Below are 141,810 nucleotides of genomic sequence, written 5' to 3' on the forward strand. Positions count from 1 at the left end.
TACAACAGCTGGATGAACTCTGTGTGTATTCCAAACGAACCCATTTCAATTTTTGTATCAGATTATAAAATAGTTACATAACTGCAGGATAGTCATTATCTGTTCAGTCATTAATTAACTCATAAAATATACATCAGAGACGAATCACAGTATGATTTTTTTTTCTTCTTCTCTACTCTTCTAGATCTTGGGTTGAGAACAAGGACAATCTCCATGGCGACGGGAGAAGACGAATCTCACTTTCTCTCCATCTCATTAGAATAAAATGTGCCATAATATTGACCTTGTCTCATTTTTGTGTGTGTGTCTGTTGTATCTGTCTATGTTGCAGTTATGGTCATATAAAAACATATATATATATATAGATTTATATATATATATACATATTTATACATATATATGGCTGGAGGTAAAAAAAAAATAAACAACCCCAGTTCTATGTAGTAATTTGAATAGTGTTTTGGGCCAATTTGTTGAGAATAAATTATTGCGAATACGTTTAAAGGGAATAGTTTCTGTTTTGTTTTTTTAAACTATTGCTTTTACTTAAACAGCAGACAAAGTGGAGTGAGAAACAGAGAGCGTGAGAGAGAGAGATTATCGCAGGAAAAACAAACAACCAAAACAAGCATGAACAACCCCTCGCAGGCCTTGACAGTGGTAGATAATCATGAGAAGCAAACATCTGTGATATAAGGAATAGAACACATTAGGACTCTGTCAGCCCTAGATAACAGAGGTTAACGTCATTGCTCGTCAAAGTTTTAGTCATAGTCAGTTCTTCAGGTGTAGTCAGCAAATGCACTGAAATAGTTCAATGTGGACAAAACAAATAAGACACATGCCAACACTCTATGATAACACATAATCACATACATGGTAGCTCTTAATAACTTCTAAAGATCAGCTCTCAACATAAAATTATTATTAGATCTCAAATTTCCTGTTTATTAGAGTTCCTTGTGCCACACGGTTGGTGTAGCGGTTAGCACTCTTGCCTTTGCAGTAAGAAGACCTGGGTTTGGGCCCCGGTTGGAACAAGGGCCTTTCTGGATAGAGTTTGCATGTTCTCCCCATGTGTGCATGGGTTTTCTCCAGATTCTCTGGCTTCCTCACACAGTCCAAAAACATGCAATATGGGGATTAGGTAAACTGGTCACTCTAAATTGACCATAGCTGTGAATGTGAGAGTGATTGGTTGTTTTGGCCCTGCGATGGACTGGCGAACTGTCCAGGGTGTACACCGCCTAGCGCCCTATGTCAGCTGAGATTGGCACAGCACCCCCCGCGACCCTCCGGTGGAGGATAAAGTGGTAGATAATGGATGCATAGAGTTCCTTGCATGCAGGAATCCAAGTACTTTAACACCAGTGATGTGTTAAAGCCCACAGTCAAAAAGACTGTGGGTTTACCAGTCTATTTGATGAGGGTACAGTGCCATCTAGTGGTTGTAAAAAAAATAGTTGGCAGCATCCACTGTTTGCTCATTGTTTACCAATTAGAGAAAAAAAAAAAAGTATAATAAATTAAAAAAAAAATGTGCTAGCTATTATTCTGCATTTATCAGTTTTATTTACAGTGGCCAGAGCTGAATGCCTCCTATTACTTATTTTACGACGTGGACTCTTATAATAAAAGAATAACAGCATTTAAAACAGTTGAGTGTCCACCTCCTGCTGTTGTGTCTCCATCACGCATCCCTGCTTTCAGGTGATTTAATGGATGCCATTTAATATTTAATAACACATTACTGGCTGCATGACGCCCTGACTAACCTCATGAAATCAAAACAACGTGGAACTGTGGGAGGCAGATGAAATATAATTTAATGAAATATGTTTAATGGATGAGTTCAATGTCAAAAAAAGAAAATATATAAATGTATACATAATAAATTAGCTTGGGTAATTTAAAGTTTATGCAGCGTTTGAATGTCTATAAATAATACAGGATTCTCTTGAATCTGTATGAGGAAATCCAGTATAGTTATTTACAGCTGAGTGAACAAAACAGATATAATGAATCCCATGTTATAAAACGTGAAGCACTGTTTCAGTGCTAAGAGGCACAACAGGTAAAGAGATTGTCAAGATGAACCAATTCACTTGATTCTGTTTTTTTCACTCCATGCTTTTAAACACTTTTAGTCACACTATGCTCTCGATGGTGTCCAGCTTTGGGGACGGCTCAGCTTCAGTGCGCAGTGTCTCCTCCTGGCTGCACACCTGCTGGTAGTGATTCAGCACCTCCACTACCTCACTGTGTCCAAACTGCATGGCATCATAAACTGGAAGGTTCCCCCACCTGCACAGGAGAAAAGTGACAACTATGGGTTCACAATATATTGTAAAAAATAAATAAAAATAATGAAATTAAATAATGAAACATTATTTTCAACTTGTGCATTTTCTGGTTTTGTGTCTTTTACTTACATTTTTCAGAATAAATGAAATGTGAATCTGAATATGACTTACTGTCAGGACATGTATTATATTTAAAACAATGCTTACCAAACAAATGAATAAATAATATAAATAGTATAATACTATAATAAATGGAAATTATAATAATTATTCATAAAAAAATCAACCATGATCAAACGAGGAGCAGTGACGGGAATCAACATTTGAAAACTTTAAGACTGGGATCTCACCTGTCCTTTACAAATGGATCAACTTGGCAAGTTTCTGTAAGAAACTTTACAACGTCGATGTGACCTGGGAATAAACAGACCACAGGACAGTTAATAGTTTCTGCAAACCAGCAATCTTTGTGATTTACAAATACGAAACGAATAAAAAAGGTGAAAATACAAATAAAAAAAGAGAAAAGCTAATTATATACTTCAGTCACGATCCATGTCACGATCAGATTTAGGAGTGCTTCTTTATTTGGAAGAGAACAGAAGCGTGATTTGCTTACACAGCTGTTAGTTTAAAAAAAAAAAAAGTGAAAAAATGAAAACAGAAGACACTGCAGCAGGGCATTCCAACTACACGGAGACTAAATGGGAACCACAACAGAAGACACATGATCGACCATATGGTGCTCTGAGCTAATTAATTAATGGCCCTGTTTAATGTATGCCAGAGGTGCTGAACCTCTAGTTAATCATGGAAACAAATGAAGTAAAAAAACAATGTGCTTCGGAGTCGCTATGTCGACCAGTTATTAAAAGTGAAGTGATTGAAAGCTGAAATCTTAATGTTTACCATCAAAGAACCTCATCATGTGACTTCTTAAGTTTTACTCCGACACTGATTGTTATCGAACAAGTGAGTTCAATGTTACTAATATCTACTCAACTCAAATTTATGATGACCACATAACAAAATAAATAATAATAAATAATAAATAATACATATCGCACCTGTTACATCAAACAAGACAAAGTCAATCCATTTATAGTCTAATTAAAACACTATTAAATGACCTCCATTCTGGCCAATTTTGTGCAGCTCTGCTAAAACAATAATTCAACTGAATAACTGAACTGAATAACATATGAATATGAAACAATAAAGGTGTAACTCACACAGGAGAATGTTCACGGCAACTGAAATGTCATGATGTGCATTTTTAAAATCAAAGTGCCGTTTTCTGTTATGTTTTAATCTAAGCTCATCCATCTTCTACCGCACTATGGTGTGACTTTGACCTTTAACAGTGGAGGATCAGTCTACAGCAGGAGTCTCCAACCTTTTTGCTTCTGAGAGCTACTTTGACAGAATGAAAATGGCTGAGAGCCACTCAGGTTTTATTCCTTCGTTATTATTCTCATAGCTCATTTCAACCCAAACAAACTGAAAGAGCTTGAAGGGTGAAAATGTAAGCAGGTTTGTGTTTGTTTATTGAAACCTTTGGCGAGCTACTTGGAACGAGACTGGGAGCTACTGGTAGCTCGCGAGCAACTCGTTGGAGACCCCTGGTCTACAGTATGAAAATGCTTATTTTTTGCCCTTTGGTCACAGAGCTGCATTTTACGGCTTGCCCCTGTGGAACTGATTCACTGTTGTTGCTCTTTCATTAAATGAAACTTGAGAACCACAGACAATAACAACAACAAACAAAACACCTAGAGGCTGCCCTCACCCTCTGCTGCAGCGATGTGCAGTGCTGTCCGAGAGTCATAGTCTTTGAGACCCATGTCCATGGACGAGAGAGCAAACCTGAGGGAACAAGCACAACTTACATGAGAACGATATATAAAGAGAAAAAGAGTAATGAAGTAATATGAATATTTATCTACAACACATTTCTATATTTTAAGCTTCTCAATGTCAAAACACCATTTTATTTTCAGTTATTTGGACAAACTTTATACTTCACATTACACTAATTCTCATTTGCTGTAAATATTCTCTATGTGACCTTTTTAAATGCGGTTTAATACGTCTAATGAAGAAAACATCTCCCCTTTGTGTGACTAAACCTTTCAAGGCCATTTTTTATATATATATATATATATATATATATATATATATATATATATACATATACGGTAAACAATCATCAGGTCTCTCTGTACCTTCTTAGGGCTGACACATCTCCACTGTATGCAGCAAACATCAAGCTGAAAACAGACTTGTTCTGGAAAAAGCAGGAAGAAAGTAACATCAAGACAGCACTTAACATATTGGGCGTAACAGAGAACTCTTCAAAACTGAGAAAGTGTCGCACCCTGTCGTCGCCTTCTTGCCTGCGAGGATCCTGTTTCTTCACAAAGTGCCGTAAGTTGTCGTAATTGTGGAAATTGAAGAGCGACACGAGCTCCTGAGGATGAGATGCATTTTTTATACAGTTAAAGACAAAAAGTGCAGATACATTTACTCTGGTTTTCAATGTCATAGTTATCGGGTTTTTCTTTTTGTTTTTTAGAATCAAAACCAACTTATTTAGCCAAACCAATACACATTTAACAGAAAATGTAAATATTGAGCCTTACAATTCTGTGAACTGCTGGATATTTTGGTTTTATTATCAACTTAGCTAATGTCTATTCTCTTATAGCTTCATGTCTTTCTTCTCAGCCAAAAATGGGAAAATGAAAGATTACATTTTGGTGATTGTAATGATTTGAGTCTAAATTTAAAGACTTAAAGTTTTTAAAGTCCTTAAATTAGGACTAATTTGCTTCCATTATTGTGTTACTCTTGCATCATATGCACACTACATCCCATATTACATTACATTACATGTCATTTAACAGACACTTTTATCCAAAGCCATATTAAGTAGTTAGCATTGTTTGCATGTTTATGTACTTTTTTTTATTAATTCATGAAAAACATGGTGTGGTCAGGTTACGACAATGAAAATGAGGAAAGAAGCTGCACTAAGTAGCTTTAGTGAAGCATCTACTTAAAGAATTTAAAGGAATACTTCACCGCTTTATATTAGACTAGAATAAAAAAAAAAATTGTGCTTCCCAACCTCAGAGTTGAGAAATATCTTCATTCTTTTCTTTGTTACGTGCCCACCAGTGACACTTGGTCCTGTTAGCGTAAGTAGGCCTTTAAATTCCGAGTTTATGTCTTAATCTTGCCTGACAGAAGTTTATGCCTCGGACGCTGTTTCCAACTCTGTCCAGTGGAGGAGACCAACACATCACGCCCATGACATTGGGAATCACCAGCAGTATTGCACCAGACACACCAGATTTGGCAGGTAATCCAACCTTGGAGACGAGAACAAAATGTGTGATTTGTTTTGAGTTAGAGGGGTGATGTAGCACTTGAGTCGTCCCACCGGTGTTACTCACATGAAAAGCCATCTGCCCAGAGAAGTCATACATGCCACATGAGTGCATGAGACTCAGAGTGTTCCGTACAGCCTCAGCACTCAGGACACGCTGGCCCGTGATTGGACAAATTCCCCCGTTGGCAAGAGTGGCCGCCATGATGCTCCCCGACTCACAGGTCACCTCAATAGAGCAAAGCTGAGAGCGGCAATGAGGTCAGCTTATGCTTGAAATAATTGGGACTATTTCATGAAGTGTTTTATTTACAGAAACAGAACATGTTTACCTGGAAGTAGAAGTCCAGAGCATCTATCATATCCACTGATGGAGGAAAACACTGGAAATGAAAATATGGTCATCATGAATTTTTTTTTTTGACTGATTCAGATAATAGTCAGAAAACCAAGAACATCTTGGCTAATTCACGATGATTTCTGTTGGTGATGTGCGTCAAATTATGACAACACAGCTTGACTGGGGTAAATAAACGATAATGAATATAGAAGATTGATATTTTTTTTAACAATTTTACTAGAAATAAACATAAAAAAAACACATTATACTGTGGCTGTTTCAAAAATGCAAATGTAAAATGGGAACAGAATTTTATTGGTTTGTGAATAAAGAAAATAAAATCTTATTACCAGACAAAAGTGATTAAAAAACACTAGCTTAACTGTACAAATTATCTAAATATTCAATATAAGTAATTTCTTGAGAAAAAAAACCAACTGCTTTAGTATTATTCTTTGTAATCGGCATATTTATAAAATCATTCTGGGCTTTTTCAAGGTTTCTGATTTCTGGGAGTAATAAATCAGTAATGAAAACGGCACCTTTAATTTTAATTGCACCCGTAGAGAAAAAAAGAAAACACAATGTGTGAATGCTCAAAGCACTGTGGTTAATAAACGGCGTTCATTGAATAAACATGACGAATAATCCCACCTGCTATGGCACGGAAAGAAAAATGTGAACTGACCTTCTTCTCTTTCATGTAGTATCCAATGGCAAAATTTCTGTCGCCAGTTTCTTTTTCTGACTGGAACCTGAGACACAAGACACAAGCGCAAGCGGTCGATACTGAAACATCAATAATGCAACAGGGCAGTGGATGGGAAATCTGTTAAGCACTGTCTTGGAACTTTGACGTGTGTTAAATGAAGATATTGTTTAACATTTTACAGCATTTCTCAATGACTGACAGTGAACTCACGTGGCATTGCTGAATCCAACATATTCTTGGCCAGCCATATTTTTCACAAACTCCATGACCTGGACGAATAAAGAGGGAATTTTATGTTTCCTGCAGCATCTCGGTGGCCACTGAGAAATTTAAGCTGCAGCATTAAATTCATGCACAGAAGGAAGAAAAAACGGAGGCGCACTACTTACATAGTCAAACTTCTCTGCCTTATTAGAATGAGGCTGAAAAGAAAGTGAGCCCCATGCATGCGTTAATATTAAAAACACACTGGTTGTGATCACCACGTTCATTCAGTTTCCACATTCATGAATATTATTAATTATGACTTCATTAAAAGTCACTATGGTGTAAAACAGTCTATGAACATATCAGGGATTGCATAATTCATAACACCTTTTTTATCAGCAGGTACAGCAGATTATAATGATACAGAGCCCAGATAGAATTCACAAATGAATATGATTTGAATCTTATAAAGATGCAATAGAAAATAAGTATGTCAATGAAGGTAAGAATTCTATAAATATTCCATATAGTGGGGCACTTTGAAGTTGTGATAATGACTTGCTGCGGCTATTTTATGACACTGTCTTCAGTCTTTTGTGTTAATGATCATTGCAACTACTGAATTATTCAGCAACCTATAGGCTCTAAACATAAACAGATTACTGGGCTGAATGGCGTTCCTTATTCAAAAACAAGTCACAAGAAAAACACAAATGCTATTTCATTTCTAGCTACGCTCCAATTAAAACATTTCAGTGAAACATAAACCCTTTACGAATTAAAAACACACCAAAACAATGTTTTTTTTCCCTTTGATATGTTTTAGCAGGAAAAACTCATCATGTTTAAAACCCTGTAAAGCAAATACAGCAAAGTTTCTTCTCTTCAAACATTATAAATGTCAGAAAATAGTGGAATGAGAACTATGGAAAGTAAATAATTATGGAATAGAGAATTGTTTTTCTTCAGTGTTTTGCATGGAGCTCAGTTTATGTGCAATAATGTCCTTAAACCACCAGCAAAAAGGGTAAAAATGACACTTTATGATAAACATTAATATTCTGTACAAAAACTGATGAACCACGACATTTTGTGGACTCTGGTCCCCACTTGAGGGGGTAGACCAGGAAAGTGTGTGTGTGTGTGAGACAGCTGTAGTGACCACACCCCCCACAGTCTCAGAGCAGATAATGAAGCTGAATTTTATATGATTTAAAATCAGATTTTTAAACACTTGGCAACTTTTATAATGACTTGGTAAGGTGCACATTTTCCTTTCCTTCACAGGAGATATTTTTAATCACATTACGGGGACTTAAACAACGACTCTGTCCACTCCACGCAAGTCGGGACAAAGTGACAGTGATCCACCGTGCACTCTGAAACAAAGCAATCTAAATAAACACAGCCATCATTAATTCGATTGTTTACTCTTATGTTTTCATAGCTCACAGCAGTGAGAGACAGCACAGGCCCCACAGCTTGAAACATAGACACTCACTGTCATGAAATGGCTGCTTTAAGTCTGACACATCATCATTCATAAATTTGCTTTACCGCGCTGTTAGACGGCCTTTTTTCCAACTAGAAACTGAGCTGTCCCTTAATGTGTTTGCAACAATCCACTAATGATGATTGTAATAATAAATAACACATACACTGTCTGCCACTTATGGGGCTTCCACAGAACAAGAAACACTGTTACGCTGCATTTTCCGAGCGATTTACTGTATGTGCTGACCCCGCTATCGCAGACCAGATAGTGCGGGTCCATCTGTTTACCTTGATAAGAGAGCTGATCACTATGGCTCCAGCGTTCACCATCGGGTTGTGAGGCTTATCTTGAGGAGAGGACAACAAGATAGAGTCAATGCTGTCGACGACTTATGCGCCGAAATACAATGTCCTGACGACAATAAAGATGATGTCTGGTGTGGTTATGAGGCAACTGTCTGTCAATAATGAGGTGAAGACATACATATATATACGTACATACATACTTCACAGACAAGCCAAGCATGATACAAATTCACACTCACTTTCAAGTCTATGTGTTGTTTTATTTAATGATAAAACAATTGTTTTAACAATTGAAAAAAAGAAAGAAAGAAAAGTAATGAAAAATGTCCATCACACTTCTCCTGAACAACAGAAAAAATAATTCTCTTTATATCTAGAGCCTGCTTTACTCTTTTACTGTCCTCGGGATGAGTAATAAACAGTTTTTTGTTGCCTGAGCGATGTGTAACTGCAAGTGGCGACACAGCTACAGTGCAAACACACAAAAACAAACCACAGCCACACGTAATCCATCAATTGAGTGATGCACCCAGATACAAAAACAAAAAAAACAAAAAACAACTACATAATATGACACAGTTAAATGTACAGATTTAGAGATGTGTTCCTTCTTTCTTCCAGAAGAATAACTGCAGGGTTTATGTAAAGCCTTTACACACCTTCATCATCAAGTGACAGCACGTTGAACTTGAGCCCACTGGGCTCCATGCCAACATATTGGTGAACGCTCTCCGTTCCCGACTCGTGCACGGCGATGGCGTACTGTAGGGGCTTCACACAGGACTGCAAACAGAACGGCTGCTTGGTGTCACCGACCGAGTGCCTGGAGGGGGAAAAAGACCCAGATGCAGTGAATCTAAAAGATTTTTGTGTTCAACAATTTAAAATATTAGCAAGTGCCCAAAGATGCCCTCGTCTGTGACTCTAAAATGATTTTAGAGACAGCTTAAGACTCTGTGGAAGTGTGTCCCAGGTTGAGTAGAGTATGTTTCCAGTCTCATTGAATATCTCACGTACAGTCAACCCACTGACACCACAGTCATAACACTCCGAGGGTCACGTGTCTTCCTCGCGGGCATTTCCTCGGTGCTAATAAGGAAAGGAATTAGTCCCGTGTTTAACTCCCTCTCCGAGATTTATCATGCTGTTTAGATTGTTGCGGATGAAGAACTAACAGGCCGAATACTTCAATTGTAATGATAGATTAAGACAAAGATCGCGACAGTATCGTGACACAACAATGTCACATTTTTTTATTCCCAAAACCTGTGACCTGTTCTAAAGAGAAAAGTTAATTTTAAAACTCCAACTCTTAGCTGTGAGCTTTCAATCACACGGTTTCTAAATCACTCTCAACCACAGGATTTTATTTAAATTCAAAGCAAATCAAAAACAGAAGCATTCATAAGCGTACCAACCTTCACCCATGAGATGTTCTTAAAGTGCATATACTGTGTGTTAAGTTAAAAATGTCACTTACTTAGAAAATATTAATAAATGGTACAAAAAAAAATAACATATAAAGTCAAATTATTAATGTTATCTGATCAAAAGTCCCCAAACTGCTACTGAATGGACCATGTGGGGAGGAAATGTTGTTCGTGGACATCTGTACTTCTTACCTCTGGCCATCCACTGTACACAAAGACACGCCCCAGAGATCAGGGCTAAACTTGGCCAACTGGGGGATGTATTGTGCAACCTAGAGCCAGGGTAAACAAGGAGAACACAGCGATAGTCAGATCACACAATTTTAAGATGGAGGAAGCATCGCAGCTAAAACAACCTGCAGCAGAGATGATGTTAATGCAGGAGTGGGTATGTGGATTAAAGGATAGTCACAGTGAGGATTAGTGTGCGTTTTCAGTCTCTTATTAGAAGAGACAAAAACCTTCTATTTGGAAAATGTTGATTTCTAAAGAACAAACACACACACAACATACCTTGCCCTCATTTTGATTTTGCCCTCTTTTGTAAATTTCATTTATCTTTTTTGCAAACGCATCAAACTCGGGGATGACGAACCTCTTCCTGAAGGCCTGAATCAGCAGAACAATGTTTCCACAAACACATCTGGGAACAAACAAACAAACAGTTATTGAACATTTTGTCTGGCTTGTGTGTGAATGTGTGTGGATTCTCTATGTATTACTTATTATTTTTAGTCAGTCACATTATGTGGATTAGGGCTGCAACGATTATAATTAGTCGTCAACTATTTTTATCATCAATTAATCAGTTTGAGTGTTTCAAGTTTTTCAGATTTTTCAGATTTTTTTTTTTTCTTAAATAATTTAAAATATTTTCTGGTTTCTTTGCTCCATATAACAAAGAAGTCATTAAAATCGTTTCGGTTTGTGGACATAACAATTTGAGACATTTGAGAACATCATCATTTCCAGGTTTGAGGAACATTTGAACAACATTTTTCAACATTTTACAGACCAACCAATTGCTCGATTAATCGAGAAAATAGTCGACAGATTAATAGATTATTAAAATTACCATTAGTTGCAGCACTAATGTGTTTATTCCTTACAAGAAGGACTAATACTAATGTGTACTAAAGTCAATGAAAACCATTACTTTTTGCAGTGAGGAAGTGATGGTAACTAAAACTAGTGCATAGCTTTTGCATATTAACTCTTGTGTGTGTTTCTCAGAGTTCAGACGTTGTGTTGCAAAGTAAGATTCCTGTGCTGCACATAAAAGAAGTGATTCATTTTATGTCTAGACAGACGGAGGCAATAGCAACATTGCACAAGTTATGCACTGCAGCTTTAAAGGTGGGGTGGGAGATCATTTTCTGGAACATTTTTTTTTTTTACCGTATTGCTTAAAATCCTCTTCACAGCCCGATAGTAACCAATTCATTAATGTATCGTCACAAAAAAAGAAAAATGTCACCCATTCGTGAATCTGTGTATGTTGTGCGTTCCTGTGCTCTGGAGGCGTAGCTTTGCAGGGGCTTGGACTTTTTCCAGGATCTCTGACCCTACCTTTAAATTATACTTAAGGTAAGTTTTGCTTTGAGTAAGCAGTAATTAATAAGTCTCCAGGTAATGAATGTAATTCAGTCCACTAAAGTAATGAATACCAGACAATCTCCCTCCCTCTTTGTGTGTGTGTGTGTGTTTTCTCAATGTGAGCAGTTATCAGTTATCAGTCAGAGCAACAGGTCTGTGCTTTATCAGCATGACAGTAGATAAAGCTGACATGTCCTCACACACATTACAGCAGACGGATTTTACACCACAGGCTGCCCACAGAATAGGTTCATCAATTAAAGTGTTGTTGTTTTTTTCCAGAGCAATAGCTGAGCAAATGTATTTAATAATGTATGAAAACCTAATCATCTCGTGCAGTATCTGTATTATAATAAAGTGTGTGATAGGGCAGATTACTTCTGATGCTCATTGTGGGTAAAGTGGGGTTTGAAGTGGCATCAACATCCTGTAGCATCATGCAATTAGATAAATAATAAAGCTCACCACAAACTGCAGCCCGACCAAATCTGATCAATTCATTTCAGACACAGCCCAACACCACCGACTTCGACCCTGTGGTTAAGTGGTGTGTAGTGTTTCTGCAGTCTTGTAATCTCGTAATTGAATTGAACATAAATAACTTCCAATCAGTGAAGTAGTGAAGGAGAATGGAAATAAAAAAGAGGGGGAGGGTCATATAGGGAGAAGTCCCATACAACAAATCATTCATTAAACTGCCTTGTTGTTAGAGGGTAAGGCTAAAAATAGTTGAGGCTCATGCCTGCACTGGGTGGTGAATGGAAAATAAAACACCATAAGACAGTCAGTGGTGAGTGGTGCATGTCAGTTTAAAGAGGCAGTGGAGGGAAACGACGCTCTCATACAGAAGCCATTACATGAGAGAGTTGCTATAAAAAAATAAATCTATGGTTACCTGTCAGCTATGTGACTGAATCCACAGTGAACTGTGTTTGTTTGACTTGTTCTTCAGCTGAATTTTAATCCCTCGCGTCATGTGAAAATGTGAAATCGCTTCTTCATGTGTGGAGTTCATACAAAAGAGCACAAGAGACAAAACCAGCAGTATGTCAGCATGTGTTGTACAGCTTTGTCAATGTGTGACAGATGAGGTTCAGCAGCTGCGTGTCTACACTGACCAATTTGGTTTCAGGCTCAATTACCACATAGCATAACTCCAAAAACATGTGCTTGATAACTAAAAAAAAAAAGAAATGTCTGTGATGCCACTGTGACCTTGTGCCAACTTTGCATGAATGTATTTTCATGCAAAAAAGACCACAACATTAAACAGCTCATCCTTAAATTGAAAGTAATGTTCATGCCACATTATTTTTTTTTACATCATTCGATATTGTTATATATCACAATATAAATAATATCAATATTTCTATATAATAATAATAATAATAATAACATTAATAATGATAATATCTCAATATTTTTAGGCTGCATCCTGATAAACAAGATAAAGCTGCACATTGTGGGCTCAGCGACAATACATTGTAAATAATGTAAATACACTCTAAAATAAAGTATCTACTCTTTATGATCTGTATTACATTATTAAATTACCTTTCATTTCAGATATCTGCTATATTTCTTTGACTTTTTAATGTTGAATAAAGGATATTTATGCGTGTAACTGACTATAAGTGGTCAAATTCTGCTATAATACAAATAATTAGGCTCAACTGTGACCTTTGTAAGGGAATGACGTGTTTCGTACATTCGTAAAGAAATTCATTTTAAGTCATTCCTAAGATGCTGTGTTTTCATCGTTGTCTAGCAAACTCAGTTCATCCACGAGACCAAGTGGACGATTGTAAATTATACCAAATTAAAAAGCTTCTCCTGGCTGTTATGTGTGATATTGTGCCCACATGGTAAAATAAAAAGATGATGATTTCTTCCTCCAAAGGAAAACAGCAAGTCACACTACCTCTAAAAATGTTCAGGTGGATCCAATCACACAATGCATACACAACATGCATTTTCCAACACTACACAAATCATTTCAGTACCAGATACAAGCACATTCAAAGGAAGCTGTGCAACGTCCACAACAACGAATGAAACTTAGGTCTCACACTTTGTACTCATTCACACATCGTGGATTTCATATTTTCTACCACAGAGCCAAAAACATTAACAAAGGTTGTGTTCTATAAGACATGATATGTGTCTAAGATAGTGGAGATGCAAAATGGAGTCCAGCCAAGCTCAATAAGACACCCACTACCTTCTCACCTGTGGAAAAGGTCTCTGTCCATCATCACCTCACCAGCAGATTCCCTCACGGCTCGCCGAAGCTTCTCCATGCAGCCCTTTAGACGAGGGTCAGAAGGATGAAGGCCAGTTCTCCTCAAGGCCTGCAAACAGCAAGTACATCTATAGATGTTTGTATACAACAGTAGAGTGATTTAAGAAGAGGATCATTTGTTTTAATCTACCTACTGAGGTAAAGAATGAGATAGGAACTTGCTCTTTTCCCTCTGTGATGGTGTAGAAAAGCATGGTCTCCAATCCCAGACTGGGGGACTTTGAGTGCGCATTCCTGGATACGTGAGGAGTAAACAGATGCAAACCATAGATGTGTATAGATAGAAAGACAGACAGACAGACAGATAGATAGATAGATAGATAGATAGATAGATAAATAGATAGATAGACAGATAGATAGACAGATAGATAGATAGATAAATAGATAGACAGATATATAGATAGATAGATAGATAGATAGATAGATAGATAGATAGACAGACAGATAGATAAATAGATAGACAGACAGACAGACAGATAGATAGATAGATAGACAGACAGATAGATAAATAGATAGACAGATAGACAGACAGACAGACAGACAGACAGACAGATAGATAGATAGATAGATAGATAGATAGATAGATAGATAGATAGATAGACAGACAGACAGACAGACAGACAGATAGATAGATAGATAGATAGATAGATAGATAGATAGATAGATAGATAGACAGACATATAGATAGATAGATAGATAGATGGATAGACAGATTGGGTGTAGTCTTATGTATTGAGACACTTACACTGGGAGGTGAGAGAGTGTGGGCGCTTGTCGCTGGGACTCGGCTGAGGACTTGGAGCAGAGACAACATGTTGGCTGGATGATGCAAGTCTTCCTCACCACGTCTCCTGTGTTTCTGACGACGAGTTGTGTCAGACGCAGCGCTCTCACACAGTGCATGGCCGCGAATATCACCAGCCGCAGCTCAGCCCGGACAGTGTGAGTATGAGCGGAGGAAGTCGTGCTTCAGTTTAGTTTGTTTATCGGCGGCTCCTGCTCTGAGGTCACTGACTTTGCACAAGTGCGCTGAAGTTTAGCCGCCTTCACTTGCGGTGGGAAAATTGGCACTTCTGACACTTCTCATGATACTGTGTCACTTGCTGACTCGCAGCTTTTCCTCTAATATTGATCATGCAATGTGTTTATAAAGAAGCACACATTCTTTTTTTATCGCAATATAACAAAGTTCTATATGAAACTATTGTTTGCAGTGAATTATAGTTGTAAACACAACCTTTTCAATAACAATTTAACACTATTTAAGTATAAAAATATGTATGTATAAAATATAACTGCATTTAATGTTTTAGTTAGGATTTGTGAAGCGTCTTGCTATTTAAATGAAAACAAAAATCAATTTCCATCAATCATCTTCTTGCTCATTGCAATTATCCTTCATATGAAAATAACTCTATAAGCCATATTGCACAGATTTACCTCCTTGTCGTCATTCACTAAATGTCATGTAACTCCACGTGTGTGTGAGAACTCACAGTGTGCCATAAGCTTTCCACTGTGTAAAATGTCAAATAATCGCGAGGAGTACTTGAACGCAGCAGGGGGCCTGCGTATGAAGTCACATGCACACCTTCTCATGTGGCAGTTGACATTTGACTGACATGACAGCTACAAAAGAAAACCAGAGGCAAACACACGTCTCTCTCTCTGCCTGTCACTCAATAATAATAATAATAATAATAATAATAGTGTCACCACCAACTCCAGCATCTCCAGGTGGGGCTTTTTTAACGATTTAAGTCTCCCAGTAGGCCACCGTAGTTTCTCATATACACATGCGGCGATGGTAGGTTGAGGATTTTTCAGAGGGCTGTGGTGCTGGAAATGATGTATTGAGGGCATGCTGCCAATGAAAAGCCAGCACCGGCAACTATTCCCCAAGCTAGAAGTCCCGAAGTTTTCACTACAATAGAGGATTTTGAGAGAAATCTCAGAAAAGTGGAAGAGACAGCTTCTAAGTATATCACACACAAGAAACAACTCAATTTTGGGGAATAGAGCAGGGGTTTAGGGCTAGGCATGGAGAAGAAGTGAGGTTAGGGTTAGGGCCAAGATGACCTGGTAAGGCCATATAAAAAGTAAAACATGTCATGGTAAAGGCTATTTTTTGTAGGCGTTGTCGGTTATATTATTCAGCTAAGTCCTTGTTTACTACGGCCCTCAGTACGTCACTTCCATTACATTACATTACATGTCATTTAGCAGACGCTTTTATCCAAAGCGACTTACAATAAATGCATTTAAACATTTGGGTACAAATAAGAGCTAGAAGTAACAAAGAGCTTCACGTAAGCCAAACTATGAAGTGCTAGTCATAAGTGCGATGTATAAGTTTTTTTCCGGCACAGCCCTCCGCAAATTCCCCAAATTCCCAACCTTCACTAGTCTACATGTCGATGTGTCTTTGGTCAAGACACTTAACCCCACATTGCTCTCGACAGCTGTTCCGGCAAAACTGTAGAGTGAAGCAGCTTTGAGTGGTCATCCAGACTAGAAAATACAGACTGTTTACATCATGAGGAGGTTGCGGAAGGGTTTCAGTTGGCTGCAGTATGCAACTTCACCCCGTTTCGTTCTTACAAACTGGTCCTTTAAGACTATGAAAGAATTTTGTTTGTTGTGTTCTCAGATTGTTATTTTCATGGTCACCACAATCTGAACCTCTACTGTGTATTACACTAAAAGAGTAAAAGGTACAAACAACACCGATTTTAAAATATTGAAGTTCTTAAACCTACACAAAAAAGTGTTAGTCAGAATAATCTTGATATGTCACAAGTCATTCAAATCTTTAGTATAATCTCTGTGCTACATTTTAAACACAAGTCACAGTTTAAAATCGTGTGTGTGGATTCCCATCATTGACCAATGTTATATTTTAAAAAACAGATATAAACACTGGTGTTAAAAGACAAATATCTTTACAGTTAATTTTACAGTGCAATTAATTATTATTTTCTTTTACACTGCCAAAAAGGAATCACTAAGAAGGTTAAAAATAATAATAATAATAAATAAGCCTGAAAACGTATCAAGGTGACACTAAAAGGCTCATATCCTCGACACATCTCTTTCACAATTCATCACATTTAGACGCTCTTTGAGGGACGAGGCAGAACCAGCTTCAGCCCAATATCAACAACACACGAAGGCATATAAGAAAGGGGGATCCAGAGAAGCTTGGCATCCCAGCCAGCGCTGTATCTGGTGCGTGGGTAGGCAGCTGTCAGAGCATGCTCCATGCAGCTGGTCACCTTTGTGAGGTCAGAGTCACAAATGGCATTCATGATCAAACGCTGGACCTTGATGTCTGAAAAGAAGACAAATGAACAGATATTTCAAATTAAATATTTGAAATGAACTTGCATTTTTTTCAAGTGTATGCACTATACTGAGTAAAATGGATGCCAGTTCCACAAGCTGTGACCTATTGTTGTCGAGGGTAAATATGTTTAGCCAGAATGTCCATGAGGGTCCCATCAAGGTTACATTCGGACTGACAATATGGGTCCCACCTGTGTTTGGCCCCTTCAAGCCTGTGGCCACGTCGTCCCCTTTCCAGACGACCTGGGTACTAAGTCTTGAAGTGGATACATTTTGCAGGTCCCATACGGTTTCAGTAAATGAAATCAGTAACAACATAGCCCCACCTGTGTCTGCCCCACATGGGCTTCCCACGTTGGGGCTACCATGGAAACCATGGACAAACTTGCTTGGGACCCACATTCTCAGCCCAAATACTGGCTGGGGAGTGTGTGAATTGCATCAATTAAAAAAACAACAACAAAAAAAAAAACACTTGTAAAATCTATATTTGTCAAAAATAGCAAATCTTGAAATCCATAGCAAAAAAAGCACAGTAACACTAATAAATGTGCATTGTACCAAATGATCAAAAGCCAGTAAAAACCAACAAATCAAAATAGAAAACTGACATTTTAGTCTTCTGCATTCTTGAACCTATGTATTTTCCAAATGTTTTCAAGATGCTCTTTGTACTCTTTGTATTTCATTCAGAGAGCTTGCAAACAATCACTTTTAATTGTGGTTTAAAAGTTCAAACAACCAGGTGCTTCAGAGCAGCAGTGTGCTGTAGCGTACGTACACTTATCTAGGTACTTGTCTCCGTAACTGGCTTGGACTTCAGGGCTGAGCTGATTCCACAAGCGATGCAGCTCCCTCTCGAGGGGGTCGAGGCTCGTCACAGCAGTCTTGAAGAACCCCGGCTCAATGATGCAGACGTTGATTCCAAAGTAGTTTATATCTCTCCTGGATACAAAGAAATGTCATGGAGACTCCATACCTACATGTTCATATCTTTTATCACAAACAAATCCATTTGTTTATATCTTTCTAACAAGCTAATCTTTGTAAATGGTAAATCAGATGTAACAAATACTATTACGTGAATAATTTACCAGTACGCACCAACTATAAAGCTATACAAACTGTACAAGCTTTTGTCCATGTTGGACAGAGGCAGGTCAAAGATGGCTCTGAAGCCCAGAGAAAGTGTGTATAGCTTTATAGTTGGTGCTCGCGTCCTAAGCTTATCTGTGCAGCAGGGAAAGATGACCTCGGTTCACAGGAACAGGCAGGGGCAATAATCATGTGTGGGCATTGCCACACATGATTACAAGACTACAAGTGTTTGAAGATAATTGGGCACGTACTAGGTACGAGTAGTGTACAAGTGCATGTGTGTTAAAACAAGCAGTATATGAGAGCAAGTGTTTTTTCCATGACACCACCAAAATCCAAATTTGTCATAAATTTAAATATATGTTTTGGTTTCAACCATGAGACAATAAAGATTGTTACCCCCATCATGGCTTATCCTAATGACGTGAGATTCTCACAGTGAGAATATAGTTGGCTCTTTTAAAGAAAACGAAAAGGCAAACTATTGAGCTGTATTTTGGTTAACAGAATACTGTTCAGAGTCCTAACTCTTACCTGAGACAGTCAGAGAAAGACTCCACAGCAAACTTAGAGATACAGTATCCACCTCCGTTCGCAGCCACTCTCCCCAGCACTGATGCCACATTTACTATACGGCCGCGAGCCTTTTTAATGAGAGGCAGGAAAGTCATGGACATGGCAATCACTCCATTCATGTTGACTTTAAGTGTACTGTGGTAATCCTCCACTGTCATCCACTCTGAAGGACCCATTGGTAATGAGCGTCCAGCATTGTTCACAATACCCCAAAGTCCTACAAAGCCAGCGAGACAAACAGGAGGAAGACGATACTTTGAGTTAGAAAAATGCCTTTAATTAACAGATAAGGGAAGAAGCAAAGTAATCTCTCACCCTTATCGCCAACCTCCTTCTTGGTGAACTCCATTGCTTTCTGGACACTGTCCAGACTGGTCACATCCAGCAGGACCGTCTTCAAAAAAGGGCCCGCCACTCTCTTCAGATCATCAGCCCCCTTTTCTGTGAGACAACCAGCCAGCACACGGAAGCCTTTTCGATCGAGCCTCTTGCACAGCAAGTTTCCAAACCCAGTGTCGCAGCCCGTCACAAACACATACTTGTCAGTGATTTCCTCAATCTCCAGGCTGTCTCTGTACAGCCACACACAAATCCACAACACCACGAAGGTAGCACTGATGTACCACCAAGCATTTTCCCTGAGGGAGAAACAAACAGGAGAGGAAGACAGATAAAGAAAATATTGAAACCTATATTGAAACCTATAATGTTGTAATCTACACCTGACAAAGTATTGTTGATAATGTCACTGGTGCAGCAATTGTATTTCTTACCCTAAAAGGTTGTAAATGGTCTGCGTGTCCATGCTGATTCCAGGGTTAAAAGTAGTTTTGGTGAGCTGGAGGAGTTAGTGCTTGCTGAAACAAACAAAAGCAAAGGCAAATGTTTCAGGGTAAAGCAAACTTTTAAATCTTGATTTGAGGGAATTGAATAAAAAACAGTAAAAAAAAAACAAAAAAAAAACGTTCAGACATTCCAGTAACTGCACAACATACTCCGGTTGACAATAACATAGATATAGTTTGCTTAATTGTTATGATAATGATGGGATACAGTACATTTGTTCACCGAGGGTGCTCAGGGTGCTCATAATACAAAACTGCATTTGGCACATGAGAAATCTTTGGGTAATACTCTTGTGAAAGAAAGTAAGAAAGAAAGGCATTTGTGAGGGGGTAAAACCCAAGGAAGGGGGTTACATTGTTTTGAAGCATGGATTTAATGCCCGTGACAGAGCTGCTTAAGCTCATTGCTGAAAACCTATTAGTTTTCAGGCTCATTGGTGAGAAAAAACAAAAAAAAAATCTATGGGTTATACAGTACTGCTGTTCAATTAAAACACAAATGATGCTGTAAAATTAATGCTTTTGTTTTGCAGCATTTGGAAATGCATGATATGACTGTCTGCTTCTACACAATAGAACAAATACTTAGAGTAAATGCCAGTGCAACACATTTGAAACAGAAAATATAAAAAAAAAACTAATTTAAACGCAGACCAATCTGTGCATAATGCAGAAAATGCAATAACTCGTTATTCAATAGTGAGAGCTCTATGTTTAAATATGTATATCCTACCTTTTACAACTTCTGAGAAGTGATGGACCTCCACAAGTTACCCGTCCTCTTGCCTTTCCCTTTCTGCCCTTTTCTTGTGTCTTAACTCAGAGAAGCTGGTTACAGAGAGGCTTTATCGCTTTGGTTTATCCCTTAAGACAAAACCACAACTGGTAATCCCCAATCCATAATGTGTGTGTGTGTTTAAGAAATTGCAGAAAACAAATCTGTCTGCACAATATGTGTACTTGAAAATCAAAGAACTTATTTTAGCAATTCCAACTTTCAACTGTGGATTTCTTTTACATTGCATCAAGTTTCATTAAGGCAAGAAATATGTTCTGTAAAGCATCTTGTTTTAAGAAATTTGTGATAATACCCGGCACATGTTCCCTTTAAAACCCAAACAATAAATGCTGTATTTTCTGTAACGGCCTGTACCCAGCTCCTACAGCAGAAATGTGGGTTATGTTGCTAATGGCTTATCATTATACAGTACTATTTCTATTCAGTCTAGATGACTAAAACATTTTGCCTAGATACTGAGTGTGAAGCAAACCTTATTATGGAATAACACATTCCATCTGAAGTATGTCATCGGCTTTCTAATCTGACAGTGAGCAAACAATTGAAAGTATAATTATAGTTACCTGCGTAACACGCTTGCTATTACATGTGTAAGCTCAACGGCAATGTGAATCATATGTCCTTTCACGTCACAGATGCCTCAAACTGAATGGTTCCGGTAGAATATTTTATCCACTCATTGCTTTTATGGTTTTAGTAATGGCTTTATTGCATATCACTATATTATCACTTGGCTTCCAATTTTGTGACAGCTATAATCAAGTCAGCAAATCAACAAAATCGTAAAAATATACACTTTCACCTTCATTGAAGCCTCCTCTTTAATTCTCTTTTTGACTTGATTATTATACTGACACCCACTCTGGGTATGGCCATATTGATTATCCTTTTTTATAGACCTTTTTAAATATCCTGCTTTAACTTCCCTCTGTAAATGATGTGGTTCTAGACTTTATTTTTGTAAAACCAATGTTGTGAAGCCTTATGTATACACACAATTTAGTGCAAGATCATAATTATGTGGCCATTTTTATTAAAACAATTGAATATTAATTGACAAACGGTAACAAAAAATTTTGTTTTTAAAAATGTCGACTGTGATGACTATACACAACCCTACAATAAATAAACAGACAATTAGGCATCAGGTGCTGAAAATAAACTTTCGGACAAAATGCTTTTACAATTTACTACATGCAGAAAATGAGGAAGGTTGGGGCCTCGTTATGTTACATATGCAAAACCTTCAGAATTCAATACTGTCATAGACCTTTACATCCAATTAATCAGTTTATCTTCATTGTACTATCAAGACGTATCTTCATCACAGTGTGGTTACCCTGTTTATTCATGTTCTTCAAACAGGAACTTCAGCAGTGATGCTCTGGATGAAATAATCCTCAGCCTCAGCACAATCTGAGAGGTGCGCAAAAGAGCAAAGTCATTGGTGCTTGCAGGTGGCTCTCCGTTTCATTCAATATAGTGACAGCTGTGAACCTTGTATATGTTTTTGGTGAAGTTTAGATGAAGTTTATGAGGATGCAGACTGTAGGTGACCCTTGTGTACATACTCCAGAGCTGTGGCGATCGTTCTCATGTCCATCTCAATACTGCGGGCCCAGTTCTCCACATCACCTATTTCCTGTTCCAAATATAAGTGGAAAAACAAAATCAGTCTATAACTCATTGTCAGGGCCAGACAAACTTTAAACTTTCTGAAGTTTCCTTTCACCTTGTGACGATACAGAATTATAAGCTGGTCAACAGCAGAGCAAGTGGCAACTCATTAATGAATTGCTTTCAGCACCTGTCAAATCCACTCAGATCAAATAGCTGGGTTGAGACCCTTGCATGAATCTTTTTTTGTAATTTAACAGAGTGTATCATAAGATAAAATAGAGGATTTGGCCAGGGTTCACTGGCAGATGATACTATGTTGTATCTGAATGGGGCCATCCTGGTTAAATGAATAATAAATAATAAATAAAGAGCTTATAGAGACCTTCTTGATAAAGTGCATCATACCTTAAGGGCCTGATTGAAACCCTCCACCATACCAATCCATTGAGCAGTTTGTTTGGAGAACTGGCTCGCCTGCACTTGAAGAGTCTTCACCTCATGGTCAAGTTTACGTTGGTTTACGTATGCCTGAGCAACTCTAAAGGAAAACAGAGAAACAGTGTTGTTATACATTACATAATTGAGTATTAAAATGTATTGGACATCCACTAAAGCATACGTTCTTATTTATTTGGTAATCTAAGCCATTCATTTTTCCTGAGATCCTGACATATACTCAGACTACAGCATTCCCTGTCACTACGGGATTTTTGGTCATAATCTCTTTTATACACAAATAGCACAAAAGTCTGTTTAACAAAGTGCAGTCCCACTTTTTTTCTTTAAGCTGATTGTCTTGGTTGCATCACAACTTTCACAATCTTAGAGTACTTTCTGAGCTTTTCACATTTCACACATTGGAACAATTTCACACCACTAGTAATAAATTCCTTCATTTAAATGAAACTGAACTCTCTAATGGAGCCATGTACAGTGTATCAGGTTGGTACTACTGACATTATTGTAAATTAATGTCATGGGTGCAGATACTTGAGTGAGAAGAATCTATCTGATCGTGATAGATTTACTGACTCCTGTGCTCATTTTAAGATTCAGCACCATTAAACTTTGAGCTGTTGGTTGGACTTAATAACATCTGACAACATCACACTGGAGTCAATAGATCCCATCCCAACATATCCATGTCCTCAGTTAATGATTATCATAACAACAATGGCTGAAAACTTTAATTGAATATCAGCCTTATAGTCATTGCATCACAAGAGGTTTGCAACACCCAGAAACAATATATACACACATACACACACTGGGAGTCACTCATATCGAAAAACTAATACGACAGAGCAACTTCCATACCCAACGTTGAGGTGGTCTACCAGAGCCTCTGTCAGACTGGTGGCTGCTGCAATTGCTTCACGCCTGCGTCTTTCTGTATCGAAATCCAAACGACAACATAGATAATCAGATACTGTTGACATAGATGTGATACAGGGGTTTGCTTGTAGCACAGGTTAGCATCACAGCTAGTCTACAGCAGCCACTCACCCTGAAGCTCTTTCCGCTCATTTTGCTTCGCCTGGTGCTCCTTCAGTAGACGGGACAACATCCTCACTGGTCAATGAGACTTGTTATAAAGCTTTTTTTTCTCTGTGGGCTATCTAAATAACATGATATTTCTTTATATGCCGAGACAGTGGCGATGCTAACAGCAGACAGTCACGAGACCAAGCTCGAGAGTGTCACATGTGGGCGTGTTCAAAATGGCGCTGTCTGTTATCTTCGTCATTGATGTAATGTAATAATAAATGTGTTATAAAAACAAGAAGTGTAGAAAACAAACTACGCCATGCACTTTATTAAATTACTAGTTATGAATTGTTGTTTATGATAACATCAAGTAATTCATGATTATGTTTTAAAATACCGTTTCAGATTAAAACATTTAAAAATAAAAGCATGATAATTAATAGCATTATTTAATTATTTGCAATTTCTAAACGCTCAGTCACCATACACGTGTAGACTAATACAATCGGTGGTAGAAAATGAACAAATAATGCAATAATACAATAAAATGCGCACCACAAGTAAGTAATTTTTGCAATAATAATAACAACAATAATAATTGTTGTTATAATAACATACTTACTTTAATATTATTCATCACTGGGGAAGTGCTGCATTTCTTCAGGAATATATATGTATTTTGCAAAAAATATCAATGGTAAGTTTGATTATTGTGGTGTTTTTATTTTGAAAAACTTTGACGGGAAATTGGGCGCCGTCCTAGCTAGCAAGCTAATGGAACACGGGGCTGTGTTGATGGCATCAGGCGGCTACCTGTCAACGTTATAGGCGTCGCTGAATCTAAAGTCTGTGTGGCTCTTTATCACCTGCTTACATCAGGTACGCACATGTCGTCGTTCACTGTGCGATAATCTATAATTTCCTCTAACGATCGATCGAAGCAGCTGAAGGAGCCGGCTGCTGTTAGCATCACTAATGTTAGTTGACGCTAGAGCTTCGGTGTTCAGTACGACGCACGCAAAGTTGCACCTGGTGGTGGAATTTCTCAATCTCTGTGGAAATTCTCAAGAACTATTATAGTCAGGAATACACCTGAAAATACCACCTGGAAAACCGATGTTTTAAGTTGTCTTGACAAGTAATCTCCTGGCTAACCCTCCTGCTAACCTGGCAGCCAAAGCCTTACGTAGCACGAAGGACTGCCTTAGTGTTGAATGTTATCTTATGTTGCTTTTTGATCCATTACATATTCTTCTATAGCTACATGAATGTAACCAGCTCTCCCGGCATTAAATTGTTTACTTTTCCGTACTGTGTCAAGGGATATTATGAGATATATAAGAATAGAAAGGAAGGCTTAGTGGGATTTAATTTAGCCAGGTTACGGAAGGGATTGTCTGTTATGGAAGGCACTTGAAACTGGTGAGACCAGACCAACTGTGACAGCAATATCTGTATAATGTTGCCTTATAAATTATTCTGCAATATCCCCCACACCTGTATTTATATGAATGCATATTTGTGTTATGGGATTGCTGTGTTTTTATGGGATCACTGTGGGCTCCTTGTTTAATCACTTGGACCTGGAGTACTTAATTAGAGAGAAAGCGGTGGACTTTTTGATCAGATTGTCAAGAACGATCTCGGAAAGCGAGAAAATGTCTGAGGAATGGAAAAGGAGTATAGTGGTACTGATTTTCAAGAACAAGGGTGATGTGCAGAATTGTAGTAATTACAGAGGTATAAAGTTGATTAGCCACATCATGAAGATGTGGGAAAGAGTTGTTGAAGCTCTTCAGGAAAGTGGTGTTTAGTAGTGTTGTTTAACAGCAGTTGGCATCTGTAATGTTGCCTCACTGCTGCTGCCTTCTTCATCCATTGCTTCATCTCTTGCCACTGAATTACTTAGTTCACCTGCTTGTTTGTTTTTGGATTGTTATGGCAGCTTTAACCATCCACAACGTTGCACGACTATCTTCTTTTTATTCTTCCAACACTTTCCCCTTTTTAATCAGTCCATATCCTAACATCCACAATAAAGACCTTTTAATGCTTCAATCCATTAAAATATCTGTGTATTTTCCATGATAATGGAGAGGAGTAGGCAGAGAGTGGAGCATCCCAAAGTAGAGGAAGAGGCATCGCCGTGGTGCTGTTTCTTATTTCTTTGTGCGTGTGTTTTTCATGTCTCTGGTCTTGTTGTCATTTCATGTCTTGCACTATGCTGCAATGCAAATTGTGGTAGATCTTGTTTGGACATATAAAGTTGAACTTGAACAGCAAGAAAGACACAAAGGTCACAGTAATGCAACATTGTGGGTGCCAACTGTGCTAAAACACCAAAAACAAAAAGTTAATTTGAATCTTTCCTCTTCACTGTAATATCACAGCTATGTGTATTGGTTAAGACTTGTGATTCCATATTTGTTTCCACTACCTCAGCAGCCTAAATATCTATTGACTCTTTAATTACGTTACCTGCATGGGACATCCCATGTTTACATTTGATCTGTCTGTTTGCAGTTGTTGCAGTCAAATAAGACTGCTGGGTTATGGAAGAGCCATGAAGGCCCAATTGCAAGTCACAGGTAAGTTTATTATTACAAAATCAAGACGAGAATTACAGTAATTACAGTAATAAGTCATGTTTGATTTTGGCAGGCTATGGGTACTGGGTAGATATGTTCTAGAAGGAAAAAGTCTGAAAAATAACTCTTACAATGTGAGTGTTACTGTGTTCAGAAGTAGACTTACAGTATGGCCATATACATATGGTGGTCATTTTTTTCATTAAAGACCCTCTGTTTTTCATATTATGTATTATTTGTTTGCATTTCTAGTGCTTTCAGCCAGGCTGAAGGAAAACAAAAAGACCTGGTTTGGACCCAGTCCATATGTGGAGGTAGCTGTGGATGGCCAGTCGAAAAGGACAGAGAAGTGCAACAACACTCACAGTCCAAAATGGAAGCAGGCCCTTACAGTGTAAGTCGACTCTTGTGATTGTGGTAGCAGAAGAAGCAATTGGCAACAACTAGCCGATTACCGTGTGCTGTGCTCGTTCAAAATTCCGATATTATTTGAACACATTTATTTTAAGCATGACATCTGAATAAAAAGAGAAGGCCAACCACACAATCCATGCATCCAACACTACTTTGTGATGACTGTTTTGGCTGTACCATCAAACGGGCTTAGTGTGTATAATTATTTTAACAACTGTTAAATAAAATTAATGGCCCAACCACATTGTATCCTACCATAAACACAGTTTTAGTAGCAGAGTAATTTCTCTCAGACTCCATCAAATCTGAAATAGTTTACGTTGTTACCCAAAATGTATTAGACAGCCGTCTAAACCCTCACATTTTCTTACTTTTCTAAAGAATTGTGACCCCGGTCAGCAAGCTCATCTTTCGTGTATGGAGTCACCAGACACTGAAGGCAGACATTCTGTTGGGAATGGCCACACTGGAGATCCTTGAGACCCTCAGAACCAATGACCTGAAATGTGAGTTCACATTACTTTCTGTGAACTATTTTTTCCATTTGTAAGTAAGATCTTGGATTTGAATTTGGTTTGGATCAGAGGTGATCGTCATGTCTGTAAAGGTTCTTAGTCATCCGGGTCAAAGTCATCTTCAGTAGTTAGCTGAACTAACTACTGAAGATCATAGGGGATGATTCCCACAGAGCATTATTAGGCAGTCAGGAAGTACCTCCCACTGCATGACAGCTATTTCAGGACAATAACAAGTTATATCCCTTGTAATTTTGCTGTCAGGGTTTGTTCAGCGGTTATAACCAGCAGATGCTGTACACATTTAAGACCCTGTACACACTTATGCCTAAATGCCTATACTGGATTTGTTATGGGATTGCTTTATTGGGCTTTGATAAGCTTAGTACTGTTTTGATAAGCTCAACATGTTGACTATGTTTCCTTACTAGTGAGTGAGGTGGTGCAAACACTGCAGCTGTGTTCTGACAGAGACCCCCAGGATGTTGTAGGTGACCTGTCAGTCTGTCTGGATGGCATGCAGGTGGATCCTGAATCGTTCAACCCTGCACAGAGAGATTATGGTAAGGAATGAATAAGGAACCACACAAAGAGTTTAAATATGAGGTTGAACACAGTTAGGAATAGATAATTAATCATCAAAAACGTACTGAGATTCGTCCTGTCTCTTTATGCTTCTTAGTCATCAGTGATTTATAAAATAAAAATGTAAAAAAAATACCTATGCCAGCTCTGAAGTATGGTCTGAATGGTAATAATTATCAATCATTTATGAATGCTCCTAAGAATGAAGTAGGTGACATGTCAAATCACTAGATGACACAGCAGCAGTGAGTAATTAGGTGAGGTTGAGAGATGTATGTCTTAGTGGACTGTGTGGCAACTCAGACCTGTTAACTTTGACTGCTTCTTATATGATAAGAAGCAGATGCAGAATTCCTCCAGATAATAAGACATTGAAAAATAAAAAAAAAATGAGGCAAAACTGTTTTGCCGGTTCATTGCTGGAGGTAAATCTAAAGTTGATTGTGCACTGTATAATGTCGGTGGGGATGAGTGCATTTTCTCTGCAGTCATTGTAGTTCTAGCTATATTAGGAAGAGCCCTTGTTACGCCACTATTGCTTATTTACACTGAACCAAATGAGCTGGCATACTGCCGCTCTAGTATTTAGATAACATGCTTGCATTCTGGCGCAAATAAACCTGCCAGTTACAAACAAATTTGCTTTTATGACAGAAAACCCCAATGCATATGTCACAGGCCACAGACAAATCTGTTGGCAACTGTAAAATGTTGCTTTTATGACACATCTGGATCACAATTATTATCCAAATATATTATCGAAGGATCTTTATCTATACCAACTCTTTTCGGTGGGTTTAGAATATTCAGAAAGCTGATTTGCTGATCTGATTTTCTTTAGTATTTGTCTTTTGTACTGTAGTTATTGAACACTACAAATGATTGGTGTTTCAGTTAACCTTGCCAATAGGCTGTAGTTCCTGAATATATTTTCTTTAATTTTCTGTCATTCTAGCTGCTGTTTCAAATGGGAATGTGGAAGAAAATGGTGACGCTGGAAAGAGGTTTAAAAACGTTTCATTGTCGACCTGTACATGCATTTTGTATTTGTTTTGTAATACAAAAACACATTAGTTTTAAATTTAATTTGGTAACTTTTGAGTAGATAATAAATACACTATACCTGCATATTGTCAGACATGTTCATTTTCACATTCATCTTCACAGGTCAAGCATAGACACGTCTCTCTCCAGTGACTCAGAGGAGTGGGTCATTGTACCTAATGGCCTCACTGTCAACGATTCGGCCCCTTTTTCCCAGTCCCCAGGAGACTCCACTGCCTCACATCCTCCCAGACCAGCCGGACCTCCTCCTCCACCTCCAACACCTCAGAGACCTGCCGCCTCTCCAAGTATGGAAAACATGACATATCAAAGTGACATCAGAGACTTAACAATATATTAGGTCACAGGTAATTTGACGTACTGGTTACACCGGGCTTTTCACATTCTCACATACCACAGATCTTTCAGATACGGAAACACAATCTGCCCTTTTATAGTTTAATTCAGATTACTATATACAGGTGGGAAACTTAGCTTGAAGTCAGACAGACATGACGAAAGACCATCTGAGATAAAATAGGAGAGTAAGTAGAGCAAGTTTACTGTATAGGAAGGAGTATGTGTTTCTGTTACCCTGGTAAGAAGGCGTTCTTAATCTTAAAACCATACTTAATAAAGGACCTATTAGTCAAAGATGCATCAGAGGCATCTAGTCCATTTTTACTGATGTCCTCAAACTTTAGTCATTATCATTGCTCTCCTCCACAGCCTCCTCCAGCAGTTCTTCTCCTAGTGAGCTGAGTGACGGTCCGGCCTCTGATGGCTCCTGTCAGATGTCTGCCAGTGGAGTTTCAGATCAGCCGGGTGATTCCAGGGCAGCAGCCACAAATTCTTCGCAGACAGCGTGTGGTCCCAAACCAGGTCCCTCTGACCCAGCAGCTCTGGCCGCAGCAACCCCGAGAATCACACCCTTAAACAATACTCCACTGCCACCAGGGTAAAAAGAACAAGGCAGTGCACTTCATTGTTGACACTCTTAGTAGGTAGGACTGGGCATATGACAAAAATCTCACCCAGATATAGGTATGTCATATCCAAACAATTATACATTTCACTATATACCAAATTGGATGGATGGATCACTAAACATTGTGTGACTGTGAAAGAGCAAAATCAATGTTTTTTAAAACTCAATATATGCATAACCCTATTTATAGATATTGTACATACCAGATCTGAAATAATGTCTCTTTATTGGATTATTCACCTTAACTCTGTGTCTCTCAGTCACCTTTCAAAACCTTCTTCTTCTGTGCTTACTCAATTCTGCTGACTGCAGGTGGGAACAAAGGGTGGACCTAAATGGTCGGGTGTACTATGTGGATCACATTGAGAAAAGGACGACCTGGGAAAGGCCCGAGCCTCTGCCTTCAGGGTATCAAAACCCTTTTTTAATATTTTGTATATCCTCAATACAAACACGATTCTTGATTTTCTCTTTGGGACTATGCAATTTTAATTTACCATGGAATTAATCCCAGATTAGTGGAGACATATCTAACTTTTTGTATTTATCAGCTTCAATATCAACGATGCAGTTCCAGTAGAACTGTGTGTTCCTGTGTTAGGGAGATGCTGCATTGTGAAATCAACACTGACATCTCCTCTCTATTTTCTGCAGGTGGGAGCGCAGGGTGGACCCGATGGGTAGGGTGTACTTTGTCGATCACATAACCCGAACTACAACATGGCAGCGTCCCACACAGGAGTCAGTGCGTAACTATGAGGAGTGGCAAAACCAGCGCAGCCAGCTTCAGGGAGCCATGCATCAGTTTAACCAGAGGTTTATCTATGGGGTGAGAGCAGTCACATTCTTTGTTACGGGATTAGCTATTTTCATTGTTCATGAAATAGCTTGATGCTTTGTCACCAATAATTGTCCGCCTTGCGTTAATTATAGAATGAAGTGGATAAGAGGCCTACACACTGTATAAATATTATGGCTAATGTATAAGCAGTTTATCAACTTTCCTGATGTAAATTTTCTGGTTGAATTTATTTCACTAAAGGTGAGCATAAAGCATAAATTATAATTGATTATACCTTTTCCAAAAAAATGGGCATCCTCTAAATATCATCTCAGCACCCTGCAGGATAAAACTACTGCCCTCTTGAGAGTATCCAATAGTTCTGTTGTTTCTTCTTCTCCTGCATCATGGTTTTCAGTAAAGGGAATTTAGTAATAAACTGTTGTTGTGTCCTCTCTTCTGCTCAGCTTCAAGACCAGTTGACAGCTACAGCCAATAAAGAGTTTGACCCGATGGGGCCACTGCCACATGGTTGGGGTAAATATGACTGAGCATTTAGTTAAGTTGTAGTCACTGAAATGTAGATTGGTTGCTAAGGCTATGCTTTAGTAGACATGTATAAAGATGATTTAAAACTGAAGAAAATATGTAATGCATTTTTTTATTGCCAGAAAAGAGAACAGATACCAATGGCCGGGTGTATTTTGTTCATCATCCAACTCGGATGACACAGTGGGAGGATCCCAGGAGGCAAGGGTAAGTGTGTTTGTATTGTCATGCTAATAGAATAATGAAAAGCATTGTCATTGGGTCACTTAGTGGTTCTACAGATTAAGCACGATTACCTGAATTGTACTTTCACTTTACCGCCTGTGAGTGGCACTAATCTGTCATCCATCTGTGAAGAAGTGTGTAAACAGATTTACAGACTGTCTTATGTTTATACCATTTGCTCCCTGTATAACAGCAATGGGACATGATTGATAACAGCATTTGAGACTTTAACCTCAAGCGTGAAGCCAAATGCAGAAATGGCTGCCTCATCAAGTAAAAATAAAAATTAAACCCCTAGAAACCTTTTGAAACTTCATAGTAGTTTGACACAAACACACACAATTAGCCTTGCAGTTATGGTTATATATAAATATATAAATATAAATAATTTAAGAAGTATGGTTTCAAAGACATTGGGCTGTTTTAAATGTCTTGCAACTGATTTCTCTAAACTCTACCTACACTGAATCATACAGTAAATAAACTATTACTAATGAGGAAACTATGGGTGCAAAAGGGAAAGGGTATGTGAGTGAACACTGCTTTAATGAACCAGACTGTTGGGCAATATATTAGAATAGCTGCTTGTTATATCTCAAGGGCATATTCAATCAATTCTTTTTACTTTTGTGGTTAATATTCCTTTTTACATTTCCCTCCTGTATTTATATATACCTCTGTATTCTATGTTTTTTTAATTAAAAAAATAATATAAACATTTTGTAAACTTAAAAATAAAGATGTTTGAAGATTTTGAATTAGATTTGATCAAATATATCAGAAACCCCAACAGCAATATTTTTAGGAATGTATAATTTTGGCACAAATTGAAAACCACCAATTTTGCCCCTCAGTTTCACTTGTAATGCCTGCATTGTGTCATCAATCAGCTGTTGGTTTTATGCATTTATATTGTTCAGGCTGCTGAATGACAAGCCCCTGCCAGAGGGCTGGGAGATGAGATTCACTGTAGATGGCATTCCGTACTTTGTAGACCACAACAGGCGAACCACAACCTACATTGACCCACGCACTGGGAAATCTTCACTGTAAGTTATTGGAGTGCTGGTGTAACGAGTCTGAATGTACTCTCTGAGTAATTATTAAAGTAACCTGAACATAAGGAGACATTGGATGAGTTTATTAACAATATACTGTAACAGAAGGAGTCCTACCTGTAAAATTATTTGAATTAAATCAATTTAATACATTATTTTGTATATTTTGAGGGCCAAATTAAGTGGATTATTTACATAAATTGGTCATTTTGCGGCAGGTTAGATTGGCAGGTTGGGGAGAAATGTTTGGAAAGTGAAGCTGTGGTCCAAATAACCACTTTTCTATGCTTTTACATATGTTTGAAATTCTTTGGTTTGAAGTTAATTTAGAAAGTAGTTTGGACCAAGGCTGAGTTGATTAAATAAATAAAATAGATTTTTCAAGTGATTAGTGGTCGTGTATTCAGTGCTCATAGCGTTCAATGTTGATAAGCCGACACAAAATGGCAGCCTTTTTGCACTTTTTATGCATCTTTTCAAAGAGATACATGTACATGCAAATGTTGTTGCTTATCTGACATTGATACATTTTTCTGATCTTTTCCACAGTGAGAACGGGCCACAGATAACCTATGTCAGGGACTTTAAAGCCAAAGTGCAATACTTCAGGTTCTGGTGTCAGGTATGTGTCAAATGTACATCCCATCACACGTGCTCAAAGGCTTTATCTCTCATGATAAAGTTCTTGGTTCTTATGTAACTGGTTACAAGTGCTGATACAGAACTGTAAAAACATCTGCTTCAGAATCATTTGTCTGTTATTTGAATATAAAAATATGAATTACAAATTGCGTAGCCCAGTTGCTGGGTTTGTCTAAAATGTGGATATTTATATGTTTCTATTTTTTTTTCCTATTGCAGCAAATGTCAATGTCTCAGCACATAAAGATTTCTGTTACCCGAAAGACCTTGTTTGAGGACTCATTCCAGCAGGTGATCATTTGTCCTGTTTGTGTAGTCAATGCTCAAGTTTTGTCTCGAGGAGGTTTTTTTAACGGTTATTCTTAATTTGCGTTCAAAGATCATGAGCTTCCACCCTCAAGATCTGAGGCGGAGACTATGGATTATATTCCCGGGAGAGGAGGGGTTGGACTATGGGGGTGTGGCCAGGTGAGTTCAACTGAATTTCTTTTGTCATCAGTTCCAAATGTAAGCGTGAATCATGTGGGGTGTGTTTTGCCCACATCACCCTTTGTCACAAAATGTATTGAAATAATTACATAGCATCTTGTGATGTTTTAAAATCCCGATCTACAAGATTTTGCTCAACAGTGCACTCAAGTACTGTTTTGTCTTCTGTCGTTTTATCTACAGGGAGTGGTTTTTCTTGCTGTCTCATGAGGTACTGAACCCCATGTACTGTTTGTTTGAGTATGCTGGCAAGGACAACTACTGCCTGCAGATCAACCCTGCCTCTTACATCAACCCTGATCACCTCAAGTACTTCAGGTTCATTGGACGCTTCATTGCCATGGTAACTGAAACACATTGTCGTCATATTGCTAATTGTTGTGCCATCAACATTTAAACACACAGTGAAGATGCCATGATCCATTTGGCACAGAATAAAACAACCGTTCACCCTACAAACCTGCGTTTCTTTTTCAGGCGCTGTTCCACGGCAAATTCATCGACACAGGTTTCTCTCTGCCCTTTTACAAGCGCATCCTGAACAAACCTCTTGCTCTCAAAGATCTGGAGTCCATAGATCCAGAGTTTTACAACTCACTCATTTGGATCAAGTATGTTTGGGGAAAGAACACTGAATGTTTAATTTGATGTGTAGGGCTGTGTACTGAACTCTTCTTTTTAATGATATAATCAAATTCTTAGTACTCACTTATGCTCTCGCATTAAATATATCTGTGCCAAATTTAGGTATATGATGGCGCATCTAAGTGAAGAGACTAATATGTACTCTGAGCTGTTGGAGCTGCTTTGCTTCTTTCTGTGAGCATGAGGCTGTTTATTCTGGTATAATTGAGAATTGTGGGCTAAATGTACCGTTTACTTGTGAATGAAACACATTCCAAATTGTATTGGTGGGTTGATGGGAAGGGTTACAATGAAATGTTGGTCATCTGCTGTTGTACATCCTTGATTATCTTATATTGAAAGTACACAGTAATGGATATTCAATTGTGGAGCTGTAGTATTCAAACAGAGGTATATGGATATACTTATATATAGTATATCTATATATATATATATATATATATATATAGCGAACCAATGTTTTTTTTCCTAGTTTAACCTTGTTAATTCTGGTAATGACTCTGGCCCTGCAGGGATAACAATATAGAGGAGTGCGGTTTGGAGATGTTCTTCTCAGTTGACAAGGAAATCCTGGGGGAGGTCACCACCCACGAGCTGAAAGCAGATGGAGGTAACGTCCTAGTAACTGAGGAAAACAAAGAGGAATACATCAGGTACAACAAACACGTCCTTGTTTGCTTCTCAGCCAACACACTCTCAAGCTGGACTGGAACCTTTGCTCTGTTTATCTTCTCATCTTCATTTATTTTCAGATTGGTGGCAGAGTGGAGGCTTTCCAGAGGTGTGGAGGAGCAGACTCAGGCATTCTTTGAGGGATTTAATGAAGTTCTGCCCCAGCAATACCTTCAGTACTTTGATGCTAAGGAATTAGAGGTAAGGACATATTTATGGTATTTTTGTCCTCAGTAACACAGATTCCAACAGCCAGTTCTGTGTACAATGAAAACAATTCTTCCTTCTTGTCTGTAGGTGATGCTTTGTGGTATGCAGGAGATAGACCTGGTGGATTGGCAAAGAAACACGATCTACAGGCACTACGCCCGAAGCAGCAAGCAGATTCTTTGGTTCTGGCAGGTTGGTCTATACCAGTGATTCCAAAACTGGGGTTGAAATTGGCACCTAAACATTCCGTAGTGTGATTAATTGTTAAAATGTGCAACACTGAATTTAAGTGCAAGTACTTAAGTATGATCTATTGACAGTTTGTGAAGGAGATGGACAACGAGAAGAGGATGCGGCTGCTCCAGTTCGTAACAGGAACATGCCGCCTTCCTGTGGGTGGTTTCACTGACCTGATGGGTATGTAAACACACACACACACACGCATGCACAGCATGTTATTTAATGTTCTTAATGCTTGTTATTGATGATTATAGGGAGCAATGGCCCTCAAAAGTTCTGTATTGAGAAAGTGGGCAAAGACAACTGGCTTCCACGAAGCCACACATGGTAAGTTCAGCTGTTCTGCGTCTGCTTGTATACTCACCCAAACAACTAGTTTAGGCTATTTGCCAAATCCCACATCCACATACAGTAGATACAGAATGAAACTCTTGTGACCAAACCCACTTATGATTCAACTTCTTAAGTACTAAGTCAACTCTTCCTTTGTTGAAAAGGCTTAGATGTAGAGAATCGGAATATAGTGTAGTCTCAGTTTGTTGTGTTTATTTAGTAGATGCTCACGTGCAGTATCATTCAGGAAGCATTGGCAGGTTATGTCACGAAATAATTATAGAAGCACGCAACAAGAAGGAAAGGAAACTCAAATATAAGGCTAATAATAAAAAACAGCTAGGCCCTTTTTTCAGTAATGCATAATTTGCTGACATTAGATAATATACATATTATTTCTGATTATTCTTTCTTGATCATTAGCTACTTCATTTCCTTTTTGTGTGATTCGATTGCATTTGATTGCATTTATCCTCTGGTTTGTTGACTCCAGCATTGAGATTCTGTCTCTTTTATCCACCTTAGCTTTAATCGTTTGGACCTTCCTCCTTACAAGAGCTACGAGCAGCTGAAGGAGAAGCTCATGTTTGCCATAGAGGAGACAGAAGGCTTTGGGCAGGAGTGATGCCACAGTAAGAGCAGGAGCAGCACGATCGGGTGGAGGAGACACCCATTTCAGGATAAAGCACTTTCAGATTGTGATTGCAGCCAGGAGACACATATATACGTATTGGTAGATGGCTGTGATTTCTTTTTTAATATGTTTCTGTCACACTAACATATGCAGTCTTAAAGATTTGTAAGATATTTAGTTAGATTTATTTAATTTGTCAATTAGCTTGACAAGACTCCTGTGACACGGGCTTACGAGGGTTCACCCCCCTATGACTAGTTTGTCTCTAATCTAGCTGATCTCATTTACCTGCTCAACCCACTGAGCAGGTGTGGAGACGGAGGAGACGTCTTTCTCACTCTGTCACGTCTGCACTTGCTCGATATTACGCAAGTGCAGTTTCTACATGTAAATCTGTGAATCTTTGCAGTAGAATATTTGAAGCGCCGCCTGTTAGGTCTATGCATAATTAATGGTTATGGGGGGAAGAAAAAAAACAACACATTTGTGCATTTTGAATTGAGATAAAAGGGTACATATCTAGAAGCAACTTAAAAGACACATATGTACTTTGGGGTCTGTCTGACTTTTTTGTTCTTGAATGGACAAATTATTTTTTTTCCCCCAGTAGCGGAATGGACTGACTCTCATAGCAAATACTTTTTTAAATGACTTTTGATAAATAAATAAATAATCATGCTATTTTTATTATAATTTTCTTTTATTTTGACAGGTTGATTTTCTTTCCTAAGTAATGGCATCAAATCTAAAAACATAGTTGAGCAGTATGAGACCATTGTGATTGTTCTTAAGAGAGGTCGTATTTTTTTTTTAATGTGCAATAGTTTTGTAGAAAATGTTTTGTCAGTAATGGAATCAAACAACAGTTTGAATTTTTTTTTTTTAAAGCACCTTGCCAAGTTTGTGCATATACTTTAGATCTAAATTCCCATTATGAAATATGGCAGAACGGATTTGTTTGTGATTTGCGTGGGCAAACTTTGCCTTCCCTAAATGGTCTGCTATTTATTCAGTACATTATTAGCCTACGTGACTATGATAGACACTTTTCTTTCTGAGTTTCTAAGTGTGTGAGACTTGGGAGTGTGAAGTATTGTAAGTCTCTCAATAATCATGAGATTTTACTGATGATTTGCTGGATCACTGATACCCACTGAATGGTTGCAGTTTAAGTATTACCTTAGAGCCTGAATGAAGAGACACAATCATAAGCATCTATGTAAATATTCTTAAAGATAGAAAATATGTTAATGTGTGTATATATATACATTTAAATATATACATATATACCCACACAGTGGAACCCTCCCCCACCATGATTTGGAGACTTTTGGAGGTGCTGTATGTAAAATATGTCACTGCAATCCCCATTCAAAACATTGGAGAAGTTGGACTGCCACTCACGGGACATTTTCTAAACACTCGATCTGCACGTAAACTGATCGTTACACTGAGTTCATGCACAAACACATACACACACATAACTGCCCCACTGTTTATTTAGTTTTTATAAACACTGAACCACTTTCATCAATTTCCACGTGCGTCAGCAACAGGTGCAGATTGAAAGTGAGTTTGCTTTAGAATGGCAGCAGAGAAGTATCATCATGTGAAAAAAAACAGGACACGTGACAATAACGTACCGTAAAAACATTATATATGTTAGATATCCATTGACAGAGTGTTTGTTAATGTTGAAGTTCTGTGAGCAGCATTACCAGAAGGGTCAGACGTGGGTAGCGCAACAGACAAAAACACCAAACCAAAACATAGACGGAGCTTGTAGCGGGCTAATAAAAATCTCTTTTGTGAATATACACAATTCAATTCAACATTTCCTTCATCTCTGATGACATTATTTTATATCTTAATGTAATACATTTCTTACGTATAGCACCTGATTTAAATAATTTAATAGTAATTGGCCCTAGTTTTATAGGGTGTGAGGTATTTCAAGTTTTGCAGAAATAGTGTATTTCATGGCTTTGCCCAAACATAGTTTCACTAATTAAGCTTCTTTTTGAGTTTCAAGGCAAGTATCGTTTCAACAAAAACTCTACAGAGACGGTCTACCATAGCTTTTTTTTCCGCAAAGATCAAGGATGATCAGTAATTACACACATTAATTGTCACTGTTTGACTTTTAAAATGTAAACAAAGAAGTAGCTTTTAAGTAAAAATTTAGTGATATTTTATCATTGAAAATATATTCACAGATTTGTCCTCTTAAGCAGTTTTTTTTTTGTAAGGAAACCAGGTCTTAATATTTCTTAGAGATGTTTCACTCATCACTGCTGTTTCAAATGTTTTATTAACAGGGCAAAGATACTAGGTTGTTCTGTTTGTAGACAGTATTGTCTCGTGTTACTGTGTATTCCTTTGTCTTCTTTGCTTAATATGAGACGAGCCAAATCTATTAATTGTAATGTGATCTTTTTAATGACTCAAAGTCAGTAGTGTGATTATGTGGTGTGGTGTGGTGCATCATTGCAGGCTATAATATAAAAATGTATCCCAGATGATTGAAAATGTGTAATTACGACTAAGTTTCACTAACATTAGTTTACAGGAAAAAAAATGAAGGCAAGGAAGTTTTTTTTATACAGTTTTATTTAGCTGGTAATGAATAAAATGCTGGTTGTTCTTACTGACTGAAGCTCTTTTTGCCGCAGATTGGCAGTAATTGAATGCACGTGTGCATACATGTACAGCATTTGGTGTGTTCTTACTGGTATACTGACTTATTGCTTTCATTGCTTTTTTTTATGCAGACCATAAAACAAATAAAATCTTGATTAAAAAAAAAAATAAAAAAGTTGAATATGTTTAACAGATTACTATTAATGATGTAGCACACTGACCCACCAAACTGACTGAATTAACCACTTCACTGTTGAATCACTGCTGTGTTTCAAATAATTTGGCAGTTACATGTTTAGAAATTATGCAAAGTAGTGGTCTAGTTGTTCTGATTGCATTGTAAATCATGATGAGGATGCTTCATTTTATTTTTTATTTTTTTGAATCTCTAACTCTTTTCTAATTCGTGGAAATCAGTGGTAGAATACTATTTATTTTGAAAATTGGTTTCATGTAAGAATGAACTGGATTGATTGTAATAAAAATGATTTTAATACTGGGCTTCTGCAGGTGATTTACCATATTTGTTATTTGTGTTTGTATTTTGCTCTTGAATAAACATAAGGTTATAATTGTTATTCATATTGTCCTCTAACAATATATAGGCTAGGTTATGCTTTCTCAAACAAAAACTATATATTATTTCTACATGTATCTTTATAGATTACATTTCCATTTTAAAAACATTACATTTTTTAGATAATCTTTCAAATCTTTGGTTGACCCGTGAGCACATATGGTAGGAACCAATACTGCGTCGGGGAGAACGTTCGCTGTGACACAACGCCGTGTGCGTCGTGAGTTTGTGTTCGCAGACTGAGCGATTGAAGCCATGGCAGCTCCTGACCTGCTGAAAACGCTTCTGTTCACTATCAATAATCTTCTGCAGCAGGAAAAACATAAAGCGGCTCTGGCGGTTTTGAAGGGATTCCGAAACGGCGTCGTGTGAGTGAACAAATGCAATAAACAAACAAACAAGACGTAACGAGTCAAAGCACTGTAGCACGGTTCACCTGTCAAACGACACTCGCACTGCTACTGTTGCTGCAATAGTAACTATACAGTAGGAAGGACAATATTATTATAACGTACACATCTGTGGCTCAGCAGCGATTATTCTGTTCCGAAAGAGTTCAGACTTATTCAATTAATACATGTATTATGTAGTGTTAGGTGTATTTCCTACGTTTATAGCTTGAATATGGACCTGCAACTTTAACAAAGCCAGTTTACCGAAGTTTAAGGTTAACTTTATTGTCATTCAGCTTGTTTATAACATGAACAACAACAGAAATAGATGTGCAATAAATACCTAAATCAATAGTAATAACTTCAGAGCATAATAAATACTAAATTAAATACTAAATTAAACTAAACCTAGTTAAACATAGTTTCTTTCATAGTTCAAGTTAATCGAGTCCATTCTATCAGAGAAAGTGCAGCGGACACCTTTTAAGGCAAGGAGTTCACTGAGTTCATAAGCCTCATCAACAGTTATTGATGATGTATATGTATATTTCACAGATATGGGGCTAAAATCAGAGCCCCACACGCCTTGGTGATGACATTTCTCTTCAGAAGTGGCAGGTAAGTCTGCAGTAAGAATTGACTCGCTTTGTTATGACGGCATGCAGATCCCGCTGACTTCCGAATGTTTTCTTCCCCGTGATAGTTTGAAGGACAAGCTTAGGGCCATTTTGAAGGCAACTTACACCCATTCCCGCAACCTGGCATACTTTGTGTTCACATACAAAGGACTTCAGGCCTTGCAGCAGAAGATGCAGGGAAAGAGTTTGCAGTCTCACTCCTTTCTAGCTGCCTGTGTTGGTGGATGGTTAGTGTTCGGCGATAACAACAGCATCAATAGCCAGGTATGACAGGCCTGTAACCAAAAAGAAATCCTCCATTTTTTTTTTACATTAAGACACTTAAGTTTGTACATTATCTGGTGAATGTGTTATGTCCTTACTCATTTATCTTTTCTTTTGCCTTAGATCAACATGTACTTGCTGTCCAGGATCCTGTTTGCCCTGTCTAAACTGGCTGTAGAGAAAGGATTTATCCCCCGGCCTAAACACGACCCTTTCCCACTCTTTGCCACCCTTGTGTGGGGCATCGTTCTGTGGCTGTTTGAGTATTACCCACACACCCTCCAGCCCTCACTACAGTCCTCCATGAACTACCTCTACCATGACAGCAATGTGTGGCACGACATAACAGACTTCCTTGTTTATAACAAGCCAAGGACTCCTGCTCCTAACTGAAGCTTTGTATTTATTCTAGTATGGTGTTCACCCAAGTACAATAATACATTAATATATGTTATTGTTAGATTTTTAAGAAAGGACCTGATTCAGCACTATCAAACAGTCTCATATAAGTGCAATGAGGAAACTAATTAAAAAAATCAGAGTAGTGAAATAAAACAAATTGAATAACAAAAAACAAAACAAAAATATGAATGAATGAATGAATTAAATAAATAAACAGCAAGAAAGTCATGGACCATTTTAATAAAAAAGGATGCCTCACTGTTGGTCTGTGCTGGAAGCCTCTACTTGAAGATCTTATGGTTTTCAATGGTTTGCGGGACAGAAGCAAGTAAAAGCATCTAAAATGTATTAATGAAGCAGAGAGGAACACACGGGCAGAGAGTTTAAGGACTCGTTCAGACCTGGTTATCATCATCATTTCTGAGTGAGACAGCAGTAACTACAGCTGTTTACACCTGACATTAAAATGCATCATGGATGAATCTCCCATGACCACATGCAGTCAGATTTAGCTTCTCTCACTTGCTTCAAAATTCACACCAACACTATGTATATACAGCGAGTCAGACTGTACAGATGGGTCCATTGTTAGTGTGTTTATGTTTGCTGGTGTGTGTGTGTGTGTGCGCAGGCAAGTTACAGGTGCTGAGGAGGACTTAAATGAAATGACTACTCAATGAAAACAAGAAGCAGGATCTTAACTATTAGAAAAAAGAAACCATATAAAGATCAGAATGTGTTCAGAATGAATTTAACCTCATCATTCAAACCTGTGCTTTCTGAATGGGGCCTTAAACTTGTATAATTCTGGTCTTAGTTTTAGATTTAAAATGATTGTAGTTGAGAAATACATGATGCTCTTTTCATGGTGGAACATCACAATACAATATTCAGTCCTGCAGAGGTGAGAGGTGTCTGCGTCTTGTATTACCAGAAGAGGAATATTAACAATATTCTAGGGTTTTGAATGTTGGTTTTATTGTTTGATTATAGCCTGAAGTACTATGGCAAAATGTTTTGATTCAACTCTTTGTCTTGGGTTAGTCTTGTTTGTCTTGTGTCTTGTTTGACACTGAATATCCACTAAGGAAATACACCAGCATCATGTCACTATTGTTATTTGACAAAAAACAACTTCAAATTCTGATGTTGTTACTTGATAATTTCACTTCGTTTGATTGTGGGAACTTTGATTTTTACAAGTGTGTCAGTAAATAGAAAGCAAAAAAACGTTTGATGCAATCTGTTTTCAACGTGCAGGGACACAATTATGTTAATATCAGCAATACTACTATCAACCAATTTGGTTAAATAATAAAAACAACTGCATTCTTTTGTATAATATGTACTGAACACCGAACAACAGCCATTTGCATACAACACTGAGCATCAAACACAAGGCGACGAAGATTGTTCATTGTTGTGGTTTAGCCTGTGACTCACATGTACTGTGTTCACCTTCAATAACCAGAGACACCCTCATTCCTCAGGAATCTTCAGTAAGACGAGACATCAAACTACTCCCTGCTGCACCTCTGCAAAAGTTCATTTTGCTCATGTGCATGTGATTAAGTTGGTTTAAAAGGTGCGAGGTGTGCTTTTATTATCATTTTCAATAACACCTAAATAAGTGTTTTAGTCATGCATCTCACCCGTTGCTAATTCCTGTTTAATTAATCACGGTAGAGAATCTGTTGGAATTGATACACACATCACGTGTCTAAACACACGTGGTTATGTAAACTCATTTAAAATAAAACACGTACGCGATTCCTCAATGTAGTTTTACTATTTTTGATTAGGAGTAGTGAAAAGATACTACAAATCAGTTTTATTCCATACCAATTTCTGCCTCTATGTCAGTCAGAGGGAAATAGTCTTCATATAACACCTTATTTTACTGAAAAAAAAAAGCTTAGCATCAAGACATATGACCAGTTTACAATATATGATGGGGTGTCACTGAATAAACCAAGAGTATCGAAAGCACAAAAACCAAAACAAACCTCAACATCCTGCAACATCTGACTTCTGCTTACACTCATAAGTTCCTTTAATGCATATTCAATTCTAAAGGTTGAACTTTTTCTTTGTAGAACACAAAGGATGTTAAAACTATTTAAGCAGTTTGTCGTAAGTTACAAGTGAAGTACAAAGCTCTAAAACCTCACATCACATTGTTATTTAATCCCGACTATAAACTGAATGAAACTACGTGTGAGCCGACACTGAGAGGATAGTAAAACCCTCCAGTCCTCCACCACCATCATGTGACCCTGATGTGAATGGTGGCTGCACCTTTCAAAGTTAGTTGTTAAACAGAGGTAAAAGGCTGTATTTGACCCAAAGGTCGCAACATCACCCATAAGAATCTGAACTCCCATTTTGAATGACTGAATGAAGCTCAGAAGTGTCACCTGTAACCTAGATCTTATCAGGTGATACCAGCTGACAATCACACTATTGTCCACCCATATGTGCCAATACATCCTCATCTATTTTCCTCTAAGTGGGTATATGGGACCCAAAACTAGCTAATGAGACCATTAACTCCTCTGTAGAAGGTTAACTGATTGATGATATAAATCAAGTGAGAAGTAGGTTCATTTTTCATAGACTTCCATTCAAATGAACTCCTTTTTGCAACTGGCAGAGTCACCCCCCTGGTGGCTAGTCAATGTATTTTAACAACTACATCCACTTTTTCAGTCTGGTCTATGTATCGGACTCATATATGTATCTGTAGGAGTTCAAGGTTTTGATATTGGATGAAAAAATGTAGTGGCTCTGTGAGGCTCTCCTCATTGACCTTGACCTGATGCTGGCACCAGAGGTGGACGATAGACGATCACTAAAAACATTAATCCCTAAGGGAACATGGATATTTAATGGTCATTACCATCAATAACTACAGTCAATAAATGCCAACCTCTTTGAGATGCCACAATAACGAACGTATAAGTCACACGGCTTCCACTGGGAACCATGTATGTCTGTAAAACAGTGCATCCAATAGTTGTTGGGATACAGTATTTAGTCCAAATCAGAGTAATGGACTAAGCAGTGGATACTTTCACACAACATTGTGTCTCAAACAACCCCACAGCTAAAATGGTCCATTAATCAATAGATATTTGTCCTTAAAATGTCTTCTGATGAATTACATTTCATTCAGCGATATTCAGTGATGGCCCCTGATGCAACACAAAGACTCAACTGTTAAAGGGAATGATGGAATACACAAATATATTAAATCCGAGATTAGTAACGACAACAAATAACAACAAACATTAATAATAAAAGAGTTAAAATTGTGAAAATGTGGGTAAATCTAAGGTACATAAGACCGTCCTGACCGTGTGCCTGATGTATAGATGAATAGCTATGTGAGATTCAGAAGAAGACGTGGATTCTAGAGAAAGTGATAAGTATGAATCAGCTGACCACTGTGGTAAACCGTTGTGTAATTCTTATTCATTCTAATCTTTTTTATCCACTGTGAACTTTGAGTACTTGGATGTAGGCTGCTGACAATCTTTATTATTTTTTATTATTATTAATCTGGTGTTTTTAATTGTATTATATATTCTGTAATGTCATGTACATTTAAAAAAAAAAAAAATCTAATTTGACTAAGCCTTGCGTCACATTTTGCTCTCACATAATCTTTCGCAAGAGCTTTGTTCACCATCTCACCTCACCATCCTGTTGAACTGGGTGAAACTAATTACTCACGCACAAGACCCACCTCTTCCCACGAAAGTATGTACGAGTGTACAAGGTGGAGCGTTCCACGTTTTGTTACACATGGCCTGTTGTGCTTAGCAACATGCCACTCTCACCAGCCAGCATGTGGGAGTGGCAGAGGTACGGATATATAAACCTGTGGAGGGAAACAAAAAGGACACTTTTACCACTGCTCCGAAAAAGAATCAGTCAATAACAAATGGAAGGTGAGCGTTTTCTTCTGTTTCTCTCGTGGATACACTTGTGGAGTGACATTTGAAGTAGTGCCCGCTGACTGATAAATGCATGTCTTCCTTGCTTTCAGACTTGTCAATCAAAAATGTCAACCTGGAAAAATCCGAAAACCTGGAGAGACACAGGACAGAGGGATTCAGCAGCTCCAAGAACCTGGTGGTTCGAAGAGGAGCCCCGTTCAGGATCAGCCTGCAGCTGCAGGGCCGACCATTCAACCCCAAGATCGACTTTCTGAGTGTCAAAATTTTACTAGGTACTAGTCTACATTTTTTATTTTTATGAGTCAATGACCCAGTCAGAACCATTGTTTAAACTTCTCTTTTTTCCTCTCTCCCAAGGCCGCCTTTATGTTTCACTGCCAGTCTCTTTCTCCAAGAAAGTCTCTCCCACCAAATGGACAGCGTACATGGAGTCGAAGGACTTGGATTTCCAGAATCCCTCCATCTTCATCTCTACTCCCGCCTCTGCCTCAGTGGGATGCTACAGGTTTCAGCTGCGTGTGTTTACTCAGGGGGGCAAGAGGAAGGCCGCTCTGGGCAGATTCACCCTGCTCTGCAATCCTTGGTGTCGTGGTATGTGAAGCTAAAAAGAAATCTATCTATCCTTTGCACATCAATGGTATATAGACAGACGAGATAAAGCTGGGCTGCAGCCATGAATGCATGTGATTACATGAGCTCAATGTCAGCTTTTCGTTTGTTCCATTTTAATGTTGATGTATTTATTTGTCTGCAGAGGATGCAGTCTATATTCCCTTTGAGGACCAGAGAGAGGAATATGTCCAGAATGACTCTGGGTTATTGTTCATGGGGACAGCGATGAACCTCGTGTCAAGACCATGGTCCTTTGATCAGGTATGGAAATGATTATTAACTCATTATTATTATTATTATTATTATTATAATAATCTTTTGAACTCAACCCTGTATTTCCTATCACTGCTGTGTTACTTCATAAAAATATTGCTTTAAGTATCAAAGTTGAGTATAACTATTTTGTTAAAAGACAGCACTTCATATATTAGAGAGAATAATTTTCTTTTTTCCGCATTCATATTGTATCTTATACATTTCGGTGGAAGCAAATTTGCAAACACACTCTCCCACCTCTAAACCTGACCTCAAATAACTCACACCAGTCACTGCATGTGGGTCTTTGGATACCATTCAAATGTCGTTGGACGTTAATTTAAATTTGAATTGCATCTTGTCTTGTCTTTCTTCCTTCAAAGTATGAGCCTGGCGTCCTGGAGTCATGCCTGAGTCTGCTGCAGGTCAGCCCTCAGCACCAAAAGAGCCGACGAGAGGACTATTTGAAACGGTGCGACCCCGTCTACATCAGCCGGGTCGTGTCTGCCATGGTGAGTAAACCTGCAGCCCAGCATTAAAACCTCAAGATACGTATAAATCCCTCCCTCGCGTTCCGCCTTGACAGTGTTTTTATTTACTTTGCGTGACAGCATGAGTGGCAGTGTTGCTCATAAAGACTAGTTATAGCTTGACGTGCATGAACTGGGTGTGCTTCCCTTTGTAAAGATGAAAACACCTCAGGCAAAGTTCTGGAAAGGAACAGTTGCACGCAGGGACATGGGAACTGAAGTGCACAGATAGAAAGTGACATGTATTTTGTTTTTAGATCAACTCAGAAGATGACCGTGGAGTTCTGAAAGGGAACTGGTCGGGAGACTTCCAACAAGGAGTGAATCCCACCGTGTGGACGGGGAGTGGGGACGTCTTGAGTCAGTGGACACAGTCCAATTACAAACCAGTCAAGTATGGGCAGTGCTGGGTGTTTGCTGCCGTCATGTGCACAGGTGATTATACCACAAAACATTTCAAATGGGAATCAATAATTGATAACCAACAGCAGCCGTGGCCTGTATCATGTTTTCCATTGTGCCATGAGCAGACGTATTCATTAGTGTGTCTGTGTGTTCTGATTACGTCCTTCAGTCATGAGAGTTCTTGGCATTCCTTGCCGCGTTGTCACCAACTTCAACTCGGCTCACGACACCAATGGCAACCTGGTGCTGGAGGAGTACTACAGCGAAAAGGGAGAGAAGCTGAAGATCAGCAAAGACAGCTTATGGTGAGTGGTAAATATTTCTTACTTTCATGGTGCATTTAGTGACAGACTATTTTAATGGCTCATGCTGAGTAATACTTTTTTTTTTTTTTTCTTGACAGGAACTTCCATGTCTGGGTGGAATGCTGGATGACTCGTAGGGATTTAGTATCTGGGATGGATGGATGGCAGGTTCTGGACCCAACCCCTCAGAACAGGAGTGGAGGTGTGTGACAAACACTGTTTGTTACGAGTTTCTTATTTGTTGTTTAGTTGCTTTTGATCTTGTGTTGAAGACATGACACATTTTCAAAATTCTTATTTTTTTCTATTTCACCCCAGGCGTGTTCTGCTGCGGCCCGTCGCCGGTCAAGGCCATCAAGGAGCGCCGCATGGACCTGTTTTATGACATCCCCTTTGTTTATGCTGAGGTGAACGCCGACATACACACAATCATAATGAGCGAGGGTCGCGTGCTTAGCCTCAACAAAGACACGGAGAGAGTCGGATCCCTCATCTGCACCAAAGCCATTGGTTTCCCCAGACTTCAGAACATCACGGGAGACTACAAATACATCAAAAGTATGATCCAGTAGAACCATGTCCAGCTGTTTCTGACAATTCACCCGAATGTTTACCAAAGTTCCTTTGCTCACATCGTCTGTTTCTCTTCATGAAATAGGCCCAACTTCAACAATCTCATCGAGAAGCTCCGCATCAGACGACTCGACATTAAGAAGAGGTAAGTTTTTGATATTTTAATTCAGTAGTGAGAGTTATCAGTTATTCAAACGTGCATTATCTCACACACTGGATATCCTCATATTTTATTCAGCAAGCGCATCCAAAGGAGTATTAGTCTCTCTGACCCTGGATAAAGCTCCTGTCGCTGGAGAGCCCATCCGCTTCACAGTGAAGGTCATGAACAAACAGAACCATAGCAAGTTAATGAAGGTGAATATCAACGCTCAGGCCAAAGAATACAACCACTCCCCCTCAGACACCTTCTGGGAAACCAATGGCATCATACAGCTTGAACCAATGGAAGGTAAGTCTGCTCTAAAATCTTTCACTTCTGCTCTGCCACTTCTGCTTTATCGTAGAATGAGTTTGACGATGAATGTCCCAAACGTTCTTCTCGCTCTTCATTTCAGTCAAAGTTTTGACCAAGCAGATCGCGCCAGCTCAGTATGAGGATGTGATCGGAGACGACCTGATCAACCTTGCAGTAGTCCTGGAAGACATGGCCACGCACAAGTGGGTTCTGGCCTCAGAGGAGTTCAATATTGCCAGCCCACAGCTCACCATACAGGTAGATTTTCTACGACTGTTTGTCACCCAATAGATTTAGATTAGACTTTATATGTGTGGGGTTAACATGCAGTATCCTCGTGTGACAGCTAAGTTTTGTCCAACCATGCAAAATGTTTACAAAATCCTAAACTTTGCATACAAAATACGTCATGCCAGTCGGTTACAGTAGATGGGAAATGTAACATTAACCTTTCAAATGTGATAGTATGTTAATTTTATAGATAATATCCAATAGCCTAATGGAGAATGTATGTGATATTTGCTCACTTGTGTTTGTTGTTTGGGGAGCAAGGTCATTTCTTTCCTCACTAAAACCCATTTCTCCTTCAGATTGCAGATGAAGACTCCGTTGTGGCCAACAAGGAGCAAACTGCCACCGTGAGCTTCACCAACACGTTTTCTCACATGGTGGGTGGAGTACTGACGGTTGCCGGAGCTGGGCTGATCCCGGGCAAGATTCACTTCAGGTAACAATGATGTTTTAAATTGTGTACGTGTTGAATGTGCGATGTGGCACACACACACACACACACACACACACCTCAATTATTCTATAAGTAAACAACTGGCTGCAACATGAATAGGTGAAGGGATGGTCAAACAAAGGAATGCCACCGTGCAGTACAAAGTGTCTTGGTGGAATGTAGGCTTGTTAGGACCTGAGCACTGACTGGTGCTTTTGTATCCACTCTTTTTCTTTCACTTACTCTTTGAGTGCACCTTTTATTACTGTTTCATTTACATGAAGCTTTAGGGTGTGGTCTATATTTGCTATACTCTGACATAAGAAATTATTGGTGGCCTCTCTCTAGTTCGCCCCAAAATCAATAAGCTTATTGGTTATATCACTTTGGAACAATTACCACAGCAGTTGCACAGCTTTTATGTTCTGGAATCTAATAATTTATATTTTCTCTGTGTCTTCGTGCAGGATATTCCCACTGCGAGCAGGGGGAAAAGTGGAGCAACGCATCAATTTCATCCCCAGCGTAACGGGAACAAAGATGCTGCAGGCGAGCCTGTCACTGACGAACGTCAACTCCACAATCAGAGGCTTTAAGATGGTCCGGGTCAACAGAGCTTAGATCCCTTTATTCCTACTTTGGCTCACGCTTCAGCAAAAAACGTTACATTTCTCATATAATTGTGATACAGAGTGCTTGTGCCGCATCATTTGTTTTTATTTGTAACGACCAGGTCTCCCACCTACATCACTGACAGGGCACTTGTCTGTTACTGTACATAATTTGAATGTGAATTTAAATGTTATATATAGTGCATGTACATATACATATATATATATATATATATACATTTATTTATTTATTTGAGCCATTTAGGTCAACCCAATTACTTGAAAAAATCAGTGTGAGCTTTGATGCAATATTGTGCTTTTTAAAAAAAATAAAAACGTTGTTAAAATAAATGTACTGTCACATTTTCCAACAAGTCTATTCATGCAGGTTGATGTTATTGCAGTTCTGTCTTTGCCCAGAGGAGGGAAACCTTCCCTCAAAAAATGAAAGAAAGGGTCACTTTGGGTCAGAGTTCATTTCACACTCACTTTGCCTCGTTAAATGCCTCCAGGTTTAGAGAACCTTCAATTAAACACAACTCGGCTTTCCCCACAAGGCAATTAATTTATCTTTATTAATCTATTTTCACTCTTTCAAAACAAATCAAAAATAAAGCTTTATATACAAATCATTGCTAAGCTGACAGGCAGTGTAATTCGCACATGCACGACCATACCAGTTCATCTATATTACAAACAGGTTATTATGAGGAAACTAAACAGAGGACAGAAAAAAGAAGCATGATAACGTGGACACATATACAACCCAGAAACAATAGTAAGAACTTGAGCACTAGTCTACAATACAGTATCTTTAAGACGACATCTTGTCCATACACTTTACAAGAGCAGATGTTTGGTCTTTGAAGGGAATTTTTTTTATTTCTTTTTTTCATGTAAAGATCCCAAACTATATTCTATACCTCATTGTTTTGTAGAATAAATAGCTCACATTTCATTGACAAACATTTTCACTAGCCTCTTACTACGTTGAGTATGTTACTGTCTATTTGATATATATATATAAAAAAACAATTTGAAAATTATAGTGAAGGAAATGTATCCCATGCATCTTGTAACTTGTAATTAACATTGAAGTTTTGGCTAGTGAAAAAAACACAAAAAAAAACGAGATAAGCCTCATAACAAAATACGTAGACATACCCACTGTGCTCACTTAACAGGATGCAAGATTTGGTTTTCAGTGCAACATTTGTTGTGTCTATGAGTTGGTCACCAAAAAACATGAGATGATCTGAATCAGAATAATCCAAAAAAAAAAAAAAAAAGACTTCCTGGTGTTAATTCTAAAGCTTTGGTCCCTTATTATTTTATTTTTTTTACTTTGGTCTAGTATATTTGGCTGAATGTTTATGTGTCGGAGAAACACTGCAGCCTCGCCTCGAAATCCACACAGGTCCTTTGACAGTGGTGAGACACTGTACGCCTCGGCGCTCCCTCCAAACAGTAATACTGACTCTGCATCAGTCTCTGGGGGCGACTCCACCCCTCTGGCTGCAGTCAGGTATTCAGTATGGTTTCATGATTGAGTGTGGTGACTGGCGCCATCTAGAGGTAGTCCAGCTCCAGTGCATGGCTCAGAGCTTCCAGGTCTGCCCGACATGACACCCTCCAGAAAGGCATGTTCTTCTGAGAAAACAAAAAGGAAATCAAAATTAAAATGAAATACGGCCTTAATGTAAACCATAAGAAATAGGTATAACACTTTTCGGTGCTCCCCCTGATGCAATGCAGATGGGAAATTCAGACTGGCTCAGAGGGGGGTCTGTACTATGCGACAGTGTTCATATGAATAATATGTTGCACTATAATATGTTTGCGCCAAATCCAGGACAAATTAACACTTTGATGTTAAGATTATTTAAAAAAAAAAAAAAAAAAAAACATGGGCAAGGGAAGCTGCAGAAATTGAGTCTTTTAGGGTTAACTGATTAGATGTGGCCCATTTCTCTGCAGTCACAGTCATAAAAAACATCAGATTGAGTTATACCTTCTTGGCCACGGTCTCTTCTTCGGCGCCATCTCCTATTACCACGTACACTGCTCGCCGACCGAATCTCTGAGAAACGCGCTCAAAACAGCTCTCCTTGCCTTTGAAAGGGAGAGAAAAGCAGAGGGTGAATGTTTAAATCTCAGACGACTAAAAGGAGACTCTCTGGATGATTATGATTATCATCCTTCTTTCTAAGAAGTTTTCCTTACCTGTTTTGGTGGCACTGTATATGTTCTCTATAGGGAAGGCCGAGCCCAGGCCGTACAGTAGCACCTTGGAGAGGGCGGGGATGAGTTGGGTGGTGGTCACCAACACGTTCACACAGTTTGGCCTGGAACGGGACAGACGTGTTAATATTAGAGGCCAAGTTATGATGAGTACAGTGTCGACACTCAGTCAAGCATGTATGTGCGTTACGTCTTTCATTTCATGTCACCCTGTACTTCCAGTTCAGTACATTTCAAATGTTTATACTCCGTTACACTTACTTAACACCTCTTCCTGCCTGACCCTCTTTTTGGGGTCCCTGTTCGAAAATGAAATGCCCAAACTAAATAGAGTATATCTCTGCAATTACAAGCTCTATGTGAATTATCTTGGTCTCAAAATAAAGATAACACTTGTGAGATTCCAGAAGTGTAAGTTTCACTGTAGATACCACTGTGCCAGAGTAAATGCAGATGGGACCCACAATAAATGAAGAGAAAGAAATATGCATTTTAAAATAAATATCACCTTTAAAAATGTGCATTAGGAGCTTGAAATTACAGAGGTTTTAGTGAAGAGATGCCCAGGTGACTCTAGTTTGGCACTATCTATGGCATTTAAGATTACTATGGGTAAAAAATTATTAAACCATTTAATTTTACTCACCATTGGTCTAATAAAACTTGTTTTGAATTAAAAAAATGATTAAAAATCAATATATTTGGGGCATTTTTCTCTGGGCCTCAGCCTGTTGCCTACTCCTCAGTAAGGACAGTCGCTATTGGCTGTCCTAAAAGTCGCTAGAAGTCGCTAAATTACGTCATCGCCTAATTTATAATAATAATTGACAATTTGCCTGATATAACCGCATGTGCGCCGTGACACAGTACAGATATCACATATCAGACAGAACACATATGTTATGTCTGCAGTGATTTATTTTTGTGTGAGACACATTTACATTAAAACGGAGGTGGCCATGCGCATGCGCGATTCATTAGCAGCCTGGACGCGGAGTGGTGAGGGTCTCCTCTCTGCCCTGCTCTGACCGAAGGCTGGGACTGCTGCGGACGCTACTGTGAGACTGACCGCCTGCGAGTGCTTTGGGAGGGGATCCCAGCAGCACCCGCTGCTTGTTGAGCACAGTAACTGCAGAGTGATACGGGCTTTCACACGAGAGTCTGCGAACACCACAAAAGTCTCCAATAACACCAGAAAAGTCGCTAGATTTATCGCTAGTCGCTTTTGACAAAAAAAGTCGCTCGGAAGCGTTGGAAAGTCGCCAGATTTAGCGACAAAGTCCCCAAATTGGCAACACAGGGCCATAGCTCCGGCTGTGATTGGCCAATCTGGGTGATTGACAGCTCGTTTTAATCATCAAAGCCAATAGGATCAGTTCGCACGTCGGAAGTACGCAAATGCGTATGACGCAGTTTGACGGACATTCGCACTTCTCCAATCAAAACAAGCTAATGGCCGCCTGGAATGACCAATCAGACCAGGAAGAGGCCCCAAAGCATGCTGGGAAGTCTAGTTCTTCGTTAGAAGCGACTTTGTTCCGGTGAAAACAGCTTGTTTTGCTCAACAACAAAAGGTAAGACAACATTTCTGGTTGTATTTCTTGAAAGTGAGTTGTTGTTTTAGTCTTATTTTGCGGCTGGATCCGTGAGTTTTGGTCGCAGAGTGATATAAATGGTACCGTTGTCGACTCTACTGTCGAGCAGACATGTTGGTGCGGCTTTTAAATGTTTACGCTATTAAGGTGTTTTTGGCTCATGTTGGTAAGATTACTTGGTGTTTAGTCTGGTTTTATGAGCTTTTAGTCGAGTTACTGAGCTTTCTGTGGCTATGCAGCATGTCAATATTAATCAAAGGTAAATGTGCGTCGTAGTGAGTTTTTTTGACCCCAGTACCGGGGGCTACCGGGGGCTACCATATTAGGGGACTTATGGGAATTATGCAATTTCATATTTAAATGGCCAGTCACTGCAGTATTCTGGTACAGTATGACATAATAATATAATAGGAACAAAATCATAAAATATCTACATATGATTACAATAATTATACATTTGAGCTGTAATTACTAATAATTATTGATTAGCTGCTGTAAATCCAATCCGTTGTAGCATGAACTGACCTGGAGTTGATGAGAGCCAGGGCTTTGAGTGCTTGAGTGAGCCACAGATCAGTCAGGACCTCCATCTCTCGCCTCAGCTGTAACCACTCCTCACGCTTAGGGCTGCCCAGCAAGCCTGTCCATCGAGGAGACGTGTGAGTAACACAATAAGTGCATACAACGTTACAGAGCCTCGTTTTATCGACAGCACTGTCTGCACTGCAGTCCTCGGACGGACAGCTCTCACTCAACAACCCCGTAGTCAAAACCTCAGAGACACAGCTTTAGTGAAAGCAGCCAGATAGAATCAGCAGTGTCTGTACTAGAGCTCACCTCACACTGAACAACAGCTGACTCATCATCCGAGCTGACAAACAAACCTGCATGTCTGGTTTCTTTAAGCTTCTCTCACCACATTCAGTTAATTAAATCGGTTATACCTCAGTAAATAAAGAGCAGGTGTTTGATCATCAACCAAACTACAAAGTGCGGCTTCAAAAAAACGATTTTACCCAATCAAAACACTATTGTTGTGTAATTGATGTGTTTCAGCTCTTTTATTGAAGGCCTGACAAAGGCAAATACAAGTTACAAGTTAAAGCTCAAAAATAAGAGATAATCTATATAATTGTATCTACAGTAATTCCTATATACCGAGTGTTACACTACATGCAAATAAAGAAGCACTTACCGCCAACATTAATCTTGTACGTGTTGTAGATCTCCTTGACTCTGCGGTATCTGAAAGCCAGTTTCCTCATCCAGTCCACCCCTCCATGAACTCCTGACCCCAGGCACAGAGAACCAGCCCCTGCTGGGCTCTGGAAGCCGTCCGACCCAAAGTTGTAAGTGCTGCAGGATCACAATATGGGGAAAAGGGCCTTAAAAAGTTGATACAACTATAGAAATGTTTCAACTGTAGGCCATTCTGCTCTGAACAAGAGGGCAGTGGTTAAGGCATTTATCTATGGTGAAACAAGGCACAAAAAATAATGAAAGTTGCCATGAATGAAGCTTTGTCGGTAGGAAATCATGACGTACATACATGCAGCATGAGTAATAATTAAAAAAAAACACAACATAAAGTATTTTTAGCACAGTCTGCCTCTCTGGACTCAGGTAGACAGTGAGAATTATATGCAGATATTGTAAAGAGAAATGAAATGTTGGATAATCCTGTGACAAAGCTGCGGTGGGAAAATAAATGACACAGAAGCACATGTTCTCTAAACCCGAGCGGATAAGTCTGGTCCGTAAGCGACAGTAGAACAGTCAGAGTCTCCTGAAAGAGCTGGAGGTGAAGGAGCCCAGTGGAAGATTTACCTCAGGTCCTGTCCATTGTCGTCTGATGCAACGTCATCAATATGAACCTGGTCACATTCCTGAGGAATTAAAAGGAAAGCGGATATATTGTGAGATTCATTTCAGAGTCGCGCCCTGTACAGGCAGGTCCCTCCTCTTTAGGGGAGACTCTACACTGAGTGATAGCAGATACAATAATAAGGAAAAAAGCTCAAAAACATGACGAGGGGAGAGGAAATTATGTATAAGGCAGAGAGGCGTCTGAGAAAAAGGACAGCAAGCCTAGTTCAACCACAAAATTAAAAAGGAAAACCCACATAGTACATTCAACTCTCTGAATGGTCTTTTGTCTTTGGCAAGCGCGGTGGTGTGCACTTTTTTGTTTGTTCTTTCTTTCAACCAAACCACACTGGTGCTTAAACATGCGGCAACAGCCAAAACACCTTGAGCTATGCTCTATGATCTTGCTTGACAGCAGTTATTAAAATATAGTAAACTTTTCTCTTTCACATCATCATTCAGTAATATCAATAGAGTGAACACACACACACACACACACACACGGACACTGTGTTGACTTCCATTCATTTGGACAACCTAAACTAAGTGATATTGCCATCCTTAGCATACCATTACCACAGTAACTTAAAGGAATAATTCACCAATTTGCATTTAGCTTTGCTAAGAATTACTAGAACAGTGTCCGCCATCTTTGCTAACAGTTACGATATTTCTCAAATGAGGTTGGGAATTTTTCAAAAATACTCCCCCTATTCTAGTAACACAACGCTAAATGCAAATCTGTGAAGTATTCCTTTAATGCCTCACCCTAACTCTGACCTTAGCCGTACAATTCAAATTTTATCCCAAAACTTAGCCAGTTCCTCAGAAATGAGGATCTCACTCATTAAGACCGCAGGTGTTGGTCTCATGAGGACAACTGGTCCTGACAAGATTAGTGTTTATATCGGAGAGGTAACAAATACAAGTATATACACACACACACACATGTTTGCACTCATATGCATAATGCATTCCTTATCCCCTTAATTTAACCTTAACCATCACAACTACATGCCTAACCCTTACCCTTACCCTAATCTCGTGTGCAGCCCCTTTAAATACAATCTAATCCCCATTCTCATTTGTTTTTGTAATGGAACATTTCAACTACACACTCTGACACTGATTATTCATGCACCAATTACAGTTACGTGATTTCCTTGGCTGTATTGACATGACAGCACTGATAATTCCCTTCACTACTAATGTTAGCCACTGAAATAAGACGGACAAGATAATTGTACCACAAGACTAAACAGCAGTTGTCAGCCAACCATTGCTTACAGCTTTCTGAACCCTGATGACAAAAGAAGGGGTGAAAACCAGGTTTGCAAATGGCTTTGTTGGCTCCTTTCCCTCTGCTCGACTGCACCTCCTCCCATTTGACTAATTTTCCACTCAGATACTCAGACACACACCTATAATTACAGCACAAAGTGTACTTTCTCGCTCTCTCTCCTTCTGTCTCTCTCTAATCTTTTTTCATTGCCAGAACAAGGATGAGGAATGTGTGATGAAAAACATTTGCGCCGTTCAGTCACTAGCAGGCAGTAAAATCCTTTCATCTTCTTTAGAGGGCTGCACAGTACCTCCTAAAAAAGCAACAGGCTTAGTCAAACTGAGGGAAAACGCGTGCCAGCAGTGAACAAACGTCTCCTTTTAGCATTCTTGCTCAACCGTCACATTAAAAAGGGAAAAAAAACTGTTTGGAAAATGCTGTAGTAAGTGTTAATACAGAATAGATGTTGTGTGACGCGATTTCTACAATGACAGAAATGGTGCTTTATGCCAGGTAAGAAAACAGCATCCAAATGTGAAACTGCAGGGACGACTTTTTTTTTTTTCAGTTTTTGCTATAATGGATATGCTGTTACTACTGCTCCACCCCCCCAAGAAATTACTGGAAATAGTCATATGATGAATATAATAATAAAAAAAAGAAACATGACACGGTGTGTGCCGTGAGGAGATTGCGCTGACGATAAGAGCAAAATACACTCCTGCAACTTTCTAAATATCTCCACATTGTCACACTGATTTAAATACTAACCTCCAGATCATTGAAGAAGAGTCTTGAATCGGCCAGATTGAAGATCATCTCCTCCATCCATAAACCCAGGGACACTGCCTTTGAGGAGTCCTGGTGCATACACAGACACACAGACACACACAGACACCCTGATATGAATAACTTTGCACACAAATCACTCCAAGGCTCAAACGCTGCTGTGTACTCTTCTGTACTTGTTATATAGACTATGCGTGTGCCTATATGTATTTCTGTCCTGAGGCTGTTCAGGCTAATGGAACTATACTGTGGGTACTGTACAGATTTCCCTTTTGGCACAGTTAAAGATTATTTTTATCTATTTATTTTGAATCTCTCTGACATAAAGTCACATATAACAACATTTTAAATCAAAGAAAAACTGGTTTGACTAAGTGAATGAAAATGACGTAAGAACAACAGCTCCAGACAGTCAATAGGTAATAAAACCACAAGCAGCGACTGAGACTGATGGTTTGGAATTTGGAGAATAATCAGTTAAATCATCTCTAACATTCTCTAATGACTCTTGTCATTATTCTGACCTTGTCAGTGCAGCTGCCTGCTTGTCTCTCTGAACTGTTTTTCCCTTTTGCTTCTGCAAACTCATCAACTGGATTGACACAAACAGGTTTCGGGGAGAGGCAAGTGTGAACAAGCTATTTATCTTATGTCAGTCAAACTCTGCTGATTTTTGTTTTACCTTTATTACCTTTGCCTCTTACTCAGGCCCCGTTCACACCTGGTATTTACATGTGTCTTGGGTGAGCTGTGATCACAAGTGGACCGCTTTAAGGATGTCCGTTCACACCTGGCATTAGGACGCGTCTCCACACGCGTCCAAACATCTCATCAGTTCTCACTCATGTACGTGTACTGTGTAGAGAATGCACTGTATATACTGTATATATAGGCTAAATAAACATAAACGCCACATCACAAAATCAAAACAACCCAAACCCTCTTCCAGTCAAACAAAACTGCATAAGACGTTTGGCATGGTCATTATATTTGTCTATAGACAGAGAAGATTCCTTCTCAGATGATGACGGCGGAGTACATGGACCAGGACACATTAGTGTTTACAATGGTTAAAGAATGTGGTCATATGAGTTTTTGGTGTCCACTTGTGATCGAATCACCCAAAAATACCAATATAATATAATAAAATAAAACAGTGTCTCCTCTCTCACAGCCTTATTCATTGCAAAACCTAAACAAACAACAACCTTAAAGGTCTGTACTGTAGTTCACGTCAATCCATTTGATAGTGGTGAGGGCTTCCAGTCTGGAGTCAAGACTGGCAGGACCAATACGCATGCTGACGTATGCTACTAATTAACTTACGTAAAAGAAAAATAGCAGAAAGCTTTGTTTATGGTGGGGAAAAAACAACTAAAACACAGTCAATTAGTCTACATAACTGCAAAAGGTTCATATAACGTGTTGTGTAGTGAGTTCTAACAAATATCCCTCATGTACTGTATTGCGCGCTGTGTCAACGTCTTCTTCACCTTCTTTCAATACTTTATCTTTCTGTCAACACCTCACATCTCCCAGTGTCTTTCTTCTCTCATACGGAGAAGTCAAACAAATACCTGGGTGTTGCATAACACCAACTTGAGTTTTGTTTCTTAATAAGAAAATCATAAATTATCACCTTGGTAAACACATAAATCATGCTGCGCAGGCAGTTAGTCTGACAAACAGCATGGGCGTGCGGTTGTTCAAGACTACAAAAGAAGGTGTGTGTGTGTGTCTGTGTGTATATAGTCTTGGCATATTGTGTTAATGGCAGTGTTGGCTCGTCGCTGGCAGCGAGACAGGAAAAGCAGTCGGGTGTCAGCCAAAGGTTAACATTAGATTAGTGCGTCTGAATGACAAGAAGAGTTGTCTCCTGGCCCAGAATTTATTAATGAGCTTGATGACACTTAGAGGGTAAATAACAAAAAAAAATTATGAAATACACCCATCCGGGACGTAAAGTGAAGAAGGGGATAAAAGGGCAGCAAAAGTTCAATAAGGAGGAGTAGGGTGACAGGGAGAAAATGACAAATGCAAAGGATCAAGAGGGAGGGGCAAAAGGCTTAAGTGAGGTTTGTTCTGCTTTTGTAATATTGATATAATTATCTGTAATCACCCTCTGCTTTCATACGGAGGCTCAAACCAAACCCTGTCTGTTAATCTGTGACAAGAATTTAAGACATTGGGGGTAGAAAAATGTGAAGGAAAAAAGCTCCTTAATCATTCAGTTCCTACACTAACACTTACACGGAGGGCAGTTGAAAAGAAAGACAAAACCTAAAGAAGAGGATTCACACACCCGATGACAGAGAGGGGCTTGCTGTATGATAAATGAGATAATAGAAGATTCACCAAGTGAATCGACATTCACCTCTGCTTCACCAAGCTGTTTAAAACAACTTCCTTTCAACACATGCATTTGTCTTTCCTGTACAATGGGCCTAGACTTGCCCTCCGCAGGTCAAAACAAAAAGAATTTATGAGAAGGGAAGATTCTGGTTGTTAAAGCAGACACAATTAATGCCAGAAAACAATGTATCATGGATGTCTCAAAAAAAAGGGAAAAAAAACCTTCCAGTCTGTGCGCTTTCTTGGCACTTTGGGCTAATCTTTTTTTTTCCGCTGTCACTCATTCACTTTATCTGCTGCATGTCTGAGATTTGATGTCAGCGTCTGTCCGACTGAGCTTCCCTGGATCCCGCAGCGGGGCATTTGGGTGGTGGGAGGATTTGGGGAATTTTTGGCCCATGAGTCACATTTCAACACATCTTCTCCCCTTTTCTCACTGGCTCTTCTTCTCCGGGGCAGAAGAGAAAGAAAAAGAAACAACGGCATGCATGGCCTAAACTGATCAGAAACTGTGCGCTCAAACTCCCATCAGCCTTGTGTCAACCCGCCAAGGGGCCGTGAGAATTCAAAACACAGATCCCCAGCCAAAAACAAGAAACACACCACTGTCCGCCCCTTGTCAGCTGCCGGTCTGTTATATAAAGGTCCTGCTGCGTGTCAATCACACTGCAGGATGCTGGGGTAGCTAAACAACGCTGGAGCATTATGAAAAGAAACAAGAGGGCAGAAAGGCAAAACAGCCAGCGTGTGAAAATGCTCAGGGATGAGACCCAAAGGTCGTGGACCCAAGTCGGACAACAAAACCCTAAACTGTTAAGTTAAATAAGCACCTGATCACTGAAACAAAGGGTGAACTGAGGCTTAACACAGATTTTGTTGTCATGGGGATTCTGTGCCAAAGTGTACCTAAATACCCACGTACTGCATAATTAACTGTTGTCAAAGTGCGACGAGCTACACCGTGTACTTCTTACAGTAAATAACAAAGAGAGGGGGGCGTATCGCCGTACCTTGCCAAATCGTGAGGAGAAGGTTCCCGTGAGGAGTGAATGGAAAATGATGATGGTTTCATCGAGGTCCCAGATAAACACTCGCTGCAGTGAAATAACAGATATGTAATGTCAACCTCATGAATGTCTCCCTCTCTCTGTTCATTTCACAGAGAGAGAATAAGATAAATAGAGAAATAGTGTTGCGCATATGTTGTGTACCTCTATATCAGAGTCCAGCGGTGGAGTGGGGTCACTGACTCTTTTCCTCCCTCTCAACTTCCCATCTGAGCCCCGGCGCGCTGCGACCCCCTCCTCTTTATCTGGTGTGGGGGGGCTGGGTGGTGGGTGGTACTCTCCTGAAACGCAAGCCACAATTAAAGGTGGTACATTAGGGTATGGAAGTCATGTCAAGTTAAATGATAATAATGGCTTATAATCTCTCAAAATCCCTAAAAAGGTAAATATAAAGGATTAATTCTTACATAGAATACAATAAACTTTTGGTCTTGAGATCAGGCAAACACTGTATACAGATTTGTCATTCACTATTAGAAAAAGTACAAAATCCTACTTTCACACTCATTTGTTTGGGGGTTTCTTTAACCAGTTTTACTAAAAACCTGTCAACCTAAGCAACTTCATTCATTTCTCCATCAGAATATCAGATCAAACCGTACCTGTATGCGACTCTGGGCTGTGGTTGGGCAGCATGACGGGGTGCTCTGGATGCTGATAGGCTATCGGAGCTGTGATGGCAGCAGGGCTGATGTTGCTGCTGGTTAGGTACGGGCTGTTGTAGTGATGCGAGTTATAATACGGAGAGTACTGACTCTGACTGTAGCTGGAGTACGCTGAAAACTCCTGTCAATGCAGACAAAAAAAGACATAAATCAAAAAGGAAAGTCTGTCAAACGATACGAGTCATTTTGGAGACATGACAGGAGCTAAATTAAGATGTTATATACTGGAAGGAAAAAATAATTAGGGTTGAATTACTCACTTGTTGCGTAGGGTTGAATGGGGTTGTGCTGGAGATCGCGTGGGTGCCTTGGAATATTCCCGATGAAATACCACCACCTGAGAAAAGATGTGAACATCAAGGTCAAACTGTCATGTAACACTCAAATCAAATAATAAAAAAATAATTATCACCTGTGAATTGATGGGAGATAACCGTGTATGAATTAAATTTAGATATAGTTTTACAACATTTGATACGATCCGTGGAACCTGGACTCGTAACTCAGTGACAGCTCAGCGCTGCAGGAGCTGAGAGTCAGATTCATCGTTTATTATTCATCCCTCTCTCACCAGAGCCTCGGGTCACTCGTGCATCTCATCTTCAGTGATCTACAACCACGTCCAGCCAATTAATCTCTTCTTTGGTGAGTGAGAATAATGTTTGACATTATAATACAGGTGGGAAAGTGTGCTGTTGCTCTGAGAAGCTTCACAGCTTTAATCAAGCCAAAACAGGAATGCCTTCCTCCGAGCAACGTCCCCGCGCAGATACTGTATCTCACTATCCTGTCATCCTGTCAAGTCTGTCCATGCTGTTCTTTGGGCTGATTCATTATTTCTCCTGTAAACTCATCACCTCCAACCACGGCACCGGACATCGTTTTAACGTTGTCATTCCATCCCTTCCGTTAGCCTGTTGCCTGCTGGATATAATACGCAAAGAAGTACGTCTCATTCTCTCGTTTCTTTTAAGAAACGTTTGTAGAACAGAGGTCTTTGACATCGACAAGGCAACAAAAAAAAGCTTGCTGTGCCAAAAGCTTTCCCCAAACTTGGCGCAGTGTAATTAAAACGCTGAGATCCCACTTCAGAAGATGAGTGACGGATCGTAATATAGATGATTAACGCTGTCCATGAATCAAATTAAAAAGAGCGGTGGAAAAGGAAAGGTGCTTAGTGCTTAATGACGACACCGCGTTGCAAACAAGAAGGTTTACGGCTATTGTAACGGCTAGTTGACGCAGTAATTGTATTTAGTCAAGGTGACGCATTGAGCTAAATTTATCTTGACATGACTATATCTGTTGGTAATAAAAATAAATGAGGACCAAACCTCATATTCAGATTGGCAACTCTGAATTTCAGAGAAAATGATGTACAGATTTTCCAAGATACACAAAGAATCACAGCGGAAGAAAATAGCTTTTATCTTGTCAACCTCAATGTTACACAAACTGATAAACATCTCTTCATGTGATGAATTTTTTCTTCTCGTTTCGCCCCCGACATCAAAAAGAGGTGATGTTAGGTTGTTGTTTAAAAGTTTCAAACCACATAGAACATACTACACTTAGAGCGGCCATGCATGAGCGCAAGAGCACAAAGACGTCGCAACAAAGACTTTCACGACTCGCAGAAATGGGAACTTGTGGATGCAACTTGTCAGTTTATTGTTTAAGCATGATTGCGCCTGTTAATCAGCCGGTAAAGCTAATTGGTGTCAAATGACTCGTTTCAGGTAAAACAAGTGTACATTCAGATAATGTAACACAGTGGTGAACTGGCCCGTTATTGACAAGACGTTTGATTATACAGACGACTGTGTGCTCTGCAATTATAATATCTGTATTCAAACAGAAGACGGATCAGACGGAGCATGTGAAAATAAGTGTTTGGTTTCCAACTGTAGTGTTTATTCAGTGGGTGGGTTTTGTCATGTGATTAAGACACCTTTAAAGGAACACTGTCATTTAATAAGCGTAAGTAATTACAGCTGATGGTTTGAAAGTTGATTCAGTTCCTATAAAAGATTTATCCTGTTGCTAATCACCAACTGTCTGGAGCGAGTTGTTTTTCTCTTCCCCTGTGTTTGCTTTTATCAGCTATTTTTTTTCTCTCGCTCGCGTAATTTCATCAGTCCACGACTGCTCTCCCCATTTCTCATTCTCCACTCGGCCGTGCATGACAAACAGGGGATAATGATTCAATGGAAGAACCACGATGAAAACCCCCGCACAACATAACAGTCTTCAAAGCGTCTAAAGAAAAAAATACAGGAGGTCTCTCAAGTAAACACGAAAAGACTCCCATCGTCCCCTATTCGGTTTCAGTTGTACACACAGCGCAACTAAGTGTTTCGATGGCTTTTTAGTGTGCGTATGTGTGTGTGTGTACGCACGCGTGCTTGAATATTGTGTTCAGTATTATGGACGACATGGAAACATTCTGAAATCCTACAAACATTCGGTTGTTATGGCAGTTTATTACCGTTTGAAGTTTGCAGTTAATGATTTGTGCATAAAAATATTCAAACAAATTTATATTGTTTGGGAACAGTGTCCCTCAAACTCAAACTACACAGTTATAATGTTTGTTGGTTCAGTTGCGCTCCAGCAGAGCACACAGCCATTGGAAGCGCAGTAGTTTGCAAGAGATTTCATCCAAAGTGTGTTTACATGAATATTTACATTCCAGTACGACTTATGACATCCAACTCCTCTCGTAGTATGGAAAACTTTAAAAATGTACGAGACCTTGTTCAGTGTCTAAATCAGGATTGGACACTTTTAGATGGTAATTCTCATCTTTAATCTACTACACACTGGCGTTTATAGGATATAAGGGAGGGAGACAAATGGACCTGTCAGAGTGGTAATATCAGCATCTAAAATGTTGCGTAATGGTACGTAAACCCTTTAACGCAGTTTGCGCACGTGTTTTTTCTAAATAAAAATGTTGGTTTTCCTTCATTTTAAATTGTTAATATACTATTTTAACAAGCAGTAAGGTGTAAATAACTGCCAGATATCGCACTTAGTTACAGGATATTTTATGGTCCTTTTATGGTTAAAATAAGCCAAAAAAGTCCAGACGGACATATATTTTGAGGCTTAGTTGTTAAAGGTTTAAGATGAAAAGACAGCGAAACATTTATCTTAGGAACGTTTTTTGTAACATGTTCTCTATGAGTAGTTTCAGCTTTTCCTCAATACAGCAGGTGTGACCAAAATAATTAACTAAAGGCTTCGAAAGAGCGGTCCACAAACCAATATGTGTTGTGGTGGCATTAACTAACCCACTTTGGGTTTATCAGACATCACACCAATTTGTAAACCCAAATATCCCTAAAGAATAAGCAGATGTGAACGTGAATCCATAAACCTACAGCATTAAACATAATCCACTTCAGGCGGTAAAACAACAGAGCGACATACAGTACAGAGTGTACTCGAGTGTGATTCGAGAAAAATCAAAAGTCATGTTCTACAACAGTTTGTTTGCAACATTAAACCTGCTCGCCCCTCTGTAAAATGCACCTTAACCTCTCGCGCACAAGGTCAATTTTATGCTGCTTTCAAAGTCGTAAAGTCGCACTGAGCAAGTCATGCTTTGGGCGCCAGCGACTGAGGAATGTGTGCAGCACAGATACACCCACACACACAACCACACAGGCACACACAGACACACAACCATGTGTGGGCAGAGAGCTGTACACACTCCAAAGTAAGCACAAAGATTCTGTACCCATCTTTGTTTTCTCCATTTTCTTCTCTCTTCCACACTCTTCATTTCTCCTCCTTTCTGTCTATCTGTTTTTTTTTACTGTCTTTTTTTCTTTCTTTTTTTTTGCTGAAACACACACACACACACACAGTGCAAGCACTTGCATGCTGTGTTGTTGGTCTGAGCGGAGAAAGGGGGCCTGACCCCAAGAAAAGAGGAGGGGTGGAGAGACTTTTGACGCCAGGAGTCCAGACCGCAGCTAATGGAGAACAGGTGTGGCTGAGAGGAGGAGAGGAGAGGAGAAAAGGCAAGATACAAGGAAAGGAGGAAAGACAGCGAGGGGAGAGGAGAGGAGAGCACAGGAGGAAATACGGAAGGAGAGTAGAAGTGAAAAGAAGCAAAAGAGTGGAGGATGGCAGCACAAAGGGAGGATGGTCAAAGTCAAAGTTGGCGCGTGTGTGTATTTGTATTTGTTACCTCTTTAGGATCTTTCTGGCATAAACACTGACCTTGACAGGACAGGTAGTATAAAACCTGGTCCTAATGAGGCAGAACCATATTTCTGAGGAATTTGTTTTCAGTTTTAGGGCTTCGATTTCAAATGTGGTTAGGTTAAGGCAGTGGTTCTCTATTATTTTCTGTCATGCCCCCCCCCCCCCCCCCCCCCCCCCCCCCGACACCTCACGCGCCCCCCCAGGGGAGCCCGCCCCACTGTTTGAGAAGTACTGGGTTAAGGTTCGGGAGAACGCTTTGATTAGGCTGTCCAAATGGATGGAAGTCAATGCAGTGTCCTAAGAAGAAGAGCTATGCAAACCTGTGTGTGTGTGTGTGTGTGTGCACATTGTTTCAAACTAACCATGTGTATGTGAATAGCTGTACAGACTTTGACTGGGAGGAGTGCTGCTGAAGTTTGAGTAGCCCAATAGTCCCGTCTGTCCTGGAGAATGACTTAGACCGTCCTCTGTTTTTATGTCTGTGAAAAAAGCAAAGAAAAAAAAAAGAGTCACGTTGCATTCAGGATGAACCAACTTTGCACACAAAGAAAGATTAACAAATGCCACTGGAGCATGGTGTTAAGCTTCATGACAACATACCTGTTCTACAGCGCCGAGTGGCTTTGTCTATTGCTTGCAAACAAGCTTCTATTTTTCTCGTCAATGTCCCTGATCTCAAGCTTTAAACTCAACATTTGCACATCTCTCTCTCTCTCTCTCTCCATATATATATATATATATATATATATATATATATATATATATATATATATATAAGACAATGTGTTTGTTCAGAATAAAGTCATTTAGTGTACTATTGTGTCTTGTTCCAAACCGTAATAAACTGAGGGCAGTTTATATAAAAAGAGAATCTGTACTAATCTCAGATTTACCTGTTGCCATTTCCAAATATGACGTGTTGGTACTTACTGTAGGACGGCATGCTGTAGCCCTGTGTGTGGTGAGTGTAAGGTGTGTATGGTCCTGCAGGCTGGAGGGCGGGGCTGTATTGCGTCTGTCCATATGCAGCCATGACACTTTTTTTCAGTTGATCCTGAGGAAGGAATAATAATAATAATAATAATAATGATGATGGGGGGAGGAAATTTTCATGACAGGTGCTTCCCTTTATCCGTTGCAAGACAACACATGTCCTTGTCACATTTAGAAATGACGATGAGGAACAACACACTCAGCTCTTAGGAAATATGTTAATATAAGATGACTCTTCCTTTTACGGGAATGAATGCCACAGAGAGTAAAAGAAACAATGGACTGAATAAAATAATAACAATTCCTATGATGGGTGTAAAATAAGAATTCATCTGGAAAGTAAAAAGGTACAAAGTAAAAAAAAAAAGTGGTAACATTGCATAGAAACAATGTTTTCAAATTACAGTTAAAGATACATTTAAAGTTTCTTAAAGTGTCAAACACATTTGAAATGCCCATCACATTTTTAAGTAACAGATCATTTCTGGTGCAGGAGCCAATCCCAGTTGACGTAGGGTGAAGGGCAACAATGCTACGTCCCTTGTGACCAGTTCTGTTGATATGCAGACGCACTACGTGTATTTTAAGGTCACTTAATCTGTCAATCTAGTTCACGGGACGACTGGGTGACAACAGCAACAACACTTTTCATCTGTAGCACTTTACTCTTTACTCAGGCGTTACCATCACTTACCTGCCTCTGAAGAGAGAGCTTTATCCTCTTTATCCTGTCACACTTCTGTTAGTCAGGTTCCTCTCAAGCTGTCAACTTTCCTGTGGAAACAATAGCAAAATACACACCATTAGGATACAGGTATGCATGTGAGTGACACGCAGTTATGTGCCCGCCTGCCTGCAGGCCCTGTTGCGGCATGATGACGAGAATAGATGTTTCCTCCACAAACCTCTTAAGAGGTGAACAGGTTTGAGGTTCATGTGAACTATGTGAAGCTTTTTTTTTTTTTTTAGAAGAAGAAATAAACCTGGATCTAGGCTGTTGTCCAAATCCAAAATGTCAACTAGTGTGTTCGATATACACGATTCTAAGTTCAGCACAATGTCTAATTTGTGTTTAGTGAGACAGGGTTTTTTTCAGTGGGACAATGGAGCTTTGTAAAATTGGAATGAGACAGGATGACACACACACACACACAGAAAATATGCATCACGTTCTCTACAACCATTGCGCTGTATGTTGACTGAATTAGATGAATAACAATACATGAATTTTTGCAATGATGTGATGATACAAACTTGTCTCCATCAATTTATTAGTGTCTCCTGGTTTGAGTTTTAGCAACATTTCTCAAAAGCTACTGAAGAGATACAAAAGAATTGTGGAAGGGTAGGGCACGGCAAAAAGAAGAAACATGAATTTTGTAGTGGATCAGATTAAGGGGTGAATGCAGGTTTTATATTTAAAATTGTGATGTAGTACTCTCACTTTCTCAATAGTTACAATAAAAACAGACCCGTTCCCTAAAGGCGTACATTGGTTTTCATTTAAATATATAAAATAATACTGCCCAGTTCATTAACAGTAGTGACCGAATAGGCTGTTGGAGGTTAAACCATCAATGAGTTCATCATCTTCAGTCAGTCAGTCGGTCTGATCGCAGCACTTCAATACCTCTCTCTTAGGGCAGGAGAAAGCTGTGCTGTCGGTCACTGACGCTGCTCATTGTGGCCTCATGCTACAGACACGCGCTGATATTTAAGATATTTAGAAACAGCCAACCAGACATTCTGTGTCAGCTGTTAAAAAAAAGCCATGTTCAAATTAACGGACACGGACCTAAACACAGACAACTTTACGGTAAACTGTGAGTCAGGTCTTGTTATCCAACATCAATCCAGATTTCATGCTCTTGTGGCTGAAGAGTAATGAATTCCTGAATTTAGCCTCACAAAATCATGTGGAAAACCTTCACAGAGGAATAACGTCTTTATTTGAGCTGGTATATGTGCATAATTATAGGTCTACAGGCTCCAGTGTACACACAGAGCATTGAAAAAGAAGATAACACCATCTTTCTTTCTTTCTTTCTTTCTTTCTTTCTTTCTTTAGTCATTTAGCCATTTTCATTTCTCAGCTTTTCCTTATGTGATTTTCTCTATGTCTTTGCCTCTGGGCCATTCCAATCTGGCAAAGCTGTAGCTAACTGCCCGACCTCTGACCTCGCTGACAACACAAAGACAGAGACAGATGACAGTCATGAATTATCACAGCAGCAGAGAGATGAAGGTGTGTGTATGTGTGTGTGTGCGCGTGTGTGTGTGTGTGTGGGGGGGGGGGGGGGGGGAGTAAAAGCTGTTTGAGAAAAAGAGGCTTAAAAGAATATGATTATGAATGTAACGTCAACATTGGCTTTACTGTCAGTGGCATTATAAGATTAAGTTGAATTACACTCACTTTTGTGCCGCGCTCCTGTTATTAACGAACCTTTTTGATGTTTTCGACAAAACTAAAATAGCCAAGATAACATATTCAATTCGGCCAATGAATTTGCCCTCCTGGCTTTGAAAACACCCAAGACACATTTACTTGCAGCAAGTAAATGTCTATGTCTACCACACAGCTGCTGAGAGCCAAAATCCACCTGTGCTAAAGAACATTTAACAATTATAAATAAAACAGATTGTACACTTTACTTCCTCTACAACATTCTATATCTGATAAAAATAAAGCACTGAAAATCTTGGCTTTCAATCTAAACCATGTGTTTATTTTTTTACTTGCCTGAGTTTTTCCCCCACTTCAGAAATGATAGTTAAACGTGGATGTGGTCCTTGTTTGGGCCTTGTGGCTTTGGGCTGACATTTATCACACACGGTGACTCTTAACAGGTCCCACTGATCCGACATTGCAAAGAAAAAATAAGTACCGCTGAGCTTTTGAATTTCCTGATTCCCAGGAATCAGAAATGAAAGCAAAGCCTGTTCACAGTCCTGTTGTCTTCAGCTGCATCCCTGATGCACACACATGCCCTGACACACAAACACAACATCTGTGTGTGTGACAGCAAAAGGCACTTCCTGGTTGAGGGTGAGGCGTGCGAGAAGAGCGCACAAGGCCATGGGAACTGCAGGACACCGGAGGGAAGACGAGCGGAGCTCAGCAGAGACGTGCAGGACTGAGGGCTGAAACTGAAGCTAAAACAAACCCAGCAAGGCCACAGGAGGCCACAGGCCACAAGGCCAGTCCCGCCAGCTTCACCTGGGTCCCAGGGCTCCGCTAGACCACTGCCTCTTTCACGGATATCAAATTCTAGCCTTTGTGCTGATGGATTGGGATGTGTATTGTGCTTTTTTTTTTTTTTTTTTTGAAATGTCATTTGATAGTCAAAGGAATACACCGGGTGTAGGCACTTATACCTGTTGTTCAATTAAATTGTTAAGGGGTGCCATTCTCAAAACATGGTATGCTCTGCAGTTCCTATGTCCGACCACATCTGACGATCAGAGTTTTTATAGCTTGTTCCAAACAGAACACAATCAAAGGCACAGTGAAAAGCCGAAACACAATCATCCGTCTGGGTGGGTAGAATAACGCACTTTTTCCGACTATCATCATCGTCATGTCAAAAGCATGGTACACTTGTTTTTGAGTGATGGAAACGGAAACAGTTGTATGAAGAGTGAAAAAACAGAGCTGGGGAGAGCACAACACCGGAATCATAACAAAAGCGATACGTTTATTGTCGGACCAAGACCACTTTCATGTAAAAAAAAAAAACAGACAGTAACTTAGAAATAAATAGCATGGAATTTTATTTTTAAAAATTCTCTATTCTCTATCAGTTATAGAGAATTAAAAAATAATAATTCAAAAGCACTATGAGAGAAAGCAATCAAATTTGTCAAGCAAGTTGAACAGCATCCTATTAAAATATTATGGCTAATGAAATACTATGGCCGAGGACTTTCTTAACCCTTTAACACCTAAGCTTTTTTGCTTATTTTAACCAGAAAAAGGCCAGAAAATGTCCTGTGACTAAGTGCTTTTGCCCATTTTTCCAGAATAACTTTCAATATCTGGCAGTTATTTACAATTTACTGCATGATAAAATAGTGTATTAACAATTTAAAAGGAAGAAAAACAAAAAGGTTTTGTTCAAGAATAACACTGCAGTACATGAACACATACACGTACATGATTTTGTGTGTTGAATTTGAAATTTGAACAGTATAAAACACATTTAAAGTAATATCTGTTTGTGTTTTTGTCTCAATGTCCAAAAAACGGACCAAAAATATGGAAACTATGTACAGGCGTTTTTCCAACTCCCTCCTCCCTGGTGACTAAGACACTGATCTGCTGGCTTCCAGCAACAGCGCGAGTGAAATTACCGTAGTAACCACACGTTGGTTTGGACTTGCAACTTCTCAGCTTTCAGAAACAGTTGGAATTTTTCCGATAGCACAAAATGTTGCGTCAAAAACGTGTCGTCTGCAATATGCTTGGTGTTAAGGGTTAAGAGCTTGACATATTTTGATAAAATATTTGAAGTCAGATTGGACTTCAGAATTCAGGACAATAAGATATATATACCTGTTATCGCCAAGAGTTAATTATATTTGAGATATAGACCTCCTAAGCTAGCCAACTGTCCAACAAATACTTTTTATTTACATTTTAAGCACACTGACTCTTTATATCCATACAGGCACCACATGGTGTGTAAGAATAAATAACTGACACCTCAAATACAAGAGGAAAGCGTGTAGATTATGTTCACACTGCGTGCTACAATATCAAATGTGGCCAACAATACACACATAATAAATATAAGTCCACTGGGTGATCAGCTACGAGCTGTTACATTTTCCTACGTAGGGTTTGTGCAGTTTTATCTTGTTTGCGTTCATCAGAAGATCAATAAAATGTAATGTCAAGTGTGCGGTTTGTATCTCAATAGACAACCGTTTACAGTGTCAACATGTGTGCTGTGTCAGTATTTGAGTCTTGATATGACATGCCAGCGTCAAGTGACACGCTACGGAGACCCTCAAATCATTTGACCTCTTATTGAAACATTATGGTTCTCAATCAGTGGCTTGACAAGGAGACTTTCTGGTCTGTAATTGTGCCATATGGTACCCCCACCTGGAGCCCTCAATTCGGACAGTCTGCCTAAGTGCCTGGGGGAGCATTGGGGCTTGATTCATTGCAACACAAAAAAAAAAGCCCTCTCTCTCTCGGTTGCTGATAAAAGAAAGAGAACAAGGAGCCAGTATTTAGGTTTGTGTGACACTATCAGACTTTCCGTGGTGGAAATTGGTGCCATCTGCCAGCAACTGCCCTTTTTGAGCACCTTTGACACGCAGCAGATTGCTCAACAACAACAGACTGCTGAAAAATAAAATACAATCCAAGCCAGCAGCTTTTATCCACATTCAAAACAAAGATCTCACACTTTGTGAACAGATGAGATCACTGTTGTTTTACCTTGCAGTCTCTTTAAAATAAGGAGTTATAGACCTGTCAGCCTCTGTCCGGAAAAGCCTCATAATTCCTTAATAATACAGATTACAGATTTGTACTCTGACAAATACAAAAATCATTTTGTATTCTTTAATAAATTCAACTTGAGTAAAAGGCACAGGGCGGTTTCCACTTTCCCCAAATGCCCACTATTGTATTCTTGGATCCAGAGGGATATCGTCAAATTTGTGGTTTTATCTGATTTTTTTTTGCCTCACAATCCTGTATCCTGAATCCTGTGTAAAACTTAAAAAAAACAAAACAACTAACTGGTGTTTTGCCTTCATATGGCAATGAAGAAAGCTTTAGAGGCAAAAGTGAAAAGCTGGCATCAAAAATCACTCGCTAAGGTGGAAATATGTCAGCTCATATGGTTCAGTGGAAAGACTTTACAGGCAACATAATGAGTGCTCTTCTTAATGGAATTATATTATGTTATATTATATTATTAATATACTTAATTTTTTTTTTTTAATTGTACATTAAATGTGCAGAAACGGGCTGAAAGGAGCTGGTGGTCCTCTGACAGATGTTCAGCATTCATAACCAACCTTGACCTCAGTGACTAGAGAATTCATTAGGAGGCAAATGCATTCCAAGTTCACGTGTGTGTGCGTGTGTGTTCCAGGTATTACTCATGTTGTGAGGACCTAAATCTGTCCACACAGCCACATTATGGGGGCTTGTCTTGTTAATGGAGACAAAAAGCAAGTTACCATAATGTAAATGATTACATTTGAAGGTGAAGACATCTGGGATAGGGTTAGGACAGTCATATTTATGGTTACGGTTAGAATAAGTCTCCAGGAGATGAATGTAAGTCATGGAAACTGTGTGTGTGTGTGTTTAAGCTATAAGACCGTCCCACACTTTGTTTTAAGCATACACACTTCCATCCACATACAGAGTGATAATAATAAAAGCAAAGATTTTTGGACACTAGCTTTATCCCAGTTGAGCTCCTACTTGATCTGTTTATATTTTACACATTTAAAGTGAATGTTGTTGCTGAACCCGAAGAAATGTTTACACACAGTAATTAGCAAAAACAACATCATAAAAAAGCGGTTACCTTTGATGTTGTTAACACAACATTGTCAGCCACCTATTATGTTCTTTATTGACTCTACAGGGTAACCGTGACATTTGATGAGGCAGTGAAAACAAAAAATTGAGAATAAATAAAACACACAGGAGTAATATGTTTCCTTAATTCAGTCACCTCCTTATTATCATAATGGTTATCTAGCCTGATGATGATAGATAATGAGCAGAAATCCCCCAGATAAAATGGACTATTAACCATATGAGCCTCTGCAACTTTCTCCTCAAATAACACACACACTCTCTCGCTCTCTCTCTCACACACACGCACGCACACACACACGGTGGTTAATGTAGGGATTGTTTCAATGAAAAGCGAAGTCACGTAGACAGACACAGAGTTGCTTTAAAACAAATAGAAGTCATTCTTCGAGAGGCCCCAATTATTCTCTGGCAGCAGCGGACCTGTTGCCAGCCCCTGCTCTCTGTAACTTCATCTCCCCGACTTGGTGGCTTTCTCATTCCACTTGACTAACTCCTGCTACAAGGCTGCTTTAATGCCAGGAGAAACTGCCCCCCCATCCCCCGGTAATCAGATCCTTCTTATTCAACAATGCCTGTGTCTTTATATCTGTTTCTCTCACATACACACACACTCCTTACTCTTTTCTTACTTAATGATTTCTCAAAAAAAATGTCATTCCCCGTTCCCATCCCCTGATCCTTTCCCTTCATTCCTTCCCACTGCCCATACCCCAGAACTCACACCTCAAAAACACCCCCTAATCATTTCAGTCTGCAATATTGCCAAATCTAAAAAGGGACCACCTACCCCAAAAAGCCCAGATTCATTCTACCCCCTCAGAACCAGAGAGAGCTGAGATGGAGGTCAGACGGAGGGACAGCTGGCAGACCTCCCAGCATCCCTGAGGAGCGGGTGTAGGGTTGGAGGACTGGGCTGACCCCAGTCAGATGGTGGTCTTACTTCCAGGTAAAAAACATCTGGTCTAATGATGGGAGGGTGGTTGCACACACACACACAAAAATTCAAAAGTGACACACGCCTGACTGCATGAGTGCCCCTGCCTTTGCTAATGAACACACACACTCGCAGACCTGCTGCTTTATTAGTCATTAGGAAAAAAGAGGTTCGCCCCCCGATCGGTATCCTCAACAGATGATAGTGAGTGGCCGCCCTAGTTGCTAACAGCTGGCCAGACAGAACTAAACTAGAAGCTGGAACTCTGAGGCAAAACAGACAGACTCAGGTCCAATTACTTACTGGTGTATTACTGTGTGGGAGAGACAGAAAGACAGAGAAGAGGAGAGGGCACATTATGCTTTAAGAGGGATAAGATGAGATAAGATGGCATAACAAATCTGAAAAAGGATAGTTCGAGGCAACAAATATATCCAGGAAAAGGTTCATCGAAGAAAAGTAATGGCGGAGAAAATGTCTGACACCTATGGAAACACTCGCCGAGCCACAGACAAGCATTATTATTACATTTTCCCTTCAAGTAAAAAAAAGAGGAAAAAATATTAAATACAGTCACAGCTACACTGCGATGTGTGTGGCTCAACTCTCCTCAACATATAAGAGGGAGAGCGGAGATAGCCAGAGAGACAGCTGCTGTCTGCACACACACACACACACACATGCACATACACACTCCCCGGCTGCTGCTCTCTGGGCCTTATGTGAATTTAAAAGAAAAGAGGAAGAGACGTGTCGTAATAAGGGATTAGATGAGAAAAGTGATCACTTATAAGCCTGAAACTGTTTGTGAAGCAGCTATTTTGGAATTTTGAACAGATTTACTCACAGAAGGGAAGCATCACACTGAGAGTGAGACTACAGGTTAGAGCAGAGCGAGCAGAACTTAATAATCCAATATATCGTCACCCTATATAGAAGCTCATGGAAGCCGTTGTTCCATGAGCTGAAATCCGCACAATTACAATGAACTCATATGACAAAGGTCCATTCATCATAATCCCATGATAAACACTTAACATAATAATAAAACAATCGTAATAATAACAATACTAGCTTAACAAATTTACTGAGATTATTGTTATGGTATTTTCAACAGTTTTTAGATGAAAGCATTACACTCTTTTTTGATTATGTTTTATGAAGTGTTATTGATTAAGAAAAAGGTGTTGTGAATTGTGTCACGTCGATATATATCTGGAATTTGGACAGAATTGCTAAACACAAAAAGTGTTGTGTGTGAATGGATTCAACAGAGTCTGAGGAAGAAAAACAGAGAGAGAGACTAAAAACTTCTGCACCAAATATAGAAAAAGGCTGACTTCAATAGCAACAATTCAAGCTGTAGACGTGACTCTTACACTGTGTAACAACTAACAGAACAGAACAGATTTCTGGGGCGATTTCTTCATTTCAGGGTGACAGCGGGGAATGAATGATGACTTTAGACGATACAGGTAAAAAGTGACAATGCTGCTGCAACGCTGAGTTCAGGTCACACAAACCCTTTTTGATTCCCACAGAGAGAGGAGCGAGAGGGAGATGCACAGAAGCTGGAGGATATAAAGAACTCTGTGCGGTTCTGAAGGAATATAATGAAATCGGTGCAGATAAAGTCAGGAAGAGTAGAACTCCCTATGAAAATATTTATCATTCCATGAACGTTTGGCTTCAGAGGGGTTTGGAATTAATTTGTGTTTTCTTAAGAGGGGGTGCCCGGTGCTACAGGATGGGGAATTCTCCACAGCCTGGGACTTTTTGGGCTGCTGCTTATTCACAATTTATTAGAACTAGTAATAAGAACCATGAAGCCAGCAGAGAGAGAGAGAGTTGGTGGACTCTAGAAATGGGGGGGCCTAATGTTATTAGGAGACGAACCACAGTGTTAAATCAAACACACCCGAGCGCACACCTTTGGTATGTGGTCAGAACACACCTCCCGCCCCCCCGACCCCCTCCAGCTGACTTTTGGATGTTATATGTCACAGTTAAAACACTAAAGCTTTATAAGGAGATTAAGTACAATTCATAACCCGTCAGGCAGATATCTGACTCTGCAAAGGCAGCAGTGCTCCACAGCACGTGCAGCTTATTTTTATCAAAATTCATAAACCAGTGAGACACGTATTGAGGGCTGGTGAATGCGAAACAGATTTTTTTCTGTGTGTGTTTGCCCTGCAATAAGGTCCCAAATAAAGACTGCGTGTGATGTGGCGATCATTTTGTATTTGAAGGACATTTTTAAAATAGATGAAACCAGATTTCTTTGCTTTTGTATTTCTTAAAAAAAAAACTGTGACCCTCATGTTTGCTGGCCAGACTCTGCAGCTGATAGAGATGTTTAAAGCTGATTCAAACAGTCGGCAAATTACAGTGGCTGAGTTTCTCGTCTGGAGCAATGAAGGGGTCCTTGAAAAATATGAATGCCAGCCTTTGAAAAATGCTTAGCGAGGCTCCCCCTAATTTAGTTAATGAGGGTCCCTGCCTGGCTGCTCCTGCTGGGGGGGGTGTCAGTGATTTGGGTGTAATCTTCAGGACTTAAAGCTGAGCTAAAAGTGCTGCGTGGATTCAAGCAGCACCAAGAAAAACAAAGGAGCTCAATCAAAAGGGAAGAAGGTGCCTCACACACTTTTCCCATCATGTTTTCACGCTTCACTGAGGCACAAATAATAATTTGTTATTGGATTAGATTATTTTTTGGGGGCTGAATTAAATAAACAGAATAAGACTAAATGGTGGCATTGACAGATGTATGTGTGTCATAAAAAAAAAAAAAAAAAAGTAAATAAAGGAGACAGCTGACTTTAACATGGACAACCATTTTGTGCAGGTTACACATATAGGCCTCCATTAAACCAAATCATATTAAACCAAATCATATGCAGCAGGAGTTTAATTGAGTATTAAGTGAATTCTATTTTATGTTCTGAAACACACACACAAATTAATAAAATACAAATTTATTTGTTGCCAATATATTAGCAGAATAAAATGGGGGAAATTGTTGTTGTTTTTTAGTCTTGAATCTATTTCCTCACACATGTATCATTGTTATAAATGAAAAAGTTATTATTATCTATTGTATTATTATTATTATTTTTTACGTTTCCTTTACAAACAAAAACAATGCGAAATACATGCGTGTTATGGAATTAAACGAACATAACGTCATGAAAATAAAGGTGTAGAAAAGGAGAAGGGGGGAGAGAGAGAGAAGAAGTAAGGGGACGTTTTTAAACACTCACCATTATTTAGAGAGAAGTTCATTCTGGAAGAAAAATCCCACTTGGAATCAGAGCAGTTGAGTCTCCATGCTTCAGGAGAGGAGACTCGTTCACGCGGCTGTTTCACACACACACACACACACACACACACACACAAGTGTCTCCTGGAAATCAGTGACAACGTGTAACTCGCGGCTGCCGAGAAGAAGAATTAGAAGCAGGAGAAGATAAAGAGGAGAGAGCAGGAGGAGGAAGAAGGAGCATACTCTTGTTGACAACTGACAGACACTCTCGTCTCTCCCTCGGCAGCTTCTGAAGCGTGTTTGCCTTTCGATGCGGCGGGGAAGTGATGTTAATGTGACCGAGCGAAGAGTTCTGGTTCCTCCTCCTCTTCTTTCTCCCTTTTCTCCTCCTTCTCCTTCTGCTCGTGTGTGTGTGTGTGCGCGCGCGCGGGTGTGTGTGTGTGTGTGCGCGCGCGCGTGTGTCTCTCACTCCTTATCTCAACCACTCCTTCTCTTTTATTCCTCCTGCAGAAGTGCCTCTTGTGTCTATCTGAGCGTCAAATCTTTGTTTGGTCGAGAGCTCTTCTCCACGTTTGTTTACACAACGAGCCACAGAAGTATTGAGAGGCTCTGTGTGAGGCTCTGTGTGAGGCTCTGTGTGAAGCTGCGGACTCCCTGCCTGCTCTCCACACATGAGGATTTGTCAGTTTGTGGTAAACAATCCCAGGCTTTTGAAAAAAAGAAAAATCTATCAAGAATGTGTGTTATCTTTCAGCGTTTGTGTGTGTGTGTGTGTGTGTTTCTCTGCAGGCCATGACTTTATGTAAAACATCATGCAACTAGACCATGGACTGCTATTTTAAACACAGATGTGCTATGTTCTGTGTTATGTGTCTGTTTTTCTTTTTTTTTATTATTATTATTCCAAAAAAACAATACAAAAAGAAGAATAAATGAACTGGCCACTGAGTGTCATAAAATATCTGCATAAAATATCAACAATCAATGTTACAGAAATGTAGAAGAAGGGGATTATACACATCCTAAAATCACAAACCTTAAATACAATCACCTAAAAGCACTGCATTTAATCATATATTTTGTATGAGACTAATTTAACTTTTTTTTATGATTTTATGTGAAGTCAGGTGACCTTGAGAGTTTTGAAAGGCACATATAAATACATTTATATTATTATTATTGTTATTATAATATGATTATAATTATTATTATCATTATTATTGTTATTATCATCATTATCATTATTATAATAGTGTTAAATCAGATGTGTTGTGTGATTCAGTGTTCATCTGCCTTACTCTCTGGCTCAGTTATTGTATTGTATTATCTTCTTTCTTTCTTTCTTTCTTTCTTTCGATATTGTTCCTTTTAATGAAAGTGTAGAGTACAATACAGTACTCAAATGTTACACAAATCCATAATTACTTTTCATGACTGGAAAGGAGTAGTGAGAATAATATAATTCTTATTTAAGTCTGCCCTTATTTGTTGTGTTAACTGTGTGTCCCATGTTCTTTTTGTTCTTGTTCTCTTTCTCATTTTGATGCTGACTAATTGAAAAAAAAAAAAAATCTGCAACAATGCAGCACATGTTTAAATCTCTGCCAACATCTTATTGCATAAATACACACAGATCACCATTAAAACAGGTTGCAGGTTTCAAGGTTGTTGAAAGTCTCAAAGCCATGGATGATAATTGAAAGTAGAAAATGAGGGCACAGGCTAATTTAATCAACCACATAATTAAAACCAATTACGTCTTGTTGTTGGATCATCACTTTGACTTTCTCAAACTATTAAGATAAGTAGGATTTAAGTAGGTGCCTGAATCTCCCAAATAATGAACATTGATTGTTCAGGATTAACTCTTTCAAAACAGACCAAATCTCAGAGTAAATCTCAATAAAAGAGTATATGTCCTAAAACTGTACGCAAGTGAGGTTTTTATCAGGAGAAAGCCGCTTTGTTATTCTAAATGTGGACCAAATATGATGCTACTTGTAACCATAAACTTACAATCTACTGGACATGAGATATTCTCACAGTCTGAATCACTCAGATACTGGATCAGTGTTGCGCTCCCACAGAAAAGTTCCGATTTCCACTCTCATCAATTGAGCGCTCACATTTATTCTTAGATTTTGATACTCAACCCAAGGCCTACAGCATATCACCTGCTCGTGTGTATTTGGGAAAAGTCAAAAGATCTTTCAAGGTTACCAAAACAGGTCATGTGGGTTGAGACTCGGAGACACCTGCTGAACTCGACAAAGGCAATATTTGGAAAGTTTGTCGGTCGGAGAGCGGCGCTCATATTTTCCTTTACATGCATTTCCAACACAATGCAGGTGTCCCATCCTCGGCCTCACTGTTTGTTTAATATAATGAGAATATGTGTGCGTGTGTTTGTGCTTGCTTCATATGTGTGCCTAACCGTGTGCCATTGTCTCTTTGTGTATTCTGTAATATGAGCAAGAATGTGTCGGAGCTCAGAGCCAGGGCTCAGGAGGAAACAGGTTCTCCTGAGCGGGGGACAACAGGATGCCCGCGCTGACACCATCTCTACACACGCAGACATGGATATGTGAGGGCACCTGGGGGAGATTCATGCTACTTTACATCTGGGCCAGTGTCGGCATTTCTGGCCTTTTCAAAAGTAAAGAAAGGAAAAGAAAAGAAAAGAACATTCTTGTCTCTTGTTGATACTTTCATTCTTTAAATCCACTGGGTAAGAACATGCATCCTTCAGTGCAAAGGTGTTTCATTTCAACGGTGTGTAAGTACAAAAAAGAGACAAAATAACATTTTGTTGGTTATTAATTACAACAAGCTGCAGAGATGTGTATGGAAAGTGGTTGCTCGGGTGCAACTAGTTCTTGAAATAAAAAAAAAAGTCCTTATTTTGTGCTTTGCATTGTTATTTTTTGCAAACATTTCTTTGTTATGCAATTCCTTTTTTAAGGGGAAAAATAAAACAATACAAAAGTCCCCAAAACAATGTGCCCGAACCTGTTGCTTTTAGCAAGTCAGCCGTGACAGCGGCTGTGACAGTGACACGAACGAGTGAACATTCTCCAGAAAATGATTTACTGCTTCGAGTGAGTTCACAGCACGGCTTGAAGCAACAGCAGTGTAACTGGGTTTGTTTATGGCTTCTGACTGGATTCTCTGCTTGGTGTGATTGACTGCTGACAATCATGAGTCAGGAGAAAATCTTTATCCTGTTCTTGCTGTGCTTCAGTGAGTTATGTTCAGTGGGGGACGGAGTGAGATGTTTCAGTGCAGTAGAGGTGAGGGTGTGCAGCCTGCGAAAGCACTGATTCCAAAACGTTTTTGTAGACTTATTTTTTAAGAAATGACAAAACTGTCATGAATATAGTGACAAGACCAATTTTGTGCAGATTTTAACAGTGTTTGTTGCCATTTATGTTTGACATGTTTGTTATTTGGCGACTCATGGCTGCAGCAGATAATTGCATGAATGGTCCCATAGATGAAATTATGTTTTATATAGTTTTTATCAAACTCAGCACAAACACAGCTCTGCTTTCTGTAAGGTGAGCATACGATATAAAAAAATTGAGTTATTGTTCTTGATCGTATGAAGTGAGGGCCACAATGAGTGAGATCCATCATGTGAGAAGGCGCTTTTGTCATTGATCGATACCAATCACCTTGTCACCGACACCAGACTCCAGTCCGATGGTGTCGCTTCAAAGGAAACGTGTCGGACATTTGTTGTGCCATTAAAACACGGAGGTGCAAAATGACAGTAACTCTGGGAAGTACCGTGACCCAGACATGATGAACTAGTCTGCTTCTGGTTCAAACAGCAGGCGGGGAGCCAACTCGACTTTCTTCCACAGGAATGTGCGGTGGAGAAATAAAAGCTGCCATTGTCTGGCTCTTCCTCTGATGGCTTCAGTCGGCTGTCTGTCTCTCCTCCTGCCAGCTGTCGGTATCCGCGGACACAGTTACTGTCAAATGTGTCATCAGCGTTCCTCCCGTCATGAGATGGGGAAATGTCACTTCTGAATTTGCTGAAGTACATTTTAATTATAGAGTAAGGAGATGTAAACTGGGCAAGAATCTGGCTTGGATTGCTGATGGAGCCTCTTATATGTGCAGTTTACATTTTGTTGTTGTTGTTGTTGTTGTATGAAAGAGACATTATTATTGTGTGCTGAGGACACTTGAGGGGGGGAACAAAAAGGAGGGTGAGTAAATATAAACACGAGGCGAGATGACTGTAATGGTACACTTTGAAGGGCTTGGTGCCATGTGGAAGGATACACAAGCGCTACATAACCACCACATCTGCGTTTACATGGACGCTCTATCCAGCCCGCAAAGCCCCATATTCCACAGGCCTAATCTCCTTGTGGCATCACCTCCAACGTCTCTTGACAAGGCAATCATGTGACCATTTTATTATCTGTCTATTTTCCTTATTATGGCAAAATGCAGTGTTTTGTATTGGGGCCAAGAAATGAGAGAGTATCTGTATCTGTCCACCTTTTTTTATGCTCCTTCTAAAACACAGGGTCATACATCGAACATGCCAAATGTATTCCCTCATTTGGTGTCGTGTCAAACATGTCATTTCTATGTATATCTCAAATTATTCACTCCACGTTGAGTCTTTAGTGACTCCTCCTGCTCTGTGCGCAAAGATCTGATGTCTGTCGGTTGCTAAAAATGTTGTGCTGTCATATTTTTCGCTGCCGCAAAATGTTAAAAGTCATTTTGGTCGGTTCCAAAAATCATATAGAAGCAGTTTTGACTTTATTGTGAACAAGAGCCTCCCTCAGTCCTCTAACATTATTTTTGCTTTCCCTCTGTCTCTAATAAACACACCCAGCATCCCTCCATGCCTCCCCACAGGGAACAGTGATTGAGCAGCCCTCCCTCCCAGTGAGACAGCTCTCAACCATGCTGGTTATATGTTGTGTGTGTGTTATTCAAGTGACCCTGGCCTCTAACAGTACAGCCGAGAGGCCCCTCAGGAACACACGCATGTGCAGCGCCACGCAGAGCAGATTGTTTTTTTTCTCCCCGTGTAATATGTTGCAGATTGCTATTGGAAGAAACAATTCAATCATTATTGGTTCATAATACAAATGTATTAAAAGCGATTTAACGTCCTATAAAAGGTTGAACCCGTCCTATTGCATTTTGTCTTCCGATTACTGGTATTACAGACCATTAGATTCGCTATATCAAATAATTCTGGACCTAATCCCCCTGCTCTGTACACGACTTGTATGAAATGTGCATGTTCTGAACGCACGCTCACCCATTTATGTGTACAGTCCTTGCCTGCTGCTCCGCACCCCTGCTCGCCCTCCTCGGTGCCCCCCCATGTCTGAGGAATGTGGGAATGATTGCTCTAATTTTATAAAGCACATGGCTTCCTTTGGTTCAATTTTCACCAACACCATAAAAAAAAGTACCAGTTGTAAGGTCAGCGAGAAGCCATCTGGTTTTGCCATTGCTGCGGCTTTAATGACCAGGTAATAAAAATTCAATTTGACAGAAATTACAACAGATGTTTCGGCCTATGAGCCTCAGACAGAGTTCGTTCCACAGCAGGATGAAACCCCAGCCTGCAGGAGCTGCCCCACTGGACTGATATACTGTATAAGGTGACTAATGTTTGTGGAGCATGAGAAATAGCATTAGAAATGCACATGTAAAGATACATATATGGGGAGAGCTCCTAGCACTGTACAGGTCGTCTATTAGTCGAGCGCCCGGCCTCTTAGCTGAGCTGCAGGTTATATTTAGGTCATGAAACGTCGGTGAAACTATGTGGGAATGCAGCTCTCTCACTTTTGAGGGTGGATACTTCAGTGTAATTACCTGCACAAAACAATGCAACTGATCAGAACAGCTCCACAGTTAACACTGGCTTTGTGACAGCAGGGACACAATGAGTCATCCCTGAATGTTGTGTAATGTTGTATATGGTTACATGTTCTTGGTATTTTGGTGTGAACAAATGCCACAAAATATTACCCCCTCCAAACCCACCAGTGAGTTCAGTGATAACTCACACACATTGTTGCCACAGTGACTTTGTGATATTCACATATATTCACTGATTTGTAAATGTGCATCAATGTAAAATTCACTGCATTCAATCCCATGTAAGCTTGTTTCTATTTATTCACTCAGCGGGTGAAACATTCAGAATCTTACTCACTGTAAGTTCACTGATAATCCGTGAGAAAGTGTTTCTGTCTGCCGACGCTTTTCTCACCGAAGCCCAGGTATGGTGGCGCACAGCATTAAATGTTTCAAGGAATGTCAGAGCGGATATGTGGAATTGAACGACCCGAGGGCAGGTATTCATTTGACTCCTCTGAAAACGCTTTTTTTCCCATGTGTACAAACGCCAAAAAGTGGCTGTGTCATCCTGTGTGAAAACAGCCTACGCTTCTGCGGTGTTAACGGCAGGTCAACAAAGTGTCACTGACATCATTCACATGTTGCTATCAATAGGACGGCGCTTGACAGAAGAGCGCAGCCGTTCAAACACAATTGTAAACTCCTGTCTGCCTCGTGAAAACCAAACTACAAACCCTGAGACACAGCTGGTGTTGGAATGACAGGTGATTGACACTTGTTCTCGCTCGTGATTTATAATTTCCACTTGAACGCATTAAAAGGCAAAACCTCAGACTGGTTTCCCTCTCTCGTATATGATGGCTGATGGATGATCTCCTGAGAAAAATTCCACAGCGTTTTGCGCCTTGAAACCTTCCACCCACACACGCCTGAACTGAAACAAACAGACAGACACACGCGTTCAACTCTTCCATTTCCTGCGCACATGAAGGCCCAGAGGTGAGACAGATAAGTTCACTGAGAGACTCAGAAGTTCCCACGACGGAGCAAAAATCATTGGACTTCAGGATCTGTGCTTGAAAGCGCTGGGATTTCTCAAACTCAGTCTCCCTCACAAAGACAAGGCGTGTTGAGAGTATTGTATTTCTGTTCTTTTCTTGTGACTCAAGGAATGGTGCACAATAGTTTCACGACAACACGGCCTATTGTTTTGGTGACAATAACAACCAAACAAAATTGGTTTTCCTTCAGGTGAAAAACAGAGAAACAGGAAAAAGAAACAAAATACAAACTAAGAAAGAAAGATTATTAAAGTGTGGTCAAATGATTATATTCACATGACACAAGCATATGAACTTTCACACTTTCTATTAACTTCATTCTGCTTTGGATCAATAGAAGTCCGAGATATTTTTGTATACACATATTGGGCGTTGAAGAAGTGAAAACCAATGTTAACGTGGAAATAATCTGGTTTGTATTTTCCTCGTCTGAGGTATGTGCGGTGCACTGTGGTGCTTTGAGCTAAATTCTAACATCGACAGCAAGCTGATACTATCAGATACGGTTGTGCAAAGCCATCTCAAAGCAAAGCAACAAACTCCTCTCCCCTTTTGATTTTTCTGCTCAGCAATTCATATCTGCCCGAACATCTGTGCCAGTGACCCCACAATCACATTTCTCTCTGGACAAATGTAAAATTACTCAAATCTACTACATTTAAAAGTTGTCACAATAGTCCATCAGCTGGTGACTGGCAAGGTTCACCCACTAAGGACCATGAATATCTCTACAATATGTCATGACTTTCCATTCAGTAGTTTTAGAGCTACCTCAGTGTGTGGACAACAGTGGAAATAAACCGGAGAAAGCACTCGAAGAGCGTAAACCTCCCGCCAAGGCTGCTCAGTTACACAACGTGTCAAAAACAGTCACCTGAACCCAGATCCATTTCCTGATGACCACAAAAATATAATCATTTCTTCCTTGAGGCACAAGCTACATCCCCTGAAAATGTAATCTTAATCTGCTCACACACAGAGAAACAAATGAACCGACAAATGTGGCTGAAAAAGTAACCGCGATGGTGGTGGCTGCATGTTGACGGAGTTCACAGGCATGGGCATATTTCTCAGCATATGTTACAGCATATGATTTTAATACCTTTAATTTACCTCTCGGACTCCTTCTAGACCACTAAGGTCACAGGTGGAAAGAGTACTCAAGTAAAAGTACCACTATTTTGATAACATTTTACTTTTAAGTACAAATAAAAGTATTGGTCTAAAAATGTAAAATGTAAAATGTAAATAAAAAAGTAGCTTGTTTAAAATGTATTCATTTTTAATTAAAAGGCAAGCCTTTGCAAATTAAAGCGCTGACAAAATAAGTATAATGTCCTCATCATTCATTGCCAAAGTTTCCGTAGTGTTACTTAGCAAAGTAGCATACTTCCAAAAAACATACTTAAGTAAAATTTCAATTATACGTTTTAAAAATCACTTTAAAATAAAAGTACTGATCAGCTGCTCTTGGTCGTCCCAAAATCTAGGGTGACATTAGTTCCCAAACTGTCGGATTCATTTAAATCTGTTTTAAAAACATAGATTTTCCTCCATTGCCTTCAACACAGTGTGTCTTTTGTTTTGTTTCACACGTCAAATGTTTTTAAATCTTCTGCAGTATTACCATAGAGCACTTTGGTCATCCATAAATGTGCAGGTGTCTCCGTGAAGTGAGGTTTCTGCTTTGAATCTCACAAATATTCCATTTCATTATGTGTTGTTGCTTTTTTTTTTTTTTTCTTTTTAAATATATAATTGCACTTAATTCAGTTTACCCTCAGGCAGTTCCAATGAGTGTGACAAAGGGACCATTCCTTTAGTCGATTCCTTCTTCACGTGATAATAACGTCATGTATTGCCAAGTGTGATCATGTAGGATGTACTTTTGAGGATAAAAAGGTCAGTATATAATAATCACACAAGGGGATTACCTTACTTAATATTCAGCAAACAAACGCGATCAGAGCCTCCACAGCTCTTTTAAAAGGCACAATTTAAAATATCTGGTATGCTATTATAATGATAAGGTATTACTGTATACTTGACCTGCGAGGGTTCTGCATGATGTCACTGCTGGATATGTTGTGTTTGATTCCCATGGCTAGAAATATAACGGAAACTAGGGTTCATTACATGACCAGTATGTGCATGTCTGTGTGCCCGATTTCTGCCTTTCTGTCCAAGCGTAAAGAAACTATGAAATCACTCTCAGCAAAAAGGGAAGCGAGCTGTAGGTGATGAAGAGAAATAAGATCGACGAAGGGGGAAATAAGGAATGAAAGAATGAGACAAGGAGAGAAAAATACAATTTATTTTAAAGAATTAAATATATTTTCACCACTGGGTGCAGTAGAATTAAAACACAGATAATGGAACACTGGGCAAAAATAGTTATTACACATGCTCATGACTGGGGACAAGCTGAAGCAGCTCCTGCATCCCCGCTAATAAATCTTACTTTGGACACATTTCACACTTCCACAAAATTGAGTATAAGAGAGAGAGGAAGCCATTGTTTGGCTTTCAGACTTACAGAAACCCTGAACATTAATCTAGTCTTAGAAAGAAAGCAAACATCAGTGTACAGCACATGGGATAATTATAAAGTGTGGATCAAAAATGAGGTCATTTGTCATTTGTAGCTGACTCGTCCTTATAGACTTTTTAAAAACATACTGCTGTGTAATGTGTGTGCCAAATTAGCTTGTAATTTTGAAATGTTTATTTTATTTTCACATCCCAGTTTATTAGAGCTATTAATAATATAATAAATTGGAGTTTTACCGTATGAAATATATGAAGAGGGGCATTATTTGGACTGTCTCAAGGCTGTGTCAGACAGACCATAATCGAAATACTGAGAACAAACAACAAAGCCAACATTCTTACGCAGAGTTGTGGTTTAGAGGCGACTTTGCAGCCAAGACTCTTGAAGATGTAAAAACTATTAGGGTATTAACAGGAACGCCATTAAATTGATTAATCATTTAAATCCAAACAGGATGAATTGCTGTGGCTGGTTTACTTATATATTTTCACTGTGTTAATATTGATTTCCAAATTAAAAGTATGAGAATGACCTGTCCTTGGCCTTTGACATTTTATCCCTGCCACACAAAGCTTGCACAAAAACGAAGAACTGAATGCTGTAAATCAATGATGTGAAATTGAATGGCTTCACAGGAAGCTAATGGATGACGAGTTGACTTGTACTTTTTTGTATTTGTCTCTTATATAAATATGTCTAAATATACGTGTTGTCTATAATGTGCATCTAAAGTAAGACGGAGACAAATTCTTATTTGTCTACCACGTGAGTATTACGACTTTTCCTATGATGTGTCATGAGAAGAGACTTTAAAGTTGAACTTTAAAGAAAAGAAAAAAGACGATCGTTTTACATACGCGGACAAGACAAGTTGAGATGTTCAAGGTTTAAAAAGAACAATTGTATAGTTGCACAAAAAGATCAGTTATTCATACTTAATTTGTACGGCTCATTTTCACAAATCCCACTTTGCCTCATAGGGTTTAACAACGTGCAACACACACGCTCTGTCTTTAATCCTTAAAAAGGAGTCAGGAAAATGCCAAAAAGAAAAAAAAAAGAAATCTCTTTCCACAAGTTCATCCATCGTGCAAGTAACTCCTCCTTTGATGCCTTTATGGTGATTTCCTCTTTGGCTCGTTCTTCTTAACGTAGAAAACTTTTACAGGCTCTCATAGAGTGTTTGCAAATTACCCTCTGGCCTACATATCTTAGCTGCTGAATAACCCGGTTCACCTTTTCACCTCTCTGAACGGAGAAAAGGAACAAGGAAATGATGTGGGAGAAACTTGTGATGAGAAGACGAGACACTTGTTTGACTCCCAGAGTTACCTGCCCTCAGTGATCGGGATTGAAACTCCCTCGGGCTTGTTTTCTCTCTTTTTTTTTTCTCATTGTAGTTAAAGAGACACAGAATGGAGGGGTGAGAAAGAGAGAGAGAGGGAGACTTCAGGTGACCTTTTGGATTATCGGTTCGATGCCTGGGGTGATTGAGTAATAGAGAAACAGGGGGGGGGGGGGGGGGGAGCAGGAGGGGCGGGAGGAGGAGGAGAGATGGGGATGCTTTTGAGTAAAAGTAGAGTTGTGGAAAAAAAAAAAAAAGTGATGTGTTCATTTCCTCTTTGGTCTGCTTGGTGGCTTCAGGCAGTGGATTTTCACCGTGGCCTCACCTTTTTGCACATTGTCTTGTCACTGCAAAGTGTGTGAAAACTCCGCCCACAAGGAGCTGAAGGCTTAAGGTGAGGAGAGCGGGGAAGTCTGTGTTCACACTGCTCTATGTTCAGAGTTATGACTGAATGAGTAACTATTCATTAATTCACATAACCACTTCACTGGCGGAAATGTAAAAGTGTGAGAAAGATGGTCTGTATTTATATGCCCACTTTTGAACTCTTGATGACTTTACACCCATTCACACCCATTCACTCACTCTTTCATAGCGCATCTACTGTATGTCTATAGACTATAGACTATAGACTAGTGGAGCCGGGATTCAAACCCACAAACTTTTGGTTATTTGACAACTCGCTCTACCACTGAAAGGGATCATTCCTTAACCTGTCGTTCGCTGCCGTCTGACAACTGTCTGTTATACACTAGCTTTAATCCAATGAATCAGTCATATACAGTACAAGTTTTGTTTTTTTGAGCTGTTAAATTATCTGCCCACAGTTTATTTTTAATAACTGTATTTCAGTACATTTAAACAATAATACATTTTTTTTTTAAATAATTATTCATCAGCCATTATGACAATTACTTCATTACAACGTGTGAGAGCCACCCAAAGTAATTTTGTAGCGTTAAGTTTAGTATATGTAGTGTAGTATATGTAATACATTGTTAATATATTCATATATATTGGTTAGTTTGAAACTGATTTGTGTTGAATAAAAGCATGTTATATTTGAGCTTTACGACAGTTAAGGGAGCTTTAAGGCAGTTTAGTCACGTGGGCAGTAATGTTAGGATATGGAGGATTTTGCACGCGTGGATGTATATACGTTTTTGACCGTGCATTTGTGCGTACAAAACTGCATAAGGAAGCAAGCAAGGGTTCGTAATTTGGACTGCAATATTCTGGTACTGGACCAGACCTTTGTTTTCTTTTGGTTTTTGTCTTCAAATAAATCGACGTAAACATTTACCTGCCTCCTGTGGAATACTTGTGAGTAACATTGGGTTTCTCAAAAATAAATAAACGGACACGAGTCAGAAACAAAACCGCTGCAAATTAAGTGGCCGTAGGAACTTGGACTGTGGTATAAACGGCCATTACACAACGATTACCCTTTAAAGGTTGCACTGTATGTAGCATAGCAGCCAAATAGCTACACTCGAAAGGATAAAGATATAATGGAGTATTAACATCCTGAGCAAAGAATGTAATCTTTTTTTAATTCCCTACTTTTTTGATATGGCACCGTTTGTATTTTCTACCCTCTCCCTCTTCTTTCATGTTTTGCACCAGCCTTGCCTCGTGCTCATCATGTTTCTTTTCTGTCAGAAAGTAAACACAAACCAAAAAAGGCCTGATTGGATCCATCTGTCCGCCGAGGATTGTGCAGTGAATCCCGTGCAGCGGTGAGGTCCAATGTGTTTATGGTCTCGACTATGAGCAGTCGACAGGCGCTGGAACGCCACTCACAACCACACCTAATGAGAACAAGACTGTTTGATTTACTGCATTACCGTTATTACTCAGACTCCGTAGTGAAGTGAACTCAAGGCTTGGTTTTAATAATTCTGTGCACTATTTTTGCACATTGTCTTGTCACTGCAAAGTGTGTGAAAACTCCGCCCACAAGGAGCTGAAGGCTTAAGGTGAGGAGAGCGGGGAAGTCTGTGTTCACACTGCTCTATGTTCAGAGTTATGACTGAATGAGTAACTATTCATTAATTCACATAACCACTTCACTGGCGGAAATGTAAAAGTGTGAGAAAGATGGTCTGTATTTATATGCCCACTTTTGAACTCTTGATGACTTTACACCCATTCACACCCATTCACTCACTCTTTCATAGCGCATCTACTGTATGTCTATAGACTATAGACTATAGACTAGTGGAGCCGGGATTCAAACCCACAAACTTTTGGTTATTTGACAACTCGCTCTACCACTGAAAGGGATCATTCCTTAACCTGTCGTTCGCTGCCGTCTGACAACTGTCTGTTATACACTAGCTTTAATCCAATGAATCAGTCATATACAGTACAAGTTTTGTTTTTTTGAGCTGTTAAATTATCTGCCCACAGTTTATTTTTAATAACTGTATTTCAGTACATTTAAACAATAATACATTTTTTTTTTAAATAATTATTCATCAGCCATTATGACAATTACTTCATTACAACGTGTGAGAGCCACCCAAAGTAATTTTGTAGCGTTAAGTTTAGTATATGTAGTGTAGTATATGTAATACATTGTTAATATATTCATATATATTGGTTAGTTTGAAACTGATTTGTGTTGAATAAAAGCATGTTATATTTGAGCTTTACGACAGTTAAGGGAGCTTTAAGGCAGTTTAGTCACGTGGGCAGTAATGTTAGGATATGGAGGATTTTGCACGCGTGGATGTATATACGTTTTTGACCGTGCATTTGTGCGTACAAAACTGCATAAGGAAGCAAGCAAGGGTTCGTAATTTGGACTGCAATATTCTGGTACTGGACCAGACCTTTGTTTTCTTTTGGTTTTTGTCTTCAAATAAATCGACGTAAACATTTACCTGCCTCCTGTGGAATACTTGTGAGTAACATTGGGTTTCTCAAAAATAAATAAACGGACACGAGTCAGAAACAAAACCGCTGCAAATTAAGTGGCCGTAGGAACTTGGACTGTGGTATAAACGGCCATTACACAACGATTACCCTTTAAAGGTTGCACTGTATGTAGCATAGCAGCCAAATAGCTACACTCGAAAGGATAAAGATATAATGGAGTATTAACATCCTGAGCAAAGAATGTAATCTTTTTTTAATTCCCTACTTTTTTGATATGGCACCGTTTGTATTTTCTACCCTCTCCCTCTTCTTTCATGTTTTGCACCAGCCTTGCCTCGTGCTCATCATGTTTCTTTTCTGTCAGAAAGTAAACACAAACCAAAAAAGGCCTGATTGGATCCATCTGTCCGCCGAGGATTGTGCAGTGAATCCCGTGCAGCGGTGAGGTCCAATGTGTTTATGGTCTCGACTATGAGCAGTCGACAGGCGCTGGAACGCCACTCACAACCACACCTAATGAGAACAAGACTGTTTGATTTACTGCATTACCGTTATTACTCAGACTCCGTAGTGAAGTGAACTCAAGGCTTGGTTTTAATAATTCTGTGCACTATTGAGGGAAGAATGTTTAAGCAATCAAAGTCAGATGAGAATTCACATTCACTGCTGTGGCAAAAACGCTTTACCCAGCAGTTTTCACTGCTACTGTTGTTAGACCTCTGAAGGCCTGAGAGAGTGGGATGGATGGATGGATGGACAATGAATGGATGTTTTAACTAATTAAATCAATATAAGAAGATGTAGATAATGCACACACACACTCACACTGGTTTCCATGACTTCAGAGGACATTGCGTTGACTTACATTCTTTTTCTGGAGACTTACTCTAACCATAATACCATAATTACTACTGGCCTAATCTGTCCTCACTTTAAAATGTAGTAATTTAGGTTATGGAGACTTGATTTTTGTCCCCATAAGAAAGACAAGTCCCCATAATGTGACTGTGGAAACAGATTTAGGACCCCACAACATAAGGAATACCGGGTCACTACCACCACCACACACACACACACACACACACTAATCCTATTGGATTATTAATTATTGATAACCCACACATTCCCAGTGTCCCTCCAAAGATTCAGTCCCTTATTAATAATTCATTCATCTGATCAGGAACAGATTCCCTCTCGGCTAATTCTATTATCTGACAAGTAAAGTGCACAGTTCTTTCTATTAAGGTAATCACTTTATTGATAAACCACCCGGATGGAAAGAAGGCCAAATGTCATGGGACTATGGGACTAAGGCTGATGGATGCTGAGTGTGAATGAACCTCCCCCCCTCATAATGGTTTTACCAAGTCTAGTTTTACCACTCTCAAGCTGTGGTGAAGCAGACACAAAGTGTGACTCAATGGTTAAATGCAGCAAAAACAGTTTCATACTGCTCTTTTATTCAAGTATACAAGAGTTGTACTGCTTCGATCCATCTTACTCTGGTCTATCCCTTTTTATTTGCCGAATTCGGGAAAGGGTTTTTATTCGGTGTTTGCACTCTCGTGATTTGTGGTGGCAACGGTGGATGCTGACCCAGTCTCTCCCAGACTGAAACGGTGGAATCTTTCACTTACAATTCTGACTCTGAGCAGTTTTGAAAGCGATATAGACGCAGCTGTGTAGCCAATATTAACCTTGACTCACTAGGCCATTAGACTTGGAGAATATGTGCCTGTTGCAGGCCTGTGAGTTGTGATAATAGGACATTTGGGATTCATAAAAACTGATGGCTGCTGCGGTGTCTGCATGTCTCAATGTGTGAATCATGTTTTCTGCTTCTGAACGCGGTTTGAGCTCTGCAATACGGCTCGAATTTGGGAGAACTGTTTCTGGCTGTTTCTGTCTTTATCTGTTCATGGTCCCCTAAGATGTTCATGAACACATGGCCCTGAAGTTTATATGCTGTGGCCAGAATAAATGAAAAACTGCACATATCTGTGAAATATCAAGACTCTCTGTGTTCTCCTTTTCTGAATGTAACCTTTATTTATACAGGTATAATCTTATTGAGACATATGGTCTCACTCTCAAGAGAGTGTGATCTGCTCATTCCAATGAAAGCAATATGATGTATTTTTACATGATTCATCTCATTAGATAATAATAATAATAATAATAATGATAATCATAATTAAAATCTTAAATGCTTTTTTTTTTTTTTTTTTACCAGCAGCAAAAATAAAAAAGTCTAATTACAAAATACTAAATTACTCAAAGATAAAAAAAGAACCCAACATGAATGTTGAATGTGTGTGTATATACATACAGGCCACATTCTAAATCCTAATAAGAAATACACCGCTACTTATCTGGAGCTTTCCAGTTCATATCTGAAACTCTCACCAGCTGCTGCTACACTTTCTCTCTGTGATGTAGCTGGGAAACCTGAGCTCTGCTATTGATCCGACTTCCACTATACCAGGTTATTAGCTCGCAGCCTGATGTCTTTACATTCACTTCATGACCCTCTCCTGGAAGAAATTGGAAGTGTGATGAATGGTAGATAACAATACACCACATAAGTGTCCAGTTGTTGAGCATTGCACTCAGAGAAGGAATGTGTGTTTTACATTTGTGCTTGTTCATTTTTTGCAAAATGTACTGTATTTAAACATAAATAATGTCTATAAGGAATACAAAAAAGGCTAATATACAATTGAGAAAGGCATGCTTTCTTACCAACATTTTGCAGTACTCAAGCACACATTGATGTGTCTTGTTTGAGACAAGCAAGGCAAACTTGGATTTATTATTTCATACCTTAATGATTATCTGGCTTGCTGTGCTCAACATAATTTTACTAGCCTGTCACTCCATCTCGTAGACATGGTTGTTAAACTTGGCCTAATCCTGCGTGTAGATAGAATAAAAGGGAGAAAGCCAGACCAGTGAATGGACGGACACAGACTGGGGGGGATGCTGAAGAAAAATATCTGAACGGCATTTTGCTAAAGCACCTCTTAAGTTAAGAAAACATAGGAGTTGAGGAGAAACAGCTGTGCTTACTGAAGCCTGGCATCCTCAGGATGAAAACACAGGCCGTTAATAATAAAAGTAATAAGCCTGCTGAGTTTCTAATAAAAGGACCCTGATGAGATAATTCAGTCAAGTGAGGGTCTCTTGCTGCATTGTATGCTGCCCTTGTCTTCACACCACATCAACACCTCCACTACAGAAGGAGAGAGTTGGCAGAGACTGTAGGATGGTGCTGCCTTCAGTCTGTGGTGCCACACTCCAGCTCCAGTTGGCAGCACCACGCGCTGTTATTCCACAGTGCCACATGTTGCCGTACCATGTTAATGTTGGATCAGAGTCAGCAGCTGGACTAAACACATCAGCATTTACGTGTGTGGGTACATTTGTGTGCGGTTTGTGTGTGTTTGTGTTCCTTGCTTAATGCAAAATGCCAGGGGAACCCCAAACCACCCAGATTTTCATCCTGGCCTAGAGAGAGGGTGGGATGTGTCATATAAATGTTCTTTTTTCAAAGTGTAGCCTCACTTTTCAAGCTTTTCTAGACTCACAAAAGAGCTGATAGATAGTTCAATCAATAATTGCAACAGTTATTATCATCTAAGTTATTATTCTATAAAAGTAAATGAATAGATATTGGTGTCCCACCTCCCCAAATGTTTTTTTTTGCCCATGCTTGAGTGTTTGCTGCAGCATGAGTGGTATGAAGCCAAGCTTAGCCACATATCCACTGATTTATGAGAATCCCAGGAGAAGGAATAAATGCAAGCGGGAAGTGTATTCGATCATAAATCATGATCATCACAATAACTGTGCCATCATGAAACAGCTGCCAAACCTGTGGTTGGGGCTAAGGTAAAGATGGCCGAAAAATGAGAACTGTGAGAAAAAAAATTAAATAAGCGAGTGATGTTATAAACATTGTCACAATGTGTTTCACAGTACACATTGTTTTTATCTTATTTATTTGTGGATTTTTTTCAATGAAAATCAAGTGGTATTTCTCCAACTGAGGTACCAATATCATGAGGTAACACATGCAAGGTCTGTCACTTGTATTCTCCGTCTTGTGACGTCATTAACCACCTAGAAACATAGTCATCTAAATCTGCAGCAAAAAATAAATGAAACCAAACAATGAAATAAATAAATAAATACATAAATTAAACAGGAGCTCAGGGTTCATATGTACTCATCCCTGCCCTGATGTTGAGGCTGGAACTGATATGGCAACACTGGAGTTGAATAGCCAGTTCAGGCTCTGTCCCTGGGCTGTGAGGGTATTGTTGTGAACACAGTGCAGGGAGTTGGCCAAAGAGGAAGATCCATCCACACACATACTGTACATTTAAACCCCCCACACACAAACACATAATCCTCACATATCTGTTTCATAATGTAGTGGCCACTTGCCAGCTGGATAGTGTGTTAGTTAATGTTGTTTACTGCTCCTGAGGGCAACATCAATGAATGAGAAAGAAGGATAGTTGCTGAGGCACTAGGAAACACCCTGTGTCCAAAATTCACTCTGGTCAACCAAATGTACTATAAACCCCTAAAACCATTATGAGTGTTTTTATTTATTTATTCACAACATGGTGCACATGTTTTGCTCACAGTCCCACAGTGCTACATGTGAAACATTTTATATATGCAAAAGATAATTGTATTTTTGATGAATAAATAATAAATATAAATATACATGCATGTACACACAGGTTCCAAACAATCCTTTAACGGACTTTCATTGACTTGGTTTCATTTGGACAGCCGAAAACTAAAGTGTTGTCCCTGAGCTTATCTTTACCATAACCTGTCAGTGTCTACCACTGAACTTAACTTAAAATAGCTCTAAAGTAAAAGCTGGAGGTGTGTGAATATATCTGTATTTGGGTGTGGTGGATGGGGGGTGTTTTTTATGTAAAACACCTTGTGTTGCATGTATATATATATGAGAAGTGCTGTATAAATAAAGACTGACTGATTGATTGATGAACCAGTTCTTCAGAAATGAGGTTCTGTCTAATTCGGACGATGCAGGTTTTGTCTCCATGGTCCTGACAAGGTCAGTGTTTCTGCCAGAAAAGGTCCTAAAGAGGTAACAAGTACAGGTGTATACACTTTATACTGACTCATCCTTCCTCAACACTTGAAGAAATGATTACCTTTGCACTAAGTGTGCAATAGTTGCTCAACTACAAAATCATTGTGTGGCTTTTTGTATATTTATGATTTGCCTCCTGTGTCGTGGGCCATATACCTAGATGTATAAAATAATATCTGTAAGGTCAGTGTGTTTTGTCTGCTGCCCTGATGTGTTTGGATAGCTTAGACCGGAAACCTGCTTTTCTGTCCTAACCATCTTTGCTCCTTTATCCCCTTTTCCTCTTTCACGTATATGGTTCATGTGTTGCTGATTACCCGTAAGTCCAGGTCTGGACCCATGGCTTCCACCTTCTTCACTCATATGGTTTGAAGTAGAAGTAGTATACGTTCCACTCTGGAAATCCCCCCTCCCAACTACATCCCATTAAAAAAAAGCAACAATCAAAATGTGTGCACACACACCCAGGTATGTAATGTTTGCACATTGTGCACACAAGCACATACAGTGGCTGCCAGACATTTGGACCCCACACTGTATCCCATCTCAGTGTACAACACGCGCTACATGCAAATAAACACTCATACACACAACGGCATGGACACGTCTGCCTCGGCCTTTCTTCCCTGGGGTCTTTTTGATTGACAGTGCCCGCTCCTGCAAAGGATTATGTGGAAAACAGTGGGGTAGTGGGGTTGGGGGGGAGGGAGGGGTTTAGGGAGGGGTGACAGGGTTTGAGGCCATGGCAAGGGACAGGGCTGGGGATTAGGCCCACTGAGCTTCATTAACCTGAATGTTTACACAAGCTGATCTCTTTCAATGAGACCCTTTCCCTCCCACAAGAGTCCCCTTCAAGAATCTGCTGCCCATTCCTCCAATCTTTCAATGCCAGTGAAACAGTGAAGTACCATATCCTAACATCCTCCATAGGACTGAGCATTAAATGACATTTTTTTTACATGATTTTGGATGACACCACGTGACAATTTTAAACATTACACATTCAATTAAAAAAAACTATTTCGTGCCTTAGCTCAGATAATATTACCTGACAGTTTTACAGATTAGGGCCTTCTGAAAACGTTATGGTTGACACGCTATGCAGAGGCAAACAAAGTCTGGATATTATTTTGTATTGTATTTTAAACAGGCCTCATCAGCCTGTTTCTTTTGCCAAGGCAAACACAGGCAGCGCACTGTAGTCAACATTAATTTGATAAAATATCTCGATGGCACATGGGACATGTACAGCGCTATATATTTCAAATTTAAATGAACATGTGATGAAGCTATAGTGCATTATTCAGTCATTACTCACACTTGTGTGTGTGTGTTTTTTTCATATGATTTGTAAAATGAGGGTGCTATGATCAAAATGTGTGAGTTAGATCATATCCTTAATTTGCTACTGTCAAGGAAAGAACAGAACACAGGTTTTATTGGATACCATGTATTTCCATAATGAATGAATAATGTTCCACTATAGCAGAATAAATCAGAGCTAATTCTATAAGGTATTACAAGATCATGCAGTGAACATGTACAAAGGGGGTAAAAAGCCAGTAAATTAGTGCCAATCATGAGGCCGACTTCAAACACTTTCGCCTCCTGATTTTTTTGTTGCTCCTCTCCAAGGACCCATTGAGCTGTCCAGAGTTGTGCCTGAGCTCGTAGGACAACACTGGGGGCTATTTGCTTTTTAGATTAAAGAGGCTGAGTGAGATAGCCCAACTGAGAGCAGCAGCAGTAGGAAGACAAGCTCCAGAGGTTTCCCCCCTAAAGAGCAGTTAGCAGAAAAGGGCTGCCTGTATTGTTCAGCATCTCCGGGAAAGTGTTTTCTCTCGGCACTGAGGTGGAAAAGTAAATTAGCATTCCCTCTTTCCCTGGCTCCGGCCCTGACAAACTGAAAATTGTGTGTCGACAGCCAAATTATTGTTCTCTTCAAAGGGCTTTAACCCAAGGGACATGGCTCATGCTAAAGTAAACAGAAAGAATTCTAGAGCTCTTAGTAAGACAGGCAGGCTATTGCACATAGTTCAAATTTGCCATCACATCGAATGTGCAGGCACATCAACTGGAAGTTATTCTGCAGGACGGACTTCAATAGAAGCATCTGCCATATGGGTCTAATTTTTCACCTTGAATGATTGTGAATGCTGTGTAGGGTCAACGTAGGTCCATGCCTGCTTGACAAGATGCTGATCCTGAGGAAAGGAAAGGCGAGAGGGAGGGAAAGTGGAAGGGGGAAAGCTCAAGATGGAGAGGAAAAGACAGAAAGACAGAGGCAGAGCCATCACGAGAGCCAAATCAGGACTTTCTGAGGACCAGCAGTCTACACAATCTCAGACAGGAAAGGGAATGTGGGGGGAAGAGAAGAGGAAGGAGCGTTTGGAAAGAGGGGTGCAGTGAGGAAAAGAGAGAAATAGTTTTTGAGGAGACATCTGGCTTTGATTAGGTGGGGCAGTGTGGACAAGCCAGCCTTTGCAGCATGTTTTGACTGGGCTTTTCAGGGGAAGTATATGTTGTTTGTTTTTGAATAGCAAGTAGCCCATCGATCGATAGGAGTCATCATCACAATGACTGAGGAGTGATTGGACATTTTAGTAGTGCTGTAGTTTACTGAGTTGTGTATTTATATATATACATGCATGGGCTCCTCCAAGTCATGAAAATGCGTCAAACTGAAGTGATATTAGAAAGCAAATGATGGAAAGATAATAAATGTAGAGTTAAATATGATAGAATGACACCACAAACTCTTATTTGAGAAGGTGAATATAAAACGTGCGTACATGTCTGGAGACAATCAAAGTAAACCTGTGGTGTTGTCTGACCTTGAAAATGATTGCTGTGTCAATCTCAAAACATTTCAAAAGCCCGTGCGGCAAAACTGGCATTTATACCTCCTTTCTGTCACCCTCTTGCAGACATATTGAGTATGAGAGGAGCCTCATGGCACAGCGTCCTGCACCGCTGAATATGAATAAACCATCACATGCAGAGACTTAAGCCAAGCCAAACTCAACACACAGGCATCACTGCAGAAAAGGGCATGAGGCCCTGCAGCTTTTACTGGCAAGCACAAACAAACTCCACCTCCCCTCCCTCACCACAAACTCCTGTTCCCAAAGTCAATTGCCCATCAAAAAAAGATAATGGGTTAAAAAAAAACAACAAAAAAAAACCATGATATCATCCTGCAGTGATTTTTCTGCTCTCTGAGTTCGAGTTATCATTTGGGGCGAGAAAGCACGCATTCCAGCAGAAGAAGAGGATACAGTTGGTCAGAGTGAACGGGAATCCCAGGGAATACTGCTGAGGCCTGTGGGGTTTTGAGGAGATTTGTAGATGAAACTGCATGAAACCAGAGTCAGACTGCATGTTCTCCGAGGGCTCTGAGGTTGTGACGATGATTGGAAGTGATGGCTGTTTGGTAGCTCCTGCTTCTGCTTCAAGGGGCGGCGGAATAAATGTCAGAGGGGTTTGAACCTTGGTCTCTGGCACAGTTAGGCAAAATTAAATCCAAAAGTGTGTGAGGGATTGAAGAATGATGAAGAGTGGCATTTAGTAGCCAATGTTGTTGCTGTCTTAAGGGCAACCAGGTAAAACTGCCACTTTAACAGTGCATAAGATGAAGTTGGACTGGCAGGGATAGTGTAAAACCCACATCACATTTCTCCAGAACAATTATTCATAGTGACAATATTAACTGTACTTCATTTTAAAATTATGGAATGCAAAATGTTTGACCTATTTGGAGACAATCACTTTCTTCTGTCATTAATTTGAATGCATTGCAAATTGCTGTTCACATGATATGTTTAAAAGTGTAAATTATTGCCAACTTTAAAAAGAGCTGATTCATAAAATGCCAGACAATGCCAATGATATGTTAGTGATACAATGGATGTTAATACAGATACTACTTTATGGACTATCGCTCTCTAATAGACTATCAATTCGGATTTAATTATAAGAGTATATGTATATGAAGAAGGCAAGTCGAAAATTGTCACATTTCAGATTCATATGAATCACATTTTTTTACAATGACCTATTTATCACACATGATTATTTCTTACATGCACTTGAAGTGTCTTTGACATTAAAAGCAGAGTAGAAATACTAATACTCGGTGCTTGTTATCATGGCTCTGTTTAGTTGGCGTTGAGGTCTTGAACCCTTTGCTTACCATCACACCTTCAGTGCAGTCAGGAGGAGCAGAGAAACGTAATCCTTACAATGGAAAACCTCCCGGGACATGGAGAACAGGAGTGACTCGAGGATGTTCTCTCCGCTCACCAAACAGAAACTTAAGAGGATCTGTTCCAAGGGTGAGGAGGAAGGTGTTAAACATGGTATCAGTATCCGGATTCTTCTCACATAACTTTGGGATCTTCTGTTGTGTTTGTGGCTCAGTGTGATCTTGTGATGTCCTGTTCCAGTAGCAAACATGTCACTTTTAAACTGAGCTTCAGTTCAGCATTGCTCTCGAATTTATGTTGCGTCGGGATTTAATCTACACACTTTTTGCAGTGTTGTTTTTTTATCCAGTTGTGGACCTCGACTCTCCATGAGGGGTCCCTTGATAAAGTAAATTTCAAATCTTCAACTAATCAGTGATTAGTGGTCCCTCCATAAACAGATACAAAAATTGCCACTTACTGAGCCAAACTTATACTTAAAAAAAAGAGCAATGAATTTCCCATCATGCATTTTATTCTCCAAAAAACAACAACAATAGTTTTGTTAAATTCGTTAATGTTTGCTTTTACGTTACAAATACAAATATGATGTTTCGCTTCCGGCTCCTTTCTGATGTAAAGCTATGATAGGATTAAATCTCTCATGGGACACACAAGGTTAACATTAAACATTTACCCTGCACGTTTAAAGCGGCTTTTTGCAAATCCAGCAATTATCCACTATAAAAGAAAAGACAACTTGGCATTCAGTTTGCTAATAGATGTGAAGTAGACCTGTCTGTTCAGGATTATTACCCTGATAATTGTAACAAGGGTCAAAAGGTAACTATGTCAGCAACAGACTTGATGGATCAGAAGACTTTTTAATGCAACTTGAGATGGGTAAACATTTAATTAAAACTTTGTCCCTCGGTGTTTATACACTTCGCTGTACTCTCACTGTCAGTTCTACATTTATTTTCCAGGTTCCAGGAGGATGTGTTTTGCCAGATAATTAGCCAATCAGCATAGGGGGGCTGAAACAGGTGACTGTAGGTGAGACCTGTGGCTCTGTCATTATCTCATCAACCTGTCAATCAAACGGAAGCACCGCCCTGAGGGCAGCATTTGCCAATAGGCACCCAGGTGAACCCTTAAATCAGCTTTAATTGAGCTGCTGAGTAACAAGGGTGTTTGAAAGGTGTGGGAACGACTGACTGGTGATGGTGAAGTTTATTAGACTCTGACAGATTCCCTGCCAACTGCGGAGGCTGACTGAGTGATAATAGTCTTTCTATCATCACTCGCTAACTAGCCTGAAGACAGGAAACAAACACTGGCTTCGTCAGTTCCTCGCCTGCATCAACTATTATTTACATAAAGCTAAACAGCATCAGGACATTTAATCAGTCTTACACAAGTAAAGCAGTGAACTGTGCTCACCAAGGGGGGACAGCAGCTCATACAGCAGCTTATTTCTTGTCTCTATTTTGGCACATTGTGCTCACTGTCTCAGTGTAAATTTGTGCACATTTGTTTTTCATTCGCCAGCAGCTTTTCAAAAAATATTTTGGAGAAACAGTAGCTCTCAAAGACAACCAGCCCACAACACAGGAGCCCGGGGTCCTTGGCTGTTGGCTCTATAGTTTTAGATACTTTACTCAACTCAACACTGTAAATTTATTGACAGCTTTTAATAGATATTCACTGCCCCACTTCCTCTCCCAGTGGGCACCTAGCCTGTAAACTTCCAACCTGTTTATTAGATCATTTGTCAAAGCCTCAAGCTATTCTCCTTTCTTTTTTTCCCCATTTTTTGTCATCATCCCCTCCTTTCTCTTTCTAGAAGGAGGAGTGTGCATGTACTACATGTGCGTGTGTGTGTGTGAGTGCAATGGGCCTCTGAGATTAACTCCTTTCATACCCTCCTTTTCCTTTTAAAAGAGAATTTACAGCTGATTAGCCTCCACTGAAAAGACTGGCTCCCGTTCCCAGAAGGAATACAACACAGCTAAACATTTGTGCAAGACCAGACGCAAAGACCCTTACGAAAAACACATGTTCTTCCAAAGACCCCACAGAGACACATCCAGGAGGGGACTGAATAAAACGCTGCACTCTTTTTTAGGAGGGGAAGTGTGAGTGGACACGTCTTGCAGAAAATAATACGAGCAAAAAAAAAAAGCTAAAATCTGTAGTGTGTATCTGTTTAGATCTAGTGTTGCATGGTGACATTCCCATGCTACACACAGAAAGTGATCCATTTTATGACAGGACAGCAAACGGGTTAGAATATGACTGAAAACACAAAGAAGCACCCACGAAAAGTTCCACAAGTGAATTTTACTGCTCAAAACGTCTGTTTTCGGATGAAAGTGGGAGGTGACTACAATCTTTCCAGACTCATACTCAAACGAAATTGAGATACAGTCTGTCAACCAGGCTAGCACTGCAGCTTTAAGTGTTTTTATTATTAAAGAAGAAATAGTTTAAGTCCTTGATTACCACAAGTTACTATATTCTTTTGCCCTGTAGAACAAGACCAATTCTATAGCAAATATACTGCTGGATCCAGCAGCTGGTTAGTTAAGCAAAGCATAAAGATTGAAAGCATGAGAACAGCCTTCGATTTCCAAAATGTGCTGGTTTCTAAATTGATTTTTGGTTAGCATTCAAAGTTAGTGCTGAGTTAGTAGTAGTAGTCTGTGTGTGTGGTTACCTCTTTTGGTACATCACTTTGTTTAGGCTGTCCAAATGAATGGAAGTCACTGCAGTGTCTTAAGGAGTATACTGTAAGTGTACAAACCTGTGTGTGTGTGTGTGGGTGAAAAGTTAATTATAAAGTGTGTGACTTTTATTATTGCTGAAGATGTGAATGGTTAGGCGGCAGCTGGCATGGACCATCAGAACCTTAGCTGCCCTTGCTGCCAGGCCTCAGCTGTTGCGTATGCTAAGTCTTCACCATGTGCCCACAGAGTACACAGAACAGCCACAGGTATGTTCCCATCACCCAGGGCTACACCAATCACAGCCAGGACGCTGTCAGAACCTTTTGGGCGTCCTGTCAAGCTAATGAGATGTGACTGAGTCTGTGCTACCAGTGCACAACCAATTGTTCCATTCATACAGCTGTATGGAGACACCCTCCTCGGTCACACACAGTCATCAAAGAGCAGCCAAGGATTGAATGTGAGTGTGTCCTATATGGGTCTGTTTATACAGGCAGCAAATGAATACATACAGCACTGTACGTATTTGAGACATGTGTGAGTGTATGTTTGTGGCTGTCTGTCTGTGGGAATGTTTAATTGCCGTAGTGGAAAAGATAATCACAAATCAACTGATAAGTAAAAAAAAAAAGTGCCCAGGTGGACTGTGTGTGTGTGTGTGTGTTGGCCAGGATCGCAAAAAGTCTCAGTGCCTCATGAAGTTTGTGGTAAATAAAATGTTGGGCTGAACACTTCAGCACAGCTGATGGATTAAAACTGTCACACGGTAGGTTGGTGCAACAAGGAAAAATGCACCACAATTATCTGTGGGACTATTAGGTGTGTTTTTCTTCACCAGTCGTCCCCTGGAAACTGAAAGATACCAAGAAAACCTGGTTTTCCTTCTGCTGACTCATCTGCAGTGTTTCCAAGTCCAAATGGAATCACCTAAAATAATAAATCGCAGTCCTTTAAATGTAGGATTTTATTCTGATCATATTGTCCTCCTCAAATTTCCTCTTTGACTGTATTTTACAATGCAGTCAAAATCAATATATGGCAACAGCTCAAACACGATTTCTCACACACCTTAGAGATACCCAAATTTGTTATGGGCAATGTTTCCAACTCACATCATTTTAGCTGTGTGAGATTGAACATAAACAGAAAAAGGAATGTGAAAACAATTGTGGTCGACTGGTGTGTGTGGTAACCCGTTGCACTCTTTGGATGTGGTGTGCTTTTTCCAGGGTTTTGGATTACTCATCATATGTTAGGTCCAGAGGCTTGCATATAGCCTACAACATGGTGCATGTGTTCACTGAGTATAGTGGTTTTTCCCTCTTCAAATTATAATCTCAAATAAAATATTCCCTAGTAGAGCAGACTTTTTATTGAAGGGAAATGATGCGGTGATGGGTGAATTAACAATAAAATTCTTGATGTTTTACTGCGGTATGGATCACTTTATCCCCCACGGTTCTTACAAGAAATTAAAAAAGGTCTACACAACGGCCTTTATAATACCTCTTCATGGATTGTAGGATTGTTGGGCCCAGGGCCAGGAAAAATACTGAAATAAATCCATGCTTTTTGGTTATTAACATAGCAATAATTGACATGGTCAATTGATTTGCTCAAATGTGAGGATTTGCTTTCCCCCAGTGATTCCAGGTTGGCAATTTTGGAAGCAAAAAAAAACTCTTTAGGTAAAAACAAAACAAAGCATTTAAACGTCAATACAATGTCATTCATACCCTATAGATTTTGAGCTAAAATCGCACAGAGGAAAACAACGATCCCACCCCAAATGAGTTAATAACCTACTGCACTGCTCCAAATAATTTACTTTCCGCCCTGTCCAGATATTTCAGGAACAAGGCAGTTTGAGATTTCTCCCCGGGCAAGCTTTTACTCCGCTGGCTGGAGGGCTAAGGGTCCAGCTCTGTCAACCAGAGCCAACGTAAACAAACCAATTCCTCCCCAATTAGAGACGCTACATGCATTGGACCCGGTACGCAACCAAGGCTGGTTGGTGCAATTAATGCAGCCTTGGTCTCTACTGGCTGCCTCGGATGGCTGGGATGGTTAGGGTGTATACAGTTTCAGTTCAAGGCCAGTCAGTGGAAGTCTGATTAGGCAGGTTGGACTCATCATGGAAGTATAAACATGAGGTTGAATGTGCGCTTAGTGGTTGGGGTTTTCTTTGGGTCAGCCGTGCTGGGTAGCACCACTGAAGGCCAGGAAGATACAGTACATGTGGTAGGAAGGTCGATCAGAGGGACAAATATCTGGGTGAAATTAAGATGCACAAATTCTTCAGATTGAAATGTTAGAGTAAAAAAGGATGTTATCTGTAAAGTCGGAATTAATACTGACAATGATGGTTTTGAACAACATTTTTTATTTGTCTTCTATTATGTCATCTGATATGTTCCCCCCAAAGTACTTGAAAAATTTGAGATTATATCTGTTTGAAGATAAATATATAATCTACAAATTGCAGTCACCTGTAAATATTTTATTGTCAGATTAGCTATAGCTCTAGCAAAATGAATCTTAAACTTTAGCTTTTTGGATTATCTTTGCTATGCCACGGCAGATTAATGTGGTTGTGTTTATTATATTCAAACAGCTTGAGCTATTCATATATCTGATATTGGCACAAAAAACCCAGTGCTTTACCTTTTACTGAGGCTTGAGCATAGATAAACACTAAAAACATTCAAAGAAGCACATAAAACTGCTCTGATTCTGAATTCCTGTAAAACAACAAGCCATGCAGGGACAAAGGACCATTGTTCTCGTCTCCTTTTGTCTTGTGGCTATTGTGCGTTGCACGTTCCTGAGGTGTTGGTTTGCATTACCAGCTTGGGGCCCACCAGTCTCTCAAAGATAGTTTGCTAACAGAGCTTTCACTCCAGTGTCTCTAATGAAAATCCATACTAAACATTTAGCTCTGTGTGAGAAAGGGGGAAAATTCAATAAGACATAACACAATTTATAATTTACAGGAAGAACCAATCGAACCAACATGCAAAACGGAGAAATGTTTTTATGTTTATATCTGTTCATTTTACAACAATTTGAAATACACAGTGGCAGCTGCCTGTGGGTTGTAAACAGAAAGAGTTTAAAACCTTCTTTTTCAGCCAATATAAAGTCCATTTATGTGTTTTTATTTAGTCTTTCTCCCCATACTGATTATCAGTCAGGCTGCCTGAGATGTCTCCAGTGGGGTATTCCCCAAACTAATGGTCGCTCTTGGACAGCGCCATCGATAGTAAACTAATCTGCAGCCTGCAAGGCACAGGAAACAGATCTCATTAGCACTCACTGAACTATCTTCTAAGGAAACTTTCATCTTTAGACCACTGACAATAGGCCTGAAAGCCAGGCTAATGTCACTTACTCGTCCAGGATTTAATGGCTCATTGAAAATAAAGACATTGGGGCAGTAGAAGAGTGAAGTGAGTAAAACTGTTTGGCTTTCTACTAAGATAAAGAGTTATTATTTACTAAGGCACAGATAGAGGATGAGGTAGGCTTGTTATCAGATGTTTGTAAGTATATATATTTATATAAAGTAAGAAAATGTAGAATTTGCTCTCCAACAGTTGGTAAATTGTATTGATTGTTACAACTGTAGTAGAATATTTGTTGACATGTACGTTTGTTTAAAAGCCAACGATACTACACAAATAATCTTGGAGACATTATTTGAAGGGTGTAATGCTACATTGGGTCACTTTAATAGTACAGATGCTGCACTGTACCTTTGAAGCCATCGTGTGTTATTCCCTCTTGATCACGCCACTTGATAGCCCGGATAGCGCCTGCCCAACCTCCATGTATGTGGCTGCCTGGAGCTTCTGTAAACAAAGATAAAATCTGATTAAATGAATAGAATGTTATGGGTTCACTTGGCCCTATTTGCTACTGTCCTTATATATACACTCTTGTGCCAACAAGACACAGCAAGTCATAATTGAACAAGAATAAAGTAGAAGTAAATGCAAAACAGAGATGACTTCAAACATAGAGAAAATACCTGCACTGTTGAAATGCCTCAAACACAAACTGTATATGTAACAAAACATATATACAGTGTAGTTGGTGTTTAGTTGAGTACCTGTGCTTTCTTGTGTGGATATGTAAATAGGTATTGTACTTATGATTGCTTCTTATATTTTTTGTGTTTTCTGCATTGTGCAGTCTACAAGCCAAACTCCCTGTAACAATGCATCTTGAGCATTGCCATTAAGATACAGTCAATGCAGCCAGTGCACAATTTTGTTTTACCTTGTTGCCTTGCCTGTGTTACTGTGTCTCATTGGCTCCTTTTGCACAAATATAATAACCACAAGGGTTAATTATTAATAGTTCTATACTAGGATTTAGGCTGTAGAACTTAGAAAAAGTTATGTTAGCAGGGCCGTGTTTATCCTTTTAAAATACGTATTGTTTACCTTTGATATTGAATGTCACCCAGTAGTGCTCATCTGGACTGAACGTATCTGATGCAACTAATAAACTTTCAATCAATGTGGCTAACATTTACATGGCCAAAACACAGTTGACAGCAGTTAATTGAGCTTTCGTTCATTTGTGAAAAACATCTATTTGTAGAGCTTCAACCCCTTCACTTGTCCAACAGGTGGGGAAAAATATAAAGCTGTGTTTGATTCTGGGATGCTGACGTGCATACTGTACATCTATTATCAAGAGGCCTATGCAAAGGGTCTCTGTGACTTTTCCACAACACACCATCTGAGGGATGCGCTGTTCCCTTAAGGAGAATGTCTTTATTGAAAATAAAAGACATAAAAAAATAAAGACATTGGGGCAGTAGAAGAGTGAAGGGAATACAATTGTTTTGCTTTCACTACACTTGTGTTGGACGGTGTAGTTTTAAAGTTATGCAAGATCATGTTTTGATTGCAGCAACATTTGTTCATAAAAAAACAACCCAAAACATTGTGGTGTTATTAAAAACCTGTAAAATGTTTTTTAGTTATATGATCATAAGCTAAATAAACTTCTTGTTATTTTGTTTTCAATGTTATATAAATGTATGACTGTGCTGTTCGGTGAAAAATAAATAAAACAACAATAAAATTCGACAATTCAAACATCAAAACACTCAGCCCCTTTTTTTTCATTCTTTCGGCGTCTGCATTTAGTGGTCGCCACAGCGGATAAGATGCATTCATCTTGCCCCTGTCGAAGCGTGCATCCAGACAAAGCAGAAGAGTAACAATAAACTGAGTCTTGAGTGATGCCTCCACGCTGTGGCTAAAACGACAAAATGCACCTGAACTTTTTTTTCTGACGTAATTGTATAGTCAGCCTCTGGAGGGCGACCTCAGGTTATATACACATCTCGCGAGGTTTGTGGACATCTCGCCGTTTGTTTACAAGCGACTGACTAACGTCTGTGAATTGCCCTGTCTACAGTGAGCTAACTGAATAATTAAACTTCACACGTCGGTTGTAAAGATGGGATGTGATGGCGGCACGATTCCTAAAAGGCACGAGTTAGTAAAAGGCCCCAAAAAAGTAGAGAAGGTGGGTTTTTCTTTTAATTTTCTTGTTCAAATTCCTTTCCTGTATCGATGCTGTTAGCCAGCTAGCATGCTAACAGTACATCCTGAAAGCCTTTTTTTTAATCATTTATAATAATAGGCAGCATGTTTAGTAGTTGTACACCTACGATGGTTAGCCAATAAGGGTTATACAATTAGAATGTGGGGTTTAATACTGTGTTGCGTCTTGTGTACGCAAAGCCAGGTTTGGTAGTTAGCGAAACTGAAAAGCTAGCTACAACTGTAAGGCTAAATGTAAATAACTAAGCGTTTTTTCCAATCCCTGAAAGATTTATTTTAACAACAACAACAACCGAGAGTAATTTGCTGTGTATGGTTGGTAACACATAATCACTTTATGAAACACAGACTAATATAATTCACAGAATTATAGTTTGAAGCTAGCACGGTTAACGTTCTTACATGCTATCGTGTTTTTCTTTGTATTGTGCTAATGGACATATTTTAATTGTTGTTTCGAATTGTGCCTTTAGGTCGATCGAAATGCAGAGCTGGCGGCCAAATGGAAGCACTGTGCCCTGAGTCAGGAAAAACTCAGGCAGCCTATCGTTTCTTGTGACTTGGGGAGGTGAGAACTGAGATTATGTCGATCGTCAAAAAGTCAAAATCACGTGCTCTTTTACTGTGCAAACATAATATTTTGATGTGAAACTGAATTTTAAGAAAATGATGTTTCAGTGTGCAGCTTTGATGCTATGTATGTAATCATCCAATGAGGCTTTCCAGCCATTTTCTATACCCACTAGTCATTGTGTATGTACTAAATGTCAAAACCATGTGTTTCAGGCTCTACAACAAAGATGCCGTCATAGAATATCTTCTGGATAAGACTGCAGAAAGACCCAACACTGAGGCTGTTACACATATCCGTGGGCTAAAGGTATAGTGAAGTCACCCAACTGCATAATATGTCTCTATTTTTAAGTGTCAAAAGTTACTTGTATGTTGGTTATATTTATGAACATTTCACTTTGATTTTATGTGTAATCCTGTTTCTGTAAATGTCCATCCTCTTCTTCATTTTAGGACATAAAGGAGCTGAACTTGACTGATAATCCGGAGTGGGAGGGAGAAGGAAGAAATGCTAAAGGAGACCAATATGAGGACATTCACCGCAGCATGTTTATTTGCCCTGTTGTTGGGTTGGAGATGAATGGCAAGCACAGGTAAACAACACAGAAATATGTCAACCTAAAACTAAACCCAATGCTTGTGCTTAAATAAAGAACTTACTTGAGCTCGTTTTAGCATATGAGTATGGACAGATGCACTTGTTACATATGTGACAATCTTTTCGTTGTTGAAACTCTAGCCCGGTATGGAATTAGATTTGTGTCAATATTTTCAAACAGCACTTTTCATGAATCAAGCAACTCTTTATGAATTGAGCAAACATAAATGAACCTCAAAATCAAAATACACAAATTGCAAAATATCGATTTAATCATTTACAAATATTGTATTTCATTTGTTTGAAAAGATCGAAATTTTGTTTGCAATTATCTAGGTTTTTTTTGCTCCGAGTCTTTTGCATTAGCGCTCCCTCACTTGTTCTTTGTGCTTCCTGATTTGTTATTTGCACCATGGTTTTTGTTTGCACGTAAGTAAGATAGTTAAAACATTTTTGTCAGCGTTCCAGACGGACAGTGACTCCAAGCCAGTAACTACTTCCGGTCCATTGAGCTGTTGCTCCAAAACTCAGTAGCCAATCAGCAGGCAGCTTCCTAAGGCCTGCCCATGGTCAGAGTTGCAAAATAAAACCACGGTGCAAAGAACAAATCAGGGAGCGCAAACACAATAGATTCGGAGCAAATAAAATTCCGATCATTGCAAACAAAATTTGTATTTTCAAACAAATAAAATACAGTATTTGCCAATGATTAAATCGATATTTTATTTGCAATTTTTGATTCATTTGTTTGCTCAATTCATAAAGTGTTGTTTGCTTCGTGAAGAGTGTTGTTTGATAATATTGACACAAATCTAATTCCATAGTCTGACACCTGTTGCATTCATTGTCCAACTAGCTTTCAGACATTTTCCTAATTCAAGTTTCTTTGTAGCACAGCAAATCCTGCCCCATTGACTCCCAATCTACCGTCAATCCGTTGCTTGTATGACAAAGTTAATTAAGCTGTGTATTGGCAAACGGCCCTGCTTAGGCCGCCTTTACACCTAGTATTAAAATGCATTTTCTGTGTTCTGGTAGAGATTGGATAGTGCATGATCACCACATACATTTACACCTAGTAATAACATGCGTCTCCAGTGTTGACATCAAGATCCGATTGCTATCCAATCACGGTCATCTCCCGTTTACGTCACCTGTCCTTATTCGTCTGCAAAGATTTCCAGCAGCAGACTACGGTGTCACATCCTGAGCGCTACATCAGTTCAGTCTAAATGTGAACATAGCAACCCATGTTCAAAATCATATCAAATTTTGAATCAAAACTAACAGCACTAATATTGATTAAAAACACTCTAATCAAATCCCTCTTCCACTGGTTTAGACTTAATAGCATTGGCGTTTTACCACCCACAATTTTTATTAAGTGATATTTTTTGTTTCAGGTTTTGTTACCTGCATGCCTGTGGCTGTGTTTTCTCTGACCGTGCCCTAAAGGAAGTCAAGGCAGAAATCTGCCACAAGGTGAGCATCACAAATCCTGTCTTTCTCTGTCACTCCAGTATAACCCATCTCTTTAATGTTTGATTACCTTTGTTGTGGCAAAATTTGGTCCATGACAACCTTATACTAACTTTTTAGGCAGTACTGACTTGCTTCTGCTTCAGCTATTGCTATTTTCTTGTAATTTATGATAGTGACACAATTTCAAGTCTTATTTTAAAGCAGCATAGAGCAAATTATATTCTGTCATCTGCACACAGTTGTTTGTGTGAAACCGACTGAATAAATATTTGGCAAGCACAATCAACCTTAACCTTTAAAACTTGAACTTAAAATGATTTTTATAAAATGTTTCAGAAATAGAGGAGCACAATCACTCTGACAAAAGTCACACATAATAAAGAAATAAAGAACGATAGGATGGAATTGTTTGGTTTTCTAAATGAGTAAAGATGGAACTGCAACTCATTAATTCATTAAAAAAGGTTAACAATCCATTTTTATCAGTAAGTGAAATGATCAATGATCAAACTACTGTATAAACAACAATTTATTCAATACTCAAAAGGTCAGCTGTTACTCTTGCTTCACTGTAAAAATATATCAATTCTCAACCATAATTATTATAAAGAATTGGACATCATATGTACTTTACCTCCTCCGCATCGCCCCATTGCTTTTATAGCTCAGTATTTTCTTGCTCACATGTATGACTTTTACAGACACTGATCAAAGCAATTGAATAACTAAAAACTGACCTCCATGTAACTTGGCTTTTATTTTGGATATCAACAGTAGTTTCATGTTTGAGCAATATTGTCAAAGTAGCTGGGGCTGCTTGAGTTCCTCTGTGTAGCTAGTAGCCATGACCGGTCGATGGGCACAGTTGACCGGCCCAGCACCTTGTTTCTGTGCCACTGCTCCAGACAATCCAGTGCCCCAGGAAAGCTTTTTGACTCAAACTTATTGGCAAAGATGCTATTCCTGTTGATGATCCAATGCAGGTCTTCTATTCCATAGATGCAGATGTCTCGAACATAGTGCCCTAGAAAATTACATAATCAATTGTTTTCACAGGACAGTGGTCTCAGACATTTGAACCTCACTGCAGATTTGTTTTTTTTTACTGTCATTTAAATATCTTTCTTTTGTTCTTTTCCATCCTCCACTAGTGAAAGGTCATAAAAACACAGACTTAACCCATTAGAAAGGACATCATTTCAGATCAATCTTCTTATCAGTTTTTTTGTTGAATAAATCTTTCTCCTCAGCCAATATTTGGTCTTGTTTCCCGTGGGGAGACAACGAGCCTAAAATAACTAAGATAAAGAGTAAAGATACCAATTTTTTTATTTACTAAGGCACAGATAGAGGATGAGGTGGGCTAGTACAAAATATTTGCGTGCACCTGTGAAGTTAGTTGAAGAAATGTACTTAGTCAGCAGTTATGAGATGTTATATAAAGTAAGAACATGTAGAATTTGGTAAATTGTATTGTTTGTTACAACTGTAGTAAAATATATGTTGAGGTAACATGTGCGTTTGTTGACAAGCCAAGGATACTGGTGAACTCTGAAGCAGGACTTGTAATGTGCAAACAACCATGACATTCACCCTGTTGTAACTTGGATACGTTATTTGAAGGGTGTAATACTACATTGGGTCACTTTAATAGTACAGTTGCTGCACTGTACCTTTGCAGCCATCGTGTGTTATTCCCTCTTGATCTCTCCACTTGATGGCCCGGATAGCTCCTGCCCAACCTCCATTAATGTGGCTGCCTGGAGCTTCTGTAAACAAAGATAAAATCAGATTAAATTCTTCATTAGTTTACAACTTAATTTAATTTTAAGGGTTTACTTGGCCCTATTTGCTACTGTCACTTCCATTACCTGGGAGTACTGGATCCTTATATATACACTTGGCAATACATATATATAATATGTGTGTGTATATATATATGTATATGTATATGTATATATGTATATATATATATATATATATATATATATATATATATATTGCCAACAAGACACATCGAAACACAGCAAGTCATAATTGAATTTTTTGTGTTTTCTGCATTGTGCAGTCTACAAGCCAAATTTGCTGTAACAATGCATCTTGATAAGATACAACCAATGCAGCCAGTGCACAAAATGTGTTACCTGAGAAGAGTTTGACCTTGTTGCCTTGCCTGTGTTACTGTCTCTCATTGGCTCCTTTTGCACAAATATAATAACCACAAGGGTTAATTATTAATAGTTCTATACTAGGACTTGGGCTGTAGAACTTAGAAAAAGCTATGTTAGCAGGACCGTGTCTCTGTATCCTTTTTAAAAAACGGATTGTTTACCTTCGATATGGTTGAGTGTCACCCAGTAGTGCTCATCTGGACTGAATGTGTCTTTGGACCACTCCAGAAGGTCATGAGCTATTGGGCTTTTCAGAACAAAATCTACAAAGTCTCTTGTCAGAGCATAGTAGGCTGTTCCAAAATAAATTTGTAGATTGTGTGGTGGAGGCTTTTTCTTCAGCCCTGACCCTTTCAGAGCTATATGTGACCCTGCGATCTCCATGTACTGTAGCTCTGTTCTGTGCCTCATAGACTCGGGCTGCTTGACCCCAGGCGTCATGTTTCTGTCCCTCCACTCTTTGCTCTGCATGTACTGCACCAATTCCAGGTTGCTCATGACGGGGAAATCCTGTCCACACAGATTCACCACCTTCCTCCAGGCAATCTTGGACTTTGCAAGGTCCATCAGGCAGTTCAAATCTGCTTGCAGGCGGGAAAACCCAGCGTAGGTCACTGTCTCGCTGCGACTGGAAAGGAAGGTATTTTGAAAGCAGCTGACTAGCCTCTGTATGGCTGCCCGGTACTCCCATGGGGCCTTATTATCCACGTGAATACAGTAGACATTTTGTGGCATATAAATTGCCCGCAGCAGACGCACAAAAAGCTCCAGCTCTTGGTGAACAGTCATAATGAATGCTATAGGGTAGTCCTCCTCCTCTTGGCTCAGTGGTCTTGTGATGAAGTGTAGATCTCTGGTCAAATTGGAGCACTGTTGATGATTACTCAGAATATAGTTGTCCAACTGCAGACAGAAAAAAAGAGATATCACCACAGCAATCAAATTTGTGTTTGGGGTCTTGCTACCACATAGTCTTACACTTAGTTTTACTAATTCACTCCTCAAGCAAGACTTGTTGTCTTGTTATAATACTGCATGTAAATGATAACTTGATCCATCATTTTCTGTGCAAAAACCTTTTTACACTTGGTGTTTTGCATACATTTTAGAATTTCAGTCCGTAAACACACATACCTGGCAGTCACGTCGATCCCATTCTATTCCCTTCTCGGTGTCTGGTAGAAAAGCGTTACATTCAGTGGAAAAGGGCATGCAACTTGAAGGCTTTAGGGGCTTGGGCTTTGTCAGTGTAGTGGTCCTCAAGTAAATAACTGAACAAAAAATAATACTGATCCCCAGGCACAACAAGAAGCTGCATTTTGTCCCTTCAAACTGGCTCATAATAGCCCCACTTCACCTTCTCCAGACCGCAGCACCACAGATAAGACTCCTGAAATAAAGACATCCAAAACAGTTATTTTCAGGGTCCTCGATCCAAGAGGAATATTAAATAGGGTAAGATATGCAGGTTAGTACTAATCGATGAAGACATGCCACTAGTAAACTTTGACTTAGGCATTTTTACACTATTTACATGTCAGTAGTTAAATGAGCTTTCATTTGTGAAAAAAACATCGAGAGACCTTCGACCCCTTCACTTTTCCAACAGGTGGCAAAAAATATAACATTTTGTGTGATTGTGGGATGCTGACGTGCATACTGTACATCTATTATCATGAGGGCTATGCAAAGTGTTTCTGGGACTCCACCACTCGCCATTTGAGGGATGCGCTGCTCCCTTAAGGAGCCACACCACTCCATCGTTACCTCATACGTATAATGAGGTAAAGAAGATTTGATGCAATTGTAGATGGTATTGTGCTCACACAGTGTGCTGTGATAATCATTAGAAGCCTGTTCATATTTATGATTGTGTGATTTATTTGTTTTTGTGGTGGTGTTGAATCAATGCTAAATCAATGCAGGAGGAACTGCACTGAATTTGTTTTTCCTCTTTTTAAAAAGAAAAATAAATCTGTAGGTGTTGTTAATATTGTTAATATGTTTCTGTATATAAACACACATGCAGCTATAGTTTGTCATAGAAAAAGTATCAAAGGCAGGTCAAGGTTAGGCAATTACCTTTTGTAGGCAGTTCAGTCTTCTGTCCTTATTGTCGGTACGTGTTCTGATTCCTTTTACCAAAACTGTTCCCTGTGTGTCATTACATCCAGCATCTGGCAGAGAGTGCAAGACATTTCCACTTGCATCATCCTCAGCAACAACAGGAGCATCAGCAGGAGTAATTTCTGTTGTATGTTTAAGCTAAGCTTTGTTATCAGAATAGTGTTGTAGTCTTCTACGAAGGTGAGAGACCGACTGAACTCTCCGAGCTTGAGAAAGTGATGTGAGAGTTAGAGAGTGCGGTTTCTATGTGGGTTTTTTTTCCCTGTAGTTGTATTTGTCACTAATTAAGTCACTCCCCCCCACCATCCCCATGAGATTAGGTCCCTCTCTTCCTAGTTACCAGCAGTAATACAGCCATACCTTACACACCGTCTCTTTCTGTTCCTATGGTTTTTCCATTCTCCTCCCCCATACATTTTCCGTCTCAGTAAAGGTTTGCGTCTTTCTTTTTCTGTCTTCTTGCTTCACTTTTTTCAGTCTTGTTTACTTCAGTTTTCTTTCTTTCTTCTTTTCTTTCCAGAGTGCTAATTTCCACTCCCACAACTCGGATGCGCAAATTGAGTTTTCCAGTGTCCACTCATTTCTGTCCGTCTGTTTTATTCACCTTTTCGGTGCCTGTCAGATAGCCGATTTCATTCTGAAAATAAGATGCTCAGCTCACCAGCATCCCGTATCATTTCAGTGGTAGCAACAGTAGAGTGACTGACCCACAGAATGTATTTGCTGCATGGTCAGCCTTTGAGATTATCCCTCTTGTGTTGAACACAGCACATGGCTGGAGTTCACACACACACTGAGCCTGTATTTCAACCACACCCCCATCCACATCCCCTTCTGGTTATTGAAAGTTGTTATATTGTGCTTGCATGTCAAGGCTAGTGTGTTTTTCCTTTTTTATTAAGCAGTAGTTTATATTTGTGTAGTATGTGACAAAGACACAAAACTACTAATTATTTTTTCTGTTGGTCCGGCTAATGGAAATACAAACATATACTTGTTTTTAAGACTGCTCTGTATAGAATCCATGATATTTTTAATCATTTCAATAAATATATATCATCTAGATATTAAGATACGCAAAACTGATTTAATGCGTAACCATGAAGTAGCTTCATCAGATACATTGACTTGGTCAGTCACAGTCAACTGATCTGTGGGTGAACCAAACCATTAGTTAATTAATCTATTCGTTTCCCTTACATTATAATGTGACTGAGTTGAAAATTCTTGACTGCTGTTTTTGTTCAATTAAGTGTTGTAGGTTGTCATAATAGTCATGCTTTTAAAGGTAGAGCAACTTCAAGAAACCCAGTAACCTCTGGTGCAAAGCTGTTAAAAAGCCACAATGTATTTCTGACCATCTGACTGAGTTTGCATCACATCACTGATTTGACTGTGTTTTTTCTTTGAGCTAGAAAAACATGGCCCAAATGCAAATAATAGTTGATGGATGTGCTGTGACAGGGTTATGGGTTGGGTGTGATGAGGGCGCTCCTAAAAGTGTGTATTTTTTATTGGAAACCTGTTTACCTGTACTTACCACAAAACCACATGCCATTTTAGAGATTTCCATCCAGCGTCATTGTGGAACTTTCCAGCAGGTGAAGCTATTACTCTATGTATTATTATATGTGATAGATGTTATGATTAAGATGACACCAGTTAAGTAGGGCATTAAAAAAAAGTTAAACAACAAATTAAAACAAATACAATGGCAGTCATACATGACATTACATGTCATTTAGCAGACGATGTTATCCAAAGCGACTTACAATGGAATTGAGTACAATCAGCCAGGGGTGGAGTCGAACTTGCAACCATTGGGACCATGGTCAACACAAATACAATGGCAGTCATAAGCTTATAAGCTGTAAATTTGTGGTTAAGTAAATATCATTAAAAAAAGATTACTTTGCCAGACTGTCCTCCTGAGGTATTCAGGTTGTTTTTTCTTGTTCTGTTTGAAGTTGCAGTGACAATGACAAAACTTGACAAAGTTGATAACAGAAGTAAAATATGCTCCTTTATGTGATGCTGATAATATTTAACTCCATGCTTTAACATGTTGCTAACCAGAGTGCCACGTTTGTGCTATAGTGTGGCGAACCATTTAAAGAGGAGGACGTCATCGTGCTCAATGGCACCAAGGAGGAGGCGGAGCAGCTGAAGAAGAAGATGGAAGAAAGACGAGCCAAAGTCAAAACAAAGGTAAGTTATATTTTTAAAATGTTATTCAACTATAGGTTATCGATTAAGACGAATGTATTTAGTTCTTGGGTGATCAAAGGCTTCTCCATACTTTCTGTGTTCTGTCTTTGCAGAGAGTTGCACATGCGTTCCACTCATGTACTCATGCTTTCAGTTCCATTTAGCCGAAAATGAAGGTCCACTTTGGTCATAAATGTGTGCTGAACCCCACATTAAATCCCATTATATGTTTTACCTACAGCATGCACATATAGTTTGTGTGGGGACAAATCTTTAGGGCTGCATGTGGATTGCCACATAGGGTAAACGCATACTGTCACAGATTTGTGAGGGATAACAAAATTCACTTGATGTGGACCTCTGCTGCGCACAGACCAGGGAGGTATTGGCCTTTAAATCGTAACATTTGAACAACATCTGCATTCACTAGACCTAAATCTGTGTTTTTGTTTTAGAAATCCAAGAAGAGCAAAGGGGCTGGAACAGTGTCCACACCATCAGGTTTGTGTGCCGACTCATATTTTTCTTTTTCAAACAAATCTCTTTTAGCATTTGCATAAACAAAACCATGCAGGTAACAAATCACTTTTTTCCCTATTCATTGTAATATGTTTGAATAAGCTGTGGTGCAATTAGGTGGATGATTTAAAAAAAAAAAACCTTTGACTCTCTCAAAACACTACTTGGAAAAGACTGATAATAATTTGTGGTTAACAATCTAAATTTGAACACATTGTATCTTATGATTTGTGAGGCGAGGTTTCTCACCTCTGCTACACAGCACTGATGCGAACCACAGAGCTGATCCATTTGATTGGCACACGGTCTCTGTGCTTGATCTAGGAATAACCTCACATTTAAGGTTTATGTGTCACTATTTTTCTCTTAAATAATCACATCTATTAGTAACATACAATTTAGAGAATTACATTTGATTTACCCAACAAATTTCAGAAAATTTTAAATGTAAAACTGTCCTTGCAGATTTGTATCTCATCGATTTAATAAGAAGTAAAATAACGCAACTCCTGTATTTTAACAGCAAGGTATGACGTGTTGATGAATCTTAGATCACAGGTTTCACAGCTATTGTGTTTCTTAAGAAAGGTGTGGTTTCCCCTTTAACTAATCAGGAAACCACAACAATTATTATTTTGCTCAATCGAATTGCCTGACTCTGGTTCCTTCCTTCTCTGAAAGCCAGCCGGTTATATAGTTTATACTTTGCTGTGATAAATGCAAAAGTACAGAAGACTTTGAAAGACTGAGGTTCACCATAGTATGTCTGCTTGAATTATTGGGGAAACAAACATTCTACTGTTGAACATTAAATGCATTTATTTAATATAGAACAAAATTAACATTGAACTATCACTGTAAGCTCTTACTTGTTCTGTTTTTTGATTTGTGGTTATTTAAATACTGAAATGCAGTCATTGCTGACTTTGTCATGCACGCTCTCCGTCACCTCATGGAACCACCCCCCCCCCCCACTAAAAGCATAGTTGTCAACGGAACACAAGGAAAAAAGATTTATGCCACTTCACAAAATCTCCTATAACAAAATGTATGACTGCTCAAATCTTCAGATAGTCTTTTCTGACTGGAAACTGAAGTTTGAGATATTGACTGCTGCCTCCATCAGTAAATTCAAATGTGTTATTTTCTTTGTCTTGTGTTTCATATCTGTTGTTGACTCTCCTCTTTCTTTTCTGTTTGACCTCTTACCACCCAGATGTGGTGGGGCCCTCTGGATCCTCTGGATCCTCCAGCTCATCTGAGGGTACAAAGTCTTTGACAGCCGCTGCCACCAAGAGATCCGTCCAGGTCATGGAGGGGAAGTCTGAGGTCTTCAAATCCTTGTTCACATCCCACAGCTCTGCCAAACGCACTAAAGATCAGACATCCAACTGGGTTACCCACACCCCATATCATTTCTAGTTACTTTAACTAACACTTGGCCCAGTGACTACTGTTTTTACATCTCTTATGGCGTGTTTCCACCAAGTGGAACGGTTCAGTACGTTTCTGGATGTCTTGCTTTAGTTTCCGTTCGGTACCAAACCGAACTGTACCATGGTGGAAACACCTCTCTCTCTGTCTCTCACTCTCTCTCTCTCACTCTTTCCCTCCCCCTCTCTCCCTCACACACACACACACACACACACACACAGACACACACCCCTATGACCTTTAATAATGTCACCAATGTGTGAACTCTTTCCCAACGTCTTCAGTCCCCAGTAGCTCAGTGTTTACATGTTGTGTGCATTTTGTTAATGGCTCCCAAAGCTGTTCAGACTCTTTGTTTGCTAACCTAATTCCTCCCCCATGTATTCCCCAGCATGAGTGTGTCTCAGCGGCTTTGAGAATGGATGCTAGGGAGACTTTATTGTCACTGTCACTCTGCTGCCTCCTGGTGGACAGTCTGTACAAAGGCTAGATTTGACTCTTAATCACAATCTCTTTATTTCTAGAATACATTTATAAAGTTTAACCATCATTTAATCATCAATCAAGCATCATTTGCTTTTCTTGACTTTTCTTAAACAGGTTGTTGATGAGCAACACAGAGGTTGTTTGAAGCCTCTTCATAAACAACTTAATTGTTGAGCTTTTCATGCTCAGAAACAGTCAGAACTAGAACTTCAGAAAAACTCTTTTATCAGGGTGACAAAAAACATGTTCTCTCTTCAGTACAGAGTGTCACAGGCTTAAATATGTTTTTGATTTTTTCCAAACACAGCTCTACCAGCTGTTAACAGTTTGCAATGGCTTAATGAGGCATTGAAATACAATATTTTCTACACAATAGTTGGAATTTTTAGAGTGGATTTGTGTTCTTCCTGTTTGTATTAGGATGAACAGGCATTTGCTTTTTTTTTTTTATTATTATTTTTGTTTTCACAGGTTATGGCCATATACCAAAATAAACTTCTATTCAGTCGCATTAAGTTGGTTTGTTTTTAATCATAATTTCCCCACTCATATTGTATAATATACATTGTGCTGCCTTAATAAAGTAAGCAATAACATCTTGCCAGTGTTCTGTGTTTCATCTAATGTTAGTGACACAACGCTAAGAGCAGCAATAATTACCTGAGATGACAGCAGCAACAGCAACAACTCCCTGTTGAGCACTTCACAGGAAAATTCACACCATAAACAAACTAAGAACAGCTCCTGATACACAACAGCAGTTTGCACGTGTTTAAATGTAAGAGGTGTGAAAATGTATTCTGGTGCGTGGGTATCGGGAGACACAGCTGCCAGCGTCTAATTACAGATATATTGACACAACGGGATATCGTCCTGTTGCGTGGTTGGCGTCACACTCTCGCTAGAGTGTCTTTCAACGATGCAGAGGGACCAAAACAGCAGCGTCGGACCAAAACAGCAGCGTCGGATCAAAAAGAGCCACTGTTGGAGTAAATACTTCTGATGAATACTGCAAGTATTTTAAGTGAGTAAAAGGAAACGCCACACACATACACACACCCACGTGTATATGTAGTTCCTAACACATTTATTAGACTGATCTGTCATCATCATATTTGGCAAATAAACTGAATTCACCTTTTTATACCCACATTTGAACATTTAACCACTAAAAATTATTCAAACTATGTTCAAGAATGCAAGGAAACAACTATAATTTGAAATAATCTTAATCAAAATAGTATATGTGCTGTACTATTTTGAATTTACAATTTTTCTGTAAAACTACGTTTGGGAATTCATGGATTACAATAATGGTTATGTTTTAGCATTAAAAATATAATTTCAGTCAAAGCTACATATTGGCATATTAAATATTACAAAAACACACACACACACATATATATATATATATATATATACATATAGTCTCTCAATGTTTACATATACATATTATGTATATTGAGAGAGGACACATTTCCATATGTTGTAGGCTGTTTTTTAAGTTGAAAGAAACAAGCATTAGAAAAGTTGACAAGTGGGCTAGTGTGTGTATGTGTGTTTTCTGAACACACGGGACAAGTAGTCCTCACTGAGACCTGGTCCTAATGAGGCAGAACCTCATTTCGGAGGAACTGGTTATGTTTGGGACTAAACTGTAAATTATTTTGCAAACGTGTTGAGGAGAGCCATCCTCTCAGAGTCCATAAGGTGATGTGAGAGTGCAGCCACTAGGCGGCAGCAGAGGCGTGCTTATCCTTCCTAACGGACTGGGACTTGCGTACTGTATATAAGGACCATAAGTTCTCCTGCTTCTCATTAAACTCAAGCTACACTATAAATAATACAATCAAATATTTCAAATAAACACACCATCCTCTCGTCTCCATCCAGCTGCAGTCTGCGACACGTTTGTCTGTTGTTTATGTTTGTATGTCTTTGCCCGTTTAGAACCTTAGAACACTGAATAATAAGACTTTAATAGGCACAAACGCTTGTAAGCATTTCTTTAGGTAATTTACCTATAAAAAACAAAAACAACACACACACACACGTATGTGTGTTTTTTGTTTGTATATATTTTTTTGTATATATATATATGCAAAATACAGATGGAGTTTCGAAAAGTACTCCTTTTGGTGTTTTAAAGCAAATTGTTGCTTCTTGTTAATGTATTTTTTATGCCCCCATAATGTCGGCATAAAAAAAAGATTTATTGATTTATTTATTTTTCAATCTGATTTTATGTGTCTAAATACTGCATGGATGGACCAACATTGTCTCCTAAATAAATATACATTTTATCTGACGGTTCGTAAATAACATTTCATCGTACCCGAGATTAAGATTAATATTGTAATAACATTTGAGTTCAGCTTTCATTTATAGGTGCGGCATGATTATTTGGAAATTAAGTTAAATTAAGAATCATAGGCCTAACTGCATGTCCATAGCTTTTGTTAGTATTTGTAATTTTGAAAAAAAAGAAAAAAAAACTCAAGAAAATGTCAATTTTCCTATGTTCATTCATTGGAGCAAATGCAGGTTTTTAAAGACTTTGCAAATAATAATTGTAGACACATACAATATTGAATGTCGCGCTCTGTGGTTCCTATCATTTCCCACATTATTTGAAAAATGCATTGTTTGAGATGGCAGGTGGCCGGGCTGTAGATCACACGTCTATTTTATTGAAAAAAAAAAGATTTCTATAGCACTTTCTCAGTCGCAACGTGAAGACACTTTGATCAGTTCATTAGTTTAAGCTGAAGTATTTGAGAGATCAGATAACAAGAGTCATTTTAGGCCTTAAAAAAGCCTCAGTGGCTTTTGAAAGCAGATTCTTCTGGTCAGCCTGAGGCCATGTGGCTTTGGGGGTGGAATTACCTCATCTACAAATTCCCCCTGCGCGTCTTTTTGGTCACATTTTCTAAATCTGTATCTTCGATTAAATTATTATTATTTTTTACTTAACTTAACATTGTGCAATTAACTGTAAATATCTCAGTTATAAACCTAATGCTATTACTGATAAACGTGTTTTATAATTAAAATAAAACATGTACATTTCTAACGTAATTACACTGACCTCCATTTCCCCCACATTAATACATCTTGTCGTGTTCTATAGTAGCATATACATGCAGAGTAAACAGGTTAACTTATCGAGGATCAAATGTTTAGATTTGCCTCGCTCAGGTGTATGACACTTTGGCGGCGCATGCGCACTGCGCGGCCACCAGGTGAAGGCAGTCAAGTAAAAGTGGACTAGTTTCAGTCGCTGAGTCTCAGTGGGATTACTGCGACTGGAGCCTTTCAGATGTCTTTACTGGAGAGGATAGACTGGAGGGTGAGTTCACTCGTACAGCCGATTTAATTTAAACCGAAACCTGCATGATATTTATCTCTTTTTTGGTTTGTTTTGCTGCTGAGCCTCAAGTATTTTCTTTATGACTTCCTCCGATACTCACCTGGTTTTAATCGCGCACGCAGTGCCTTGTGCGTTTTGGAATAACCGGCGATTAACGTCAGCGAGGCCAAGGCTCTGACATGTCCACGACTTCGAATGAATTGGTTTTTAAGTCATTAGATTACTATCGGAAAAAAGCAGTTTAGGATCGAAACTAATCAATCATTTTTATTAACATAATATCATCCTCTCTCACTCTCATTTAAAGACACACAAAACAGTATTTTGTCACAGAGCATAGAATTGAACAGCGGCTTCACTACTGCACTCCTGTCCTAATAGTTTATAACTTAATAATTGCTATATTTGTAACAATGCGAATTATGTACAAAAATAATATTGTGACGTGCATGGGCTGTCATGGATTATTAGGTCACCAATCTAAAAAGTTGATTTCGCATCGAAAACTGATTTGCTGTGAAAAGCCACGTCTTTATTATAACCTTTCCTCTTATTAAACATGTTCACAATGTCTATTTAATCTATTCCGCTTGGTCGAAAGCAATCTCTCAGCAGAACTCTCCTTTGGATCCTCCTCTCCCTCTGCATCCTCACACCTTGTATCACCTGAACCGGTTCTAACCTGACTTGTCATTTAAATGACGAGCAGAGCAGCAGGCTTTGCTGAAAACAGCGAACCTAACCTGCTGTAGGTCGCTCTTTCTGTGCGTGAAAACTACATTTAATCTGTGCGCATTTCATCTCTGCTTCGCGTCACAACAAATAGGACAAATAGGGTCTGACAAATTATAATCTGACATATAGGGCCCTATAGATCAGATACAACACACGAATTAATTAGAAGGACTCCAAAATAACATGCATTGAGCTAATATATAATGAGATAATATTAATTATTATAAACACTCAAAAAAATAAATAAATAACACCAGACACACTAATCAGATATAATGTGCAATAATAACAACAAGTGAAATGCTCTTGAGATTTGAGGCATAACAAAGCTTCACAGCAGCTTTGTTTTCCAACATTACAGAGCTCCACCAAACATGTAAATGAAGTTAAGAAAGAGTTGTTTGTTGAGCTCCTTTGAGCTTTGCAGGGTTTGGAGAGACTGATGCTGCTAAGCCCCGGGGCTTATTGCGGTTTAAAACAAGCACTTAAATATGCAGCAAAAAAAAGAGAGCCAGCAACACAAGTGTGTTTTTATTTTACTGCTCATTATTCCTTTAAGGTATTCAGGTCGAAGACATTCATGCTCCTCGTAAAGTCTTTTATTCTGATAATTCAGCTTAACAATCATGCACGTAACGAAACGAGCACTGATTTATAGTCAGGTTATCACATGTATTCTAAATGTAGAAGTGCACGTGAGGATTAAGATAAAACACGTTTTAAACAGTGATTTAGAGACAAACTGACGTGACTGACGTCGTCTTTCAAATTGGGGGTTAGGGTTCGATTCCCGACCTTGGGCAAGACACTTAACTCCACGTTGCTCCTGACGGCTGTGATAGAAAATGCGCTGCGTGAAAGATTGAGTGAATGGGTGTGAGTGGGTGAAAAGTGAGTTGAGTGAAAAAGAGCTTTAACCATTTACCACAACGTGAGTCAAATGAATGAATATTTTCTCAGAACTTATCCAAGAGGCACTTGGTAACTTTAGCAACAATATCAATTATTGTTTATATTGTTTATTTACATTTACAGATAACCCATGGCTATCACAACCATATTGTTTTCCTTCCTACTTTAAAAGGGCTTGAGGATATTTACTAAATAAACTATCGTGGGAGTTGATGAGATACTTCAGTCACTGACGACAAGGCGTGAAAAGTGGAATATGTGAAACCCCTGCAGCGTGTAAATGTCTGGCACTGCACAGACGGACAGGCACCTGATTGGACCCTCGTCCTGCCAATCACTATTTTAATCCCCTCCCCTTCACTGACATCATCAGACAGAGTGCCGCCCTCCCTGAGTGTGTGTGTGTGTGTGTGTGAGTGAGTGTGTCAAGTGTGTGTGTGTGCAGATGTAGTACAGTTTGCGCCAATAAGACTGAACGTCGCTTTTTGTCCATAAGAGGGAGTCACGTTTCTTAAATGAACCGCTCCCGCCGCGCACTTCCACAACGCATCCACAGCGCACATTGACCGGAGCGAGAGTGGGGGGTAATATTTCACGACTAAGATCATATTCTCCCACAGTGGCTGTGGAAAGTCATATCAGCGTTGGGATCTTCGCTCGCTCCGCCACTCCGTCCCTCCAGCCTTCACCCTCAACGTCGCCTCCTTCCTTTTTTACGCAGCTGAAGAACAAGAGAGGGTTCATGAACACCAGGAAGCTCGTGTCTTTTCCAAACTTGGATTAATACACAGCTGGCGTCGAGATATTTACATATCTAGCGTTCGTTTATTTCCTTTTGTTTTGTGTCACGCGGGGGAAACTTTTTTTTCCCTCTCTCTCTCTCTCTCTCTCTCTGTCGCGATGTTGTGGAAATTAGCCGACAACGTGAAATATGAAGATGACTGTGAGGTGAGTTCCGATATAAATAAATATGGCTACATGTTGGGCGACTATCGAAAGTTCAACAAAAGAGTGTCGTCGTATAAGTTTTCTTCATAAAAATCATCATAACACGAGGAAAAAGTTACGTGAACTTGTTTTTTTAAGCTGATAAAAGGAACATTAATAAATAGGCTACACTAAAACTATAAAATTGCAAATAAACGATCACAATACATTTTTTCTATTGTTAAAAACACCAGCGAGATAGAACCATAATAGTAGTAATAATCCCTTTTTTTTAATTTTTGACTCATCTGTGAAAAACAAAACCATATTTCACGTAAAATAGACTGTAATAAAAACATAAACTTTCACCCTCTCATTGAAATCGTTATGTCCCAGTGAATGACACACACCTAAATCCCTTGTTCTCATCACCTGCCACATTGTTGTCATCATCTCTCTCCTCCGTCCCTCAGGAAAGACACGATGGCAACAGCAATGGGAACCCGCGGCTGCCTCACCTGCCAGCGGTCAGTCAGCACCTCTACAGTCCGTCTCCAGCCCTCTCACACTCGGCCAGTTCGGACTTCCAGCCCCCGTACTTCCCCCCTCCCTACCAGCCCATCACATACCCACAGTCCAGTGACCCGTACTCGCACCTCGGCGACCCTTTCAACATCAACTCCATAAACCAGTCGCCGTCGTCGAACCAGCAGCAGCCGTGGCCCGGCCGCCAGGGCCAGGAGGCGCTCGGCGCGCACGCCAGGAGCGGACTCGCGAGTCAGATCCTGGGCCTGGAGGGAGGCTCGTCCGGGCTGAGGAGGGAAGGGTTCCGCCGGCCGGAACTGCTGCCCCCGCACGCGCACAGCCTGGACTCGTCGGTTGTTGGCGATAACATGGGGATGCACGACATGGGCCACGGCATGGATGACGTGCAAGTGAGTGGCAAGTTTGACGCAAGGGACGATTTGTATGGAAGCCTCTAAAGTCGTGCGTTTTTAACTTATATAAGTACTAACAACAAGTAAATAAATATATTTGTAATTCATTTTAATTATTATTATTATTATTATTATTATTATTATTATTGTTGTTGTTATTAAACAGAAGATTAAAAAGGAAGTTAAAAAATGTCAAAAGGCCTCTCAACACACACACACACACACACACACTAGGCTCTGTATTCCTTTTTTATTTGTTTTCCATGGAAAAGGGTAGAATAAATTAAGAGTAGAATACATTTAGACATGTTTCAAAAAAGGAGGCATAGACTTTTAAAAACCTGTGTCATTTGTGCATGTTTGTTGATTTACACTGCTTCTCTTATCCTTTTGCCAGCATGTAGATGACCACAGTATTATGATGGCCGATCAGACAGTCATCAAAAAAGGTGAGTTCATATCTTGTTTATGTCTGTCACTGTTTGAACTGTTGGTGCAAAAAGAGCGGGCTAATGATCTGTCATTTTTATTTTTTAAAACCAAATCTGTGATTTTTAAAAGAAAAGAAAGGAAGTTTAGGGAGAAAAAAACCCCCCTCAAACATGTGCCTTCGTTTCCACTGAACACAACTATTTAATTTACAAGGCTTATAATGTTTCACTCTCCTCACATCTGGAAATGTCACAGCAAGCAATTGCCTCTTTAGGTTTAGCAAAGGAGGAGGCTGTTATTTGTTCTTAACACTGCAGTGATAATCTCTCTGCCATGAGATTATCAGTTATTTCAGTTTGACGATCCTCGGCCTATTCTGTTGTCGGAGGTGCTTGACGGACGCAGTGTGTGTGTGTGTGTGTGTGTGTTCGTGCATGTTCCTTTCAGAGATGACAGGCCATAGCTGTTATGACATGAAAGCCTCACACACACACACACACACACACACACACACACACAACCTGTTGACTGTGAGAGAGGAGAAAACGTTTTGGATCATCTTTAGGCTTGTTAAGCTTGCAATTACAGCCCTTTTCAGATCACGTTAACAGGAAATTATGAGTCGATCTCGAAGCAGTGTTTGGCTCTGCAGAACCAGCTTTTTGGTGGGGTGTGGCATTAGGCTTGCATGTGAAGGACAGCTTAGTAATTTGTTGGGACATGAACTGTTTTGAGGGGAACTTATTCATGCTGTTTTGTCATGATAGCCCTGTTTAACAGCCTTTTAGAGAGAGAGAGAGACAGACAGAGAGGGAGGCCGGCTTGAGCTATTTTTATTCCTCTTAGTTTCTTTTAATTAAACCACACAAAAGTGGATAATTGTTCAAAGTGTATTGAGGGTCCAAAGCAGGTTAAAAATTAATGAATAAAATAACATAACATTGGTTATGTGTAACATTCAACTATAGGGTGTTTTCTGAGCCTGGTTGAGTAATGAAGGCAGCTCTTCTGCTATTATGCTGTTGTTTGACTTTGACCCAGGTAGATAGATAGATAGATAGATAGATAGATAGATCGATCAATTTCATGTGACGGCATATTCATGCATGTATGTGTTTCAAAGCATATTTACCAAACGAGTGACAACACTGTGGTGCATAAACTTACAAGCAGAGAACTGTGTGCACACCGCAATGAACCAACCAGTTTGCATTCTCTACATAAATCAATGATGACGACTCGCATTGTTCCCATGCTCAAGGGCACGCTATGGGCGATCTAGGCTTTCCACTTGTAAACAATGGGATGTCATCCCCAACCATGTGCCTCAGAGGAGACTCGAAGCACTCATGTGACTGTTGTGATTTCTGTCTCAGTATTAGGACTACGAGGTGGCAGGAACCTTGATCGCTTACAGAGGACTTATTATCAGGGGGGCATTCTTGCGGGTGAGGATGAAAATAGCTGTGTTTTGTAGTGTGCTGTACTGTTTTTTGTTGTTCTTTTTTGTGTTCAATGATTGTCAGTGCTATTGTGGGTGGGTGAATAAAAAAAAAAGAGAATCGTGTGCAGTTAAATGATTGCCCCCAAAAAATTGGGTCAGCTAAAAGAGACATTTTTGATATTTGAGAATCTGTGTCTTACTGATGAGAGGAAGTCTGTATGTACAGTGTGTGCTCTTGTTTGTGGATGATGTCTGGCATGATAGCTGTTAAACCTTTAGGCATGCAGTTTTTGGAAAACCATACACTACTTCAAAACTCACTAATTGTTGTATGTAGTGTAGTTGTGCATACTTTTGTTTGGCAGACAGTGGTTGTCTTGTGCAGAGCTGCAAACATACTCCTTTAGATTATGTACAAAATAAAGATAGATATACTGTTGCACGGAGGGGATTCTATTGATTTGAGCATATGTGGATACTTAGGAAAACCGCACATATGAGAGTCTTTATTTGGCTTTACTTTTTGCACTCTTCAGCTGATGTATTTAAATGTTCTTTTTCTGCACCCTTCAGGTCCTGTCACTCTACCCAAAGGCAATGCGCTGGGTCTTCCCTTCCAGAAAGAGTCCCTGCTGGGCATGGTGTCAAATCCCACAGAGGTGTTCTGCTCTGTACCGGGCCGCCTCTCCTTGCTGAGCTCCACTTCCAAATACAAGGTCACAGTGGCTGAGGTCCAGAGACGCCTCTCACCCCCGGAGTGTCTCAACGCATCGCTGCTGGGAGGAGTTTTACGCAGGTCAGAGTTCAGACTCTTTCAACTTAACAGCCGGTTTGACTGACTGCTATTCCTCTGTTGTTGTTGTCTATAAAAGTCTGTCACAGAACACAGAAACGCAGTAGCACTGATTTAAAGGGGACTCACCCAAGCATCATTAATATTGTTGTTTTTTTTGTCAACGCTTCTGTAACGTGCAATTGTTTAATTAACTTTGCTGGGAGTGATGTGTAGACTGCAGCTCGGCAGCCCATGGGAAAGGTTTTTCTAAGAGCACAGCTTGGCTCAATAGCTCTGGCTCATCAGTTTCTTTTTTTTGTAAGGTTCGTGACATTCTTTGTGTGGTCTGCAATTTTGGTTCCTTGCTTCCTCTGCGGATAGGTTACATCAACAGAGCTAGTACCAATGTGGAGGCTACGCGAGGCACAGTGGTTGACCTTATGGCACACATGTTGGTGTGGTAGTGTGTCCGGGGACTGTGAGGTTGTGACGGATCTGACTGGAGCGTTTTGTGCTTGGGAGTGCATGTTTGCTTCTTCCCATGTGCCTGTGATAAACACACACACACACACACAGATTCATTTTTAAGTAGGTCATATAGCAATGGCAAGAGGATTGTTATCTGAGGGACAGGGGGGTGAAGGGGACGAAACAGTGTTTTTGGGGGGGGGGGGGGGGGGGACTCGTACGCACATGGCTCCCTAAAGATGTTGCATCTCTCATGGAGAGGGAGAGCCTGCCTGCTCTCCATTCATGCAGAAAACTGAATTGGCCCTGGCTAGTGCAGAGTTGAAGTGTTTCTGCTAACACAAGTATGAATGATTTCTCTGCTATGCCTTTTTTGAGGGGGAAGCATCAATTGTGTCAGAGTGTTTTAGGTCAAGAGAGAAGGGAAGGATGAGACACCCTTTTCTACAATAATCTCGTGATTTTTTCTCTCACAAATAAATAATAATAATGATAATAATGCGAGGGTTCCAAAAAAACAGTTTATTTACTTATATTAATAAGCTTGAATTGGAAAAATGTTAATTGAATTCATGATTTTAGGCCTTAATCTTTATTTTTGCATTTTCCTGCAGAGCCAAGTCAAAAAACGGAGGCCGTTCTCTGAGAGAAAAACTGGATAAAATTGGACTCAACCTACCAGCAGGAAGGAGGAAGGCAGCCAACGTCACTCTACTTACCTCACTAGTAGAAGGTATGTCTTGTCACTTAATCTTATACAGCACGTCCTCATGTCTAATTGCTATTTGCACTGGCTGGAATGTCGCTCTAATAGTATGAGACCATGGGAACGTCAATCTCTTCCACGTAGTATGTGTTTTAAGTGTCACGCGTTGTCTGAAGGCATTCTTCAAACACTAGTCAATGTTAGAATCGAGACAATGTGAATGGCAGTTGTTAAACAAACTAATGATTTATTCCCACGTTGGTTTTACCAATTTAACGAAAATCAGAATCCCATATCTATCAAATAAGACCTGGTGTAATCCTCTTTTTGCGGTCGAGAAATATGGAGCAACATCTCAGCAACAATTATTTTACAGTTGTACTGTCCTGTAAAAACTAGCCGTGCATTCTTACTTTATTCTGCATCAGCCACGCAGCTATTTAAAGTCAGGCAGAAGCGTCGTTTCAATGACAACACCTTCAGCTTTGAATACTAAGACGGCACCATCAGTCATACCTTAGCCAGACAGTGACGCTTCACTGTGAGCAGGCTTGAATCACATTTACCTGCTGCGGGCTACGGTAGAATAGTTTTTCTACCCGTGCTTATACGTGCCTAATTTTTAAAAAAAATGGGCTGATGATTTCTTTTTTTTTCAGGAGAATAACTGGAGGCTTGTGTTATTTAGAGACCTTCAAAGCTGAATTAAGCCATGTTAATCTCTGTGTTTGACTCGCCAGGAGGGCCAGCTGACCTTAAATCTTGTGCTTCTGAATAGCGGCCTGCGTCTTTTGGTGATGTGCGTGTCTATCAATAAGTGGTGCTGTTGGTGCTGTGGGCACTTTGTGGTAGCATTGATGCACATAAGCCCGTTATGACCATGCAAGTCAAACCACCCTGAAGACGGAAATATATTCAACTCACTCGTTCTTCTCCCCTGAAGCGAGAGAAGACTGAGCACAGCTGATTATTCTGTAGTTCATGTGCCGTGATGCTCCAGTTTGTTAAGTTGAAAGTGGTCCACTGGCGTAAAGCTGTAGATTGGTGAACAGCTGATTAGCGGCACACTTGAACAGAAAAGTTAAAGGCTCTTTTTAAAGGCAGAACTGCCCAAGAACTATATTAAAAAGGGGCACAAATGGACCATTTGTATTGACCAAGAGTGCTGTTTTCTCTCTGCTTTAAAAGGATCACTTGTGAAAGTTTACAAATTCTCTTCTCACTCTGGGGGGGGCCAACATTTGCAGGCTATGATGATTTTGGTATCTACACGTGTACGAACACCGATACATAGGAATCAAACTGAGTAGACATTTTTAGAAAAGTCGTGCAGTGAGTTGTTTTTTCCAAGACATAAAGCTAGAGTTATACTTCGAGATCTGGACTCTCTCCAGCTCATAAACTTGGGTTTATACATGATCCTAAAAACACGTTTTTTTTTCAGGTGAAGCTGTTCATTTAGCGAGAGACTTTGGTTACGTGTGTGAGACGGAGTTCCCTGCAAAGGCCGTTGCTGAATACCTCGGCAGGCCACATGTAGAACGCAACGAGATCAACTCTCGCAAGAACATGCTCCTCGCTGCAAAGTAAGTGTCTCTACATGGATGTCTCTAATTTGCGTAAAACCCCATTGATCACTGGCATATTTTGCTTATTGAATTACCTGCAGTGTTATCTTGTTGGCCAATGTAAATCACTAGATGTAATCTGTGAATATCCTCCTAAATCATTGTTTGTTTGTTTTTTTTTCTTCCTTCAGGCAAATCTGCAAGGAGTTCACTGACCTGCTCACTCAGGACCGATCGCCTCTGGGAAACTCACGGCCGGCACCCATCCTGGAGCCGGGAATCCAAGGCTGCCTGACCCACTTCAGCCTCATCACTCATGGCTTTGGCTCACCAGCCATCTGTGCAGCCATGACCTCACTTCAAAACTACCTAAACGAGGCACTCAAACAAGTGGACAAGATGTACCTGAGCTCTGGTAGCGACACCCAGGGATCCTCAGACAGTGGAAGCAAAGCTACCGACAAAATGGACAAGCACAGGAAATGAGAGCTCAAAGGAGAATCCCTACGAACTGGAGACCCCCTCCTCAATCCCTTACTCAAGCTGACCTGTCTGCCCTTTTTGGACTCTTATTTTTTTTTTTTTAAATCACAATTGAGTATTGTCATGTTGAGAGCTGACTTTGTGTGTGACTGTGTATGCATGTTCTGTACGCTCTCACTGTTAAAGTCATATATTTTTTAAGAAGTGGAGGTTTGCTAAAAAAACTTGTCCCAGCTGGCTGCAAATCAGTCTGTTTTGGCATCGATAGTAAATGCCCATGAACTGATCCCGATGGGAGCATCTCCTGTGAAGACGTAATACAGACCATATCATAGCAATCACTGTACAGTCCTACACAGTTGCCAATGTGCCAATGCTACAACCATGGGACCTGCACTCTGTTGACAAAAAGAGGAAAAAGAACAAAGTGCATACTGTTTTTTTTCTCTCTCCCTTGAGGACATCATTTCAAGATGAGTTGCTGTGGCTGTGAATTCCTCTTAACTTCCCTCCTTATGCTCCGTCTGGAGGCAAATCCACTGATTTCCTGTGTCTCAATGGACTTGCAAAGGACAATTTCATATGAGAGAAAGAGGGAGAAGACTATCCCCTTCATTTTTCTTTACTTTTTTTATGCTTGATTTGTACAATGACTTCAAAATGGCTCCAGTGTTATTGTGCTTTGTTTCACGGGCGATGATTTGAATCTTATGTAAGCCTGAAAGAGAAAAGACGAGTTTTTGGTTTGTCAGTCTGTGTTTGTTCAGAAACCAGGGACTTCAAAGTCTTTGTAAAAAGAAGCCTCTTCAGTGTTCATGTGGATTACAGGCATAGCAGTGCATCCGTTGTTACTCTTATCTTTTAACCTGGCGGTAAGAACGTGTGACACATTTTTTTGTGTGTGTCATCACCCTTAGTATTTAAAATCCATAAGTTAACACCAACCTACCAGATCAGTCCTGCCAGCGTGTATGCATGTTGTGAGAATGTGTGTAAATGTACATATTTCTTTCTTTAGAAAAAAAAAAAAATCTTTTAATTAGACATTAAATTCCATACATAGAATTTTATCCAGTGTCCTGTCCTGGATGTAAATATTTTTTAATTTATGTTGTAATTTAATGGGCTCGTGTAAATAATGGTATCATTCTGGTGTATGGTTTGACTTTTTATGACGACGTGTTAAACTTTTATAAATGGGTTAGTTTTTTATCGAGTAGCGGTTAGGAAGTGGGCATGACATTCTTTTTGGAAATATGTTTTAAAAACTGTTTATAAGTTTAAGGAAAAATAAAAAAAATAAAAAATGAAAAGAGCCTATAGAGTCTTATTCAGTGAAGTTGTCAGGGTCTCTCTAACTATCTCTCTCTCTCACACACACACACACACACACACACACACACACACACACAGAGACAGAGCGAGAGAGCATTTTTATTTTGTTAATGGATAGAACTATTGTTCTCCAGCCTTGCTTTTCACGGATGAAAGTTCAGTCATGTGTTGGAAAGCATGTCCTATTAATAAACGGCAAAGAAATACCCCAAACGAGTGGGAACAGTAGCTATCATTATCTGCTTTCACTTAGCTTCACAAATAAGCAGTGTGGTTCAGTGAAGACATAGACCTCCAAAGTACATCATGTGATGAACAAGGGGACAAATGGCTTTTTTTATGTTTTAACTTAGAACACATACAATTGTGCTAAATGCCCATTACTTATTATCTGGGTTTTCTACGCTTGCAGTTAATCAAAAAATCCCTTTTTTTTCCTTTCTTTCTTTCTTTCTTTCTTTCTTTCTTTCTTTTTTTGTTGTTGTTGCTATTTGAGACAGGTGTGCTCCCTGCGATGAGTCAATCTTCTTTGAGTTTCACGTATATGGAAATGTGGCGTTGCGAGTTTCTCAATGCAGGTGACAATTCTTTTGATGTCTGTGAGAAAACAAAGCAATGCAAAACTGCAGATTCAGTTTCCAAGTGGTGCAAGCTTGCTTGATCCTAACTTGCCTGGCCAGTTCCTGCTGATTTGTGTGGTCTCTTCGTGTGTTTCAGGAGGAGCTCATTGCAACCATATTCTCTCCAAGCTCCAGCGCTGCCTGCAACGTCTCTGTGCATACCGTTGAATTCACCAAAAGGTACATACACACACACACAACAGTGAGGTTTCACTCAAGAACAACAACAAAACATCCTTTATTTAGCTCACTTGACCCCCAGAACCTGAACCTTCAAGGAGTATAGACAAAATTCCGGATGAATCTGATGAACAAACTGTTTCCATAAACCTCACAGACACATATCCTGCTCTGAAGGGCAGTAGGTGAAACTAGTGTTTCCCTAAAGGCCAGGTTAAATGTTACAGCAGCAGGAGCAGTAGCAATGTGCCATACCTTGCAGTTAAACAAGTAGTAGCCTCTCCCTTCAGAACCTGTTTAGCAAGACCTGTCAACACGGTGGATCTCTGCCCTCACAGCGGTTGACTTTAACTGCCTTCAGTTACTTGCATTAGCTTGCTAGGCCCTGAGAGCGTAGATAATAGGAGGGAAGAAGGGGTGGAAAAGGAAAAGGAGGTGTAGCTGAAGGCTGGTCGAGAGAGAAAGAGGAGTGTTTATCTCTTATTATTTTTTATCTTTTATTTTTAACTTATAACTGTGTTTTTATTTTGTCTTTCACGTTGTCCCTTGACGTAAGTTGTGTCACATCACAGGGTTTGTTTTGGTGCCCATGAGCTATTGAACTGACCTGGAGAAGCCTGTCAGATGAGATGTAAACCCTGAAGCATGTTCAATTGCTTTTTAAATTTAAAAATAAATAAATAATAAAAATACAAGACTCAGACTGGATGACTAAGAATCTTCCTAGACATATTAAACAGTGAAGGAGATCCTCTTTGAACGCAGAGTGTTTAGGTGTGGGTACCCTACAGTAGATTTTTTTTTTTTTTTTTTAAATAAAACATATGAACCCGTTTATTATGTGTCATTCTGTATCATCTGTTTTCCCAAAAACCCAGGCTACGTGAAAGCTGGTCAAACATTTTGGTCTCAGTTGGGAGACAGTGTGAGTGATTCACCTCTGACGCACCTAATAAATCTGGGAAATGAAGGCACGCATAGACTTGTTAGGGTTACCTGTAACCTTCATTTCTTCTTCTTTTGGGAACAACAGCAAAAAAACAAAACAAAAAAAAACTGACATACTTATAAAGTCGTTTGATCTCATTAGGATGCCCAGGGCTGCTTGTCAACCCCAGACTCGGTGAACTGTGGTTGTATTTCATGCCAGCTCTGACTGAATGACCTTTCTATGTAGGTCATGGCAAGTCACATGACAAAGCTGTCAGAAAGAGAATAAAATGTGCTGAAAGTCAGCGTTTAATTCAACCATTCTCAAACTCAGTAGGACATAAAGTATATCTGCTGAGACGGAGTTGTAAATATCCTCCTGCCAGTAATCCGATCGCTTTTATGTTTACTTTTATTTACCATTTACACTGCCACAAATTTCACAGCATCGTTCCCGACATGTTCCCAGATACCTCTCAAGTCAGCTCAACCACTTCCCCTCGACAACTGCCTTTGAAATCTGTTCTACATTAAGGCTCATTTGCAGTCAGACTAATTGCTTGGTTGCAGTTCCCGACCACTGAAACCACTTTATGAGTTAAACCATAGTCTTAATACCCTATGTCATCAGCGCCAAGTCATCGTGATGATGGCTGAATCTAATGTGTAAATCAAGAGTCAAGGTCTAGTTCAATAAACACAGGAAGCGTGATGGTCATTTGAGTTCAAAATGTTTGTCTCTCATTTGGAAAATTCAGGAGCTCTCCAGTTTTAACTTTGTCATTTTTGACACTTCATAGAAAGAGGAGATGAAATTAATACAATGAGCAAATTAACTTTACTGTTGTAAACTGACTGAGGTTAAACTCACATCTTCATCTGTGAATAAGTGGGATGTCAAACCCGACAAGAAGTTTGTTGAAATACATTATAAATGCTTGTTTAGCATCATGAAGCCTCTTTTGAACAGCAATTGTAGAGCATGGAAAATATAAATATATATATATATATATATATATATATATGTATATATGTACATATATATAAATTAGGGATGGTTTTAATAGTCACTGTTTTTGCAACCTCACAATTATTTTTGCTCATCATCACTTTTAGAAATCAGAGAAAAATGAAGATGGTGTCTACAGTATAATGTGATACAATCAAAAAGTCAAATAAAACAAGCCAATTAAAATTGGCAATTTTTTTTGTTTTTTTCATCATTTAATGATAATTACACCACATCTTGATTTCAGATTAGTAATTTATGACATTTGAACAGTTGCGCTTTTTCTCGCAGATTAAATTTTTCAACGTTCTTTGCTTGCAATGTAAAAGTTGTATGAGTTGTAATTAATTTATATTCTTGTTTCATTATACTTAGAGGTCCATGTGGCCCACACACATTTATGTACATATAAAATGCAGAGAGTCATGATAAAGGTGCTTGCCAAAAATTAAGAAAGGAAGATAAGAGCGACAAAGAAAAAACATCCATCATGTAAAAACATTAGTTCTCAACACACGGTCAAAATGGGCAAAGCAAGGAAAGCAGTGCAGGGCAATCTAGTTGGAAAATAGATGAACTTAATTAAAGTGATGGCATAATTAGTCTAAAATGTCTTTTCTCATCATTGATCCTTCAGAGATTTCTTGGTCTTTTGCAGAACTCTTGAGTTGTCTCTCTCCCAGCTTGACCCGCTCCTGTGTGGCATTAACTCCACACACCTGGAACTACAATGAGTAAACTCTACTGGTATTTGCCTGCTGCGCTGCAGCATTCAGCGGCAGTCAGAGAACGTGGAATATTGGATTTTGCCCCGAGGGTACTGCCATGCCAGACTTACGTATGTTCACTGTGAAATGGTTGCTACAGGATTTTCACAAACATTTCTTTTCCGCGATGCTCCACCTCTCTGTGCTTCAATGCCTCACGTGACATTCACTGAACGTGGAGTAACTCGGAGTTAACTTTGGTGCAGACAGTTTCATTAATCAAGTTAAATGAGACAAAAGGGTTTCATTCACATAATCGGTGTATTCATTTAATGACCTTTAAATAATCAACTCTGATCGGGGATCTGGGACGTGTTTCATTTCATGTTTGTGTGTGTGTGTGTGTGTGTGTGTGCTGAGAGTCTGGTGGGGGTGGTGGGGGGGCTGTTTGTTGTGATGGGAATGCAGTTCAATAATGAGAGCATTAAGCAACTATGGTGGGGGTGAGCTGAGTGTGCGTGCATGTATGTATGTTTGTTGAGGAGGGGGGTGTGGCTATCGTGGTGGTGGTGGTGGGCTGTAGCCTAATCCCTGAGGAAAATGTGGAAGAAATTAATCTAAATTACAAGGATGAGGCTAGTCTGGAGTCTGGGTCTGGAAGGGCTACAGAGGGAAGCGAAGATAGGGGAAGGGAGGGGGGGAGGGGAAACATCTATTACTCTTGTTCTTTTCTGTTTTCTGGTCACTGTTTTTCTTTTTTTTCTTCCTCATCCGGTGGGAATGAGGTAGCCTGTCTTCCTTCCTCTCTGGCGAGCCACCCAGACACCCCTTCTTTGCTTGCTCACGCACAGGCCTCTTACCAATTAGTCAGCAGTGAAGCCATTGCCAGTGTGGACAGGACTGTTGGGACCCCTTGCTCTCTTCTCACAGACAACAGATGTCTTGGTTTCTCAGGGAACATGCCTCTCTTTGGTGGCCTCTTGCAGCCTCTGCCACAAAGACCCTTCCCATTCTTCTCAAACCTGCCACATCCCAGAACTTTTAGCTAACTGGAAAAGGATTAGCTGCTGAGGAGGCCTAGATACTCTCCGACACACACACATGCATGCGTGTACAAAAGCTCATTCACAGATGAACACACACACACACACACACACACACACATAGCAACCCTACTTAAGAGCCTCCTCTTCTTTCTTATTTACCCCGACACAAAAACAGATAAATTACACAGGATGGATGCCACTGCTCATCTCTCTAATGAAAAGCATGTGTCGTCTCCCCTGCTAACAAATGTACAAGCAAGTCTTGTTCACCTATCCTGAGTGCAGTAATGGGAACAAGCTGTTTGGTCAACAAACAGGTCTGTAAACACAAGATTCACAGTACTTTACACAAAGTAGTGCTTTACTGGAGCCGGGAATCATAAGGACAGAGGTGCAGCAATCCCAGTCCTTATTTAGGTTAATCAAGGATCAATGGAAAAGAAAAATCTCTGGAAAAGTAACATTTGTTGCTCATTGTTGTCACCGTTAACAGGATTATGGATTAACAGGAATTATTGATCTGTCAGTATGTTGCTACTCACCCATTCATCATCTCATCATTGGCCCACACATGGCTGATTCCCAAACCAAAGACAACAATGACAACAAGGCGGTAAAAGGAGGTTAATACCACAGTAATGACCATGTCACATTGCTGAAGCATTAAAAAAAAATTGTTTCATAGAAACCACCTGCATCCATTATAGTATCTAATCCAATCCAGCGTTATTTGTTTATCACTTAAAACCCCCCCATCATAGAGAGCTTCATACAAAAGGAATTCTTAGGGAAAAATGTGAGCAATTTCTGCTTGACAATGACTCTACTGTGGAGAACACATTACAGTGCAGTCCATGGATTTCCTCTTGTTTAGCAAAGACGGCAGAGTACTCAATGCTACCTTTCTCCTGATCAGATAGTCTCATCAATAAAACTCATCAAATATTCAACACAAACAACAACTCCTATTTGTTGGGAATACATTCCCAACGAACCTGAGACTGACAGAATATTAACGTTTGTCTCAGCTGGGTGGGGTGACAAGAACATGGGGGGAGAGGACGATGTCATGCATATTGTGTTTAAATAACATGCCCAGTAAATCACAGGAACAGTTGCATGACCCCACATTCATCAATTCAAATCAGCAGACATCAAGTCAAGTCAAGAGATCTTTATTCATGTTGCGCCGCTTCAGTCATGCCCCGGTTGCTGGACTTGCTCGAGACCAATAGCGTTTGATTCCGCACACTCATGGTGCATCATCACCTCTCGTAGGCTGGACGGTCTCATGCAGCTTTGCTGACACCTTGAAATTGCAGATATTATCCTATAATGTACACTGTGAGTGTGCTGCCGGTCATAAGGTATTGGGCCGTGGCTGTTACATCTCTGCATTATTATGATGCACATGTGATTGGTGGGATCATATGACAGTGTTCAGGGGTTTCATAGTTGCATCTGTGGCCAAAATGACATTTGACTCTCACTAAGGCCTATATTATGGCCATTAGGGCGTCACGCTGTTTCATTGTATAGGGAAAAATGTAACAAGAATGTATCCTGGTTTGTCTTTACAAGGAACTCCTTTTACATCACATGTTGTAATTATTAATATAGAAATGAATGTGTGAATGAGTTCACCTTTTGTCATTATAATAAGACAATTTGACTTGCAAAACATAAAAATATGAAAATATTATATAAGATGAGGGTAGAGCATTAGTGTAAAGGTGCTGGAATTTATTGTGAATGACAAAAGAAAAATCACCTAAATCTGACACACAGGATCTTTATGTTTTAGATCACATGTGTCAAACTGGGGGCCCGGGGGCCACATGTGGCCCTCCTATCGATTGCATGTGGCCCACCCACCACTGTGCAAGGTGAGACAGAATATAGGACTAAATGTATTTGCTGGCAATATTTTTATAATAGTAATAAGACATTCGGTTGTAATCATTGCTTTATCAAATGTATTACACTCCACATGAAATTACATACATTTAAGCTGTTTTAATCACAATTATCTCCGTCATTGTTTGCTAAATTTTCAATTTAATTCTCAGTTTTTGTGCATAAATATGTTTTTATTGTGAATTATTTTATATCAAAACAAGCACTTTTAATGCAACCCCGCTTGACCAGACTATATGCTCATTGGCCCCCAGGTCATTTGAGTTTGACACCCCTGTTTTAGATATTTCCCTGCTGCCTTGAACATATGTGACCCAGACAATTTTTGGAGTCGTGATTCAACAGATTTCTTTGGGATTTTAGCTGGACATGATTAGGGCTAACAATAAAACCTGTAGAGTCATTACAACCAGGGAGATGAGGCATTGCATGTTGAAGTGTTAGTGTGTTGTCCTCACTTCAGAGTAGGAATGCCCATAGGCAGTCACCAGCCTTTATGGTTCAGCTAAAGGTAAAGCTCATTACTCCGGCTGACAGTCCCTGCCCAGCTGTACAGCATGGTTTGAGCTTTGGCCTCCAGCACTTTGACTATCCACTAATAAAGACAGCGAAGCAGAAAAGAGACATGCAGAATAGTGGAATTACGAGGGGGGGGGGGGGGATGTAACAACAGAAACTATCACAGAAGTTAAGAACAAGAGCAGGACAAAATGAAAGACAGTCAGGCACA

General features: G+C 39.5%; 11 protein-coding genes across 19 annotated transcripts in view; 6 read left to right on the top strand and 5 right to left on the bottom strand.

The window, feature by feature from the left end:
• LOC131460939 (elastase-1-like) overlaps window positions 1–282 on the top strand; it is a 4,717-nt gene extending 4,435 nt beyond the window's left edge. The window contains exons 7-8 of the mRNA XM_058631857.1: window positions 1–21; window positions 185–282. The exon at window positions 1–21 is cut by the window's left edge and continues 129 nt beyond it. Of these exons, the coding sequence (XP_058487840.1) occupies window positions 1–21; window positions 185–196 (33 nt within the window). The 3' untranslated portion in view covers window positions 197–282. The remainder of the gene's footprint in view (window positions 22–184) is intronic.
• Window positions 283–1,808: 1,526 nt separating this feature from the next.
• Window positions 1,809–15,177, bottom strand: gls2b (glutaminase 2b (liver, mitochondrial)). 4 transcript variants are annotated; one of them, XM_058631615.1, is made up of 18 exons: window positions 14,827–15,177; window positions 14,216–14,315; window positions 14,009–14,130; window positions 10,697–10,826; window positions 10,376–10,455; window positions 9,413–9,576; window positions 8,736–8,794; window positions 7,136–7,168; window positions 6,957–7,015; window positions 6,723–6,789; window positions 6,027–6,077; window positions 5,762–5,938; window positions 5,546–5,677; window positions 4,681–4,773; window positions 4,529–4,590; window positions 4,093–4,169; window positions 2,654–2,717; window positions 1,809–2,304 (listed from the first exon to the last, which is right to left on the bottom strand). In XM_058631615.1, exons 1-18 carry the CDS (start codon window positions 14,982–14,984, stop codon window positions 2,148–2,150), a joined length of 1,785 nt encoding a protein of 594 aa, XP_058487598.1. In that variant the 5' UTR covers window positions 14,985–15,177; the 3' UTR covers window positions 1,809–2,147. The 4 variants fall into 4 exon arrangements, with proteins under 4 accessions (XP_058487598.1, XP_058487599.1, XP_058487600.1 ...); XM_058631616.1 differs by lacking the exons at window positions 14,216–14,315; window positions 14,827–15,177 and having other exon boundaries at window positions 10,779–10,826; XM_058631617.1 differs by lacking the exons at window positions 14,009–14,130; window positions 14,216–14,315; window positions 14,827–15,177 and adding an exon at window positions 12,675–12,905 and having other exon boundaries at window positions 10,779–10,826.
• Window positions 15,178–16,874: 1,697 nt separating this feature from the next.
• Window positions 16,875–21,613, bottom strand: rdh5 (retinol dehydrogenase 5 (11-cis/9-cis)). The gene is made up of 6 exons (XM_058631619.1): window positions 20,679–21,613; window positions 19,874–19,957; window positions 19,416–19,738; window positions 19,059–19,317; window positions 18,208–18,371; window positions 16,875–17,412 (listed from the first exon to the last, which is right to left on the bottom strand). The coding sequence occupies exons 2-6, from the start codon at window positions 19,903–19,905 to the stop codon at window positions 17,192–17,194; spliced, it is 999 nt and encodes a 332-aa protein (XP_058487602.1). The 5' UTR covers window positions 19,906–19,957; window positions 20,679–21,613; the 3' UTR covers window positions 16,875–17,191.
• A 141-nt stretch (window positions 21,614–21,754) lies between these two features.
• On the bottom strand, window positions 21,755–24,071 carry bloc1s1 (biogenesis of lysosomal organelles complex-1, subunit 1). Its single transcript, XM_058631620.1, has 4 exons — window positions 23,871–24,071; window positions 23,682–23,754; window positions 22,770–22,902; window positions 21,755–22,386 (listed from the first exon to the last, which is right to left on the bottom strand). Exons 1-4 carry the CDS (start codon window positions 23,929–23,931, stop codon window positions 22,276–22,278), a joined length of 378 nt encoding a protein of 125 aa, XP_058487603.1. The 5' UTR covers window positions 23,932–24,071; the 3' UTR covers window positions 21,755–22,275.
• Window positions 24,072–24,593: 522 nt separating this feature from the next.
• On the top strand, window positions 24,594–39,605 carry itcha (itchy E3 ubiquitin protein ligase a). The gene is made up of 24 exons (XM_058632040.1): window positions 24,594–24,731; window positions 26,376–26,440; window positions 26,693–26,834; window positions 27,236–27,360; window positions 27,801–27,932; window positions 28,910–28,958; window positions 29,122–29,306; window positions 29,728–29,956; window positions 30,299–30,394; window positions 30,641–30,815; window positions 31,235–31,304; window positions 31,439–31,523; window positions 32,462–32,590; window positions 33,149–33,221; window positions 33,461–33,532; window positions 33,621–33,709; window positions 33,914–34,073; window positions 34,208–34,341; window positions 34,888–35,028; window positions 35,128–35,248; window positions 35,345–35,449; window positions 35,578–35,674; window positions 35,752–35,824; window positions 36,356–39,605. Exons 2-24 carry the CDS (start codon window positions 26,416–26,418, stop codon window positions 36,453–36,455), a joined length of 2,607 nt encoding a protein of 868 aa, XP_058488023.1. The 5' UTR covers window positions 24,594–24,731; window positions 26,376–26,415; the 3' UTR covers window positions 36,456–39,605.
• Window positions 39,606–39,904: 299 nt separating this feature from the next.
• Window positions 39,905–42,719, top strand: pxmp4 (peroxisomal membrane protein 4). The gene is made up of 4 exons (XM_058630655.1): window positions 39,905–40,049; window positions 40,629–40,691; window positions 40,777–40,975; window positions 41,099–42,719. Exons 1-4 carry the CDS (start codon window positions 39,937–39,939, stop codon window positions 41,366–41,368), a joined length of 645 nt encoding a protein of 214 aa, XP_058486638.1. The 5' UTR covers window positions 39,905–39,936; the 3' UTR covers window positions 41,369–42,719.
• A 2,314-nt stretch (window positions 42,720–45,033) lies between these two features.
• Window positions 45,034–50,273, top strand: tgm5l (transglutaminase 5, like). 2 transcript variants are annotated; one of them, XM_058631675.1, is made up of 14 exons: window positions 45,034–45,330; window positions 45,429–45,611; window positions 45,697–45,930; window positions 46,094–46,212; window positions 46,590–46,718; window positions 46,994–47,171; window positions 47,311–47,446; window positions 47,545–47,648; window positions 47,765–48,004; window positions 48,105–48,164; window positions 48,258–48,470; window positions 48,577–48,734; window positions 49,067–49,203; window positions 49,668–50,273. In XM_058631675.1, the coding sequence occupies exons 1-14, from the start codon at window positions 45,324–45,326 to the stop codon at window positions 49,819–49,821; spliced, it is 2,052 nt and encodes a 683-aa protein (XP_058487658.1). In that variant the 5' UTR covers window positions 45,034–45,323; the 3' UTR covers window positions 49,822–50,273. The 2 variants fall into 2 exon arrangements, with proteins under 2 accessions (XP_058487658.1, XP_058487657.1); XM_058631674.1 differs by lacking the exon at window positions 45,034–45,330 and having other exon boundaries at window positions 45,352–45,611.
• A 94-nt stretch (window positions 50,274–50,367) lies between these two features.
• eya2 (EYA transcriptional coactivator and phosphatase 2) lies at window positions 50,368–78,014 on the bottom strand. Of its 2 annotated transcripts, none has more exons than XM_058631677.1 (15): window positions 77,651–78,014; window positions 67,574–67,653; window positions 66,817–66,940; window positions 66,276–66,365; window positions 61,929–62,005; window positions 61,606–61,789; window positions 61,148–61,284; window positions 60,947–61,030; window positions 57,567–57,656; window positions 55,475–55,533; window positions 54,843–55,003; window positions 54,173–54,287; window positions 52,035–52,156; window positions 51,823–51,923; window positions 50,368–51,461 (listed from the first exon to the last, which is right to left on the bottom strand). In XM_058631677.1, exons 3-15 carry the CDS (start codon window positions 66,917–66,919, stop codon window positions 51,381–51,383), a joined length of 1,404 nt encoding a protein of 467 aa, XP_058487660.1. In that variant the 5' UTR covers window positions 66,920–66,940; window positions 67,574–67,653; window positions 77,651–78,014; the 3' UTR covers window positions 50,368–51,380. The 2 variants fall into 2 exon arrangements, with proteins under 2 accessions (XP_058487660.1, XP_058487659.1); XM_058631676.1 differs by having other exon boundaries at window positions 66,249–66,365; window positions 77,651–78,012.
• Window positions 78,015–108,762: 30,748 nt separating this feature from the next.
• Window positions 108,763–120,654, top strand: rtf2 (replication termination factor 2). Its single transcript, XM_058632607.1, has 8 exons — window positions 108,763–108,942; window positions 109,454–109,548; window positions 109,767–109,860; window positions 110,007–110,146; window positions 111,555–111,633; window positions 118,029–118,139; window positions 118,595–118,640; window positions 119,875–120,654. The coding sequence occupies exons 1-8, from the start codon at window positions 108,874–108,876 to the stop codon at window positions 120,078–120,080; spliced, it is 840 nt and encodes a 279-aa protein (XP_058488590.1). The 5' UTR covers window positions 108,763–108,873; the 3' UTR covers window positions 120,081–120,654.
• On the bottom strand, window positions 112,340–116,133 carry gcnt7 (glucosaminyl (N-acetyl) transferase family member 7). The gene is made up of 5 exons (XM_058632606.1): window positions 115,887–116,133; window positions 114,939–115,194; window positions 113,966–114,707; window positions 113,307–113,402; window positions 112,340–112,657 (listed from the first exon to the last, which is right to left on the bottom strand). The coding sequence occupies exons 2-5, from the start codon at window positions 115,143–115,145 to the stop codon at window positions 112,413–112,415; spliced, it is 1,290 nt and encodes a 429-aa protein (XP_058488589.1). The 5' UTR covers window positions 115,146–115,194; window positions 115,887–116,133; the 3' UTR covers window positions 112,340–112,412.
• A 3,182-nt stretch (window positions 120,655–123,836) lies between the features above and the next one.
• On the top strand, window positions 123,837–134,654 carry tfap2c (transcription factor AP-2 gamma (activating enhancer binding protein 2 gamma)). 4 transcript variants are annotated; one of them, XM_058632240.1, is made up of 8 exons: window positions 123,837–123,927; window positions 126,996–127,457; window positions 127,858–127,909; window positions 129,269–129,340; window positions 129,910–130,132; window positions 131,194–131,312; window positions 132,730–132,871; window positions 133,045–134,654. In XM_058632240.1, exons 1-8 carry the CDS (start codon window positions 123,898–123,900, stop codon window positions 133,337–133,339), a joined length of 1,395 nt encoding a protein of 464 aa, XP_058488223.1. In that variant the 5' UTR covers window positions 123,837–123,897; the 3' UTR covers window positions 133,340–134,654. The 4 variants fall into 4 exon arrangements, with proteins under 4 accessions (XP_058488223.1, XP_058488224.1, XP_058488225.1 ...); XM_058632242.1 differs by lacking the exon at window positions 123,837–123,927 and adding an exon at window positions 126,186–126,543; XM_058632241.1 differs by lacking the exon at window positions 129,269–129,340.
• Window positions 134,655–141,810: the final 7,156 nt, after the last annotated feature.

Source organism: Solea solea, chromosome 6 (genome assembly GCF_958295425.1).
Source record: "Solea solea chromosome 6, fSolSol10.1, whole genome shotgun sequence".
NCBI lineage: Eukaryota > Metazoa > Chordata > Actinopteri > Pleuronectiformes > Soleidae > Solea > Solea solea.

Bases quoted from the DNA above. Each gene is read 5' to 3' on its own strand.
- rdh5 (XM_058631619.1), bottom strand. From the start codon at position 19,905: ATGGACACGCAGACCATTTACAACCTTTTAGG. The intron at 19,739-19,873 runs GTAAGAAATACA...TTTCTCCCTCAG, and splicing joins ACCATTTACAACCTTTTAGG to GGAAAATGCTTGGTGGTACA. The intron at 19,318-19,415 runs GTGAGAGATTAC...CTGGCTTTGTAG, and splicing joins GAAGGAGGTTGGCGATAAGG to GACTTTGGGGTATTGTGAAC.
- bloc1s1 (XM_058631620.1), bottom strand. From the start codon at position 23,931: ATGTTGTCCCGTCTACTGAAGGAGCACCAGGCGAAGCAAAATGAGCGG. The intron at 23,755-23,870 runs GTGAGTGGCTGC...ATTTCGATACAG, and splicing joins TGAGCGGAAAGAGCTTCAGG to AAAGACGCAGGCGTGAAGCA. The intron at 22,387-22,769 runs GTATGATGCACT...TATTTGGAACAG, and splicing joins GTTTCAATCAGGCCCTTAAG to GAAATAGGTGATGTGGAGAA.
- pxmp4 (XM_058630655.1), top strand. From the start codon at position 39,937: ATGGCAGCTCCTGACCTGCTGAAAACGCTTCTGTTCACTATCAATAAT. The intron at 40,050-40,628 runs GTGAGTGAACAA...TATATTTCACAG, and splicing joins GGATTCCGAAACGGCGTCGT to ATATGGGGCTAAAATCAGAG. The intron at 40,976-41,098 runs GTATGACAGGCC...CTTTTGCCTTAG, and splicing joins ACAACAGCATCAATAGCCAG to ATCAACATGTACTTGCTGTC.
- tfap2c (XM_058632242.1), top strand. From the start codon at position 126,496: ATGTTGTGGAAATTAGCCGACAACGTGAAATATGAAGATGACTGTGAG. The intron at 127,458-127,857 runs GTGAGTGGCAAG...TCCTTTTGCCAG, and splicing joins ACGGCATGGATGACGTGCAA to CATGTAGATGACCACAGTAT. The intron at 130,133-131,193 runs GTCAGAGTTCAG...ATTTTCCTGCAG, and splicing joins CTGGGAGGAGTTTTACGCAG to AGCCAAGTCAAAAAACGGAG.
- gls2b (XM_058631615.1), bottom strand. From the start codon at position 14,984: ATGCACTGTGTGAGAGCGCTGCGTCTGACACAACTCGTCGTCAGAAAC. The intron at 10,456-10,696 runs GTATGTTGTGTG...CCCTGGCTCTAG, and splicing joins AAAATCAAAATGAGGGCAAG to GTTGCACAATACATCCCCCA. The intron at 5,939-6,026 runs GTAAACATGTTC...TGCCGCTCTCAG, and splicing joins CTCTGGACTTCTACTTCCAG to CTTTGCTCTATTGAGGTGAC.
- rtf2 (XM_058632607.1), top strand. From the start codon at position 108,874: ATGGGATGTGATGGCGGCACGATTCCTAAAAGGCACGAGTTAGTAAAA. The intron at 109,861-110,006 runs GTATAGTGAAGT...TCTTCATTTTAG, and splicing joins CACATATCCGTGGGCTAAAG to GACATAAAGGAGCTGAACTT. The intron at 111,634-118,028 runs GTGAGCATCACA...TTTGTGCTATAG, and splicing joins AGGCAGAAATCTGCCACAAG to TGTGGCGAACCATTTAAAGA.
- tgm5l (XM_058631674.1), top strand. From the start codon at position 45,410: ATGTCTTCCTTGCTTTCAGACTTGTCAATCAAAAATGTCAACCTGGAA. The intron at 47,447-47,544 runs GTGAGTGGTAAA...TTTTCTTGACAG, and splicing joins ATCAGCAAAGACAGCTTATG to GAACTTCCATGTCTGGGTGG. The intron at 47,649-47,764 runs GTGTGTGACAAA...ATTTCACCCCAG, and splicing joins CCCTCAGAACAGGAGTGGAG to GCGTGTTCTGCTGCGGCCCG.
- itcha (XM_058632040.1), top strand. From the start codon at position 26,416: ATGAAGGCCCAATTGCAAGTCACAG. The intron at 35,029-35,127 runs GTACAACAAACA...ATTTATTTTCAG, and splicing joins AACAAAGAGGAATACATCAG to ATTGGTGGCAGAGTGGAGGC. The intron at 35,450-35,577 runs GTTGGTCTATAC...ATCTATTGACAG, and splicing joins AGATTCTTTGGTTCTGGCAG to TTTGTGAAGGAGATGGACAA.
- gcnt7 (XM_058632606.1), bottom strand. From the start codon at position 115,145: ATGAGCCAGTTTGAAGGGACAAAATGCAGCTTCTTGTTGTGCCTGGGG. The intron at 114,708-114,938 runs GTATGTGTGTTT...TTCTGTCTGCAG, and splicing joins GGGATCGACGTGACTGCCAG to TTGGACAACTATATTCTGAG. The intron at 112,658-113,306 runs GTACAGTGCAGC...GTAATTTTCTAG, and splicing joins AACACACGATGGCTGCAAAG to GGCACTATGTTCGAGACATC.
- eya2 (XM_058631676.1), bottom strand. From the start codon at position 66,919: ATGGCTGCATATGGACAGACGCAATACAGCCCCGCCCTCCAGCCTGCA. The intron at 61,031-61,147 runs GTACACAACATA...ATTTCACTGCAG, and splicing joins CGCTGGACTCTGATATAGAG to CGAGTGTTTATCTGGGACCT. The intron at 51,462-51,822 runs GTATAACTCAAT...TTGTTTTCTCAG, and splicing joins AAGAGACCGTGGCCAAGAAG to AAGAACATGCCTTTCTGGAG.